The sequence below is a fragment of the Gadus morhua genome, chromosome 4, assembly GCF_902167405.1.
Source record: "Gadus morhua chromosome 4, gadMor3.0, whole genome shotgun sequence".
NCBI classification, from domain to species: domain Eukaryota; kingdom Metazoa; phylum Chordata; class Actinopteri; order Gadiformes; family Gadidae; genus Gadus; species Gadus morhua.
This window is the reverse complement of record NC_044051.1, coordinates 13,369,260-13,513,438: the sequence shown is the minus strand read 5'-3', so window position 1 is coordinate 13,513,438 and position 144,179 is coordinate 13,369,260. Positions and strand designations below refer to the sequence as shown.

The 144,179-nt window shown below is 44.1% G+C and overlaps 1 protein-coding gene across 3 annotated transcripts; it reads left to right on the top strand.

Annotated features, from left to right (window-relative positions):
- Positions 1–69,049: 69,049 nt before the first annotated feature.
- Positions 69,050–138,065, top strand: sfswap (splicing factor SWAP). Of its 3 annotated transcripts, none has more exons than XM_030355121.1 (19): positions 69,050–69,415; positions 70,978–71,141; positions 76,138–76,269; positions 76,692–76,765; positions 79,335–79,557; positions 80,269–80,366; positions 81,183–81,339; positions 85,545–85,890; positions 88,036–88,203; positions 88,339–88,432; positions 102,369–102,426; positions 102,654–102,757; positions 103,794–103,926; positions 110,203–110,399; positions 124,721–125,073; positions 129,211–129,339; positions 130,074–130,217; positions 131,604–131,676; positions 137,480–138,065. In XM_030355121.1, exons 1-19 carry the CDS (start codon positions 69,219–69,221, stop codon positions 137,540–137,542), a joined length of 2,907 nt encoding a protein of 968 aa, XP_030210981.1. In that variant the 5' UTR covers positions 69,050–69,218; the 3' UTR covers positions 137,543–138,065. The 3 variants fall into 3 exon arrangements, with proteins under 3 accessions (XP_030210981.1, XP_030210980.1, XP_030210982.1); XM_030355120.1 differs by having other exon boundaries at positions 76,689–76,765; XM_030355122.1 differs by having other exon boundaries at positions 69,050–70,430; positions 76,689–76,765.
- Positions 138,066–144,179: the final 6,114 nt, after the last annotated feature.

The window sequence follows — 144,179 nt, the reverse complement described above, 5'->3', positions numbered from 1 at the left end:
AACGGCGCCGATGGAGATGGGGATACCGAGCCCCCAAAGCCCGTCAGACCTCCCTCTTCTTAGTGGGTGAATTTAACTTCCGAGATTTCTTTAGGGTTTTTATGTTGTTTTGTTGTGACACGCTATTCCAGCATGCTGTGTGGAGACCTGGGCCACATCAGTATGATGTATGGGGTCCATTACCACCGGCCTGCCATGGCCACAGACACAGGCTTTTCAGGCTTTTTGGGTTGTGTTATTTGCTTTGTCGTGTTTTAAAATGTCCTTAGAGCCTCTATGCTACTTTAAAATAGACCGAAGCTTTAATTATGTAACATGCTTTAATTATGTGTGCTGCAGGCCAAACATGACATGACATCTTCCTGATTTAATGTCAGGTGTTACCATGGAGACGTTGTGTAAAAGAAGCAGAGATTCTTGTCTGTCCTGTTCCCTCTATAACTTATATATATATATATATTGTGGCAACCCCGGTCGTCGGCGGCTGGGCTTCTTGAATCAAACGCTCAAGCGAGTTGTGGTGCAACGGTTTTATTACGTGCAGCTCACTCATGAAAGGGAAATCATAAAGGAACTTAGGTTTCTTCCACAATGGGGGCAAAAGGTGAGGCGTGTCCGGGCCCGGTCCGTCGTTGAGGTCAGCGTGGGTATCGCTTCTCCCGCTCAGTCCTGTGGGGGAGCGTTCCGGCGTTAATGTGATATGGTTTGTCCGTCCCTTACCGCGACTGCCTCCAACTCGGCTTCCTCCTCGTCTGCCGCGTGCCCGGTCCTTAAGGCCCCGTTTACACGAAGGGAAATCGCAGATATTTCCACGCGGTTTGGCCTCTCATTTACACGAAAACGCAGTTTTTATCACAGAAAACGATAATCTCTAAAAACTCCGGCCAAAGTGGAGATTTCTGAAAACGCCGGTTATGTGTTGTCGTGTCAACGGGGAGAAACAGGGTTTTAGGTTCTGAAGCGTCACATTATGCGCCAGGAAATGCTTAACGTCATATGAGCGCCATATGTTTACAGTTTGTTTGGCTATCATGGATGCTGTCAAGGTGGAACTCATTTTTACGTTTGTGCAAAGCGACCTTAAGGAGTAACTCCACTTCGCTGTCTGTGTCCACACGAATGAACCTCGCGCCATATTGTTTGTTTGAAAGGAACAGGAAGACGCTTGTGTCATTCGTTGTGGTTGATTCTGAGGATTCTGATTGGCTTGCATGGCTTTATCCTTCCCCCTACACTGCCGCCCATAGGTTTGGCATAGTTATAATGGCGAGCGACGGCGTATTTATGCGTTTTGATGTAAACAACAACTTTTTTGAAAACTATGTTGTGTGCACAATGTTATTTTTGAAAACGGAGGGGGGGAAATATTTGTTTCTATAAATATCCTGCTACGTATAAACGTGGCCTAAGACTCCTCTGCTGTCTCCCCTCCCCAGGTGATCCCAATTCCCATAATTGCCCGGGTCTGCTTGACGAGCCATCTAGCGCAGCTGCGCTGAACGGTACGTATCTCACTCAGACTACCTGTCCTCGGAGAGGGCGCTGTCCAGGGTGCTGCTGCGGTTCGTCCCAGCCCAACCGCGGGGGGTTGCCACAATATATATATATATATAATAGCATTTGTTTCATGACAAAAGTTCAAACTTTTGCTAGGGCAGGATAGTGTTTTGCAGAGGAGAAGGCGTTCATCATACTTTAATTTAAAGTACGATGGCGTAAAGTGCGATTGAATTTAATTAATTAAATATTAGTTCAACTTCCAAAGTCTGCAGTCCAACCCTTTGAATCTGTCGTCCCTGAGCAGGATGCCTCACCAACTCTTGGTCGTTAAAGTCACTTATCTGTTAACAGTGTAAGTCTCTTTGGCGGAGAGTGTCATTCAGACAATATTTTAATATTCTGTTGTTAATCACTCAACTACAATTATGCCATTGGAATTGTAGTTGAGTGAACATTCGTCTCACTGTTATAAGCCTCGGTTTTAAACCACCACTTGAAGTTTTCCGAGGTGTTCTTGAAACTTCATGGCTTTAATGCGGGGGAAGGCTGAGTAGTGCTTACCCTGGTTTCGGGAGCGATCAAAACGTTGTATTTCATGAAACCCAGACAAAAACCGAGCCTCACGTCCACTCTCCACAGCAGGGAGTCGATGGCGCTCAATTCTGAAGGTCAAAACCAGAGGTTTCATATAACACGGCTACAAACAGTCTATGAAGATGTATAGTTTTAATTTATCGAGTGTTTGTCTCACACATGACTTTGTGAGTCGGGATTTACATTTGAAGTGGCTCAGTATGCTTATTTTGGGACCCCGCCCACTTTTAGCGGTGGAAATGCGAACCGTACCGTACTTAATCGAATTTAACCGTACCGCACCGATTGGTGGAAACGAGCCATTGAACGGTGCCGCCAAGTGGCTGTTTGTTTGCAAAGTGTTGACAATAGCAGTAGATTCTAATATTGACGCCAACAACAGTTAAGTCATTGTGGGATCAATCAGTCAAGGCAAATGTTTTGCAGAATGATTTATTGAAGAGTTTAACATTGTCGATATTGTTAACTGTTTGTCTTCGTGTTTGTTTTGGTGAGAACATGAAATGAGAACATGGGGTAATGTTTTTCTAATTGTGGCAAAAAATTGTTTTTTTTCCCCAGACTTTAAACTTCACATTTCAACTTGCCTTGGTAGCAAGCCAGTACCATCTGGAAACAGATAGAAATTTGTCAAAGCACATTTCCTTTGATTATAAGGTTGAGGCGCCACATTTCTGGTTTTGGTCCAAAAAACGAACATAATTGCATCGACACTTATGACAACAGGTTCAAGGCAATTATGTGAACCTTGATTTGATCATAACATCCATTGCTGGGTTGAGCAATGAACATCAATGTTAATGCTTCTTTCTATAATCAAGAATAGTTTAGCTTGGATGTAGGTTACATGTCAAGGTATGACCCCGATTAGTTTCTCGATTTTGTGCAAATATGTTGATTATTATTATATAAAGAATAAACAGCCAATATGATCAACCGCATCCCCCTCATTTGAATCATCCACAGACAATATCATACCATGGGAGTTTTTTGCCGCTATGAAATTGCCGCTAAATGCTTCAATCACTGGATCCATTGTCTCTCTGACGAAGGCTGTGTGTACATTCACACACCGGGGCCTGATTAGGATAGGTAATTATTTGAAGCACTGTTTGATTAATACCCCAGGTGGAATGGCTAATTAACCCAGAGCGTTGAAGCTCTGAAAACAGCACAAAAGGAGGCGTCTTCGTGGTCTCTGAAGGGCGTCTCTCTGTTGACTCAGGCTCGCTGTTGAAACGGACGGATGGAGCTGCTTCATCCCACGCCACTCCTAGACCCAGGATGGGAGATTAAGTGGGAGGGGCTGATGCGCATGCTTAGTTACTAATAACAATGCAAATTTGAATGGATATTTATATTAATTAAAGCCTTCACAAATTACAAGGCACGAGTAGCAATTAGGTGATACTTATTTGAGGATGCAACCGTTAAATGAGGCTTTATTGATTGATGGGAATGTAAGTGGCAATTCACTAACACTGGGCTTTAGCTACATGTTTGCAATGTATGCTTTCATTATATAATAACGTTTGGTTTGTTTGGGATGGTTAGAAAGGACCGCACTTAACAGTTACCGTACATAACAGTTTCAACAAGTTGCTCCTGTCTTCTTGGACTCCAATTTAAAGTGTGGCTGTTGAAGAGGGCCGAACCTGTTAATTAATTCAAGTCTGCAGTGGATTTCGAATTCAGGAGTTTGGGTTCAGTTTCAAAGAGTTTGGTACTGGACGGGCACTCTCGTCTTTTGAAAGTTGAGTTCTTGTTGTGTGTGCCGGTTTGCGTGCGTGTGCGTGTGCGTGTGTGTGTTTGTGTGTGTGTGTGTGTGTGTGTGTGTGTGTGTGTGTGTGTGTGTGTGTGTGTGTGTGCGTGTGCGTGTGTGCATTTTAAAGTCAGGTTTGTCATTTTTGCCAAAAGTAACAATCTCAGAAATGTCTTTGTAATTGTACTTTTTCAACAAAGTTATAGGAAGTAACTCTTCTTGTACAATTTAATGAGCCAGATATTTTTGTGACATTTCTTTTTCCTTTCCTCCAGTCCATTCTGTGGGAGATACGGACGCTGTCGCACACTGCTTTGGTTTCCTCCCTGCTCCACTGTATCTCCCATGCAGACAGAAGACTTGTAATATCGTTGTGCCAGAGTTGAATGTAAGGAATAAATCTCAGTGCAAGCTCTTGGAGAACAATGGGGAGCAATTCCAGGGCCCCTAAATCAAACTCAATATTCATGAGCTTAGTTACTTTGGTTTCATGCACTGACAATCGCTGTACACTTTTAAAGAGAGTCTGGCTGCAAATCAAACAGATGATTGAAACAGATGCCTTAATGATCAATAATTTCTGTGGCTGGCTGTCTGTAAGATTCACATTTGAATAACTTGTCGTTCCCATCGTGGCACTAAACCTCATTTCAATATTTCAAAAGTAATATATTCAATAACAAATATCTGTCTTTGAACCACATTCAGCTGCTAAAAAGTAGAATTACTGTGTTTGTCTTGCTGTGGTTAGTTTACTTTTGAAAACTTTTCTCGATAGATTCACAAATTCAGATTTATTTTGGGGGTGGGAAATGCAGCGATATACGCTCCATCCCCTGTCTGTAGTGCATTGGAGTAACGGGTCGAGACAATCCTAATAAGCTTTTTCAAATTCTCGTGTCCCATTTGTTCAACCGAAGCAATTAAACGTCTTTTCCCGAAGCAATAAAATAATACAGCCCGCTACATCCGTGCTTCGTGGACTTCGCCCTGTTAAAAACAATGTGTTTGTATTTATTTTTTGGGTCGCACTACGATCAGAACCGAAATCTGTGCTTATGCTCGCTTTTTCCTTTCGATGTGGCATGAGGACATCCGACCTGAGTGACTGGTGTGCAGCATTCCTCCTACTCGGGACCTCTCTTAAGCTCTTACATTTAATTCTGGGGCGCACTGCATTCCTGCCGACGCGATCTGCTGTGGACTCCCATCTCAAGTGATTAAAAGTAAAGGAGAGTGTGGGAGTCTGCTGAGTTTGAGAAGTAGTTATGTCCAAGTTATGTTGGTTGCTGCCAATACCTAACAGCAGCTACAGCAAGGAGCTGATAAAATAAGAATTGTGAAAGTATAATATTGTGAAGGATCGGGGTGTGAATATATTACAGTTGGACGAGCTGTGGGGGGTGCATGTCAACAACAAACTAAAGCGGCTTGGCATTATTAGAGAAGACATAGGAGCGATGGAGCCCACACTATCCATATTCATAACGCAGCTCTTCCAATATCTGCAACCGACTCGTGTTAAAAAAGATCTCTCTGGCGGTTCTGGCACATAATCCTCGGACAGATCAATCATTGTGTTTGTCTGCTTGAGCTGCCAGTCCGGTCATTAGTGAAAGGGACGTGCAACACCCCTGGGTGCTGCAGGATCCACCTTCAGAGGAGGGTAATAGGCCGCAGGCATTCGCATCTTTCAAGTCCTGACTCATCGTGATGACATTCCGCCAACGATTTATCCTTCCCGAATAACCTGCATTCCTTTTGGAATTGCAGAATTTGAAATTCATGGGAAGGTTGTTAACCCCTCTGGATTGGCCGTCTCGTTTTCGAGAGACTCCAATATGGCGTTCCCTGTGAGGAGCCGGGAGGATATTCAATATTGTTTACTGAGGATCTTGTTTGTGGACGGTATTAGCTCCTCATTTTGCATTTCCATTAGGACATATGGATTTATTCTGAATTCTCACAGCTGGATAATCCGTAATTGCTTCGGCGTTCACTTCTCCAAAAAATCCCTCAGTCTGCTTGATTGAAATATTAAAATGTGCTTAGTGCTGTTAAATGATGAATGTGTGTGTGTGTGTGTGTGTGTGTGTGTGTGTGTGTGTGTGTGTGTGTGTGTGTGTGTGTGTGTGTGTGTGTGTGTGTGTGTGTTTGTGTATATGTGTGTGTGTGCATTCGAGTGTGTATTTTGCATGTGTATATGTGCTTATGTGTCTGTGTGTCGTAATGTTGAAAGTTGTGTGTTTGTATCAGGGGTTTGTATTTGAGTGTGCTGGGTGTAGATGTATGCGTGTGGGGGTTGTATGTGAATCATTGATATCATTATTATTATTATTGTGTGATAGTGATTTGTCATCAATGAGCACGGATCCCCCTAGCGTTTCACCTATACTTCACGACCGCTCTCTCCTTCGCCCGCACTTCTCTGACTCATTTAAAGTACAATAAGTAATCTGCCGGTAGCCAGAAACTCAACCTATCTCCTCTCGTTCCAATCGCCTCCTCCTCTCAGGCTGACAGCTCCCGAATATGCACTGCTGGCACATTGTTCACTGTAGACCGTGTGTGTGTGTGTGTGTGTGTGTGTGTGTGTGTGTGTGTGTGTGTGTGTGTGTGTGTGTGTGTGTGTGTGTGAGAGAAAGATAGGGCGTGTTTGAGCGTGTGTGTGTCTGTTTTTTCTGTGTGTGTGAAAGAGAGGAAAATATAGGGTGTGTGTGAGTTTCTGTATGTCTGTTTGTGTTTGTTTGTTTGTGTGTAAGAGAAAGATAGGCTGTGTGAGTTTGTGCGTGTGATAGAGTATATGTGGATTAGTTAGTGGTTGATTGGGGTGTGTGTGTGTGTGTGTGTGTGTGTGTGTGTGTGTGTGTGTGTGTGTGTGTGTGTGTGTGTGTGTGTGTGTGTGTGTGTGTGTGTGTGTGTGTGTGAGAGAGCCCTGCAGTGTATGTCTTCTTTCTGAGAGTCTGTGTTGGAGAACAGACTCGGGCAAAAATGGGCACTTGGGCACTTTCCTCATCTTTGATTCCCGGCACCTGACCCAAAGCGACAGAGCTAGGGCAAATTAAATAAACATACGGTGCACCTTGTTTGTACAGTCGGTGCACGGTGTGCAGATATGTGGTATTCCTCTGTGGGCTCGTTTGTGTATTTTAAGCTTCTAAGATGACTTCAGCATTTTCGGTACTTTAATCCATTATTTATTGCATTGTCATTAAAACGTCGCCTCTCTTTCCTTAAGTGACAAAAAATGGTGTGCGGGCCAATGAAGTCGAAAGAGTCTGAGTCTGTTAGGATATAGTTATTAAACCATGCTTAATCTGTCTGGTTGGGGGGAGGAGGGCTCTCATGTCAATCAATCATATGTTAAGCAAAAAAAAATGGTTGTTTTCTTTACTCAAGCAAAAGTTATCTCTATGAAATATCTTGTAATAGTAACCTGGTGATAACCGCAGTAATAACAGGCTTTAAAGGAACGTTTAGTGTGCTAATGAATGCTTTGACAAGCAGGCCTGCATTCATGCTTGATAATGAGGTATTTGTAGGGACCTCGATGAAGTCTATGTGGCTTGAATACAATGTAATAAATGAGGACGTAAAATGTGTTAAACACCTGAAATTACTTTCCCAATGACGAACTCAAAAGACAGATCATTCTAGCATTTCTTTAAACGTCTTAATGCTCCTTGTGGTCCCTCATCACGGGGGATGTGTTCGAAGCAGTTCTTCCTCGAGGTCCCACCAACACTGCGGTCCCACTGTTGCCTCTACTGCGCTGAGGAGAGAGAGAGGAGAGGCTGCTGAAGGCCATATTTCCCCGCGGTGCAGAGCACTGCCCTGCCGCCTTGTGTATGTGTGTGACGCAACCCGAAGCCAACATCTTTGGCAGAATAACATTGCAATCAAGTTATTATTTCCACTTATTAGCACATTTTCCTCAGCGTGTCGGGGCCAAAGATATGCTTGTCGGGATCGATCTCCTTGAGTGATATGGTCCGTTAAATGCGTTTGGTTTGAGAACGGGAACCCAGACCGTGCGTGTGTGTGCGTGTGTGTGTGTGTGTGTGTTTGTGTGTGTGTGCGTGCTCGCATGCATGTGAGTGCGTGTGTAACTGACTGGCTCAATACCTTCTACGATTTGATGTTTAACTTACTTGTGGGTTCTGTGAAAGAGGAGGGGGTAGCAGGCCTCCATGGTGGTTTATACTGAAAGTACTGTAACAGACTTGTAGAAAACTGAATGTTGGTCTCACTTGTAAGAGACTATCATTTTGTTTGAAGTTACATGATGTTGAATTATGTTTTTATACGTATCATTGCTCCCAGCCTTTTTACATTCACAATGTATGGTAATTTAAGTTATTAAATACATGTTTTATGAATGGTAAAACAGCCACAGGGCATTTTTTTGCAGTGGGTCTTTTGTGACAATTACAATTATTTGAAGTCCCTGATTCATATTTAATGAAACCATTGACCTTCCTCCTCCTGGCCCATATTAACTGCTGAGAGTAATGGGTGCACTAATGATGAGATGGATCGGGGGGATGTCAATCATCACAAATGTAATTAATTCCATTCGTCGTCGTGGCCAATCAAAAGCCTTTGAGGGCCAAGGGTATTCAGATTGTCATTGGATTGTATCCAATAGCAACACCAGCTGATTTGTGGAAGATACAATGTTTTTGCAGCAAAAATATTAACAAGAAAACATTTGTTAATGATAAGAATTAATGGCCATCGGTATCAACCATCAATCATATTTTGTTATTATTAATGTTTGTAATTTGAAGGACAGAAATGTCTGCAAGGGCTTTCTGTGAGCAGTGAGTCTATAATAAGACATTGAAGTATTGTAACAATACATTTGAAGTTATAATGCTATAAAAGATGAGAATAAATATTATTATGCCTCCAACATAAGTTTCTCTCTTTAATATTTTTTATAAATTCAACCCAAACTTTTCAACTGTATAAATTTTGCATGGTCTTTCTCTTTTGTGCGCCAGGAAGAGTTTGAGTTTTGAGTGTTTTTGGATATCACCACAACCTTGCTGAGAATCCAATGAATAAATGCATGCAAGCATCCATCATATTGTATTTCCAGTCCAGCTTCCTCAGCACGTAAAAAAATATAAACTTGATGACATCAATTAAAACACGTCTTCGCACTACGATGAATGTTTCATCGCTACGAGACAAGGATTTGCATTTTGGATGAGTTTCTTCAACGTGAGTGCTGAACAGTGTACAGCCCCCCTTGGTACAACTACGAGACGTTCTGTAATTAAACATTGCTGGATCTTGTTCTTTTGGTCAGATGTCTTTAATCCACACTGTTTGGACCTGAGCCTGGTTTCAGACCCCAGTAAATTGCTCAGTCCATGCTTGGAAGAGGTGAACTAATGCGTGTACAGAGATAGACACTTTAATTGTATACACTTTGTCTTTCCCTACCTTTCTCCTCCCTGCCCTCACTGTTCTTTCTCCAAACTCCCTACACAGCAGCATGATTGCTTTGCTTGTCAACCACTCCTCCTTGCCTGTCTATGTTTGTGGAGGCGTCAACGTTTCTCATGTCTTAATGTGTCTATCTAATCCTGTTTCAATCTGTTTGTGTGTCTAAACGCCATTTGTCTGAAACTTTTAGCCAGCATACATTCTGAGCATGGACGGCACCAGTGGGAAATCGAACCTCTTACCCCAGCGGTTTAAATGCTCAGCTCTAACAGTTGAGCTAGACAGGACCATCTGTCCTGTTGGTCGCGTCTAAGTGTGTGTGTCTGTGTGTCTGTGTTGGTGTGTGTTTGTGTGTGTGTGTGTGTCTGTGTGTGTGTGTCTTGTGTGGGTGTGGTCGTTCGTGCCATCTTCCCAATGAATGAGGTGGACATGTGCGTTTTGAGATTAAGCAAGTGAGACACACTCTCATCCCACGTTATCCGTGGCTGTCAGTGTTTGTATCCTGTGGCCACACACACACACTGCCTGAATTATTCACCCATGTCCCGGTGGCTGCTGAGGCCTGCCTGCCTCCTCTGCTTTTAGAGTCACTATTTCATTCTACTGCCGTTTCCTGTGTCAGACGCAGGGTCACGCGGGCACGCTAAACGTGTTAATGGTTTAACCGAAGTTTGTGGGTTGTGGGAGTTAGGAGTTCAGTTTTATACAGCCCACCCCTGCTGCAGTATATCTCACGGCGAAAGGGGTTTGAAAACACATACCTTCCTTTTCCATTGTCCGGAAAAAGTTTTTTCCGTCAACTCTGTCTGTACATGAGTAGACTTCCAGTTGATGGTTGGTCTCTTGAACGCGGTTCTAGGAGGAGTACACAACAAACAGCTCGACATTAATATTCTACATGAGGAAAATACAATTCCTTGGTTTTGATCAGGATTTTATTTTCTCCGCAATATTGAGTTTTGAAGAGGAAAAAGTTAAGGATCCTTGAGGAATGTGACGTTCCATCAATAATTGAGTCCAACTTATTTACTGCAAGAAGAGTTAGGGAACTGACATAGACAGAGAGAAAGATAGCGAGAGAGAGTGAGCCCAAGGATAAAAAGAAAGTATAACTATTCAACGGTAAAGTTGATTTGCATGTGTGTGATCACTCCTGAGTATGTGGCAGTTAAGGAGCAAGGCATTTGATGTCCTTGAAGTGAAGGGTGATATGGAGATGTTTATAAGTCTGTTATTTTTGGTGAGAATGAGAATGAGACAGATATCAGGCTGTGTGTTAAAAGAAGAAAGAGGGGGCTGTATTCGCAATAGAGTGAGAATACATCCAGAATGCTCTCTGTACATGTGGCCCCGAGGTGTGTTAGCTTGTGTCTTGTGTGTGTGTTGTCTTGTGAGGTCTTTTGTGCTTGGCGTTGGTAGAAAACAAAGGGAGATTGTTCTGTAGAATCTATAAGGACATCCCGGGCTACAGAAGCGACTGCGGTACACGCTGTGTTTTGAAACACACATTTACGTTTGCGTGACATACTGCGTCAGCAAATATCTTTCGAATGGTTATCCTAGGTCTGCCTCATTTCTATGCAAACCACATCCCTTAATGTACAATTACCTTCGGAAAACAACAAACAATGGTTGTTCGAAAATTGTTCCATTGCATGGAGGTACCCAGGTCTGACCAAAAGGCATTAGACCAAATCCCATTTTGAATCCCTCCACACACTCTGGCATCACTTAATCATATGCAGGGATCTCTGGGAAGTTAACTGAGAAAGGTGTTAAGAGGAGAAGAGCCGTAATAAGTAGAATAGATCAGCCGCGACACACCCCACTAAATCTCATTATCGGTAATTGGAAAGGGATTACATTTTTGATGGCAGTGATGTAGGAGAGTCATTTATAGTTTGCAAATAACCCTTAGACATAAACCAAGGAATAGCATAATGCCAATGCATTTCTTTTTTTGGGTTGTTGTTGAGGGTTGTAGTCTGTTGTGTCTCCCTCATAGAAGGCTGTCGTAACGTGGGTGGGCGTGTGGTTGAAGGTGTGATAATATGAAATAATGCATGCTGCTTAAACCCTGTAAATGGATGTGGTGAGCGGCGCACACATTAGAGAGTTAAGAGCGCAGGTGGGTGGACCGGGGAGCTGAGGGGATAAATAATGAAGGGCGCCAAAAGGTTCTGTCTCCGAGAGGAATCATCTTTACGCGCTTTAAATTAAAATGTCAAAAGGTTTAAAGGAACGACACATGAATGGAGGCGATGGGAGATCGATGGAGGGATGGAGGGAGGAGCAATGAGAGGAGGAGGGATGGAGGTGTGGATTCCAGAGGATTTGGGTTTTAGAGGGGTTGACTGAGCCACAAAAGCAGGGAAGCGGTTGGAAAAAAGTGTGTGTGTGTGAGTCAGTGTGAAAAAGAGCAGTTGTGTGTACACTACACATGTATAACCACATTCCATTTTGCCATGCAACACCTGGTCTTTCAGTCATGTATTCCTTCTATGGGTCACCTATTTGTCGATGAGTAACATTCTGATAAGGATTCTCATATTAATTCAGTTGAGCCACATGCCACCCAGTCGTTCACCACCACTCACTTAGCTCTCGGTTGAACTGAGCAAACGATACAGTCGAGTAGAGTGTGGCGCTCAGGGAATCCTGCAGTCCTGCAGCAGCACGCTGAAGTCAACATCCACCCAATAGATAGTCAAGCAGGAGACTGCCTTGAACTCCCCCAGCTCCTGGCCTACTTGAGGGGGCTAAGAGCAGACAGAAGACAGAAGAGGAGCAGGGAAAAACACCATGAGGCTCACACTGAATACACACAACAGTAAAACCATTGTTATGCGAGTTTGATGCGAGTGGATTGATAAAGCCTGAAATAAAAGTATCTGAATACAAATTAATTTAAAATATATCAGGCTATTGTTACAAAAGTAAGTATCAAAAACACACACACAGAAAGAAGACATTTGGTTAAATCAAATGCATTAGGTACAGTAGTTAATCCAACAAGTCAAGCATAATAAAAAATAGTGAAAGAAACACGAAGATTACAGTAAATGTAATCGTTGTTTAATAAATCTCACACAGTTGTATTATTTGGGTCGGGCTGTTTCGTGTTGTGCTCAGTCGAGTTAAGCTGAGGTTCTGGGGCACCACAGAAGAAGAAGAAGAAAACATGGTGTGTTGTCTGTTGTCCTCCAGCCCGGTCCGCCCACAACACACTGGAGATGAGAGGCACTCGCTGGAAGCGTTCTGCTTCTTCCCCCACACATCCCAGTAAGTATCCCAACACAACGCTGTCCAAATCATCCCCGCCTTTTCTCTGACAGGATCATTTAGCGTTTGTATGTTCTTCCCACAGACGTAGTGGCTTATTTCCATGCAGAAACAGTAAAACAAGTATGGAGTATGAAAGCCATCCATCTGCTCCGGGAATTAAGATGCTAGACATGTATTTGTTTGGATATGACAAGTGACAAGTGGAAATCCTTGGCTGAGCGATGTGCCTGATATGCACGGTTACTATCAGGATATCACGTTGCATAAAATATTGAAGATCATAAATAAAACATTTGAGTGTATCAGGGTTGACTTTATTTTTCCTCCAAATGCTAGATCTTTTCTCAGTTTTCCCACTGCTATTCTCCATCCACCACGCTACATGGAAAACAATGAGACCGTCTCTGTGTTGTCACACTGTGAACTGGGATTCATTTCATATACATGGAAAAACTAAAAGGAATATGAATAGTCCCAAAAACTACCGCCGCTAAAATGGACCGGGAATTGCTCACAAAGGCGATGACTCTTTGATGTCTTCTACTTTTCTCATTTTGTGTGTGTGTGTGTGTATGTACATGTACATGCACATGCATGTGTAGGTGCGTGTGTGCGTGTCTGAGAAACAGAGTTTGTTCCCTGCCTACCTGAGAGCTTCCAGTAATGCGTGCAACCAAAGCGCTAAATGTGGGCTTGTGTGACAACCTTCAAACTTCAGACCCTCTCATCCATGATGAACTGCTTTTGACTTGACATCAAAAGGGACAGACGTTGTACCGCCTTAATAAAAGGTGCAATCTTTTAATATTAAATAAAATCACTTAAAACACTCATGAGCTAAGAGCAACCAATCCTCGTTATCTCTGGGATCAATTATTTTGTCCACTTTTCCTCTTTTATTCAGAATCTAGTTTGCATTTGTGCAACTGATTCTCAATCCGAATTCTATAACACACAGACTCCTCGGTGATGCACCACATATGATGGATTACGACATAGTTTCCGTCAGGGACACACATGAGAGAGACTGCCGAGAATGCTGTCGCACGGGGGAAATCCTGCTTTGCAGCATCACTGGCGTGATCAGGGAGAGCGTGGAGAGACTCGGCTGGGAGGCCAGAACATTGTGTGAGAACTACGGTGTTCTGTGTGATACATAATGCATGCGGAGTTTGTTGCTCCATGAATCATCTACGTGGAGTGGACGTACCAAGGCTGCAGGCCGGAGTCTGGACGCTGCTGGGCTCTCTCCCCGCGCCCGGGTTTGTCTCATGGATTTCGTGCAACATTCGGTTAATGAGCCGAATGTTGCATGCGTTTTATTTCATGTGTGTGGAGTGGGTCTTGTTTCAAACTGAATTGGTTGAGATATAGTTGACACGTACACCGCATTGAAAGGAAAGCATAAGTCCCCCGTTACATACAACAATTCTGCCCCAGCTTCAGAACCAACACAGGAAGTAGCTTTAAAGGAGATGTGCGTGGGTGAGGGGGTTTGGTGCAGTACCGAATAGCCTTGAAGGGGACAGCTGGTCCTGCAGGGCTGTGGTGTTGTGTTCTCCACGCAGCTCTTACCGCAGGCTGCGGGAACACACAGCGGGTAAAGGGAGGCAAACGGGCCGACATTGGGATAAACGTTGATGTTCGTTTGTGTGTGTGTGTGTGTGTGTGTGTGTGTGTGTGTGTGTGTGTGTGTGTGTGTGTGTGTGTGCGTGTGTCTGCTTGAATGTGTGTCCTTGAGTGCATGTGTTTGTGTGTCTGTGCACGTGTGCATGTGTGTGTTTGAGTGAACCGAGCCCCTTCAGGAGGCAGCCGTCCACACAGCTCAGGCAGTCGTCAGACCCAGTGTACAAGACCACACACACAGCAGATGAAGAGCCAACCATACACAGAACAGTAGATCAATAAGTAGATGTCCTGAGGAGCAAAGACAATCATGGCTATCCAACCGTCAAAAGGGTCGGTTAAGCAAGGGGGTGATTGAGAATCCATCCTACGTCTCAGTACCCCAATTGAGGAGTACTGCGCGACGAGTACGGCTCAATATGACTCAGTCCAAATCATGCCCACTTTTGGATCCTGAACCAACCCGCACCTTCCGGTGGAAATGCGCCATGAGATGCAATAATTGTTTTCTCTGGAGTGAAGGACATCACCAAAGGGTGCGGGTGAGGGGGCAATGAGAAAGATATATGTACTTCCTGTTAATTTTTTCCCCAAATAATCCAGTGGGGACTGTTCATAAATAATGCCAACAGTTGGCAAACAGTTGACTGCTTCTGCCCTTGTCAACAGTTTTAACCTGACACATGAGGTTTGTCACTCTCTGATTGATGGACCAATCTTGTTTAAGTCCCCGCAGAACTTTAGTGCCTCTGACAAATGAGCGGTAGAGTCCAACAAAAGAACCACAGGGACAACTCTGCAGGGCTCCAGGACAAAGGCCTATGTCTTGTCATTATTTTGAGTACACACTGGATACCCATTCATACCAGAGGCCTGTTTCTGTCCCAGTGGTGGTTATCACGGAGGGGCTGTTTCTTCTATTATTTAATTGAGGTAGTGCTCAATTCAATTAAGGACAATTTGCTTTTAAAGTAATGACATACTTCTCCTAATGGGATTGATCGGACATGCGTTCCTTTGTTTCCCAAACAACAGCTATGAATAACCCCTTCCCACAACAAACAGTATTGTTCTGTATTGGTATCAAAGACCACTTAAGGCAACCATCCATACATCCATTCTTTCATTCAGCCGTCCATTATTAAACCATCCTTCCCTCCATTCTTTCATCCAACCATCTATTATTGAGCCATCCGTCCCTCAATCCAGCCACTCTCAAGCCAGCGATCCCACCACAAACCATTCGTCCACCCATCCATGCATTCTTCCACCCATCAACCCCTCCATTCATCCACCCATCCATGCGTTCATCCATCCATCCATCCATCCATCCATCCATCCATCCATCCATCCATCCATCCATCCAACCATCCGTCCGCTCTGAGACCGGTAGTCATCCAGAGTAGAAGAAGGCCCGACCCCCACCATCACCACCACTAGTTGGCACCACGCTCCTGCACTCAGCCCTCTTTACCCAGCCCAGGAATCACTCACTTAAGCCCAACACGACCTGGGACTAACCCCCCATGATGGATGTTCATATTGCTACTATCTATACTTTTCTCCTATGCTCTCGCCCATTATTTTAGCACTCCCCCTCTAACCCCCTCTTTTCTCTTTCTATTTAAGGACCAGTTCTGGCCATCCATTTTCTCTCCCTCGGACCCATTTTAACAGACTTGACTGGGAATTGTAAATGTCAATGTGCTGGAATTAATGTCTTGACCCCCAGGGCATGGACTCCCTGTTGGCAATACTGCTACGAAACTTTCTAGTGATAGCGACCCTGCTCACTTTCCTGCATTAACCAAGTAGGGAACAATCTCCTGTTGGTCCACAATCCGGAACAATAAAGAAGTTATTAAAAATACAGAAAAAAGAAATTACAAAGACACAAAGGAAATTCAATCCTACATAACTTCTTGTCTTTTTTGTGTACAGACCCTAGCTCATATCCAAAACGGTTTGTGAACTCAAACATGAATGCTGGATTGTCAAGGTTATTATTGCCATTTTCCATCCCTAGCCCTATTAACCTCCATATTTACAACCTTAATAAACATTAATAAATTATGTTTGCTTTTATTCTATTGTGTTATAGAAGCCCCCAAGCTAATAGTTAAATATTTAACCAGTTAGCGTTGTTGCCAAGAAGTATTATCACAATTTTATGGCAACATTTCATGTTCTGTGTGTCCAAATATATCTCCCCCTGTCTCATCTCTTCTAGCTAACCTTGGAGCTAACTCGGGAGTCCCTTTTCATCCAGGAAAAGTTCTAGGTCTGAATCACCCACATTCCTATTCCTGTTCAGCGTATAAGTCTTGTTGGATGAATGTGCCTTAATGAGTGAATGGTCCACAGTGTATACGAGTGTTAAGTATAGAATCGTAAGGGACTCTGTTCCACCTTTCTTCATTCTGTCTGGCTTCTACTCCACCTGTGAAATGCAGCGGGTTCCTGAGCATTAGATGCAGCGGGTTCCGTATTATACTGTTCCTGTGAGCAGCACTGATCACATCAGTCATGGATCAGGAAAGAGACAGGTCTGAAGAAGAGATTACATTGCCTCTGACTTTCAAGGCCCATTGCAGGCTATTAAGATAAGATAAGATCGACACACCGGGGAAATTAATGTTTTACAGCAGCTCAAGAGTCTGGCGTAGAGGGAAATAGTGATTAACTGATGCATAAAAAACAAAGGAAAATAAATGAAGGAATTAAATAATAGAAAAAGAAAATAAAGACTAGTATGTATACTATGTGCACCTTTCACCTTGCACAGGGTACAAGCAGGCCCTGCACAGGATAGTTGCACAGTATAAATGTAAGTACACAGGATAATTGCACAAGATAAATATAAATATAACTGCCCAGGATCGTTTGTGTATCTATAACTATGAATCAAATAGGATGTATAGCCTGAGATAAACAGCATATAGAGTGCACTTCAGGCTCTTTGGAAATTTCAGTTTTTCATTTAAAAATAAATAAATGCATATTATAAAGGTTTTAATGGAATACTTAAATCATGTTGCCCTTCAATTGAGCACAATTATTTAAAGGTATTTCAAAACACCTTCTTTACCCATAACTATAGTTTTAAAACTATCCTTAGTAAAACAAAAACCTTAATAAACAGACCCGAACTATGTTCAAGCTATATTCACCATCAACTTCACCATCGTTTATATTGTCTTCCTGGGCTGACGCTAGCTTAACCAGAAGGCTTGACGCCAATTACCGCCGGAACCGGCACGGAAGCGGCACGGCAGCGAACCGGCTGTGTTCCGTTCTGCAATCCCCACTGGAAGAAGCACGGACACGTTCCGGTTTGGGGGCGGTTTTGTGACGTGTAGGTGCTGTATCCTGTGGAATAGCCTACATTGACCTTAACGGTTTCTATTATTTTCGGCTACCGGTTCGCTGCCGTGCCGGTTCCGGTGGAAATTGGCCTCTACATTGCACCAACAGCCCATTATTGAGGGTTAGCACATGGGGCTTTGACTGGTGAAACTGAACCACAGTCGTCCTTTCAATTTTCGTTTCCAATCATGAACCCAGCCGCCCACGAATAAGTGATATGCCTCCAGGCTTTGGATAACTTTCAGTAAATTTCAGTAAACACCCTACGATCTATAACAATGTCTCACTTTATCCTTTCAGGTACTTCTTTTCAATATTACAGTGAATTCACTTTATTTTTTCAGGCACTTCTTTTCAATATTACAGTGAATTCACTTGTGATTACAAAAACAATAAATAATACAGAAACAACAAATAATACAATGAAAACAATAAAAATACAATAGAAATCATGCAATAAAACAAATAAAATGGGTATAGAAAAGGTTGCAAAGACATAAGAGGAAGACTGAGAGAAGAGGACAAAAAAAATAGGAAGACAGAGATGAGAAGATGAAGACTGGGAGAAGAGATGAATAGACCTCTGAAGAATATGTCAGCCTCCGAGGCTCCGGTTCCCTCGGTCAAATGTCTATCATGTATGATCATTCAAAAATGCCATGTTATTTCCCATAGACATTTGACGGAGGGAACCGGGAGCCTATGAGGCGGGACTTATTCTTCTATTAGAGTAGTGAAGAGAAAAAATATAAGAGAAGAGGGAAAAATTACATGAAACAATAAGGCACAATAAACAAATCTGAATCAGCCCTAGGACATCAGTATATCAAATATTCTGTGGTAAAAAATACCTTTTATATCTAAGACAAAGGGAGCCTCTATTGTATGCAATACCTTGTAAGCATGGACATGTTAATTTAAGCATATGTTTATATTAGAGCTGTCAAGCGATTAAAATATTTAATCGTGATTAATCGCATTAATGTCATAGTTAACTCTAATTAATCGCGATTAATCGCAAATTCTTTTTCTATGCTAAATATCCCTTGATTTTTTTGTCCCATAATTCTTCTCATTTTAATTCTCTTATCAACATGGTGAAGTGCATCGGCTTGCCTTGTGCAAATGATTTTTCATTGATAACATTGAAAAAAAAAAAGTTATCAAGGGCCCCTTTCATGTCACGGGGGGGGGGGGGGGGGGGGGGGGGTCCGGAGCGATTGTTGACGGGGGGGGGGGGGAGGGATAAAGTTTTGCACTTTGAAAAAAAAAAAAAAAAAAAAGTTATCAAGGGCCCCTTTCATGTCACGGGCCCTGGGCAAGTGCCCAGTTGCCCTAATGGTTAATCCGGCCTTGTGTTTGAAGGACTGGAGGGGGTCAGGGTTTATATTGAAGATGTCATAATATGGGCGGAGACCCCAGGACAGCTGAACAGCAGAGTGCACAGTGCGCTTCAGAGAGTTCACAAGTACGGGCTCAGATTGAACAAGGAGAAATGTCAGTTCAGCACACAATAAGTCACGTTTCTTTGGGATCGACTGATACAGGACATGGACAAAATCAAAGCAGTGACGGACATGCCCCAGCCAACGGATAAGAAGGCGGTACAAAGAGCATTAGGGATGGTGAACTACATGGGAAGATTCGTGCCTAATCTGGCCGCAAAGACTGTTGCTCTCCGCCAGCTCCTGCAGTCAAACACAGAGTGGTCCTGGCACCAAACACATGACAAAGAGTGGAAAATGAATCAAGGACATTTTAAGCACAGAGCCAGTGTTGGTGTTTTTTGATCCGAGTAAGAAGACGCGAATCTCCATGGACGCCTCAAAAGATGGCCTGGGGGCCGTCTTGCTGCAGGATCACGATGGAGATTGGAAACCAGTGGCTTATGCTGCACGATCCATGACAGAAACAGAGCAAAGATATGCGCAGATAGAAAAAGAGTGTCTGGGGATCGTCTTTGGCTGTGACAAGTTCCACTCTTATGTCTTTGGCTTGCCACACATTGAACTTGAGACCGATCACAAGCCACTCATAACTATCAGCAAAAAGCACTTAAATGAGATGACACCACGCATCCAGCGAATGATGATGCGTCTACAGAAGTATACCTATGTCATACTGTCATACAAGCCGGGAAAATACCTGGTAGTGGCTGATGCTCCGTCGAGGGCCAATCCAGCACAAGGACTGAACACAGATTGCACAGAGGAATATGAAGCCAGACGAGGCCACGTGGATGCTGTGGTGGAGGCTCTACCTGTGAGCTCTACCCTGAAAGAAAAAATAGCAATGGAGACAGCTCCAGAAAGTGATATGGCACATGCGAAATGAGTGGCCAAAGCAAGCAGTACTACTCATTCCAGGATTTATTGGCGGTAGCTGGTGGCCTGCTGCTGAAAGGTGATCAAATAGTCATCCCAACGAATCTGCGGAAGAAGGTCCTCCAAATACTGCATAAAGGGCACTTGGGCAGAGAGAAAACAAGGAGACTAGCCGGACAGACTGTTTACTGGCCAGGCATGAATATTGACATAGCAGAGATGATCAATGACTGTGCCACTTGCCTTACTTACCATAACAGACAGCAAAGACATGAGGGCGGAGCACCCCTGGGAAAAAATTGGTACAGACCTGTTCCACTTCAGAGGGAGAGAGTATCTACTGATGATCGACTACTACTCCAACTATCCTGAGATGGCTCTGCTCACGAGCACAACAGCAACGGGAGTAGTTAAGCATATGAAGTCCTGCTTTGCACGACATGGCATTCCAGGAACTGTCGTCTCGGACAATGGGCCTCAGTATGCCAGTCAGGAGTTCAAGCAGTTTGCCAGAGAGTATGGAATTGAACACGTCACAGTAAGCCCACACTTCCCACAGGCAAATGGCAAGGCTGAGAAGGGTGTTCAAATAGTGAAAAGTCTTCTGACAAAGGCAACAGAGAATGGTGAGGATCCTTATTTAGCTCAGCTCGCTTATAGAGCAGCACCTCGGACGTGCGGGAAGTCTCCGGACGACTACAGACACAGATCCCAACAGTGAAGAAACAAGTCTCCACACCTGTGCTGGAGGCCATGAAAAAAATACAGAAAAAACGAGATACTTTGATCGCACAGCAAAAGCAATGCAACCTCTGCAGGTGGGCGACAGAGTCAGAGTTTTCAACACAGAAAGACAGAACTGGCAGCGCGCTGGAACAGTGCTAAATGAAGTGGTCCTACGCAGTCCAGACGGACACCGGGGCTGTGGTAAGACAAAACAGGTTGCAGCTACTCAAAGCACAGGCCAGCAATGCAGTTCCTTCAATAGAGGAGCACAGGGACAAACATGCACAGCAGGGAACAGTTACAGACAATCAGCCAGTGGTTTTAGAGGAGAATGCACCTGCAGAGGCAGCTCCATAGAGACGGTCAGAGCGCATTAGAAAAGCCCCTGACAGACTTGATCTATGCAAAAGGCTGTAAGCTCATTATTACACAGTTGAGCTATAATAAGTTTATTGTGTTAAAGGAAATGATCATTTAAAAGAGTTAACATTAGGTAATGTGTTGAGCCTTAGTTAATACCAGGTAATGTGTAGCTTTATTGTTGAGTCATGTTCTTATGCTTAGGTTAGGCTAAAGTAATCGTGACACAGTCTGTTTGTTATGAGGCGGTGGTAAAGACCGTCCTCCTACGGTGTGCTAAATACTGGCAACCTCTGGCACCAAATTATTATTTATTTACTTTGTTTAAAGAGTGCACAGTGAATCTGTTTTTGTTTACTGTATAAGGGAGATGTAAGGATATCCCGCGAGACACTATTATGTTCCTAAGAGGCCACCATAGCTGGATACTGTGACGTAATGAAATGTTTAATAAAGTTAGTTGAATACTTACCCGCTAAGTCAGTCGCATATCATTACAGTTACAACACTCAAATTTGTCAAAAAGAGCTGGATCTGTATAGCATGCTCTTGTTTTGAGAACAGCGCATGATCCTTAAAGAATCCTGTACGTCATATAGTAAGATATTTGGGTGATTGTAAAAGGACTTCAGCGTCAAAAGAATTGGTATGTACAATCATTTATATTTGACAGTGGTTTGTAGAAAAGTTCTAGTTGTTAAGTTGTGCAGCAAAGTCGTTAAGTCGTGCAGCAAATCTTGTTCCAAGAACAAATTCAACTGGATCTATAATCCCCAATTTCTCAGAAAAATAGACCTTTCTCTTGCTCTCACTGTTTAATGCAACAAAATGATTAATCACCTTCTCAAAACACTCAGCAATTGGAGACTCAACCACACTTTTGATGGGCTCCTCTAAAGCGAGACTCTTTTTTAGAGCTTCTTGAGTGTGACTATGTATGTCTGTGAGCACTTCTTGTAGAGCACTAACAACATAGTTAATATTTGCCTCTGCAATCCCAGCAACTTTAAGTTTTGTGAGCAGTGTTGCACAACTGTTTACTGTGTTTCTTTCTTGCAGTAAGATGTCACATGGCGAACTCTTGAGTGGGCAGAACATATGTATCCCTGATGAAATGGAATTGTTGGTGGTGGAACATTCACTATCATCAAAACATAAATTTTCATTTGAACAACACTTGATTAGATGCTTTCGTAATTTAGAAAAACTTAGATAAACGTGAGAACAACCTCTATGAGCACATTTTAACTTGAGACCTTTTCCTGAGCGAAGACCATGAACTAATTTATAGTGTCCAACAGGTGCATTGGCATTGGCATGCCACATTTCACACATAAAGCATATCATCTTTCCACTGGAGCATTCTGACACTCAGCTCAGCCACAAATCGACGGATAGTTAAAAAAGATTGGATGCGCACGTAGAGCTAGGGATACGGTCTCCGTCAACGGAGAGGGCTCTCTATGTCTACGTACAGCACTTTACGGATGACTATAAATCCACCTTTACCCTGCTGTCGAGCCCCCTTCCTCGTCACAGATGACTCCGACATGTTGTTTTTTTTCAGATGCTTTATCATCACCGTAGTGCTTCCGTTCCACGCCATTTCGCGTTTTCAAAGATTGCAACTAATGCCGCTTTTCCACTGCATGGTACCAGCTCGACACGACTCGACTCGACTCGACTCGACTCAGCTCGCATTTTTTGCGTTTCCACCGCAAAAACATGGTATCTGGTACCTGAAGTGGCTGCTTTTTCTAGTACCGCCTCGCTCTAGGTTCCAAGCGGCTGAGCCGATGCTAAAAGGTGACGTCGGCAGACGGCCGGCCACTGATTGGCCAGAGAGTGTGACGAAGTCACGAGAGCGACATGGCAACCATGCTGGTAACAGCCATAGCAGCGCCGCAGCCAACATATTCCACTTCTTCAACTTCTTCAACATGCCAGCTAATAATACGAACACGAATACCATCGCATCGATGTCCTCATTTGTTGTTATGTGGGTTCTGTCCATGTGTGGGTTACGTAGGTGTTGTTTGCGTCGCGTACAAAAATACGTCACGGCCCTTTCGCGCAGCCGACCCCGCCCACGTCCAGGAGGTACTATTTGCGGTGGAAAAGGACCCGTGCTGCTACCGTGTCGAGTCGTGTCGAGTCGTGTCGTGTCGAGTCGAGCTACATGTGCGGTGGAAAAGCGGCATAACACACCTTTTAGCTTAATGCGTAGTAAAGTACTCCCACACTTTGGAAGATTTCGGTCAAACTATTTTCTCCACCTCCGCCATGTTTCATGTCCAAAATACAAGCTGTGGTTGCTCACACTATAGCGCGCGGAAGGCTCGCTGTGGGCGCGCATGAAGCATGGACCTGTCGGTGTCGGCCAAGCCCCCAGGAACATTGCATTAATCCGCAATCCAACAGTGCTCAGCGGCCAATCCTGGTATTGCAGCTGTTTAAGCGGGCTGTGGACGGGTACCTCGATTCAAGGGGCCCAGAAGTAGATATCTCCGTTCACTCCAATACAAGTGGGGAACAGGAATGTGTCTCCGCAAAAAATGACTGGATATCAATCAAAGGTTTCTCTTTTCAAAAATGGATATCAATCAAAGTTTTCCTTTTTCAAAACGCCACCTCAAGCGTTTTATTAGCCGTTTTATGTTATTATTTTTTGCTGGAGAAGGAGGGGTGGGCAGCTGAAAGGAGTCGTAGTGAAACAAATGCTATTTCGGCCCGGCATTCGAGAGGGCCTAGTGCACGGCTCCGTTAACTTCTCGTGTCCAAGGTTTTTCCTTTTACTTAGCATGAATGACGTTGATGGTTTTTTAGGCACTGTGGTGACTTTTTATCACTAAAAGTGTTATTAGTGATAAGGGATTTTTAGACTGGTTCAGCTGCTGCTCAATGATTCTCACGTTCCTCTGCTTGCGATCATTGCGATTCACCATTTATTGATCCATTTATTCAAAAGATCCAAAGACAAAGAACGGGTGCATTACGGTATCATTTTTAAATATTGTTATAGCCTTATAATGCAGCAGCCCGTCTCCTCACTCATACTAAAGCGTGGCACCACATCACCCCAGTCCTCAAGAATCTCCACTGGCTCCCCATCTCACATCGGATCCACTACAAACTCCTGGTCCTCACCTACAAAGCTCTCCACCATATGGCCCCCCCATATCTCTCTGATCTTCTCTCCCTCTACCAACCCCCCCGGGCCCTCAGATCCTCCTCAGCTGGTCTCCTCTCCACCCACACATCAAAACTCCACAGCCTAGGTGACAGAGCCTTCTCCAGGACATCTCCCAGGCTCTGGAACTCCCTCCCCCAACATATTCGTGACTCTGAGTCCCTCACCATCTTCCAGTCCCGCCTCAAGACTCATCTCTTCTCCTCTGCCTACCCCTAGATCACTCACTATCTATTTTTGGGCCCTATGTAAAGCGCTTTGAGTACGTGAAAAGCGCTATATAAATTGAATCTATTATTATTATTATTATTATAAACATTTCAGTTGTGTTAGTATATATCTTTTTGTATTCATTTGCTTGTTTAGCTATGTATGACAGTTAAGAATGTTGGTGTAGGCCTACTACAAATATTTATGTGGGTAGGCTACTCCAACCTCGTTGCTGATCAATATGTAACCATTTATTTGTATATAAATTAATGATAGCATTTTCCGTAAATAGTTGGATGGAATCAGTTTCTTAAGCAATAACATTGAACTGTATTGTCTTCTAGGCCCACATACATTTACTATGTTGTTGGTATTATATGTTAGATGGAGCAATCTTTCATATTTATGAAGTTAACTTATACTTCCATGGTTGGTAACCAATGCGACTGCGATAGCTCAGACCTCTCGCTTATGATGCTACAATGCTAACAATGCTAAAAAACAAGAATATTTCTGCATCCGGTACGTCATGAACTAGGGCGTGGCTAGGCTCCCATGATGCGGAAGCATATCTCTCCTTGATGTTGCCCTGCGCCATTGAGCAGTTTACATAGGAATGAATGCCATTTTGGAATCCGGTGTCCATTCTATAATATGTCCATGGTGTCGGATTCTGTAAACAGTTCCGCGCCTACAAGTGACATATTTATCGGGCGACTCAACGAATTGATGACAAAATTCGATGCCAACGCTTTAAGTAATCGATTCTTATCGTTTTTATCAATTTGTTGTTGCAACCCTAATCTCTTGTGTAGTACGAGGTCTGCAGTACAAGATTGTCTGACATGTCTACTGACTCAATAACTGGTCGATTGTGAGTATCATGTGATAAATCATTCATAAAAAAAATAAATAGATTCAAAGGTATTTTAGAATGCGTTGCTGGTATCTTTCTCAAACATTGGGTTCACTGTTTAAATCTACATATGAAGCGTGCACATTGTTGTTTGCATCATCGGTTACAATTACATTTAGGGCATTTAGCAGACGCTTTTATCCAAAGTGACTTACATTGGATAATACACAGATTGACACACCGACGGCAGAGTCAACCATGCAAGGCGACAGCCAGCTCGTCAAGAGCAGTTAGGGTTAAGTGTCTTGCTCAGGGACACATCAAAACTCAGCTATATGGAGCTGGGGATCGAACTAGCAACCTTTCGATTACAAGACAACTACTCTACCTTCTGAGTTAAGCTGACCCTCCTGAGCTAGACCACCCATACGGTTACCTACTGTTGCCTGTTCACCTGCTGATTAGGTGTTAATGCAGTCCACCTGTCCTCTGCTGATTGACACCGGATTGAAGGGGGCGATAACAGAGAAGCCTGCAGCCTACACTGAACAAAATCTGCTTTTTTGTTCAGAATGAACAAAACCTAATGCTTTTCTTTAAAGGCGGAGACAGGGGGTTTGGTCCTCCTATCAATGGGCAGTTTGTGGCCTTGTAAAGATGTCAGCCATAAGTAGAGTGGAGGCAATTGGCTGTGATGACCAGCTACATCCTTTTAGTCTAATTGGGGCTGTGATTTAAATGTTTTGTGGCTATGTACACAGTATTCTTTAAAAAGAAATGCTGTAAATCATTTTATCAATAAATGTTTAATTTGTCCTTGGCTGAAAAGAAGAAAGAAAAAAAAATCTTGGTTGTTTGATTGACAAATCCGGTTATGTTCAGAATCCACTGAATTTCTTGCAAGTAGTTCTTTGAAATTCCCCACCATCACCTGGGTGAATTATGAACTTGGTATGACAGTTTGAAAAAGATGGAGAATGGGCCCAGCATATCAGTTAGGATACAGGAGGTGGCTGGCAGGCGACACAGCAGGCTCCGCTGGATGTCGTCTGCGTGCGGTGTTGCCATTCATCAGGGGCTGTCTGTGGAGACGTGTCTGGGGTGTTGGACACAGCATGTGCTTCCATGGCTCGACATGGGGCATTCACACTGTGGTGGATATATATTACCGAGGCAAAATGGAATAGATACCCGCACCGCTGTGCCTGGTTAGTGATGGTAATTGTTAGGTTTTCTTTTTTTATAATTTGTATAGTTCATATTTTACATCGGTAACAGCAACGGTGTTTGCTGTTATTGTTTTTTCCCCCCAGGTGTGGCGTAATCGGAAAGCCCCAGGCGTTTCACAGCAGCGAGCAGCAGTTCAGCAGCACTTCCTCGAGTCAAGCGTTTAAAATAGTGAACAGGAATTCAACACTGCTTACTCTGCCACTCTTATTTTGATGAATAGCCTTGGTTAACTTTATCCACACATATGGGTAACTTCTGCAGAAGGCAGATGGAGATTACCTAGCAATGCAGGACTTTGTTTGTGTAGTTGTAAAAAACTATGCTATACAAGTGGAAAATGCAATTATAAAAAGGTTTGACAGATTGAGGGGAGATCTTCCGTCAAAGTAGGGATTGAGTCGATGCGCCTTGGGGACTTTATGTTTATGGATGAATGAGTGAACCCAGTAATTTGTAATGTTGGTCCGTATTCGTCTAATCTCAGATACAGAAGTCCTTCTATTGTATAGCAGAACTTCTGGGGGGAGACTGCTCAGAGCTTGGGACGAAAACCAATAACTGAAAGGGTTGAAGTTTCACCTTGCTGATTCGTCACGAGATATTCTACCAAAGAGAAATTAATATGGGCAAGGGATAGTTTGAGACAGGGATTATAATAAGTGTATTTCTAAAATGGTCAGTCTTCACAGTGTTGATTTAACTTTTTCTAATGTTGGTGTCCAGAAATGTTTTAGCTGGTCTTCTCAACGGGAAAGATTTACTAGTGTTGTATTACTATTAAGTTTGTGGTCGCTGTCAGCCAATTATATGTACCACACACCATTGTTATTTCTCGGGAGAATTTGTCATTAAGAACCTTTTTTGCATTTTGCCCTTTGTGTCTTGTGATTGTAATTCCAGTCTGTACTAGCTTTAATTTAACTTTTAGCTTTAATTTTTTACTTAAAAAATATAATTAATCCCTTTTTCATTTGAACCTTCTAATTCATGATTTAAAAGAGGCCCTTGTAGTAGAAAAAGCCAGGTTTCATCCATTTTACTATCGGAAGATTTTCCATCTGTCGCTTATATTCTTGGACACACTAGTGAATACGCAAAAACAACTCAAACACTTTCTGAAGATATAATTATCCACTGTGCTATAAATAAAAGTTATGAACACCTTAATGTTCAGAAATTACATCGGGTCGCACTGTGGAAAGAGTAATGCCGATAACTCAATGCCAAACAAGGTTGTTCATTTACCGGAGCGCACGTCTAGATCTATACATACGCCTACCTTAAATGGATTGGATGACCGCTTAAAAGAGGAAACTCAATAAGCAACGTATGAGGTGAGTGCAGGCAGGGCTTGATTTACACCACCATGTATATATTGGGTGCCTGATGAAGATGCTTCCCTATAGCACCCTGGGTGGGCAGCGGGGGGCTCGTATGTCTTGGCCTGAGAAAGGGATGCACTTGAAGGGATTAAAAAAAGGGTGTGTCAGACAGAGCGAATTACAGGAACCAATCTTGGCGAGCGAGAAACACGCAGAGGATGCGGGCTGTCTCCTGCTTTCTAAGATATCCTCAGCTCTGTCCGGGGTGATTTAGAGGCGGAATGGTTCACCCTGCTCACTTGGGAGGGGCAATCCAATCAGCTTAAAGCGGACACAGGTATTAAATCCATTGACCAACCGTTCCCATTGTGTTGGCATATGGTACTGCTGAGCCTGCATGCTCGAATAATCAGATATTGGTTTCGACAGCTAGGTATTCAGACCTCGATACAGAATACGAATGCAGAATACGAAAATTTGTTTTTTTATTTGAATGAAAAATAATGATCAGTTAATGGAAACATGATTCTGCAGCAATAGTCTCTGCCAGCTCTCCTCACCTTAACGCAGAGTTCACTCAGGTCCTCAACTTTAGCCAAGCGACTTTGGAAGCATTCTCGCACAGACACTCATCACAAACACGTTTCAGTTGTAAAAGTTGAATTTTTGAATTTTACGATCACACAAAATAAGCACAAAAAAAACATTTGGCATAATTATGTAAAATAGTAGAATAACATGATGTGGAATAGTGCAAACAATTCTTAAAGGATAGTCGATCAAACACACCATGCATACCTTATCAAAATGACACTAATTTCAAACAAGCTCAGTGACTTAAATAATTGTTTCTGTCAAGTGGTGGAATCTGCATTTCATTGATTTATGTATTTATCGCAGATGTCATCCTTTTCTATGCGTGGCCTACGGTTTAAATATTCAGGTTCAATCCTCCACAGGCATAACAATGGGATCCAGTCCAAGATTTAAACTGCCGTACTTATTAAATGGGCCTTGGTCCTGTCAGGTCCAAAAGTCCTGTAAATACATTTTTTACAGGCACATTATTAGAAATGTGATGAATAGTGCTGCACATTACATTTGGAGAGGTAAAGAAAGAGAGCAAGATTACATTTCATTGAGAAGTGTTCCATTTCGTGTACCTGTGATTGACAGGCAAGATGGATTTCCCGAACCAATCAGGAAAGTGATGTCCTGATTAGTCAGAAATTTGCAGGGAGCAGTCCCAAAATCCAAATGATGTCATACAGAGGCAGGCACAGTCAACCAGAGCCTTTCTCAAAGAGCATTTCACTCACTAGAAGCTAAAGGACAACTATGGTGCTTCTTACAGATTACAATCAAATGAAAGCCCTTAAATCTTACCTACTTATGCTTTTTAAAGCATAACATCTTGAGTAATGCCTTCAGCTATTGTCTTTGGGATTTGTTTGAGGGAGAACCGATACTAGAACCATTCTGTAAAAATGAGTGGTCTTATCAACAAGATGCATGCTGTGCTGGTGTGATTAAAAGATAATGTTACCGTTTTCACTCAACTGATTTTCGGAAATGCCCAAAGTGCTTCTCCACATGTTCAATCTTCTCCTTTCTAAACTAAAAGAACAAACCGGTCTATGTTGTCTAGCGTAACACGTCGAACCGCGAAGCAGCCCCTATCACAGTGGCAATTGTTTGGCATTAATGAATGAACTGCAGTCCTATTATGCAACACCACAAAATGATCATTAAAAAGCAGCAGTTTTCTTAAACTCACTTTGTTATGCCTGAGCAAAGTATTTCCAAAGTGATTTCTTGTTCTGGTCTCTGCTGCTTGTAGTGAGTGATTTTGTATGCTGGAAGTCGTGTTGTTTGCTCCAATACAAGAACAATTAACTCAAAATGTGCTGTATGAAAACAGACTCAGAGATAATGCCTGAAGCAGAGGAACTGTGTGTGCGAAAATGAAGTGCTAAGTTACCAGTCAGAAACCTGAAATGCAGTTTGCAAATAGTTGTTTTTGCCGATCCTGTTCAATTATCCAAATGATCACATTAGCTGGTGCCGGGCTTCCGGAGAGCCATGCATGAATATTCCAAATTTAATACAGGTGCAACAAATCCAATAAGTACACACTGGGTATTAGAAGGCCTTCAGCAAACGTGAGACGAGTCGCTGCCAGGGTGTGCCATCTCAAACCGAGCGCTATGGTAACTTCTAATCAAACTCACATTAGGGTCACCCTACTTCCACCGCCATTAATCGTAAATCACTCTCTATAATTTTCAGTTAACCTTTAAGGACTGAAGTCGGTTTTCAGTGTCGGTGGGGGGGGATGGGCCTGAGTGGAGGAGCCGATGACAAGTGGCCTTTTCCCGGTACGCAGATTAATTTGTTGCTGCAGCGTACCTGAATGCCATCCGTCATCCCGCACTCACCTCTCTCATTCCACTCTCACCACCGCACCGTCGGCTGTCTCGCCTCCGGTGATGTATGGACTGCCCCGGTGCCTGCAGCCACCGCACGGGGTAGGCATTACCGCACGCATACACAGAGTAAATTAGGATTATAAAAAGGGCTCTTCAATAAAAGGCGCATCAAATGAGGAGATTAGTAGGGCTGCGGTGACGCACGGCAATCGCCTCAGTTTCAAACGCTGCTTGGAGGTTAAGCAGACACCCACAGGACAGAGGAGGCTTTAGAGGTGATGCCTTTCGTCACGCAGTTAGCAATCGTGTCAATTTTTTTGTAAAGCCACATCTTGTAAGCACGAGACGTTTCGGAGTCACATAGTCCGCACATCACACCGTTTGTTTCCCCCCGCTCGCACGACAATGTTTATGGGTTTTGTAATTAGTCCAGACATTGACGCAAGGGGCTGCCGGGATGATCGGATATCAATAGCCGACAGAGTGTCTCCTTTGGGAGGGCTGCCTCAAGTCCTATTGCAGTACACCTTGATAGTGTTCTGTCAAGATTTGAGGATACAAACACAAGCTCACCTCAATTCAATTATTTTAAAACGTAAGTCAATAAATCCTCAAATTTGGAGATAACTCAATATGATATTGAACCATATTAAATTCTAATTTTACGATTGCTTCTTCCAATAATACAAATGATAATCATCATTATGGAGAGAAAACAGATGTGGTCTAACAGCAGTCTTCAGCAGCTGGCTCATGGACCCCCCAGACCCCAGTGTAGGGGGTCCAGGTGGCGTGGCTACGGCCCCTGGAACACCAACCTTAGAGGGACCCAAGAGGGGGTGTTCTTTCAAAGGCTCTTCATTGGCGAGAGAAAAGTATGGTGCTTTCTAATTTTTTTATTTTTACAAATAGAGCCAGATAATGCAACTTTGCTTTATTTGATCTCAGAGTGAAAAATGACATCAATCTTGCATAGTTCTCTGTTTACCGCTTCACCAACGCACTGAACAGAATTGATGAGGCCAGGTTTGCTCTGTATTCCTTCCATTTTTGAAAATACCCTATTATATGGGTGACTGGGTGTTTACACCATAACAAAATACACCATCAAAAAATAAAGTATTATGAATTGACTTTGAATGGTGCAAAATTTATCAAACTACATTGTGAAAACAATGAACATTATGTAGCTCTGATAGATGTGCTAGGTGAATCCCAGAAAATCTGTAGTGGTCCTCATCTTTATAGGTTTATGTCTGTTATAAAAATAAGCACACTGTATCCATCCTTGGACCTCAGTAACATATTTCCACTTCTATTGGCCAGGGCCTATGTACTGAGAAATCAGAATAAACCAATGGGAATTGGCTTTCATTTCTACCTTCAAGGTTCTACTTGAAGGAAAATCAGACCATACTAATTATACCATGCCAACCCATATCAACTAAGTAAATAATTGGCAGCCCACTGTCTAATTTGTCAATAACCCAGGTACTTAGCCCCAGTGTCCCAAAGACAGTAGCCTATTATTAGCTAACTTTGTAAGGATCAAGTTAATTGAGTTGGATTCAATTGGAAACGTGTTGTACAGGATGCTGACAAATTATACTTGAATTTGCTTCGCTGTTGGAACCAATCCAGAGGTAGGTTGCCTGCCAAAGCATGAAGATATCACTTTAATGCAGTGCCGGTGTATTTGAAATAATGTTCAATCCTCAAGCTCCATCTGCCTGCTTTCCTCTTGACAAGGCCTTCAGTAGTCCTCTACATCCTCCCTGACTGTAGTCTCACCAATCACACTTTAGATTAGCATCTGAAGTCTGATGGCAGACCATCTTCTATCTGGCAGAACGGGACATTTAATTATTTTCCACTTCAAATATATTTAGACCAATCATTTTTGCTTTGGGCCGGGATCTTAACACGGACTAGGCCTCTAGTGGAAGCACCCTGACCGTCCGAAGCGCCACCAACGTGATATGCCTGAGCATTCATCTCGGATCCGGAAGAGGACTAGTGGGAACTAAACGATAACTTTGTCTTTCCATTGTCGGAGTCCCTCCCTGGCTACATAATCTCAGATCCAGTGGTTTTACTCTGGTATAGCAGAAATTCTTGGGGGAGAATGCACAGAGCCTCGGCAGGAAATCAAAAACGGCAAGGGGTGGAGTTACGCCTTGTTTCCTGTTTCGTACAGAGATATTCTACAGAAGGAAAGGGAGTGGGCTTTTTGTAGGCTTTTTAGAACGGTGTTGACTTGAAACCTGTATGCCACTCTGGCACAAACTGCTGGGCAATATTGTGCCAATTACCAAAGTCATACATATCAAACATTCAACTGGGGGTTGAGCTTAGGAAGGCGTTGGTCCTGGTAGAAAGATGTCAATATTGGTAATTGCTAGTTGCTATCCTAAAGGAAGAGTTGGAATTTAGTCTGCAGACTTGGAAATCAGAAGGAAATTAAAGCCAAGCATTAAGTTTAGAAATATCTGTTCTATGAAAAAAGTAGCTGGTGTTAAAAAGTAGTCAACGCCAAGTCTGGTTTTAACTACTTTTTCAAGTCGGTTGAGATCATAGCCGAGTGATCAGAGGAAATAAATTATAGCATGAATAATAGCTATTATTATAAGACTATTATTAAAGCAAAATAGCCTCACCATCTGGCCAAAATAAAGTCAGAAATGTTTATATATTAAGTTTATTCTTGTGAACTTTATTCTTATGAAACTTTGTAAATCTATTCATGATTTAATGTTTACGTGCAAACAACATGTAGCCTCCTGAACCTCAAATTCCGATCCAGCACTTCATGTTACGGTTATTTAGGTAATTTCTGAGATTTGTAAAGAGTGAGTGCAGAAAGGTGTGGTAAAGAAAACAAAACCCAAACGTCCCCTCCCTCTCTTCTCCCTCCTTCGCTATGTTTTTTCCGCAATTAAACGCAGCTGCGATTAACAGGCAAAGTCGATTCCCGGAACCAATGCCGGGAAAAGATTCCCTGATGGGTCAGATATCAGCCGGGAGCGGTCTGAAAGTCTCACGGTGGATTTCACTCACTAATGGCTGAGGAATTGGTAGCTCAAACGGTAGCTCTTAAATCTTACCCACAACACCTTTAAGTAAGATGTGTATGTAAACAGCTATTTTATTCAGTGATGGATTACAAAAAAACAAAAAAGATTGAGAATGAAATAAAAGATATGAAGTGCCAAGTACCAACCCCAGAGCAACCACATTGATGACGGCTTAAAAACACTGGCATCAATCCTGCAGAAGCGTTGCAGCAAGCAGTGTTTAGGGTGATACATCATCAGGGATATGTAGCAGTAGAAGTGCTAAGGTGGAATCTGAATAAATGGATGGGAGATCATAAAGCTGGCTTATCAAGTGGGATGTCCTGAAGCCATATTGTAGTGGTTTTGACTGTATAGATTGGATGAATATTTATGTATTTCACTGACTAAGTCGTTTATCTTGTTCGATTTTTGCAAATTATACATTATGCACGCTTTGTGTGGATTTTTCTGAGCTTCAAAAAAGACGCACATATGACGTAGGAAGCATATCATATATTCATGAATGTTTTAAAACAGTTTTTTCCCGTAATGTAACTTTATATATATATAAAGAATATAAAGTATGATTCTGCCCAATAGTACTTCACTAGAGCGCTCACAATTGTCTTTTCTTAACCCCCTGTGGCAAAAAATATATTAAGTACCACTTAAAGTATAATTTATGAATATATGAGCGAGGAACATTTTAAATAATATATAAAGTTCATCATATTCTAATTACAAAACGACATTGTTATAATTAGTGCCAATGCACAACTGGTGACTAGGCAACTTTCAACATCTTGTAGCCTGCATCAGCTCTAATCTTTTACTGTAAGAGAGATTGAATCTCATTAAATGCTAAACTGTTGCCCCATGTTCCAGTGGGCAATATTACACTTTAATCAGCTCGCTGCTTAACGAACACAACAAACAACCATAAACATGAGAAAAAGCCACTGGTTCTGCTACTTGTGACATTATGATTTCAGAATGACAAGAATCAAGACTCAAAAAGTCCACAGTCACCTTCCTGTTGTGCTTCTCGAATCGTTAAACAACGGGAAGAAAAACCAACACGGCTTGTCTCTGGCTCCCCCCTTTTATCCACTTCCTCTCCTCTTTTTTTTTTTAACAACCATCAAAGCCCTCTTTGGGAGCGAGGCACTGTGAGAGTGCTCAGGCCTTGCAGCTTTCTCGCTTCTGTAAGATCTTAATAGTTTCCTGGCGACAGCTTGAATCCTCAGCCCGTCAGCGTGGGTCCCGTGGGGGGGGGGGGGTGGGGGGGGCATGCGGCGATGTCTTTTAAACCCCACAGAGGTCTCCCTCTGGAGCGGGCCGCACCGGGAGACTCTGATGATTCCCGGAAACACCCAGCGCACAGCCCTGTGCTCGGCCGATGCCGTGCTGAACGTTGTTCGCTGGCGCCGTTGGATTATTCATACCTGGATGTGTTCGCTGTCGCTCTCTTTAAGTCATGAGCTGCCTGGGAGCTTGCTTGAGAATGGCCTTGCTACAGGCAACGTTGTAGAATGGGGGAATCTACTTTCGAGCCAGGAAGCACAAATGCTCACAGTTTGCAGACAAGTAAGGGAAAGAGAGTTGAAGCGGTGGAGTGACAGAAAGCACAGCAGACAGACGCGAAGGCATATTATTTAACATAATCGTCTGATCCGTGGTACCGCGGTGTACCTTAGATTTAAACAGAAAACGACTACTCAGAACATAGCATTCAAACGGTGCTAACATGTCTCAAGTGAGCTCCAAACATTAGTGACTATAAATGTGTATAAAAAAAAATGATAACTCCAGCATTGTCCATTGTGTCCACTCTTTAATTCTCCAAGCCATGGGACAATTGCTTAGAGTTCCGTTGAAACGTACCACTGTATAAGAAAATGATTCCAGCACTGCTGTATGCAGAGTGAGAGGGAGAGTGATGAAGTGTTGATGGTAATTGTGAAGTGAAGAGGCACAATCAGAGGTTGGTGATACTGTAGTGTTCTACAGAAGCAAAGGGGCTTCCCATTGGGAAACTAAAGCAACCTACTGGGTATCAGGTCAGACTATCAAAATAATCTCTCTTCTGCCATTCTGGATATCTTTAATGCAGGGAAGGTACCAGTATACCTTTATAAAATTTACAGCATGGCTGAATCAACTTTGTTTCCATGAATTCGCAAGACCCGCTCCTATTTCTGAAATGTGTGATTTCTAAATAAAAGTAGGTGCCACCGCAGGTGCCTCTGGAGAATAAGGCAGTCTGTGTTTCAAAGTTGTTAAGAGAAGTCATCTATCAAAGTTCACATGCACGAGGCCCGGGTTATATTGTATGTCAGGGTGGCTGTTCAACGCATAAGCCCACTGAAACAGGTGTGTATATGGATACAGCGTTTCTAATAAAACTGGATATCGGAGAAATGTGTTGAGGATTTGCTCGCCGATAAAGAGAATCATATTTTTGGTCGATGCAATAGATGCATGAAATGCACACAATAAAAAACTCAATTCCCATTTAATGGGGTGTTTCCGAACTCATAAACTACTGCCAAGCAAACAAATACAACTATAATTCTGTTGTATTTTCTCATCATTCTGGCTGCTACATCGTTGCACTGCAACACACCGTACCTCAGAACTATTAAATAGCCTTCCTCGGCTGAGAGGCAGCATTGCGATGCGTAGTTCGCCGGGTGTGAAACTTTCTCCTAATAGACAGCAGATGCTAACTATTCTCTGCCATCCATTGTGCTCCACCTGCTGTGAGGCCTGGCAGGTGCTTCTAGGCCCTGGCTGAGTGGAGGAGCCGGCCGCCATTTGGCCGAAGCCATCTGCGAGTCTTGCGCTGCTTTTGAGCAGCATATGGTGATACTGGTGAAGCCATTCTTCTTTGGAGAGCATGGATAGTGCATTCATCATTTTAAGTTTCTGTATGTGCGTGCGTGCGTGTGTTTGTCAGTGTGTGTGTGTGTGTGTGCGTGCCTGAATGTAAGAAGGAGTGAGAGGCCTCTCCATCAGTGAATAGAAGATTAGGTTAGTTCAGGTGAGGCTACTGATATAACAGAGACCATAAGCCTCGTTCTCACTTTATTTCGGGCCCTATCCCCTACCCTCTTAGGTTTTCTTTATTGCACTTGCAAAACGTACAGTTTAAATATCTTCACTAATATAATACTCTTCTTGGATTTAGTCTATCATCATTGGGCTTCACTTCATTTAGTGGCCAACATTAATGAAGGACAGTATTTAATTCGGACAAGATTAGGTTTGTTAGTATTCAACACTGACAAGGCGGTTTAGTACTTAACACTATATAACATGAGATTAGATTTGAAAAGTGGACTAGATCAAAACGATCAATAGAGAAAAGTCCCTGGATGGATTGACTCTTGGAAGGCCCTTTATTCATGATAAACTTTCTCGTGGCCCTTATCGACTGGAGTTAAGAGAGACATTTGTGGAAATCACGTGAGATGGCTTCCAGAAATGAAAGGGTTCAAGTTCAGACTTGAATGTATCAACCTGGTTTGATAAACTTCCCTGATTACAGTAGGAAAACTATATATTTTTATATAGTTGATGATATTTAATCCCATCTACTTGGAAGAAGTAAAGAAACCCAAAATTAAGTTTGGGGATTCAGTAACTTTACCAGCGCATAATGCATGTGTAAATTGCATTAGTCTTTCCTGCTTTGCATTTTACAGCATTAAGTATTACATTTTTTTGATTACCTATGCAAACTGTGCCCTAAAGATAACTTATTTCACACGTACATGAAACACATTCATGCGTGTAGGATTAAATTACTATAATGAGAGAGGGAGGGACACACATGGAGATACAGTATACCTGCCCAGTCCAAGGTGACTACATCCTTCAGATGAGTGAGCAGTGTAAGTTGCTGATCAGTGTTTTGCTGGACATAGAGCCGGTATTAGTATGCATCGTTTGTTGGTATCAAGGTCAACGCCAACACTCACACAGAGTTTAATATCCGCAGTCCAAAAAAAACACCAGGGGAAATAATGTGGAGACTGTCAGGCAACCAGGAAACCTAAAGCAATGAGGAAGAGTAATGCCAGAATGATGTACCAAAAGTGTCATTTCATTATGTCCTGTGTCGCTGAAGCACAATCAATTTGAGTTTGTGTATTTAATCAGTTTTCTATTCTAGATTGATATTACTATGTTTAATGAGAATATACTGTATATATTAATGATTACACTTTATTTTATTTGCCATCTTAATGCAGAATCTGCAATAACATAAGTGCACCGATTATACTCCAATAAATCTTATCGTCCACTCTAGTAAGAAGTAAAAAAAACATTCCCTCTCATTGGTCGTTAACTTAACTATTAAACACAATTAATGAAATACCTCACTCAAATCACAATTCCATAAAATTGTACTCCTCATCATCCGTTGCTATCTTTACCCCAGCCTCGTATCCTTATGTCCTCTTAATGACCCCGCTTGAGTGTGTGTGCGGAAAGTCCTTCCAGCACACTCGAGCACTCACCAGACTTTGTCTCAAATGCGCCGAGAATACCCCAGGGACCATGCTGGGCACCGATGTAGCATCAAAACACGACCAAAAAAACGATTTTCCTTCGCAGATCAAGCCGTAAAAACAGAGTCACAGTAGGCCTGCCGCGTCGCAGAGGGCCAATCAGATCCTCGCTGTCCACAATGACGGTGGTAACGGTAATGGTGTGCAGAGATGCGTCCCGTGCCACCCAGTGTGAGCTCCAACCACGTCAGAGGGATGTACGGCTTTGTCCCCCTCCAAGGCGCGGGTGTACCCAGGCTGGAGTGGGTGCTAGGGGGCTGGGGGTGTACACCGTGTCATGCATCATGCTTACATGTCTTACAGGATCAGCCGTGCTTATCGCGTGGGCAGCCCCAGCGCGCCACCACCTTGTAGCGTTTTGCCACGGTGAGGTGGGGGGAAAAGTGCTGTCTGCAGCAGAATAAATAAAACATTCTGAACTTCTTGTACGGCAGAGCGGGGGCAGGGGGGGGGGGGGGGGGTGCTGTGCAGAACAAGAGTTGTTACCAGCTGTTCAATTTGCTGCATCATATGATCATTTCTGCACCGTCGCACTTTTTCCATGAGGAGCTGAGGGGGGGGGGGGGGGGGGGGGGGCATGCTACTGGATAGGTGTTCCTGATACACTACTCGAGATAGAATAGAGATAAACGACTCAATACACCCACAAACACACACACACACATACTCATAAACACACTCATACACACACACTCATATACACACACATACTCACGCACACACCCTCATATACACACACACACACACTCATATACACAGACACACATACAGATTCACACACCCACACACACACATGCACATAAGCACACAGGCACAGACACACAGTCATATACACTGACAAACAAACACAAATAGAGATACACACATACACACATTCACATACACACACACACACACACACACACACACACACACAAGCATGCACACGCTCACACACAATACAGTACACATCACTATAGGTGAGGAGAGAGACATTGCCTGTTTTCTTGTGAATATTCAGATTGCGGTCTGTTCTCCCAGGGGCCACCTGAATGCCGTTGTTTTTCTCATTGACAAGGCCCTCACGTCCACAGCTTGTCTCTTTCAGGGCCAATTCAATCACTGTTCTGAATGATGGAGATCCAAATGACCGGGCTCCACCCATGGAGTGAAGAGGCAGTGCATCCTTGCGGTCAATCACATGGATTGTATTGACCGGCAGGAGTCAAGTAGAGAACAAAAGTGGTTGATTTGATGATGGGAGCCGCCCAAGTGGCACTCATTTCAATAATATCATTCCCTGCGCCTCTCAAAGGTTAAGAGTCTAATTGTAAACCCTGTTGCATTTTTTGTTGTTGTTTGACTTCCAATTTAATCAAAAAGTCTGTTGTTGTGATTCAGAAGGAATAAAAGCTACTGAACAGAGATGCCTTGTGGCTATGAAATCTCTATGTTCTGCGTAAGTAATAACATTCACAGTGGATAACCTTTGAGGTTACGGCAAGATCTCTCGCTGTTAACATGAGCTCTGTTCATTCCCTAAGGTTTGTGTGTATAATTTAAATGAAAATGAATTCACATGATTGAGCTCATTTGCGCCACACTTTTGAGAGGCAATTTTATAATGCTGTGAGTGTTCGCTACAAATTACATTTAGTTTTGTTTGAAGAAAAGCTCTTTATTTGCAGTCAAGAAGACAGAAGAAGAAAAGTTACAGGGCCTCTGTTTTACCTCCTGGTGTGAGTGGGATTAGCCATGACAAGCCGTTTCAAAATCCACCCTCTAAGGACATCACAATGGGACTGTCAGCCTACCTCCAACTTGTGATGTCACTAGAAGGTGAAGTCATAGATGTCATTGCACCTTATAAGGTTAAAACGATTTCTGGAAAGCAAAAGGCACCCTGGAGAAAAGCTGCCTATGTAACAGGACAGAAAAGGGAATGCAGGAAGGTTGAACGCATCTGGCGTAAAACAAAACTTCATATTCACCATGATATCTATAAAGTGAGCCTCCGTGCCTACAATTTAGACTTAAAAAATGCTAGAGAAACATTTTTCTCCAATATCATTGAAACCAACACTAATAATGCAAAAACCCTATTTGCAACTGTTGACAGACTGACCAACCCCCCAACAGAAATTCCACCTGATCTCCATTCCACGCAGAAATGCAATGAGTTTGCAGCTTTTTATATTGATAAAATTGAAGTTATCAGACGCGCCATCAATATCTCCACGTCAAACAAAAATGTTGGACTACCACCCTGTTCAGGCAAAAATTACGTGGCAAGGATGGCATGCTTTAATGTTATAGACTCTCAAAATCTTGTGGAAACTGTGACACAACTAAAGCCATCCATCTGTTGCCTTGATACTATACCTACCAACCTCTTTAAGAATGTTTTCGACTGCCTAGCAGTAGACGTATTGCAGATAGTTAACAACTCTCTCCAGGCAGGCAATTTCCCAAAAGCTTTGAAAACTGCAGTTATTAAACCCCTTTTAAAAAAGCGGAGCCAAGATGCCTCTATTATTAACAACTACAGACCAATATCAAATCTACCCTTCATAAGTAAAATCATTGAGAAAGTTGTCCTCCAGCAACTAAATCACTTCCTGGCATCAACTGGTTGCTATGACACCTTCCAATCAGGATTTCGACCCCTGCACAGCACTGAGACCACCCTTATTAAAGTTGTAAACGACATCCGTCTTACGAAGGCTCTGGCAAAACCTCAATACTAATGCTACTTGACCTCAGTGCTGCATTTGACACTGTAGACCATACATTACTTCTGGAAAGGTTAGAAAACTGGGTGGGGCTTTCAGGCACTGTCTTAAATTGGTTCAGGTCCTACCTACAAAATAGGAACTACTTTGTTTCCATTGGCGACTTTGGATCAGAATCAACCAACGTGACATGTGGAGTCCCACAAGGTTCGATCTTAGGACCCTCTTTATTCAACATCTACATGCTCCCACTAGGGCAAATCATGCAAAATAACAACATTGACCATCATTGCTATGCTGATGACACGCAAATCTATGTATCGCTATCACCAAATGACTATCGGCCCATAGATCTGCTGTGCCATTGCATTGAGCAAGTGAAGGAATGGATGTGCCGAAATTTCCTTCAACTAAATGAGGGCAAAACAGAGATAATTGTATTTGGTTCTAAAACGGAAAGGCTTAAAGTAACCCAACACCTTCACTCTCTGTCCCTGAAAACCTCAATCAAAGCCAGAAATCTAGGGGTTATCATGGATTCAGATTTACATTTTGACAGTCACATCAAATCAGTTACAAAATCTGCATATTATCACCTTAAAAATGTAGCAAGACTTAGAGGGCTCATGTCTACCGAAGACTTACAAAAACTTGTACATGCCTTTATCACTAGTAAGCTTGATTACTGCAATGGTCTCCTTACAGGTCTCCCAAAACAAACTTTGAGGAAGCTTCAGCTTGTTCAGAATGCTGCTGCTAGAGTTCTATCAAAGACCAAAAAATTTGATCATATTACACCAATTCTGAAATCGTTACATTGGCTTCCTGTAGGTCAGAGAATTGATTTTAAAATCATGTTGCTAACCTATAAATCCCTACATGGTTTAGGCCCAAAATATTTAACTGATATGCTTCCACTACATCAGCCTTCTAGACCACTAAGATCCTCTGAGACCAATCTGTTAATTATCCCCAGAGTAAACACAAAACATGGGAAAGCAGGATGTAGTTACTATGCAACAAATAGCTGGAATAAACTCCCAGAGGATTTAAGACTTGCCCCAACTCTGAGCACCTTTAAAACAAGACTGAAGACTTTTATGTTTGCTATAGCTTTCTGCTAAATCTTAAATACATTGCACTTTCTAAAAAGCTTTTTTAACTTTGCCTTTATTTTCTATTTTAATACTAAAATGCCTTTTTCTATTTTACCCATTTCTTTGCATATGTTTTTCTTTTACTTATCTATTATTTTATTTTATTGTATGACAATGTTTATATGTGAAGCACTTTGAGTCTGCCTTGTGTATGAAAAGTGCTATATAAATAAAGTTGCCTTGCCTGCCTTGCCTAGAATGAACACGTACAGCTAACGATATGAACATACATTGGAATAAAACAATCCACGAATAAATCCAATAATAATCCTAACAAGGCACGCACACTGACTGCACACAAACCGGGACACTTAACGTGATTCCATCTCATCCTTAAACACTACATGAGTTTTAAACATGACAAGCAATGTCACAATGCGATATCTACCCACTCTCTGTGACCGTAGTTTTGACGCCGGATGACTGGTGCCAGACGGCTCAATTTTCCTTTATTTACAGTGCCTGTCCCCTCCTGTTCAACACGCTGGTCGCTGGTCAACGTTTAGGGCCCGAGAGCAGCCGCTGAATCAAAATGAAAGCACTTACCCTCCCTCCACAACCCCGCCGCCACCACCACCACCACCACCACCACCACCTCCACCATGACGCAAATTCTCCTACTTTTTATGCCTGGTGCCCGGGGGTGTGCATCAGGCAGTTTCAAAGTGTCTGGAGTGAAGGGTTTTTGTCTTGGTTCATATTTTAAAATGTTAGATTCCGGGCGACTTCCCTCCTACTGTCTTGCGTGCGTAAACAAGTAGAGACGTTTAGATGTTTTGAAATAGCGTTTAGCCTCGCGGCTAGCACAACTTTCGACTCCATGATGTGACGCACAGTGCACGGCGGAATCCAAGAGAGAGCGATTCGATCATTTTGACAGGTTGATAGCCACTCGCGGGATCTCCCATAAGTATGATTAGTTTCCCAAACTTTGATGATCAAATAATTATTTTATTCGAATTTCCTGGCACATTGGCGAGCCAAGTGCGTCAACTTCTGGTAGTCCCCAGGAAGAAGTAAGCAAATATTTCTCAACCGCACACGGTTTATTAATTAATATTTCAAGTTGATGTGAGAGAAAAATATGCTGCCTAATTTTCAGACAGGAGCAGAAATCATTTTGAGGGAAAGAATGCGATGAGGCATGACCCTGTTTTCCTGTCAGCGTCGGAGCAGCTCTTGCTGATTCAAGTTCTTCAAAAGCTCAAAGAAACCACTGCTTCTATTTGTCATTGTCATCAGCGAGATTGTCCCCAAAGATGTATTGTCTTACATAACTGACATACATGTAAGGGATGTTAACCATATTGTATCTGTCTGAAAATACATGTATTATTTCATCGTTTTAATCTACGGTACAATCTAAGAAATAAGTGAGGAAGGGTTTACTTTTCAACAAGGCATGCTTTGTCCAAGCACCGTTTAATTTATAACTTACAAAATTATCATTGTTAGGCAGGTTACTTTTTAGTGGACATTGTAATAAAACAGGAAAAAACGATTTTTCTCTGAAAGTTACACAAAAGGCTCAGCACCATGCTATGCATTTCACTTTAAAACAGCAAATTAGCCCATCCAGATATGCTCATTCCCAACCCCCAAAAATAAAAAAGACAAATGAACACAACAGTAAAGACACAAAAGTTTGGTGTGTCTTTATTAAAGGCCTTCTCTGCAAGAGGCTGGACGGGGTCAGCACTAGTGTCAAGCCATCCTAAATAATGAGCAAATTACAGAGGCTGCGGACACCGCTGCCATGCATCACAGCACACTAAACAATTAGTAAATTAAAATGTAACCGGCTGAACTGACAGTATTCCTAATTCAGATACAAATAAACAATGGCAATGCATGGTAATGTCCCTCCAATAATTAGGGCAACACAGTATGCACAAGTGAATTAAATTGGTCTGGCTCTCGCGCTCTCTTTCTCTTTCTCTCTCTCTTTCTCCCACTCTCTCTCATCCTTCTACATATTGCCCTTTATTGTGTGTGTGTCGTTTATGAGTGCGTGTCGATATATATGAGGGTGTGTGTGTGTGTGTGTGTGTGTGTGTGTGTGTGTGTGTGTGATAGGGAACATGTCCACAAGACACGGATGTTGTACTACATGGTCAGCGGTTTCACGTCGACCGGAGACAACGGTCCAGTGGTAACAATCATGCCTTTATTACGTTAGTCAATCGTGTCACATTTCATTCATATGAGGTCTATGGGCTTGGTCATATATTGTTTATAAGACGTTATGGTCAGATGTTGGATGGTTGTGTGAATGATGCACTCTCTTCAGAACTGACATGCAAAGATGATAGAGAGAAGAGAAAAATCCCTGGTGTGTTGATACTGATGTATTTATGCATCCAAACAGTTCTTTCCATTTTCTAAATATTGACAGCATGGATTTGGACGGCAAATATCAGTCTGAAGTGTTATCTTCCGCAGGATAAAACCAAAAAGTATTCTTTGGTATTAAAGCTCCTCCTAGCTGAGTGTTGATGTGTCCCTGAGCAAGACACTTAACCCTAACTGCTCCTGACAACCTGGCTGTCGCCTTGCATGGTGGACTCTGCCGTCGGTCTGTCAATGTGTGTATTAACCAATGTAAGTCGCTTTGGATAAAAGCGTCTGCTAAATGCCCTAATTGTAAATTCTAAATTGCAAATGAAAGCGTATCACATTTGTTGTCACTTTTAAACCTAACAAAAGGAACGAAAGCAATTGAGCCCAAAAGCTACAAAAAAGGGAACAAGTACGAGAAGTTAGACAGACGTCGGGCAAAAACAAGGCACATTTGAGAGTGCACTTTCTTATTGAATCATCCAGGTGCACAGCAGAGGGTATAGCTGCGACGACCGCGGCCACGGCCCAGTCACTGATCAGAGGTTAAAGTCACATTGCGGGAGAAAGATCAGCCTCGGCCCAACACGACTGGGCCCTGTCCCCCCCCTGTAGCGAGTTATAGTGGGTAAGGGCAGCCCTTTATTAAAAAGTCATGTCCCTTGTGTTTTGTTTCAACGGAGCAGCTGTCCAGCAGAATGTCAATGCATGGGTCTGTTATCAATACGTTTTTTCTCCTGAGGGTTTTTTCAGGGCAGGATGGCCTTTTCAATTTTGAATTGAAAGGGAAGAGACTAGCATAGAGACACACAGACAGATCCACCAACACACACCACACACACACACACACACACACAAACACACACACACACACACACGTCAAAACCGTTGGCACATGTCAATAATATCCTAGCAAAGAGAGACAAGCACACAGCCTCTCACACAAACTTTCTCTCTCGCGCACATACACTCACAGACACACACACACACACACTCACAAACACACAAAGAGCACATCATCAAAACAGCCTTGCCAAGGATGTCATTCTAGGAGAGAGACTCCCAGACACACACACACGCACACTCATACACTCTTGCTCACACAGGCAAACACACAGACACTCTAACACACAAAATATCACACTCTTCATACTCACACACACACAAACAGACGTCAGACCGTCAACTTATACCATGCAATCATACTCACACACAAACATTCCCCCTCTCTCACACAGACACACACATACACACCAGATCATCAAAACCACCATGACAAAAATATAATCCTAGCAGAGCGACTACAACACACATTCACATTCTGTCACATTCCCCTCTAACACACACACACACCCAAACACACACACACACACACACACACACACACACACACACACACACACACACACACACACACACTCTCTAACACACACAAACACATACTCTCTTTTTCTAACACACACTCACATTCACATACTCTTTCTTTTACTCTCACACACACACTTGCACGCAGACTCTCTCTGACACACAAACACATACTCTCTTTCTCACTTACACACCCACTCTCTCTTTCTAACACACACACACAAACACACACTCTCTAAAACACACACACACACACAAACACAGACTATCTCTAAAACACACACAAACACATTCTCTTTCTCTAACATGTACACACACACAAACACACACATCAGACTATCAAGACATACCATATAATGAATATCACCCTTGTTCTAGCTGTCCTGCTTTGGCAGCACATGACGGTGTTCTTAAACCAGACAGAGATGACGTAGTGAGGCAGTTCTTTGGTATCAAAGTTGGATTCAGGAAGCTTTATCTCTCTTCACTCCACAGCCATGATGAGGGCATCCAGATATCCCTGCCTGTCACTCAGAGGGGGCTTAGTCCAGTCCTGAATACCTTACCTCCTGCTGTCCATCATTATATATATATCTCTCTCTGGCTCCATCATGCTGCGAAGTATCTCTCTCTCTCTCTCCCTGTCTCCTTTGATTTCTCTCGCTCTCTCTCCCGCTTTATCCATGAGATCTCTCTCTCTCTCTCTCTCTCTCTCCTCTCTCGCTCCCTCTCTCCTCTTCCTCTCTCGCCCTCTCTCTCCCCTCCTCTTATTCTCCCTCTCTCTTTCTCTCACTCCCTCTCTCCTCTTCCTCTGTCGCTCGCTCTCTACTCTCTCTCTCTTCTCACTCGCTCTCTCTCTCTCTCTCTCTCTCTCTCTCTCTCTCTCTCTCTCTCTCTCTCTCTCTCTCTCTCTCTCTCTCTCTCTCCTCTCAGGGGGGAAAAGATCCCACAGGAAGATATGTGTAGAGAGAGGCATTAAAAGCTGACAACGAGCCACCTCTTACGTACTGTCACTGCTTCTCAGCCGTCTGCTGGATGGAAAGGACATAATTAATCTATCTAGCGCTCTCTTATACACACGGCCATCCCCCGCACACATACATGCACATACACACCAATCCAAACACACAGATGCACCGCATGCACGCACACACAAACACATGCATACACATGTGCGCACCCACCCACACACAACACAGTTGGCAAACTTTGGTGTATGTGGGTTGAGAACGGAGTGTGTCCATGCATATTTACGGCCCATATTGGGTGTGTTCTTCCGTGTAAAGATAACAGATGAGGTTTATAATGATGAGTTCTTGTATAAGTCCACATTCATGGACACAGATTCCAAAAGTATTTACAGTATGTGGGCAGTGCCATACAGAAGTCAGATGATTAGTAGTAAATTGATAGGTAGATTAGTAAACTCCTGCTGCCACTAACTCACCTGTCCTCTAAAGAGGTTCCAGGAGCCACACCATACAGACAGAGCCACGCCCCCTCCTATCTCTCCCTGCAGACAGAGCCACGCCCCCTCCTATCTCTCCCCTACAGACAGAGCCACGCCCCCTCCTATCTCTCCCCTACAGACAGAGCCACGCCCCCTCCTATCACTCCCTACAGACAGAGCCACGCCCCCTCCTATCTCTCTCCTACAGACAGAGCCACGCCCCCTCCTATCTCTCCCCTACAGACAGAGCCACGCCCCCTCCTATCTCTCCCCTACAGACAGAGCCACGCCCCCTCCTATCTCTCCCATACAGACACCGCCACGCCCCCTCCTATCTCTCTCCTACAGACAGAGCCACGCCCCCTCCTATCTCTCCCCTACAGACAGAGCCAGCCCCCCACTATGTCTCCCTACAGACAGACCCACACTCCTCTATCGCTCCTCTACAGAGAGAGCCACGCCGCTCTATCTCTCCCCTACAGACAGACAAACCCCTAACCTCCATAATCTTTATGTCTCTACTTGCTTCGTTCTGCTGACCACACTCAGCTCAGCAGCCAAGTTCTGTAGAACCTGACTCATGTATTTTTTATGTAAGCCGCTGCAAATGGAGATTGACATTGACATTGACTGTTACATTGCCTTGCTTGAGGGCTTATAGAAACTGTCTGTCACGTCTGGGTCCCTTTAAGTCTTCAGAAAGCTATAGGAGATGATGAAATGACTGCTCATCGATTCTTCTGTTACTCCTATTATCTTGAGACAATTGTGATGGATTAAGCATTTGTTATTTACGGAGCATCAGGAGACATATGTGACAGATTCATATGTTACAATATATCTTATATATCTTTATAATTGACATAGTGTATTTATCATAATTGCTGTCCTATGCATTCTGCTATGGGGATTGAATGGCCCATCTGGGATTAATAAAGCATGCATAAATTAACTTTTAAACCTGATTAATTTAAACAATTATCTCAATTATCTAAGCCACGGACAAAAGGCTCTTGAAGAAGGTATGGAGGGCGATAACGAGCCACTTAAACCCTCCTCAATCGGCTCTATGTTAATCTCCTCTGAGGAGCTGCAGCTCTCTTGGCTTGATTGCACTTGTCTGTTGAGTCCGGAGAGTTGCGGCTTCAGTCTGTTCATTATGTTAATAACAATAGCTTGTATTTATTTATTTATTAAGATAATTTTTACTGCCCCAGTAAAATAAATGAACTGCATTTATTTAGCGCTTTTTCTAACCATTGCCCACCCAAAGCGCTTTACAATATTGCCTCACATTCACCAGTCACGCACCGACGGCGGAGTCAACCATGCAAGGTGACAGCCAGCTCGCCGGGAGCTAACAGTTAGGGTTAGGTGCCTTGCTGAAGGATACCTCTACTCTCAGCTTGGAGGAGCCGGGGATCGAACCAACAACCTTCAGCTTACCAGCCAACCCGCTCTACCTCCTGAGCTACTGACTCCCCATGTTAATGGTTTAGAGGGGGGCGTGGAGGGGTGGGGCTCTTAATGATAAGTGAATGAGAGTGTGAGTGGGGGGGATATGGGGGGGCGGGGACTGACCTACTGGTAACAATCCAGATGTTTTCAGAGACTCTGAGAACCATTGCCAGCATTGGGATCCAAACTAAACGCAAATTAGGGAGTTTGCCAGAGAACCCATTACAGAAATATATTTGGACTCAGATCATTAATCTCAGAATCCTGATTTATTCCATGTTCTCGCCACACCCTGATGAGGCAAAAATTACCCAATACTCTGATTGCTAGTTCCCTCTAAAAGCGATAAGTCAAACTACATAAACTTAAGTTTTCAGACCGAACAACCAATAGTTACTTCCGAGAGTTACATACCATTAAGTTGTTACGCACCCGGTTATTTTAGTACGCATTTACAAAGCTATATTTACGGGATTCGTGGTTCCCATCAGCTGGTTTCCATTCCAAACCAGCAGGCCCTTTTATTCTGGCGTTGGTGATACGAGAATCTCCGTGGGACAATGACTTGGCAGCCAAACCTGCCTAGTTTTGCCTAACCCCAATACCCAATACAATTGCTGTGAATATATAAAGATGCATATGGGCATTCTGAGCTATGCATACATATATTTATGTATGTATATTAATCCTGCTTTAGCTATCAGGGCTGGTCATATCCTCCTTTTAATTGCTTATTTTGTTTCCGCTTTGGCAACCTGGCCCTCCTTTCCTCCCTTTATTTAATTTTTCCATGGACCGGTTTCCTATTTATTTTCTTTATAGCCCCTCCCCCCGTCCCGTTTATTTCCCTATAGAAATGAATGCCAGGCTTCCATGAAAGGAATGGGCTCTGTAAAACGCTCTATTAAAGTCCATTAGAAGGCTCTGCGTTGTTGTTCATCTCTGTCCTACCGCGCCTCTCTCCCGCACTGACAACAGACCATAAAAAGGGGGGGGGGGGACGCTGCCCAGGCGAAGCTTTCTTTAACTGAGTAAGAGAGAGATCAACACGTTCAGCCTGATGTACAATGTTGGCCACACCGGACCATATTTTGTTAAACAGGAATTGGGAGGATGGGAGAAAACACAGTTCTGTGACGGTAGGATGTAATGTTAAAGGAGACATATTATACCACCAGGAGTGAGTGTGATTAGCCGTTACAAGCCACTTTGATAATCGGACTCTTCTGACATCACAAGTCGGCGTGTCCACCTCGATGTGTGCTGGATAGATCAGTCTACCAGCCTACACAGTGGACTGTAGCAAACGTTGCTCATATATCTGTCATAAATCTAGGTGGACACGCCCACTTGTGATGTCAGAAGAGGTAGATTTTGAAAACGGCTTGTGACGGTCACACTAATCGCGCACGCACCTGGTTGTATAATATTTCACCGTCAAATGTGCTTTAGGGAAGATTTTAAATATATTATTTGATAATATATTTAACATTTAATAATATAATTAGAAATAAATGCCATAGCCGTCCGTCAGCTGTTAGAGATTGATATGCGCTCTTTCTTGTTGACTGCGCCTGCATCTGTATGAGCTGATCTCGTTTTTAGACATCTCCCTGCTCATTTCTATTCAATCAGGGCATCTCTCCAATGATTGGTTTGGGGAATCCACCTTGCATGTCAATCATAGATGCATTAAATGCAAAACCTCAGAGCAGAGAGGGAGGGCACGTTTATGGTTTGTCTCTTGCTCTCTTTACAACTCTTAAACCTAAAGCACCTTACAGACGGAATGGGCTGGGTCTTTGGAGGATGCACAGCCTTTACTACATCCTACTCACTAACGAGGACCTAACAGAAAATAAATGACAACTTACGTGCAAATGTTCTCTGGCTGACCCCAAGGTTACAGGCTGTAAGTTTCACAACCCACTGGGTTTCAGTGGGGGAAATAACAGACAAAGGTGGTGAACAAGCATGTGGACGGATTAACTGCAGACAAGTGTGACAGAATCAGGGCGAACAGTCTGAAAGAAAGTGAAGAGCGATGTACCTAAATGGTATGTTTTGTTTACTCCTCATTAAATCCTTGAGGCTAATAAAGAATGTGCAAGTCGAAGCTAGCTGTTGTTTACACTTGGAAAGATCTATCGCTTTCCCTGGCCAAGGGCTGAACTACTTCCTCGAAACGAGGGGGGGGGGGGGGGGGTTGCCTCTTTCAACCATGCATTGTTAAGGAACGGCACTGAGATAGATTAACTTTTTGAGATAAGTTTGTGAATAGGTTCAAGTGGGTTCGCATTTTTTGTTTGATCATGCTTTTACCCCGAACCACCTGACACTAAGATGAGCACACAACAGCAAACAGTTAACCAAAACTTCCAACATCTGTTGGAAAAAGCGAACATGCCCAATATGGAAAAAACTTCCTGCACAAATTTATTAGTCATAATATTATTAGAAGATACAAGATTAGAATACATCTGTTATCAACACAGCATCGGATCCTGGCAGTCAATCATTTTAACTGCCAGGATAATTTTCGGTCAGAACAAATATTAAAACATTAGTTAACACAAGCTCTTTTTGTTCCCTGTGTGTTAAACAGGGAAGTAGGCAGTAAACAGTGCACTGGTTAAAAGCGTACGGCTCGCTGAATCCCTCCGGCTTGGGACTGTTCCCAAGCCCTGGACTCAAAGGGTGTTCTGCTCACTGGCAAACAAACGTTCAGACCTTCTCCAGGTTCCTGCCATCCTGCTGTGCCCTCCCCTAACTTCAAACTTGTCCAATCACAGCATATATACATCACCTATATATACAGTATATTTACACATAATTGTATTTATATCTATACATATATATATATATATATATATAATTTTACAAATGATTCCCTTTCCAATATCTCAACTTAAATATTGTAATGTGTTTACCAAATTGAGTTAATAATGTATATGAGATGTCTAATTTACTTAAGGGTGACCCCTTTCCAAGTCGTGGGGTCCTTATATAGTTATGTACACAGCAGTTCCTGCTGAGTACAATAATATCATTACTAAGAGGCTTGGTAGACATCTTAAAGGTCATCCCTGTTTGTGTTTCGTGCTAACCTTATTCAAATGACGATAAAAATAAGAACGGCAACGCTACATTTAATGATTATCAAGTAAATGCCAATTACTTTCAGAACTTGGTCTTTGGTATCCACATTTACAGAGGCAAACTATTACCCAAGTTGAACGTCAGGTAAAAAAAAAAATCTTTATTTTATTTTAGCCTGTAATTTATCTAAGGCTTGCTGAGCATCACAGGAATGCCCAATGATATACCAGTAACCCTCATGACAAATCCTTAATTCAACTTGCATGTAACACATCTATCAGTAAAGCACCTGTTTTACTCTTTCATTCTGGAGAAAGTCTGGAATGGTTTGGGCTGAAAATGCACCCCAAGGTGATATATTTCTTTTTTTTCTGCTTCGATCCGTCTCTCCTCCTCTCCTCCATCGCTGCCAGTTGCTGCTGACTCAGCAGCACTGACCTGGCCTGGCCCCTTAATTCTTCTGCCAATTCCAGCCCTGTTCCTCCCATCTCGATGTTTACCCCGCAGAACCCCAGCCACCAGGAGCAATATGTGTGTCTTTATTGATGCTAGATGATGTCAATTACCCTGTTAAATTAAACAAGCCTTCTGAACAACGCACTTTTGTCATCGAGCCCAAATATATTGTCCGTCCACTGTTCTGTTTTCTTTCTGATATAAGGGTACTACAGGTTGAATTCAAGGAAATACTTTCTCCTACTCTTGTGGAGGCGGGCTGCCTTGCTTTATTACAAAGCACGTTTAAACAAACTGCTTTTCTCAGATGTGTACCTCACCTCTATATGTTTGTATTTGTCCCTTGGCTTGGAGAAAATGGCTCTGCCTTTTTCTTTTATTGCATCCAAACAATAGGATAAGATAAGATATAATTTTATTCACCCTGAGGTTATTTATTGTGCAAAATGTGCAGGAACTTATGGGAGAACAGTTAAAAAACTGTTCTCCACGGTTCAAAGAGGAAATGTGACCTGTGTACTCATGTGGGCTCTAATGCTTCTTTAAAATGGATAAGTTACTTATCCCTCAGTGAACACACACAGAAACACACACACTTTGCCCACCTTCCAACCTCCCAGCCTGCACACCTACTGCTGAGTAGGGGTGAAACAAAATTAATGCAGAGAATCTTGCAGGAAGGGGAGGTCAGCACAAGAATGCACGTTGTCATTGCTTAACATTCCGAACGACTGCATCTTTTCGTTGTGTTGATGCATTTCAAATATACCAGAACAAATTATGAGTGTATGTGTGGGTGATGGCTTCTTTAAGAAACCTCCCCTGACCCTGAGTCAGACTGATTAGACTCGGGGGCTGGGTGAGGCTGCACACCTGTTAAATCAAAGGACAAAGGTTAAACCAGCCATTACCGCACACACTCAAAAAGGGATCTTCTGCATGGCAGCATGGAGCACCAGTGCCATGCATCATTTTCTACAAACTTCAACAATGAACTGGCATTTAACACCACCAGCCTTCGTCCTTGTCCGGAGGAGCCCAGTAAAAGACACCTAGGTGGAGTGTGGTAGCCACTTAGGTGCTGTGTAGCAAATTACATTGTTACATGCATTTAGTTGCCAATGATGTTTGGTCATTAGTATGTTGTTTCTGATTCAAGATGATAGACATATAGAGGGGACTGAGGTTTACCCTGATCCCGGGTTTCATCACACTGCCCGAGGTTTCTCTGGGTGTGAAGGGTCCGTCTCTAGCTGTTTCCCCCCAGGTCGATAGATAAGGAGAGAAATGGCACGTTGGTCGCAGTCCTTACTGCCAGGCTCTCCATAAAAGCTCTCTGTACCAGATAAATACAATAAAGTGCATACTGTAAAGCAGCGGTTCTCAAATGGGGTTACGCGTACCCATAGGGGTACTTTGTAGTACTGCAGGGGGTACTAAAAAACAAAAGCTATTTTGTTTTTTATTTTTGTTTCAACCTGATCAAGTCACAACTCTGAAAGCTGGACAATAGAAAATCTATAAAATTGACAAAATGGTTGAAATGTAAATCTGAAAGCAAGGACAATGGAGAATTTGTGACAAAGAAAGCGCATCCAGAAACACCAATACGTCGTCAGTTTCAGAAAGAATATGGGATTCACCTCTTCATGCTCTGAACCTCCCCTGGTGCTGTTTTTCTTTTGAGGGGAGAAATTAGTCCAACCGTTGCATGAAGCACAGGCCCATGTTTCTCACTAAATTGGGAGTATTTGCCTATTTTTAATGTTTGTGTTTACACTGCCAAATACACGGAAGAAGATTAGGGCCACACATAAAAAAATTATTAAATTCTGACTTTATTCTCAGAATTCTGAGAAAAAAGTCATAATTCTGATTTTAATCTGATAATTCTGACTTTAATCTGAGAATTCTGACTTTAAAATCAGAATTCTGACTTTAAAATCAGAATTCTGACTTTGACTTTAAAGTCAGAATTCTGACTTTAAAGTCAGAACTACGGGAACCTGTAAGGACCAACTTCAGAATTCAGACTTTAAACTCAGAATTCTGAGATTAAAGTCGGAACTATTTATTTTCAGCTCTGAAAGTAGTTTGCAAACCAATTTTATGGCACGGAACTTTCCTTCTTTCAATTTCCTTTCCTGCCTTTGTTTCATTTTGTGTGGTCTGCTCCCAGTTAAACCACGTTGGTTGTAAATAGTTGTTAAATATTTTCCTCTCTTTTGTTATCTTTCCCCCCAAGGCCCAACCAAAAGGTCTTCAGAGAGACAGAAAACTTCTGAAATGAGTTGCCATATTCATGTTGTGAGATTAAAAGTTAAGCTGTTAACATGATTCATGCTTCCCAAATGCCCAATTTGTCTGACCTATTCCTTAAAAAATGCATGCACATACAAACACAGAAATCTGTTGCTGAGCATACAATACATGCACCTATTAAACACTCCATAAATCTATTTGTTTTCTTATTAGGCGAAATCTGTGATAAACAATTATTCTATAATGAATAATAAACAAAAACATAAAACATGCATCCACTTACTTCATGAACATTTTGCTGCATTTCCTAAAAGCTGATTATAAAGAATGTAATTCAATGTAGCTTTTCCATCCCCAGTGGTTTTCTGCACTCCAATACACTTAACCATGTATCCATGCTACATGACCAAGAACATGTCTCGTCTTTGCTAAATAATAGTGGGATCATAAATCTTGCTCCAAACAGCTTTGAAAGCATCAGACCAGTAAACGCTAATCGAAAAGGTTATGTTTCACCCACATGGCAATATGGTTTGCACCTGAATTTCCTTCTCTTTTTTTTTAGGCACAATGTATGACATCACAAATAGCTCAAACACATCATGGACGAAAATGAAAGACATTTATTTATGGACTCTTTTGGCGTTCAACACATGCAAGTGAAGACAGCGCCAGAAAGCCATCATGTTGCCATACTTTCAAGGGAACATTGTGTAGGACATTTAGACTGATCTGCTCCTTTTTATGTCGACATAAACGTGCATCTATGCCAAATAAATAAATGTGGTATCATCAGCGCATACACAGACACCGACTCTGCCTTGTGTGCATGGATTCTATTTGTGGCCCGTCCCGTCTCTTAAATCCCTCCTCGACAGCCAATTTCTTCTGCTTTGCCCCATTAGGGTACTGGACCGAATAACTGCTGTTACCCGAGCTCTTATTTCATGCGTTCGGTATTATAAAGGGTAGCTTGAAGACTACAACAACCAAAATACCACTGAGACAGAGGGAGATGGCCAGCTGAGGCAAATTAGCATACACTTTCTAATAGAGTGCTGGAGAGTGCTCATAAAAGGCCAACCACAATGATTCCATTTTAGCTGTTTAGAGGGAATTCTTCTACAAGCCTGTATAAATTTAACTATATACATTGATGGTGGTTATACTGCCCATGCACGTCCAACTACATAATAGAGGAGCCATAAAATAGGCAAGGATGGCCAGTCTAAAACAACTATGGGTAATTTGGTTTAGCTGTAGGATTTTAGTGCCATCTTTCATTCTTGCACATTGTGCTTTAAAACGCTCGTGCTGGTCTGATCAAAGATGTGTAGCTTCACATAAATCTCTCAAACCAGAAAAACTCAGACACTGTGTTATAGCAATTTGATTATTTGATGTATTTAATGCAATCTAAATGGAATTTATTTAGCATCAGCTAAATAAATGGAATTGAATGTCAACCTCTACTGCTGTTTCCCTTTGGTGGCTCAAAGCACTTCTTGGTGCTATACCAGTCATTATTATTGATAATTCACAAAGTACATGACAGACCTTTAGCTAAATTGGTTTTCTAATAACTTGAATGGGCAAACGTAATAATACATTTCTCTCCTCTCCTCAAGTCTCTATCCATGCGTTAATATTATAAACTACTATTGTATTATATTATAATATAATGTTTTGAGCTGGAAACTTTAATTACTCTGGCCTATCTTTTAAAGTGGATAGCATCTGCCAGCATCCAATTATGACTATATTCACATTTTGTACTTTTCTGTTTGAAACTAGTAACTTACATAATGGTCTCCCCATAGAAGCCTTATTTTTTAAAAGCTGTAGCATTTGGATTAATATATAAGCCAATTGCATGCTGAAATCGTCTTAAGGAGTATTAGTTTAGCGATGGTATTCCTGTAAACGTTATGAGCCGAAGATGAACACCCTGTTATTGATTTTATCATTTCGAGCTCTGCTGATGGGAATGTGTGGCTTAGGAAGGACAATGTAAATGACTGACTGTAAACACACACACACACACACACACACACACACACACACACACACACACACACACACACACACACACACACACACACACACACACACACACACACACAATCCACAGAACAAAGTATATTTGAGCTTTTGTATTAAACTGATTAAATCCATTCACAGAGACTATTGTCAGCCTACGCAGGTTATGGTTTGGCATTGATGATTCACTGTGATCCCTATTAGTTTAAATCCACTCTACAGAAGTGAAATAAAAGAATACCGTAACAGGTTTATACTTTAATATATCAATTGTATTTCTCTGGCATTAGGGCTGAATCTCTCATACAACCCGTTGATCACTTCATAATAACCCTACTCCATTATGTGCATCCACCAGTGTATACAGCTTATGAACTTGTCTGCACTTCTCTTAGATATCAACTCGCTCTTGTTTCTCTCTCTCTCCCCCCCTCCTCTCGCTCTCTCTGTATAGGAGCATTACATATGTTTTCTCCTCACCTCCTCACCTGATTTATAAAGATTCATGTGTTTTTGTGGAATAAGTTCTAACTCAAGGCGAAACCAAATGTCACATGAGTTTCATATCCAGCCAAGCCAAGTGGCACTGGGCTTGGTGTCAATCGGCGTGTGAGAGGCCCTTTGCGAAACGTCGCCTTTGAAATAATAATAAAGTCTAGGGATTTAGCTCATAATGCCCATAAATATTTGCTCCAAAAAATCACAAACACAGAGCAATGTGAACCATAACCGCTTCCTGATTGATTAAAGGTTGGGTATGGAATTCTCTTTTTTGGCCTTTTTTGCAAAATTACTTGAAATCCTTATCATATCCCACTTACAGCCACTGAGTTAGAAGCACTGACATGGAAATTAAACAAGTCAATCATCTGTGGAACAGGCAGGGCTTGAAAAACTCCAGCCAATGATTTCCAGACCCACCGAGTGGCATTGGACAGTAAGTACGTCAATCAAACGTGCACTCCCCCTCCCCCGCTCCCCGCGCGTGACCCCTTCGTGCACATACTCAAAGCTCGTGACCCAGAGCAAGCGTCTGTTTGTTGTTATCCTGCGGTAGCTACTGGAGGTAGCTACCGCAGCAATCATGCACTGTTCGCTCGTGCATGATTGCGCGTCCATGTACTTGGAATGGGTGGAGTCAGAGTCAGCGTTGAAGGAGAGGGGGTAGGACCATTTGAGTTGTGTATTTTCAAAATCTGCTGGCGTTTCGCAAATCCCATACCCAACCTTTAAGGCGGAATACACCTCACCCAGGCCTCGAAATACAGCTCAGACCGAATGATGAGGTGAAACTTAATAGAAATTCAGGGTGATAATCAGGCTAAATCAGATTGCAGTAATAACCAGAATGGGGGTTGTTCTCTCTCTGTGTCCTCCACTCCCTTCATCTGTTAGGTCTGTGAGTTGGTTCATCGGCCTCATCATCACCACTACCTGCCGTGTCCTCCTCCTGTCCCTGTCACTTTGAAGGATGGAGGCAGGGGCAGGCTGCGCCCAGCCTCATTCAGGGGTGATTAATACTGAAGCATTGTTTACAAGCATTTCAACTCTTTATTTACCCCTTCTTGTACATGCTCCTTGTCTCCCGGTTCACGCCGAGTGAATAATGACATGGCCGATATGTCCTGCATTGGGAGTGGATAGAGGGGACACGTGTTTTAGGATGTTGGTCATTTCATGCAAGCCCTGACATGTTTAAAGGTGCTGTATTGAAAGTTGTAAAGAGAGTGAGGAAAAGAGAGGATGCTTTTGTAAGAGAGACCACAAAGTGTCTCCTCCCTTCCTGCTCCCTCCCTCCCTAAGTTTCTCCTCCATTAAGAAGTGTTGTGGAATGGATTCCCATGAGCTAGTCAGGGAAGAGATGCCCTGATTGGTCACAATTGACCAGGGAGCTGTCTAGAAACTAAATTGTCTCGTACAGTCGCAGGAGCTGTTAACTCTGAACAGATATTCTCGCTTTGTATTTTGCTGACTAATTGCTCTCTGATGGCTAGTTCATTTCTAACCAATTATGTTAACAGAATAGCGCTTGAATCTTACCTACAGCACCTTTTAAAAAATAATAAATCAATTGTAATTAATTCCATCTACATAAGTGTCCACTATTGTACTTACCTGTCCCATATTTTCATCATCTGGCTAAGGTTTTCCTGAAATGGTAAAGGAGTATTATATTAAAATCCAGGGAGTCAGGGGCCCTTTGAGAAATTGCTATCACGTTTTAAATTTACCCCTGCACTGAACCAATTGATTTCACTAACTCTGAACTGTTGGGATTTCTTTCCTGCCTAACCATGCTAGTTGACACTTATTGGAGGACTTATTCTCTTTACTTTACTGTGTGTGTGTGCGGTGTGTGTGTGTGTGTGTGTGTGTGAGTGTGTGTGTGTACGTGCGTGCGTGCGTGCTTGCGTGTGTGTGTGTGTGCGTGCGTGCTTGCATGTGTGTGTGTGTGTGTGTGTGTTTGTGCGTGTGTGTGTGTGTGTGTGTGTGTGTGTTTGTGTGTGTGTGTGTGTGTGTGTGTGTGTGTGTGTGTGTGTGTGTGTGTACGTGCGTGCGTGCTTGCGTGTGTGTGTGTGTGTGTGTGTGTGTGTGTGTTTGTGTGTGTGTGTGTGTGTGTGTGTGTTCGTGGGTGTGTGTGTGTGTGTGTGTTTGTGCGTGTGTGTGTGTGTGTGTGTGTGTGTGTGTTTGTGCGTGTGTGTGTTTGTGTGTGTGTGTGTGTGTGTGTGTGTGTGTGTGTGTGTGTGTGTGTGTGTGTGTGTGTGTGTGTGTGTGTGTGGTGCTCCTGGCATCACCCATTCTGCGCTGATTGAGAACAGAGAGATGCAGGAAAATATGCATCAAGGAACACCAACAAATGACCCCAAACAAACACAGCAAACACGTGGTGTCATATAGAATAACATCCCACAGATTGTGTTAGCCGCCAGAGAAAAATAGAAAAACGGCGCGTAGGGTTTTCTTTAATGAATTTCCCAGAGGCTTCCAATCTCTTGTTAGGGAGAAGAAGAGAAGGGAGATGTTGTAGTAAACACATGCAGTATGCGACCACATGGAACAAACACCAGGCATTATTCTGAAGCAGGCAATCTATCCTTGCTTTCTGGGCTTTAGCTCTAATTGGCCACGGATTTATTTGAGAATATCAAAAACAAATTGCAATCACATGCCTTTATAATATACCAACAAAAAGAGACAGAGAATCAAGGGAATGTGTAGGTGGATAAGGCACGGGACATTTAGGGGAGAATGTCGCCTACCTCTGGTTTCATCATGGCTAGGAAATCTGAATTCAATTGTGTTAAATTATAGGAAATATAACAAGAAAAGGGTAGACACAGAATGAATGTATGTTTGCCAAGCTTAGTTCGATGAAGGCATAATGTACATTATGTTCATGTGCGTGCTTTCTGTTGGATATAGAGGAAAGGCGTTTTATCGGCATTTGTGATGCCTTGTACAAATGAAGTGTTTATTGGGAAAACCCAGGAGGAAATGAAACAGGTGTTGTGGTCAACTCCTTTGCATATAATTTAGATTTCACCATTTAGAAGTTTGGGGTTACGATGCCCATGCTGGGAATTAAAACGAGCCCAGGATAAAACCTTTTTTTGGCTCATGAGGGTTGCCACCATGGCCTCAGAGTTGGACTGCAAAGCTATAATTTGAGGGTCAAATTGAATTCAATGATGTGCAAGGAGTTAATATGGGGAGCCTTTGGTCATTGAATCTGGTTTCAAATGGTTAGAATAATGAGATAATTAGGTTAGGTAGAACATTTCAAACATTTGACAAAAGTTAAATATATGTATTATGTTGCATATGTTTGTGTTTGTGTCCCTCTGTTCGGGTTTCCTCTGTTTTTGTGTTTGAGTGGGTATTGATTCAGTAAATGGGCTGTTTGCGTTTGATTGGTTGGATGTGAGGCAGCTAGGTTTAAAGATCAGCAGTGGAATATAAATGTGTGTATCTGTTGGTGTGTTTGTGGCTACGTTTGTGTGTGTTCTTTTGTTAAACTGAATAAATTCCTTTCAATGTTCTTACTGGGCATTTTCAAGGTCTTTAAAGCTGTGGTGGAAGTGGGCAATTTCTAGTTACTGACCGTAACCAACACCAAGTGCCCTTGTTGAAAGCCTGAGCGAAAAGCTTCCACCGTTGGTTTCTTATCAATAAAACAGAAAACAGCTCTTTCATTAAAACTAATGCAATCCATTTTTTGACACAGCCTGATACCAACCAGGGTTATTCTTTCAAAATCCCCAAAACACACGCTTTTTCTCACATCTCACAACCAAAGAGTTGCATTAAGTCCTCTCTAGACCCCCTCTCTCTAGAGACACCGTATGGGGCTTTCTAGCTCTCTACAAACAATTTAACATTTTTGTGCAAGGCTTTCGCCATAAATCATGTTACCATGAGGTTAAGGTCCAATTGGAGTTGTTTATGCCCCACTATCTAACTTTCCCTGGACATTTGTTTTAGCTGTTGTTCAAATGTATGTCAGCTAAACTAAACTTATGCTTGGCTAAACTTCTACATTGAATAAAAGCACTCCATCCACAGCTCTATTAAAAGGCATTGAAACCTCCGGAAATACAATGCTGAGGTTCAATTAAGTCACAATTGAAACGGTGGCAGGCTGTGTTGGCGTAGGAGGGGAGACGTGTGCGTCTTCGCATCAGCCGCTCCAGTAGCAATACAAAGCAATACACAGCTTATGTATCCCATATTGTCTTGATGGGGAAATAATGAGGTGCCCTTCAAAAAACGGGATATTTCATTTTGTTGCAACAGTCCTCCCACCTGGGAGAGGACTTGGGATACGGGTATATTACCTACAGACAGAAATACCAGCAGAAATTCTGTTTGAACTTGGTTGGCATGTTCTTTTGACTGCCCATAAGGATGGCTGGGTGCTCAGAACCTTCAACATATATTCGTTCTCTGAGTTGAAGACACAACAAGCAGTGCCTTCCTTGAGCACTTCACCATTTATATCAGACACTTTAAAATACTTTATTAACTGCATTGATGTCCCAGAGTGTTTCCTGCATCTCAGTGATTATATTTTTGGCTGGTGAAATAGGTGCGAGACTGAGGCGGTGGAGGTGGGTTTATGACATTTGTCTTGAGATTTCTCTCTGTCTCAACTGATTAAAAAAAAAGAAAGAAGAAACAGACTTCGGGACAGCTGCAACCCACTTAAAATTCCACAGTCACAGTTCGAACACGAAAAATGGTAGACAATAAACTTATCCTGAGATGACTTTCCTCCAGCCGGTGTATTTCACAATTTCATTCAAAATAGCATTGATTGTCTGCAAAGCTTCAAATGATTTAGCTCCAAGATGCAGTCCTGACCCTTTCAATATCTATGATCTATGCTCAGACTGTTGTTTACTTCACAGCATTCTGTGAGCCAAAGATAAAATTTAAATCCAATGGAGATTTATGGTTATTATTACACATTCAACTTTACGTTAAATGGTAGTTACACGTTTTGGTTTTAGTTTAATGGTTGTAACCGTTTTTTGAGGTTAAGAGTCATCATTTCAGTCTGTTTCAAATAATAAAAATCTTGGCATATTAGAATTCCTATGTCTTAACTTTCTCTGTCCACAATGTGTTTGGTGTTAACATCCAATAATTTAAAACATATTTTTAATTGTTTGATTTATTGTTCTATATAATTGAAAATGACTGGTCACTCAATAGCAATATTTCCCTTTTCATTGTCACAACACAACACTGTGCTGACACTCCCTCTATTATTTTAAATATACCATGGAAGAATCGACTTACAATGTTGAATCCCTTCTTTTATTTGAAGAATAAAACACTATTGATTTGACAGCAAGTTGTTCACTAATCACTACCACATTTTCCACCACCTGTATTCATTATGCATTTGTATTCTGCGGTAATTGAATGTTGCTACAAGGTTTTGTGATGCAGGGAAACCCTTAATTGAGTTTCACATGGACAGCACAAACCCCTTTGGCTGAGGCCTTGTGATTTAACTTTGATCTAACTTTGATTAACTTTGATTTAATTCGCCACAACCCCCGGGCGCATCCTTGGTGTCAATGGGCCTGCCATGCTGGGCTCCTCCCCTCACAGCCTTCCATCGCCTTCTACCGCCTTCTACCGCCTTCTACCATCAGAAACATTGGATCGGACATTTTACTTTCCAAAATTTGCCTGGTGGGTGTGCGATCGTTTGATGTTTAGATGAACTCTGCAAAATATCAAAGCCAAAGGCAAATTATTTTTTCACACATGCCGCCAAACAAGAGAGAAAGAGGGATCTCAGTGCTGGAACCTGTAGGGTTCAGAGTCCTAGAGAATATTCAGTCTAATGTGACGGCTTAATCCTCTTAGAGAGCCATTCACGCAGATCAACTTCCTCCTCAAAGGCCAACATTAGGACCAACATTACCTTGAGGGTTCTCTGTAGATATTGAATGTGTTTGGATGCCAACTTTCTCCTCAAAGGCCAACATTAGGGCCAACATCACCTCGAGGGTTCTCTATAGATATTAAATGTGTTTGTAAACCAACTTCCTCCTCAAAGGCCAACCTTAGGACCAACATTACCTTGAGGGTTCTCTATAGATATTAAATGTGTTTGTTTAGTTATACGTTCATGCTATTTATCCAAATTACATCATGTCATTCTGTACGATCCTTGTGGCCCAAAAAAGTGTAGTGTTGTTTTCCTTTAACACCAGTGTGCAGACAGGTGCATTGTAATGCCACACATTTGCTTATGTTTTTGTTTCTAGCGAGGACTTTAAAAAAAGTCCCCCTTATTTTTTAAAGGCTTTCGATGCAGTTTGAAATCTCAACACAATATCCTTCTTACAGACCCTCTGCAGGCCCGGGGGAGATTGGATGGATCCTAAATATGACTGTGGACCGTTCTGTCTCGTTTTGAGGTTGTGTTGCAAATTATGTTACATGCAAGGACATCCCAAAATTGATTTTCTGGGGAGATAGCCCTTCTCTCTCTCAATATTCAAAAGGCTTTATTGGCATGTGAAACGTACATTTACATTGCCAAAGCCCATAATGTCTCCAGGCACCTTATTATTCACTCTCTCTCTCTCTCTCTCTCTCTCTCTCTCTCTCTCTCTCTCTCTCTCTCTCTCTCTCTCTCTCTCTCTCTCTCTCTCTCTTTCTCTCTCTCCATCTCTCATCTCAGCCCGATTGTCATGATGAAAACGGTTGCTGCCTCAGTGGTCCAACGGCCAGAGTAAGTTCTTCCATGCTGTGGCATAGATTGAGGCTTCTCCCTCCACCAACATGCCTTATTCAAAAGCTCAAGAGTATTGTGGACTTAGTATTCTTGTCGTGCCAACATTGGCTGAAAGCTCCTGCGCTGTACTTGCTAGTGCAGGATGGATATTCCATCAGGGATCCTTGCCTTTCCACTCGAGGCCGCACAGAGGTTCCTCTGCACCCCTGGACTGGGCTTACTGGTCCCCGTCTGACTGCTGCTGAGGCGCGCTCGTCAGATGGGCTCCGGCAAACATTTATTCCTTCTCCAGCAGACATAAACAGACTAACTCCCTTCCATCGTCGTGTTCTGCATTCTTGTCTGTGTTCTACATCTCCAGTCCTACACTGGGAATGAAACTTTGTTAAGTTCCTGTTCAGTGCTGACCTGCAGACCCAGGCTATTTCCCCTTCAAGCAGGAGTCCAGCCTGCAGAAGGTAGAGGTGGTCAAGCTAGGCCACCTTCTAAGAACACGAGCAGTGAGCCAAGCTGAGCGAGATCACCAGTGTAAGCCCTGTGGGAGCTCTGGAGTAGCTGTTGGAGGAGGGGCTCATGGCCATGCAGACCCTCCTAGAAGATTGAACAAGCGGTCTATCACACCCGTGTCAAGGTGATCTACGACGCTCCCTTGCAGAGGTAAAGGCATCCAGATGGACTGTTTTGATCCAGACTTTGGTCCAAAGACAGCTTCTGTTGCTTGTACCCTCCAGTGGAGAGAAGTACACAGCATAATAGCTGCAATCAGACACGTGGCCCACCTAGATCGTGGTGTAGGAGATGGTTGTCTGGAGGGGTTGAATGTGAAAGAGAACTTCCTTTTTTGCCTGATCAGAAAAGGCCTTTTTGGTTTCTTATTAGCTCGCTGATCACTCGAATGGAGGTGATACGGGTGATGCCAAGTCAATCAGACATGGAATAGTGACCTCACCTAACCTATTGCTTTCATCCCATATGAACAAAGGCGTGATCGTTTTTGTGAAGGTACATGTTTCTCTGGTAGTGTCTTGTTAAGGGATATGTGTGATGGTTGAATGAAAACGTAACTATAAATAAAACAAAAATAATGAGTTACACCTTTTATTCTTAAAGGGGACCAATTATGCTTTTCGATTTTTATGTCCTATAAACGTTGTTATAACGATTGATAGTCATGTTCAACCATACACAAAAAACGATGTAGATTTTCGGGAAACTCTTCCTCTCATCTGGGCGCTTTCAGCCTTCTCTGTCAACGCTCGGTTTCGTCCTTCTCCGCCCCCTCGCCCCCCTCCTGCCAACCCAACTCTGTTGTGATTGGTTACCTTCCTTGAAGCCCGCTCGCGGGCATATTTGACCAGGCATATGGGGGCGCGGCAGGAGTGCCTCTACGTAGATGATTTCCCGGAAATGTGAACAAGTGAATCGCAAACGTTGTCCCGAGTGTTTAGCGCTCTGCACAGCCACCCCAGACTGTCAGCAGGGAATACGTCAAAATGCATGTACGTCATTATTCGACACTTCAGTATGGTTAAACATGACTATCAATCATTATAACAACGTTTATAGGTCATAAAAGTCGAAAAAGCATAATAGGTCCCCTTTAATAAACATTTGAAGCAATACCTTGAAAGATTTGGCAGAATCGCGAGTGCTTTCAGTTTGATAAGTGATAATAAAGGGGGATGCTCCTGGAGATCAGAAAGAACAACATAATTAACAATGTCAAATGTGGAGAGAAAAGCACGTAATAAGCCGGTGATTACACCGAGGGTGGAATTTAAACTGGCCAAAGTAATCAATTAGGCTCCCTAACAGTCACGCAATCCTACAAAGCAATATTCATACAATTAGTCAAGGTAAATGATTACTTGAATGAAAATGTAAAGGGTAACAAATCTGTCTCCCAAGTTTCTAAGAGTGCATCGACTTGACGTAAGCTATTGGACGAATCAGCTTTTGTCTTATAAAATAACTTTAAAGAAAGGTCTAAAAGACTTTTGTCAGAGTTTCTCTGGCAGATACCTTGACTAATGGAGAATGAGATGTCTTGGAAGGGCCTACTCTGCCTTGTGGCAGTGACATAAATCTTAGTAATAGAAGTCTGAGGGGTTTACACCAGCTTGATATCGAAAGAGGAACAGCAGACAATAGTGAAGAGGATTTATGGGGATGGTGAACAGAAACATCGCACAATTTGATCCTATTCACCTGGTAAATTGTCCTTTTTCACAGCAGTTCATAAAATGCCTTACGCTGTCAAATTTCTATAACATAAGAAAAGATTGACATTACTGCTGACTGAAGGAAATTGGTCATGGACACAAACAGTATCTGCTGGGAAATTACATATAATATATTGCATGCATGCACAGACTGTCACACGTACACATACATATGCACAAACACACAGTACCTAGAGTGTATACACATACTTTCACACATACACATGCACATACTGTCACACATACACACTAACATACACGGTACCTACAGTACATGCACAGACTGTCACACATTCACATGCACACAGAGTACCAGTGGTATCAACAAAGGCTGTCACAAATTCACATGCACACTGCCCATAGTCAATCGAACCTGTAGAACATAATATGTGCTTTAAGGGGGAAGCAGCCATATCAACATGGAGTCGTTAACAGTCGCCCACAATCCATTTCTGGAACTGGAATACTGTCCATTGGCTGACAGATACAACGTGTGTCCCGGTTGTTAATGGGACCAGCAGCTGGTCATTTACAAATTGAGTATACTTACTTAAAACGGGAGACAAACACAAAGCCTCTGTTTCGCACTAACACACTCCTTATATTCCCTGTGTGCTCGTTTGTGAAATGTGTTTGACCTGTGTTAAACACGGGTTATGTTCAAAAGCTACCTAGCCACGTTTCTGCGCTACCGGGCAATGCTCTTGTCCCAGAGTTGGCCACCAACACCCTAAAGGGGGCTCACCACAGTCTGTAGTGTCCTGCTCCCAATAAATCAGGATGACTGTTTTTTTGCTTTCTGCAATTGGGTTCACGCCCTTGCACCTGTATGTCTCTCTCTCTCTCTCTCTCTCTCTCTCTCTCTCTCTCTCTCTCTCTCTCTCTCTCTCTCTCTCTCTCTCTCTCTCTCTCTCTCTCTCTCTCTCTCTCCCTCTCTCTCTCCCTTACCTAAAGTCCTTATCGTTAGTTCGTCAATTTACCAGGTCATGCAATCCAACAAATTTAAATTGTAGACAAAAAAAGGTAAATTAACTTTTTGGCCATGAAAGAAAAGGTCAGATATCTTGTTTGCGTAATTCTTCAAAAAAAAATAGGTTGGACCTTTTATCAATACTGGTCACATCTCTAATGGCTGATGAGAGCATGTTTCGAGCATGGATTTTGCATGAACACCTTTAGCAAAACCTACCAACACCACGGTAATAATAATTCATGATATGATCTACCCAACAGCTCTGAAACCACCTTGTTAGTTCGGGCCTTCTTCCTCTGGGAGACCTCCTCATGGCTTCATTAACAGCCCAGCAATGTTTCTCATTCGATTTCACAGGCACTATCGGTTACAGGGAGTCATAAGATGGGACTTGGACTAGAAAAACAAGAACATGGGCCTGATTACATGTAAATACAATCCCTTCCCATCCTCAAGAAACCGACTCCTCAGGGGAATGTCTCATAAGATGACTCGTGCACTTTTGCCTCTATGATTATTAAGCTCCCAGATAATGCTTTGTTGATCCCAACGGGAAATGCTAGGTCCTCGGCATCAGGTTCAGGACACTAGTAGAATGGATAAAGAGAGCCAGCTGCTGTGAAGAACGGCCACCTGTGATGACTCCGGATGAGGATCGGTCTCTAGAAGGCTCTTTAGTGAGCTGTGCCATGCTCGTGAATTGTGATTTCCTCCATGCCTCATTTCTTGATGGAAACACAGGGAACCAGCAGACCTGGCCATGTCCTCTAACGTTGACCCAAATAGGTATGTTTCTTGGGACAGATAGAACTGACTGGCTGTGTTTCTGTCATATTAGTGGCGCATTCGTTCAGCGTCTGTGCCAGATATTGTGGCCGGGGCTCTCTCTATATGGCAGCTCATCAAGTATGTGCAGAGTGTCAAGACAATCACTCTCACTGTCACAATTAAAACCATCAGCAAACAGACAGATGGCTGACTAATGAGCAAACCGTTGACGAGACCAGTCCAGTGAAATAACGATGTTTTTTCTTTTTTACAACCCTCAAGATAGTTGGGAATGAAGCAATATCTATTCAACAGTGACATGCGACACTATTTGGATGTACAACCACATTAATGTGTTAATCACACATGACCTCTTTCGCCAAGTTTGGGCATGTCCGTGTCATTCCATGTAAACATGAGCTGTTGGAATTCAATCCAACACCAATCAGGGAAGGGAAGTTTACGGACAAAAAATATAGAACAGAAGTGAAAAAAAGAGGAACGGATACTTTAAATTGTGAGTGTGTCACAAAAGTAGATATTGGTGTGGCAGACTCTTTACTTCTGATGTAGACCAGCATTAGAGGGTTCGGAAATCAAAACTTAATGTATCTTCTTGATGGTCTCTGCCCATCTCATGCGCCATAACCTGGGGTTGTTCCTCTACGCCTCAGTGATGTTTATGTCAATAGGGTTATGTGTAATCATCACACGGTAGTTAGTCCATGGAAGTGAGGTATGAGTTGTGCCAAGTTAAAACTGAATTATGCGCCTCCCCAGGCATGTTTCAGAGTTTTCTGCCATCGTCTTTTTATCTGTAGTCACAGTTGAAAACAGGAATGTCATATTGGTATCACATTCCTCATCGTTCATCGTTTCTGGTCATCAGGCAACACATTCGGCTGTCGGTTTCTTTAATTGCCTTTTGCCAATTTCTGAGTCAAAACTGGTTCAACAAGATTTTGATCTCTCCCCCTCATCTCTTTGTATTTATACAGAGCGATTAATACAACAGTTAATACAATATATAAAGGTATCAGACCCAAGGCCGGGTTAAATGACATGGTTGTGGATGTGTTCTGGATGTAAGAACATTGATATGAACATTTGTAGTGTTACCAATGTTTAATTTAATAAAATCGTAGCGCAATTAGCTTGACGATATGCTCGAATAGCAGCTAAATGCATTATTTAGTGATAATCATTCATTATTTGTATTCGAGCCTCCGAGGTATTATTTTGAAGGTCAATATTATTTGTGAGAGTCACCGGTGAAACCAATAAATTATTTAATAATTATACATTGCATTTATCTGACACAATCAGTGCACGGGGGCCATAAATAGAGATATCTACATAAACCTTCTTTTAATAGGTCCATAACATAAACAGTACACGCTGCAACGCTGTGTGCTTTATGTCGGAAGCAGCACATTCGGCAAATTTGTTGCCGAATGTAAAAAATGCTTGTTATCTCCCCTACTGTATTACATTTTTTATTTTTATGTAATATGACTAAGCTTTGTATAATACCATTTTCTGAATATTTTCTTCATTTTTGTATTATAATTAGAAAGTCGTAAGCTTGACGAAACTGCCATTAAGTAACGACGCTGCCTTTACTTGAATTCCAAGATGGCTACTGCTAGTGTCCAGCGTTTTGTTTTATGAAAGAACCAAGAACCCAATGGATTACTGTCTTTTTTGGAGCATAGATAATCGATAATTTCTGTACAAAATAAATCCAGGTTACCGCGGAGTCTTGTCTGTAAATTTAATTTCACCAACGGGGATGTATGCTCGAGGAAAGGGAAAGAAGAAGCACAACAACAAAGCGGTGAAGGATGTGAGTGACAGCGATAAGTACGCCGACCTCTTGGTGTTCGGCTATGCCTGCAAGGTCTTCCGAGACGACGAAAGAGCTCTCTTCCACGAACATGGCAAACACCTCATTCCATGGATGGGGGACAAGAAGATCACTATTGATAGGTCGGTTGAACAAACTTAAAAGGAATCGTTATTAACCACATCTGTCCCATTGCCTATTGAAGGGACTGTCTGGAGTCAGTTTTGCAGAAGCCAGAAGCCAATGTTTCTTCCTGACTACTAATTTGTCTTTGGATCTATGAACTACAAATGAATTGTAGGTTCTTTAATGCCAAGATGCGAATCCATGCCAATTATGGCAATCTTGTTGCCTATCACGATTTATGTATTTTGTGATCATGGGAAATTCAGACCAGAGACTCCACTCAAGTTGCTTAGCATTTATAACCCTCAAGGCAAACCATGTCAACCTTGAAGTCGACTGCGCCTTGGCATGCCGGAAATAATTTTCTCTGGAAAGCTAAGATCCAGGCAATAAATATGATGGATATGGAATAACAATAAAAATATGATAAAGTAATACCTTCCGATTGACTTATTGTTGTAAGGCCAACAGTACAACGCTGTCTTGGTATGTTGCCATGCTGATGCCAACCAAACCAGAGCAAATTCTGTTCAACCTGACCTTAATCTCTTGTAGCCCAGAGTTAAAAGGAAAACATCAACTCTTGTGTAAAAGCTCAGTCTGTCATTCCCAAATGCTTTCTCGTCTCTTAACATAATATTGCTTTTGACTCACTAAAGCAATATCTTGTGAGATTCCAATGCAAATCGGCATGCTTTTAAAAAAGTGCAAAGTTGTGCATTTATTTGAACGCTGAATGATTGTGACTGACTGACCGATCAGCCTTTTCCATGACATGTATTCGATCGAAACCCTCTTTGGTCTGCCTTCAGCGTTCTCCTGTTTTTTTATTTGTGCAGCCTATGTATGTATGTCTTTATCACATAACCCAGTTCTTCCCCCAGCAAGGGAGGCAAAGGGGTCCCGCCAGACCCCCAATGCCCAACACCAGAACCCCTCCATTTCTTTGTCTCCGTGAAGAAACTTCAACTGAGCGGTGGCGTAGAGGAACGAACGCAGGGAAATGTCCTCCGTTTGGGTTCTTACGGATAGGTATTTATGTGCCCGGGTTTGTGTGAATGTAACTTTCTTTGCAGATGTACAAGTGATGATGAGCTTTACAGGGGGGATTGAACCCTGTAAGGTAAGAGGAGAGCTGTTTTCTCTATTTTCTTTTTGTTTTGTTTTTGGTTCAGGTTTTCTGGTTTGTAGGAATCGTAATAAACAAAGCTTTGCTAGATAACTTGCTAGTGATTGTTCAAAGTAGGCTTAAGCTGTTTAGAAAGTTTCCAATACGTCAGTGCCTCACACAAGCACACTCCATAACAGGATGGGGTAGCAGCACTTATATTCCTCTTTCAATCATTCTTGTTAATCTCTATGTATAAGAACAACTCTTGGTTTAAGTTCCCTCCTACCCTTTCCTTCCCTCCCCACTCCTCCCCTTATTGTCTCTGACTGCCAAGTAGTTTGTAATGTGTGTCTGTGTGTGTGTTTGACTGTACGCGCTAGCGTACGTGCGTGTGGCTGCGTGCGTGTGTGTGTGTTTCTAAATCTCACGATTTCCTCCACCTGTCTAACCTTCGCGTTGGTCCAACAGATACGATGGACGTGGTCACGTGCATGACCTCTCAGAGTATGACAGCGGGTCGTGGAACACGTCCTACCAGCTGTCGGAGGAGGAAGCCCGCATCGAGGCGCTGTGCGATGAGGAGCGCTACCTGGCCATGCACACGGACCTGCTGGAGGAGGAGGCCAGACAAGGTGAGCTGCCACCGCCACTGCCGCCACCGCCGCTCTGTCCGTGGGGCCCCGACCGTCCTTAGGGCGGCCCGTGCCCAGACACCAGCCCTCTGCATCTCGTAGGGCTGTCAGGTTCGTGTCGGTTGGTTGGTCGATATGCACGTGTTCGACCACATTCTCATTGGTCGGACAAGCGCTGGTGTTACTTTAACAAGGAAATACAAATTCTTGATCCGTTATTCTAGGGGTCAGGAGGGACATATGCAGTCCGATGTATTTTATTTTTGATGACGCGCAATATTGTGTTAGACAGCATTAATTATGAATACAAATTATTAATAGTCTCGGTTCCGGTTCTCTGTTATATCCTATCGTTTAGTGGACACTAGAAACTATTGACTTCTAAGATAGGAGATCCAAATACCCCGGGTTTCACCCCTTTTGAATTCTCCCAATTTAAGGATGACTACTTAAATTGACTGCAAACAAATCTAACACCATGTCAAATAAGACGTGGGTAAGAAAATAAAATACAAAAAGTGTGTTGGCCTTCTGATTATTATTTTTTCATGTTGTCTGCGATATAACTTTCCTGTTTATCGCCCGAAAGGCTTTGAGTTTGAACGTATCAGACATGTCACCTTGGCCCACATCCTATTTTCCTCCATTGGGACCCATTATATTGGACCCAGAACAGAGCCTGAATCTAATCCTCCGACGTGTTGTCTTTCTTCTACGTGACGCTGCCCGGCGCAGTGCTCCATGAATCAATTGACCAGGTTGAATTGAGTGCCCTGCGGCGGTTAATCTAGAGATAATTTGATGTTTTTCGATTGGTCGTGGTGTTGGTCGAATTTCAGTGTACCACAGCCCTAATGTCTTGGTTGTCTTGCCCGGACTGCCTGGTTTGACTGTCCATTCTCGTGTTTTATAATCTTCTGTTTGTTAAGGAGAGAGACTGCATGTACTTAATCAAAATATGATAATGCTCATGTGTGTGGCAATTATCGTGACCTATTATTCTGCCCACAATTGTGGTGGCCTGAAGTTGATTTGTTTTTCAGCGACACCATTTTTTCAATCGGAAATGATTAAGCAGTGCACATTTAATGACTGACGTGCGCTGATCTTCTCTCGGCTGTCACAAATATAAAAACCAAGTACTTTGGGAAACACAAACAGATGCAGTGTTATGCTCGTCATGTTCTCTCGAGGGTGTATTCTCCCACGATAGTTTGATACCATCACAAAGTAAACAAACAAACCTGAATACTCACAGCTCACCACTGTTGTTATGTGTGAAAGAAGGTGTAAAACAAACACTATGGTGGCAACCTCCGTCTTTAAAGTCCCCACTCACTGACGTCTTTGATGACTTATTGGCATCATGCACTTTGCTGTATGTGGCTGCAAAGCACAATGCTAACGTTCTTATTGGCTCCTCTTTGCCAGTCCACACACGTTCTATGGGCTGTTGAAGATGGGTAAGCGCAAAGTAATTTTTGCTTGTGATATTTGCCATAGATGGAGGTCTTTGACCTGCCCAAACACCCCAACAATGGAAAGGCCAGCCCCGACATTACCCAACTGGTGGTTCTTGAACAGGCCGATCACAAAGAGGGCAATTTCTAAGACGCTATCCAGGTTATGTTTCTCTTAAGGTGCTTACAACACACCGCTGTGCGGCAACCGCCCTTATAACCGCCTCGCTGCCGGAGGGTTCAGCTCAGCGGTGTGAAGGGCCAGGTATTTTTCAAAAGCGGCTGCTGCTGCTGCCGCCGAAAGTTTCAACACGGGGAAAGCCGAGCGGTAGGGCAAAATCTGTGCGCGTTCACTTGGGCGGCAACCGCTTCCTGGTCTACAGCCGCTTTTGTAACCGCCTCCCCTCTGCCGCCCTTCCCTCATTGAAATGAATGGATGCGGCGAGTTAACGGGCGGCGGTGTGAAAGCAGCTTTATAGTGTAACAAAGCCTCAAGACTTCTTAGAAAATGTGCAAACTATATATTTGAGGTCAACAAGTCAAACACAAATATGTTAATATGAGGATGTACTTCTTTGTTGTACATTTTCATAGGATTTCTAAAATGCTGTTGATTATATAACCAGTGAAAGTCAAAGATCTCAAGCTTTATCCACGGTATGCAGATGAGTTGGTAAAGGCCAGGCTGTGTCTCCGAACAAATATATTGCGTTCTAAAACTCTAAAGTTCTACTCGATGTTTCTTAAAATAATCATTTTGCATAACACAAATTTTGGGTGCTTGAATGATGGAGGCCCTCTAGGCTCCTGGAAGTGTTTACATTATTGTTCATACAGCAGTTGTTTTGGCAGATTCTCTCATAGCGTCTGGGTTTCTCTGTTAATATAATGCTAATATAATGCACTTAAACTACATTTACCGATCAGATGTATCTTAGTTACTGACACTTTCCTGTGGAGGATTTTACAAAACATATGAATATAAAGTAGCCAAACAGTTTTTTTTTTGGTCTACCAATGCCACACCATATTTAAATGTCAATGCTTAAATGAGAGCACGGATCCCTGGCAGCGAGTTGCTCAAGCAAGATTGGTTTACTCTATTGATTAAAATAACATCTATCTTGGAAAAAAAAACGGATAAAGTTCAAACTGTCAAAAAATACATTATTCCTGGCCCGCTTTTTATGAATACAATTCTTTAAAAGGTTTTGTCCAGGCATAAGAAACTCGATTTAGTCGGAGCTGACTCCTCTTGCCTCCATCATTGTACATTATAGTGAGAACATGCCCTCCTAAACCACAGGCCTAAATTGCATTCATTGAAGTAGGAAGCCAATGTTTTAAGTGAAATATGCCATCTGAGGCCAAAACGCACAGGTCGGAATGAGTCTGCTGTTGATTTGTGCGATATTCAGGGACTGCTGTTCCAAATGCTTTTACTAGCAGTCTAAACTTGTGCGTGCGTGCGTGCGTATGCGCACGCACAGACAGAGAGGGAAGCACACGCACAAGCACACGCACACAGTGTCTCATTGGCTGGTTTGCCCTTGAATTTGGAGGCCTGGCCCCTCACTCAGCCTATTACCCATCTGTCCACAGAAGGGCCATCACAGAAATATTAACAATATGGATGGCGTGCTTGGGGATTTGAACCCTTGGGTCTTTTATCAATATAAAAGTTAGTGTTGAAACTCAATAGGAAAGAGGCGTTGGGGACAGGTCACTTTAGGCTTTTGTTTTTTTCAGTCTTCTGGCCAATTCAATAGTCAATCATTCACCAGAGGAATATGCACATAGAGGTTAACTCTTTTTGGCAATATATAGAATACATATTGACTAAACCAACATACACCTAAACCGCAAAACAACATGGCTCGAGTACCGTGAATTCGGACCCCCAATTTTCTGCTATGTGATTTTTACAGAGGGGATTTCTCAATAAAATTGCCTATGAAATTCACGAAGTGAAGGACCGAAGCATTACCGGCAGAGCAGCTACGGGCAGCTGAGCGGAAGCTGGACGAATCCACTCAAGCTGGCGCCTTGCAGTGGATCGTTGCAGGCGAGCACCGCCCGACCTATAGAGCTCCCGTCAGATGAGGCAATCATTGCCGCGGTCACTGGCACACACTCCGCGACAGAAGGAGAGGAGGTTCTTGTGGACTTCTTCTTTGGTTCAATGACGCGTTTGACCATAGTGTTTATCGTCATGACGCGTCTTTTGGATGAGGCCGAGGTAAACCGAGGACTTGACTCTGTGATCACCGAAGATCGCAAGGCACGCATCGTAACAGCAGGGGTGCTAACCCCACTGCCCTGGCCAAGCGCCCAACCCGGCTCTTGTTCCATTCTGGCCCCCCTAATCATCCCCCGGCTCCATTTTCCACACCTCTTTACTCTGACACCTAATGTGTGGCTGTCCGAGCCCCCCCCACCCCCGCCACACACACATAGACACACTCACTATGTAAAGGGGATTGAGCACCTTGAGAAACGCTATGTAATGTAATCAATTATTATTATTATCGAATGCTAAATTCAAGGCTGCTAATCATGCTTATTTTTGGCTCTGCTGGTCTATTGAGGCATTTTTTGATGATTTAGTCTATTAAACGACCGTAGCATGCGTTACCAACAGCGCCCAAGGCCATGCATTAAACCGGTTTGCTTATTCTGAGCAAAGCGAGACAAAAATGAAGTGTGTTGGCTGCACAGTTGGCTTACGGCATAAGGTCATGGGTTCAAACCCAGCTGGGACCATTCTTTGAGGAGCTCGGATGTTCTTCCTGTGTTCACATTGGTCTGAAATTTCCTCCCACGCCAAAACACCGTTCACGGCCCTAGGCACCGGCAGTAAATCTGGAGTCCGTGGCGGGCTCCACACTGCGGCTGACCTCCGCTCTTCCTCATGCTGCTGCCGAGGGGTTAAGAGCCCAGATCTGGGGCCAGCTCCCAAAGCCTACTTTCAAGCTTCAGATAACCGATTTCCCAAACCAATATTTTAATCCCCGGAGCAGAAAAATGTAATAGTAGTAAATCATAGTGCGTTTCTTCCCTTGCTTAGCCGAAGGACACCACTGCTGCAGAATCCCGTTATGATCACCTGATCATAAAAAAAATAAAATAATGATTGTTAATTTTCGTTTGACGCTAAAATCGAAATCGCGATCAAAATTTGATTAATCGCCCAGTCCTAGTCTACCGTCTTCCCTAAGAAGGCAAAGATCAAAACTAGAACATCACGTGGGATTGATGCTCGGCTTTATTATCTACTCATCGGTCCAAGCTGGACGCGGTTCTGTCTGAGCTTTGATGTGCTCAAAAGTTAATAATTAACTCACTGAAGTGTTCTCGGGCTGAGGGATGTCTCATGCCCTTACATTTTTTTTTTTTTTTATCAATGGGGTACTACTGGGATATTTGGAAGAAATGTATCTTCTACCTGTGGTTCACAAATATTCAATAGGCCTAACCTAGGCCTTTTTTTAAATTTATTTTTTAAGTAATGATTTTTCCTCTTCTTGATGTTGCAGAGGAAGAGTATAAGCGTCTGAGCGAGGCCTTGGCGGATGAAGGCACCTACACTGCTGTGGGATTCAAATACACCGCCGACTACTACGACCCCTCACAGCCCACCGAGGAGGAGGAGGCCAACAGAGAGGCTGGTGAGAACACACACACACAGAGGCACAGACTGACACACGCATGCACGTACTGACACACATACACAGACACACGCACACACACACACACACACACACACACACACACACACACACACACACACACACACACACACACACACACACACACACACACACACACACGGGCAATCTAGCCTCTCTTGTGAAGAGGACCCGGCAAGACGGCGGCAGCAGCAGACACTAAAACTCAATAAAACTGAGTAAACAAAGCGCAACACCACATTAAAAACATTATTTTACTCTCTGAGGCATCGAGTCAGGCAGAGGTTTGAACAGATTTGGACACAAACAGACTGCTCCAGCAGGTTGTCTCTCTCATGCTCCTCTCTCCTCCCCCCCTTCCCCCTCCTCCTCCGGGCTTTCATATGGGTGTCCGTCAGAAGAAGCAGAGCAGGATGAAGACGAGGAGCCCTTCGTAGCACCGGCCGGTCTCACCATCCCCCCCGACGTAGAGCTGGTGAGTGACCGCCGTATTCATGGCGCCGTGGTTCTGTCAATCGACCAATCAGCGTAAACCCTTCTCAAAGGAACCTTCCTTGACGATGAAGGGAGTTTTCTAGTGACGGTTAAGAGGGCTCCGGGCTAGGGGGTGTTGCCTGTGAGGCCACGCCCCATAGTCCTTGGAGGCTTTAACAGTGATTAAGAGCTACAGAAACCCAAAGGTCTGATTTATAAAGGAAATGTGGGATTAGCAGCAAAGTGATGCTTTGGCTGCCTGACAGTAAAAGCAAAGTTAAGAGCCTACTTTAGACTTATGGGACTTATGAGGGGCCTTTTACATTATGGATGACATTTTATAGAGGCATTGAGGCCAATTTAAATGAATGAATTGTGAAGGTCTTTGAGACAGTGATGTAAACACTGTAATGCTAATTGTATTTAAAAAATGGAGGACTGGAAATGGAGTACAGTGTGAGGCTGAGGTTTATTATGCTGCGTAATGTCTGCCAGTGAGGCGTCTGCAGGGACCAGCGTTTGCCCCCCTTCCTCTCATGTCCAATTGTGACTCATATACCCATTACCTATGATGTGGGGTTGTTAAAGCTAAGAGCATTTGAAATTGTTGGTACTTACTCTGGTTATAGGCTTTTTCTGGATTCCCGAGCCGTGTCTTTAACCGTTTGGACGCAAACACACTGCTCTCTTTATTGTTTTTATCAACCCCTTAACTACACAAGAGATGCACCATTCGTGGATCTAAGCATACGCTTATAAGTTTAGTGTTTTTAGACGTGTGTATGTATGTACATTGTCTGAGTGATTCAAAGCCATCCCACTGCTGTCTCACAGGCAGGCTAGGTTAATCACAGACCCTGGGTCACAGGTGTGGTCCATCGCACTCACAGCCAATCAGAATCCCATTACCCAGTTACCATGGGAAAGACGACCGTGGTCAAACTGATCATACCAACCTGAACTGTTTAATGATATAAAGGTGTTGGAGAAAGGTCTGCCTCATCACATCCGGCAGCAGATGAAGCATTCCGGCCTTTACAGCTTTGTGGTTACAAATGTTTTAAAAATGTGTATATATTTTTTTTTTCAATATACTGGAGGACCATAAAAAGGCACGCTAACTATCACAAGCTAAGTAAAAAGGTTTAGGTATTTGGTTCACAGGTTTTAGTATTTGAAGTATACTTTCTTTTAATCAAACAGTTATTATCTAGTCCAGTGCCCCCCTGTCTGTTCTGTTGGTTGATGCGGCGTTGGGCTTGCATCACACTCAGCTCCCCCCCAGGGACCCTTGTGTGGAACAGCCACACGGCCATGTCGTCCTCCGTCCAACGCCACTTGCTTATGCGACGTGTGATGAAACCAGGGCCTTTTTCATTGCTACAGGGTCTCTGATCATCTACTGCATGTCCCATGACCTACTGTGGGGAACCAACGGGCTTCAAATACCATTGAAGGCCCCGACATGAATGCGGCGTGTTTAAACATTGATGGCTCGCGTCTCTCATGCTCGTTTTTCTCACCCTTAATGAGAATGGTTTTATAGTCTGCATTAATGTCATGGAGGGAACTAATCTAACATTCTGTAGAATTTCCTCAAAAGCTTTGATCCCTGTTCTGTATTATTGGGACGATGGTGTGTTGGCCAATTTTCCTGCTAGAAGTAGTATTAGTCACCCAATAACTTTTAGCTTTTCCTCCTTTAATAAAAGTTTTTTACAATGACAGATTTCATGTCGATAGTCCATTTCTGTTTGTATCAGCGGCCTATCTCTCCTTCTTTTTATAACTATATTCAAACATGACTAGACCCCTTGATCGCATCCCAGTCTCGAAGGGCGTCACATGCCCTTAACATAATCCTAAACCCCCTTGAGGAAAAGAGAAATCTCCCAAATCCTAAAGATGAAACCTTGAGAAGGAACATAGAGGAGGGATGCCTCCTCCCAGGGACCATTAGGAGCGCAATGGGCTCCAAAATGTGCAAACACAGAATGGTAGCATAATAAGCAAAGTAATACAGTTCAAAATCAGTCGTGGCTGAATGTGAATCTGTTTATCCCGCTAACTAAAAGGGGTCTTGATTTTTTGGCGGTTGTTGTTTGTGGCTTTACTTTGTGCCTGATTCCAAGCCCAGAATTGAAAAAAAATTGTGTGATTCAAGTCAGTTGTCGGATGCTTGAGTGAAACTCGACGGAATGAATTTCCAACGAGACAATCATCATCTTGTAATCAGGACTTGAAAAAGCTGTGAACTTTTTTAAGTACCTCTTAATATACAGTTTTCTGCTATTGAAGCGGCTTTGATGAAACCTCCAGAAGTATCCACTACAAAATCAACAAGACTTCCATAACAATTATCTACCATAGGCCGAGGGTCCCTCTCTGAGACAGAACTGCAAATTTCTCTATCATAGTTCAACTTTCTAATCAGCTCATGTTTCAGCTTTGGGCTTTTGTGGCTTTACAAGTGGCCTCTGACGAAACCCTTCCAGAAACATTGATCTCAAAATCCAAACCCCTTTTGTCGTTGACGTCGTCGCCGTTGTTGTTGTCGTTTCCCTCGGCAGCCGGCGACCAGCAAGACCCACGCCATCATCGAGCGGACGGCCAACTTCGTGTCGCAGCAGGGCGCCCAGTTCGAGATCGTGCTGAAGGCCAAGCAGTCGGGCAACTCCCAATTCGACTTCCTGCGCTTCGACCACTACCTCAACCCGTACTACAGGCACATCCTGCGGGCCATGAAGGAGGGCCGCTACACCGCCACCGCCGACAAGCCCGAACCGGACCCCGGTGAGTGGAGGGACGGGTGGACTGGGGGGTACCGCCAGGTTTTGGAGATGCGATTCAACTTCGCTATAAACGCGGCCATGTGACGCGCAATGTTGTTACAGGAAGTACGTTGCGCCTAAATTAAGGCGTTATTGTTATCTTTTAATAAAAGGACAACTGACTTGATCATTGTGTTATCGTATGGTAAACCTAACCTAAATAAATGACTAATACTGTCCAATGCTCTCATTGTGGTAACTCTTGGCAAAATCGAATCAATTGTGCAGGGAAACATTTCAAATGACATCATCCGCGAATATTGGCTCCAACCAAGCACCACTGGATGTCATGTTCAATCCTGATGGCGGAATTTCCTTTGAAAAATGTAACCAATTAAATGGAGGGAATTTCCATCCACATATTCGTGTTTCTTTCATACGCCGTTTGTTCAGAGGATTATAATTAGTTTAATTGAATTAACGGATTTCCATGAAACTTTTTGAAGACGAGGACCGCTATAAAATTGATTGTTCGATGTATGATCATTGTTAGGGTGGTTCTGTTTGGTTTATCAGCGGCATGAAAAACCATCTGTCTAACGGAACGTGTAAAAAAAACAGCTTTATTTTACAAATGGATATTTTAGTCTGTCATCATTGCATCCAAGATACACAAATATGTTTTATTCACAACGTCGGTGTTGAAGGCTGAACGTGCGCCTCCTCCCTGCAGACTCGTCGGATGACTCGGACGCAGACGGCGACGGCAGCTACCTGCACCCCAGCCTGTTCGCCCCCAAGAAGAATGCCCGCCTGGCGGAGATCATGAAGGTAACGCACACGCACTCACACAGACACTCGCACTGGCGCACACATGCATGATGCAACACATCTCACACACAGACGCACATCTCACACACGGACGCACATCTCGCACACACAGACGTACACACACAGTCGCACACCTCACACACAGTCGCACACCTCACACACAGACGAACATCTAACAAACAGACACACAGCTCTCACACGTAACATACACACACAAAACACACACACACACACACACACACACACGTGCGCGCGCGCACACAAACACACAAAACACATCTCGCATACACACACACACACGGAGACAAAAGACACATATCACACCGACCCACCGAATGTGTATTTACTCTCTCCTTCCGTGGGCCTGCTGACTAAGCAACAGAGGTCCAAAAAAATAAAATAAACGTCATTAAAATGGACAACTTTTTGCATAGTGTGCTAAGGAGTGCGTTGTACTGAAACGGATGCGGCTGTATATTTGTGCTGGAGTAATATTGTGCCATTCCATTATCGTGTCCACACTCTATTGCTCATTCCACCTGGCTCACCGGGGGTCCGGCCCCTCGTTGCCAGCAGGCTGAGGGTGGGGTGGTGGTGGGGGGGGGGGGGAGTCAGCGCCTTGCTTTTTCTTTTGAATTAGTATTCCGTGTAATTTTTTGGTTTACATCTTTTTGGGTCAACCTTGAGTCAGACTTCAATCGTCACGGCATAAACGCACTAGACCGGCCTTAAAGGTGCAGAAGAGCTGTAATCATAATGTATACAATTAATTGTTAGTCTTGATTTGTATCTTCGTTGTATATATCGGTGTCTCAGCCTCTACAGGTCATGGACCCCGATCATCCGCTGGCCGCGCTCGTTCGCAGAGCCAAGCTGGAGAGCAACGGTGGCTACGCCATCGCCCCCACACCCAGCGAAGTCCTGGAGCCGCCGCCGGCAAGCACGCCCCCACCGGCACAGTACTCCGCTGACCGTGAGTTGGCTCTCCTCGCCTCGCCTCTCTTTACCTTTCCTCTCCTCTACGGTCTTATTTCCTCTCTTTGCCTTTCCTCCCCTCCTCTCCCTTCCTCTCCTCTCTTCTCCTCACCTCACCTAGCCTCTCCTCTCTTCGCCTCTCCTCACCTAGACTCTTCACTCCTCTTCTCTCCTCACCTAGCCTCTCCTCTCCTCATCTAGCCTCTCCTCTCCTCTTCTCTCCTCCCCTCTCCTCTCCTCATCTAGCCTCTCCTCTCCTCTCCTCTCCTCATCTAGCCTCTCCTCTCCTCTTCTCTCCTCCCCTCTCCTCTCCTCATCTAGCCTCTCCTCTCCTCTCCTCTCCTCCCCTCTCCTCTCCTCATCTAGCCTCTCCTCTCCTCTTCTCTCCTCCCCTCTCCTCTCCTCATCTAGCCTCTCCTCTCCTCTTCTCTCCTCCCCTCTCCTCTCCTCATCTAGCCTCTCCTCTCCTCTTCTCTCCTCACCTAGCCTCTCATATTGGCTCTGAAAGGGCCGGATCATCTCCCTCGTAGTTTTGGGACCGATTCCTTTTCTCTTTTGCTTTTTCCACTGTTCCCCTTGTATTGGTTGTGACCGTTTTATTGGTCTACAGCTGACAAATAAAACCTTTTCTTTTCCCGGCAATGGGAATGGGAACGTGTCTCCTGAATGGCCTAAAGTTTTGATCGTAAGACTATAACAAAATGGAATCACACACAGCTGTTTTATACAAGTCTTTGAAATTGAAAACAAAGTAAATGTTCCCACTACAGATTTGCACTGCGGTGTCTTGTCGTGTTTCTGCATCACCTGGCCTGTTTCAGGCGCAAAATGCAAGCCCCAGCACATTTTCTGTCATCTCCTACTACAATGGGGGTCCGGGGTCCCATCACTGTCAGTGTGTGTTTGCCTCGAGTTTGTAGTGTGGTCCCCGACTGAGGTGTTTAGCAATCGTCCATGACTAAACAAAGATAACACTATTCTCAAGAGAAAGAAAGCTTGCCTGCTAAAATCCACGGTATTAAAGGTATAAAGCAAACAACGCGGGGCGCTACTGCAAGTGCGACTATCGGCTACCAGCGCTATGCCAGGTTACAAGGGCTTGTGTCAACAACAGAGCGGCAATACGTGGCCAATCTCTAATCATCCATTACTTCTTTCTTATTCACCTTTTCTTTCACTTCCTTTTGTTCCTTTGCTGCTCCACTCTTTCTCTCTTCTTCTCGCCTTCTTTTCCTCTCTTTCTTTTTCCCTTTCTGTCTTTCTTTCTGCGCATACTTGTGCCTGCCTACAAGAGACGCGTAGCAGAACCTCCGACAAGGGAAGCCGGCTGAGGCTTTCTCTCTCAACCCTCTCGACGAGCTGTTTGAGATAATGGATTCTGAGTCCCTGGACCACAGCAGCGTTTAATAAGGTCCTCAGTCCATCAGCCTCCCAGCGGGGGGGGCCCACCTGCGCCACCATCGCTTCGTCGATAGGAGACGTCGCTCCCCAATGGTGCTGTTTTTGTGGTCGGCGGTCGGATACCCTGTCCCTTTTTATGTAGCTATTGATCTCCGGCTCCTCCCAGCAGGAGTCCTGGCCGACAGCCTGACCTTGAACCAGAGCCCACGCAAGGAAAGCCCAAGTAGAATGAGGGGCTGAATTCTCCATGTGATAGAGGAGAGGGTTTCTCCTCCAACAACGTGTTCCAATTCTCGTAGTGTCTGCACTTGGGTCCGTTGGCAGAGTAGGACGCTAACAACACCAGACACGGTGATGTTTTCATGCTGCTTATGGCAAGTCGTTTTTTATTTTGCTAAGAATAATGGCTTGCCATTCAACTCAGAAAAACGTTCTAAGTGTTGCAGGCAGTTTGCAAAAATGAATCGATGCCGAGCAGATAAAAGATCATTGACCGCACAGCATGCCTTCAGACATTCTAGGGTATAGTAATTCAGTATCAATTAGGTGGCTCTCACTGATGTGTCGGGGAATTTGGGATGAAACAGGGTTTGTGATGAGGCAGGAACTTCCAACTTCTCTGTCATATTAATGGGATTCATTATCAAGGATTTTGAATTCCTCAGATATAAATGGTACTGGCCTGGGACATGCATCTGAGAATATGAACACGGTAAATGTTTGATCCTTTCCGCTTTGACGCAAAACAAAGCAGCATCTTTGCATCAAAAACAAATTGATCAAAGCCACTTGTACATTTCCACTTGTGCAGTCGTAAAGGTAGCTGTGAATTGCAATCACTTGTTATCAGAAGTCTCTTATCTTGAACGGCTACAAAGAGTCGTCGTACATTCCGTCAGAACTTCAGGTTTTAATGATGCGCGAAATGTTATGAGGGATGACAAAGTTAAGCCCTACTTTTCTTACCAATCTGTTGTGTGGTTGGACCATCTTGACGGATGATATTTTAATATAGCAGACTTAATTGGAGTTAGTCTAATCATAATGGCACTAGTAATGATTATAAACGTCCATTATAATAATTATGATAATCTTAATAGACACCGTTTGGATCATGATGAAAAGCATGGTGTAATAATCTAAACAAGATGTGTTCATTTATACGACCACCTGTAGCCATTACCAGGACTACACTTGCTTTCTGTTTATGGACCACATGATATTTCTCCCCTGCTATTTATACATAATGCCTTCAAAATGTATTTGTGAATATAATCCCAAACATTTCCTAACATAGCAAGCGACTAGCTTCTTCTGTGTTCATCAATTCGCGTTTGTAATATATATTATTTTAAGAACGCTGCTAATTTATTCTACTCTGTGAAATAGTGCAAAAACGATTGCGTCGATTTATGAATCAATTATTCATCATCAGAAATCTAAATATCAATTTAGCAGTACGTGCTCTGGTTGTGATAAGCAATTTTTAACCTGTTTAAATGATTGAGCGACCTATTAAAAAAAATACCCACTGGATCCATGCACAACGAAGGCAATCCAAGGTCCCTGCATTGGTTCTGAGCTGGTCTACGTCTCGTGAACTCTGTGCTCTTAAAAGAAGAGCAGACAGTTGTGGAGTACTTACCGCTCCTCTGTGAAGGCCCACATCAACAACACGCCAGGCCGGCTGGCGGCGGTCCAAACCCCTAGTTACATGCTCCCTGACCTTTCCTCCATCTATCCGTCCCCCCCTGTCTTAGCTCAGGCTCATGTTCCTTTCAGACCCTCATCTGTGCGCGTCTTCGTCTGGGTCCGTACTTTTTATCTGCTCACTGAAACCACAAAACCATTCCCTTTTGACTCATGTTTTTCTTCGATGTTTGCTTACTCATCATCATCGTGTGTGTGTGTGTCCGTGTGTGCATCAGTATGTGTGGTTGTTTGTGTGTCTTGGTATGCATCAAGATGTGTCTGTGTGTGTGTTTGTGTGTCAAACCTAAGTGTCGTTCACGTGTCACGCCAGGAGTTCTGTGTGTTTGTCTGTATGTGCGTCAGTATGTGTGTTTGTTTGTCTGTGTCTGTGGGTGTGCGTCAATTTGGGTGTGTGAGTGTGTTTGTGTGACAATCTATGTGTCTCAGTAGTGTCGGTCAAGTGTCACGCCAGGAATCTGAGGGGCTGGGTTATGTAAATGTTCGTTTTTTCTCTGTGCTGAAACTGTCACCAGTGACTTGAACCTCATGGGAGAGATTTCCTTATGTTGAAACACTCCAGTCGTTTTTGGACATCTTCTCTCCTTCCGTGATGTCGAGGGAGGGGATGATGTTTTGGATGGCGATGATATGTGATTAATTAAATGACAGCGATGACAGCTATTATACACAGGTGGATTATGGAGTCAAAGTTCTCTTTTTTCTTTATTTCATTTCATAAAACACCTGTTTACTTTAAATGTAGAAACTCTTTTATTTTCTCTTCTACTCTTAATATTCCCTTGATTTCTTGATGTGATGTGTCTGTAAATGCTAATTTGGTAGTGGTGTGTGTGTTTGGGTGTGAAGGGGGTGGATGGAACTAAATTGTTGACAGATCGCATTAGCACGCAGGTGTTACGCTTAAGCAACACCTGTCACTTGCATTAATCACCAGAATTGATCGACCATCCAAATAATCGTGACTCGCTGCTCCGGTCTCCAAGAGAATGTCTCCCGCTATTTTCTTAAAGTTGGGCTACTTCCCAAAACGTAAAACATATGCAGCTTTAACTCCTCCCACCCTGTCGTTGTTTTTCTTTCCCTCCGCAGCCACCATGTACTACGGCTACTACATGCTCCCCGACGGCACCTACTGCCTGGCCCCGCCCCCTCCGCCCGGCATCGAGGCGAGCACCTACTACGCCAACACGCCCCCAGGGACCACGGCTCCGCCCACCGGCGCAGAGGACCTGCTACCCCCGGGGACCGCGCTTCCGCCTGCCTCCGACCCTGGCCCCGCGCCACATACGATTTCCGCACCGCCTGCCCTCATCAAGAACGCTACCCCGGGTCCCGCCTCGGCCCCTACCCCGGGTCCCACCCTGGGTCCCGTGCCGGCCGCCGTCGTCGCCCCGCCCACCCTCGTCGCCCCGCCCGCCCTCGTCCAGGAAGCAAGGTGGGTTATGCAGGCAAGATGCCGGTTCTACTCTGAGATTTTGAGTTCCGCAATTCTCAAAGTGGGAATCAAAAGGAGTTGAGCCGAGAGGTAGAGGATGTTTTAAAGATGTTGCTTTTCCCCCGCTCATTCTCTCTGTCTCTATCTCTGTCTCTGTCTCTGTCTCTCTGAAATCTGCAACAGCACCCCTTTAACCACAGGTACTAGCTTTCAGCCGGGCTAGTCTAGCAACTGCAGTAGTGGAGCGGTTTTCTCGGCGGTACACTAGAGACCTGTAACGTTTAATGGTGTCGGCCAAATGGAACGTATCATTTTGATGTTTCTTTGGATTCCGTGGCAGTGCTTATTAGCCCTGTCTACGAGAGAACAACGAGTAAGGGTTGTTGAGTTGCTGTCAAGTTGACGAAGGGATATAGTCGTGGTGGGCAGGGAAAAGTGTTTGAAATAAAGCAATTTTCCTATTAACCTTTTGGGGAATGGGGTGTACAGTTCTACCGTTTTGCTGGGCTTTCGCAAAAGCATTGCAATGTATTTGCTGTTGAGGCGCAGAGATTGAAGCTTTTAACCTTGAAATAATGTGTTTTCGCTCTCATTCATCTTTTGGGAATGAGGAGGCAGCACTATCCAATTTGGCCGGCCATAAGAGCAGCTGGGCCGTAAATAGATTCATGAATATGGATGTTGTGATGGCGTCCGTTCACGCCTCTTTTGGTCTACGTTGGTGCACAACAATTGGGCGCTCCCATTGATCCCCTAAGTGTGCAGTCAAATGACATGAAGCAGCACGCCGTAGAATGATTTCATGAATATATATTGCCGATGGTGAAGATGGGGTTCGGTGCACCAGTGTTTAGCTATTCATCTGCTATATGTATCTTTCTTGCGGAGGAGAAATTCACTTTTTTGGAAAAGGAATTGGTACTCGGCCCAAACACAACAAACTCAACCGCTGCAAAGTGATCGCACAAGTAGTAACGCGAACAGCGTTGCGCGGGAGTGTCTTCACAATGGGAGCCCTTCCACTCGTGATGGGCCAGTGTCCACACTGGAAAGAATTGTATGGAATTCAAGGTCTTTGCAAACAGTGTGCATCTCGTCTGCGGATGCCTTTTTACTTAAGAAAAAAAAAATGGAATCGACAAGATGTTTTTATAATCAATGGAAAATATGTATTTCTAAGGAATGGAAGATTATTTCTGGAAACTGACAATAGATTGTGATGGACTTGAATCAAACTGAGGCAACGTTATATTGAAGGGATTTATTTTTAAGTGCTTTGCACTTTGTAGATAAATGGTTGAAAAAAGGTGATCCTTTCAAACGATCATGATGCAAACTTTAAATGCACGAAATTGCAACCTCACCTTATTGAAAACGCATTTTCCTTTATTATTGGAGTGCTCCAGTTCAGCACCTTCCACCAGAAGCAGACTCTCAACCAAATTGCCGCTTTAGAAACCAAACTATAACCTGCTTTTAGAACTTTTTATATTATGCTGTGTCTCGTTGTGAGCGAAGCACACACATAGAAGCACACGCATAGATGTTGGCAACACGCCTTCATGCTTCTCCCCCCCCCCCCCCCCCCCCCCCCCAAATCCAACAGACTGTAGGTAGGTGGATGCCATTTAAAACTTCCATAATTGTATTCCCTCCAACATCCCGCCCATGCCCAAAGTGTCCGTCACGCCGGTTCGGCTTTTCAAACGACGGAACAATCCAATGAATGGCACTCTCCCTCCGTGAAGGAATCGGACGCACCGGGAGTCATCTCCATCTTATTCTTCTTGACCCGCCAGCTAAATAATTCCGGAATGTCATTAGTATGTAAATGTCCTTGTTTTACGTCGTAAAACTCCCAGAAAGCCACACACTTTCTGAACCCCCCCTTCCACTCCGATGCGGTGATACATAAAGTGACCCTTTATGATTAAGAGTCGTTCATCTTTGTGTAACGTAATAGATTAAGAGGAGATTCACAGCGTTGTGGCCGTGGGTCTGCTCTTGATTTGCCGAAGAAGTAATATAATGCACTTTAACTGTCTCTGTAATTGTACCCTGCACATTGGTAATAAAGTTTAATCTGAATCTGTGTTCAATTTTGTTTTGGAATTAACAAAAAAAAAAAAATGGTGTCGTCGACAGTACGCGTCCCCCGCCAGTGTCCCGGGCCGCGACTACGCCCGTACCAGCACCCGCGGTCATCATCCCCCCGCCGCCGGACATCCAGCCCGTCATAGACAAGCTGGCAGAGTATGTGGCGAGGAACGGTGTCAAGTTCGAGACCAGCGTGCGCGCCAAAAACGACCCCCGGTGAGTTCCCACGCACCAGGAATAAACCGGGCAGCCCTGGGCCCCTGACCCCCCCCCCCCCCCCACCCCCCTCTTTTATTCTGTTTCCAACAGAGCTTTAATGAGTCTGCTTCGTCCCCCCTCCTTCCTTTTCAGATTTGATTTCCTGCAGACCTGGAACCAGTTCAACACATATTACGAATTCAAGAAGAACTACTTCATGCAGAAAGAAGGGATAAGCTTGGCGGAGGTAATGCAGCCGTGTTTGTGTGTGTGTGTGTGTGTGTGTTGCGTGCATGTGTGTTTGCACATGTGCCTACACACGACTGAATGCCTGTGTTCGTTAGCCGCTGCCTTTCGCCCTCTCAACAGCTTGTGTTGGTATGGTTTTGTTTACCCACAGCAGACTTGATCATCGATTATAAACACTCTTGCCAAATTTCCACACTTTTTCGAGAGAGAAAAAGATTTCCGGACGGCGTCACCTCTGCGAGTGTCACCTCTGTTCTCCTAATCCGTGTCGTCTGTGGTTATGTGCGGTTCCCTGCTGCTGTGGTCCAATCACCGTGTTAATTAATTAATGGGTTTCTTAAGGCAGGTGAGTAGAGACACGATTAGTTCATCCGATATTTTATTATTTTACTCACAAACGCAGCAAACCGTCCTGTGCAGTCACACGTTCTGTTTGTGCCGAGAGATGGGAGGTAGCTGCTGTGTGTACACAGGCGTACGGTGAGGTCACCGTCTCGCCTCCTCGGCGACATATGGGTCAGGGTGATTAATAAGGGGAGGAAGTGCTACAGGCCAGCGGTAATGGGAGTCATTTCCTCCGATCAGCCCCATCTGACAATCGCTTCTGAGAGACTCTGTGGCGTCAGGTCCAGAGACTATACGAGGAAACCTCCAGTGAATCATGCTGTGATTGTGATAGAGCCGGCGTGGCTCGGAGGCAGAACGCAGGCTCAGTCCCTCTCTTGTTGTTTTTTTTTATTTTCGGTACTTCCAAAGCCATAAGATCGTGACATTGGCTGAGCCCGGGACTGTGAAATATCCCACAAATCGGTTATTTCCGTCCTGGGTCTCACCCGCGGGGCAGTGCCCCCGGGAGAAGTTCCCCCGCAGCCTCAAATAATATGAAGGTTTCAATTACCGCGACCTCAAAGCCCCTCGCACTCCAACACCCACACCGTCTCCACATGGAGTTTACGGCACACTCCAGGAATTGATTTTGAGTGGCTTGGGTAATCCAACCACACACCCACCCAATGTGTGTTGTTTTTTTTTTTTTTTCAATTAGGGCAATGGTGGAGAGAGTGTGTGTTGGCTCATCAAAAGGATGTAGATTGCTTTATGGTCTTTGAGCAGCATGCATTCAAAGCATGTATTGAGAGCAGTTTGCTAAAGGCAAGATGAAACATTCCTTTGTAATTTCAACAACCCACCATGAAAATGTTACCGCATCTTCCACGTGCAGCTTCTTGTTCGGACTGCAGTCTGGTAATTAGCCAAGTGAAATGCTTCTTCTCGTTTATTCTTGCCCCTTCCTCATCTAGTTGCTATGACAATCGAATACGCCATCCTTACATTAGGATTTGCCAACTTTTCGCAAGTAGTTGAATTGACTATATATCGGAGTCCACTTTAATTCAGTCTATTATTTTTCTTTCCCTAGTTCTAACTAAGGCTGAAGTTCCGGAAGGGAGTGAGTTAGGAGTGTACTACGGCGTATCCCCCTGTCTCTGGGTCGAATGCACACAATATGCTTCCCTGATACTTGCACCTAAATCAAAAATGAGTTGAGAAATGGGGTGAAAATGTAGAACGGTAAGAAAATACCCACCTCCTTTTATTGGTGCCCATGCTTTTGATTTCTGCACAATGGAGATTTTTCTGGCGGTGGTTTCTCATCGAGCTTGGCTGCCTCACCTCACCTGTCCTATCTGTCAATACCCACTGAGTGATCTCATTAGTTAATCCATTCAAACACTAAATCCCAGCCTCCCCCCATCGAGCAAATAGCTGCTGTGCTGGCCAAGACAAAGCACACTTGACTACTTTCAGTCTGAGTGGAATAAGTATTACAGCGCCGTGCACCAAGATGTAGTTCATGCTACAATACCATCAATCCAACTCTATGTTGACATGATGAAACTGAGATTAGGATCTTGATCACAGTCAACAGCTCACTGCAGTGAGTCAACAGTGCTCTCTCCTACACACAGTCAACCAGCAGGGGATGTCCAGTGACTTAGCAATGGTTGTAGGGGATTGCCGTGGTTGTTATCTCGACCCTACGCTCATTTCCCAGGCTGCCTACTTGTTGAGTGCAAAATTCAACCACCTTTCACTACCCTATTTATGGCAACTTGGGGGTCGTTAGTGGGGAACATTTTGTCTCTTGTTTACCTCAGGTGATGCAATGCTTACCCATTTACTGCACAGTGCTGGGATTGTTCCACATCATCCCTCCAAGCATCTTTAATTCATTACTCAAACCCATTCGCAGATGAAAAGTCATCAGGACGATAGCGCTGGGGAGCCTTCTGTGGTGGAGAATATGAGAGACCTTGTTAAGATGCATTACTCGACTTCCATTGTACGCTGTGGAAAAATGAGGACGCAAAGCTTTTGGGCTGGTATTGATTTTGTCTGTGTAAGTCAATGGTTTTCCTTGCTTATTCATTGCAAACGCGTCCCCTTGTTGCACTAGGAGCAGGTTGGTCGGTCGAGGTTTTTCAGCGGTTACTTGCAGGTTGGAACGGTTGTAAGGACAGCGTGTGTATCATATGTTCTGAGACGCTGGTCGTATAGTGGTCCGGCCGGAGCTCAGTAAGAGGGAGTGTCCGAGTGGCACATGGTCCCTGGGGTGAACTATTCCTGCGTGAATTGGGCTCGGGCCCGGTGGAGGCGCCCTCCTCTCCGATGTAACATTGCGTGGCGTTTATTTACCAGGCGCTTTTGTCCAAAGTGCCTTACAGTAAGCAATGTCTCCGATGCACCCACTCCATACTAACTCTCTACCCAAACAGTGGTTTTGATGGTCTAGGGAGCTGGAATTTAAGGGGTTTGGTTTAAATCCTAAAGAGAAGTTCATATTTCATAGAAAATGAGTGAGCAAGTTGCTAAGTATGACCAGTGACAATACCATAGCTGTTTTCTAGAACTCCAGTTCTTCTCCGCTGCTGGATAATGTTGCACTAGCATTGCTGCATGCCTTTTACCGAGGTAATCTTAAGCGACAAATCGGTGGATAGTGACTTTATATTTGAAGTGTCGAAATTCCTGCAAACTGTAACTTCACCAACTAGTTTTGAGTACTCTCCTCGTACTCCGTGCTCAATAGCTTCTCGGACGGCTACAGCCACAACACCCCCCCTCTCTGGTCCAGTTAAGAGTGTCCTTGCGATATATTCTTCCCCCAACTCACAGACTCGCAGAGAGATGTGCAGTTTAAACCGGCTCCTCATCAGTAATAATATCCCCACTGAAGTGCCTTTTAAAAAAAAAAAAAAATGATAATGCGTACGGGCGGCGGGTCCTGGCAGAATGAAGCCCTGCTGTGCAGCGAGACCCTTCTCGCCATTCATCTCTGCACACGTCGTGATAGATCTCATAAGCCTCTCGGAATGAAAGGACGTCTAAGGATCCTCTCTTCCTTTCAAAACACTCAGCGTTCTCTCTCCCCCACCCGGACCGCTTTCTTAAGGACATGACCGCAGCCCTCCGCTTGAGAGGGGGGGGGAATGTGGCTGGAATGGGGGGGTGTGTGTGTGTGTGTGTGTGAGGTTGTTTGTTCATTGAGAGGAGGAAAGTTAAATCCGGCGTTGTGGATTTCCTGATAGCCGGTCCGCAAGAAGGTCAAAAATCCAACACTCGCTCATTAAGGAGTTGTTATTCTATGCTTAATGTGCGCTGCTCATTACACTGTTTGGATATTGATCTGATTTGATCAATGGTTAATCAAATGTGCATGTACTGACTGTAATTACACTACCGACCCGATGCAGCGATTGTATGCCGACCTTCACTGTTTGTCAGGATCGCTTTCAGTATTTTTCTCATCGTAATAGGAGGGGGCTTATGGGACTACACGTTACCTCCTGTACCTTTTGATGCTTAATTTGTTCACCGTAATTAAGTCACTTACGCCGGGTAAAGGAAACTTTTCATCCTTTAATAAAAAAAAAAAATCTCCCCCCAAAGATCCGACATGCCGTGGTGGTTTTAGTGCCTTGGAACTCTTGTACCCAAGAGTTTGCTTCACAAATATTCACATTTTGTGCATCATGTAATGTGTCAAAAAGTGTCACCGGGCCAGGCAGCCAGCCGTGGAAAACTCTGAACACAGGAACATTTCAGTTTCTCGTTTGCTTTCCGAGAGCAGTTTGTCAGCTTACAAAAAAAAAAAGCGTGTTAGCTTGTCAGTGCTGTGAACCCGTTTGGAGAACACTGCCTTGCTCTTGCGCATTTCTCCACACTGGCTTAATTGCCTTTTAGTCATTCATTTATTTATGTCATTATTTATTCATCCTGATGGACGCCAAGAATCCTGCCACCCGTTTGTCTAGTTTCGGGTATGGGCCAGTAGATGTAGATATCACTGCTCTGAGCCGGGCGCCCCCAATCACGCTGTTACGGTTAATGAAGAGCCTCAGAGTGGGACTTGAGACGACGACAAAGGCGTTCTGGCTCCGCGGCGTGCTAGCTCTGGTTCCCGGCTGGGTGCTGAGGGAGCATTCCCTTTGCCACCAGCTAATTAGGCGAACTGGCGAACAGGGAGAGCGAACGGCCGCCGTCATCATAACCTGCCAAGAGTTTAAAATCTATTCTATTACAGAATTCATTAGCGGACTTCCTTTCAGTGTCTGATTCAATATTAATGCATATTCACTGTTCCCTCTCCTCTGCACACTGTGCATAACAGAAGAGATTTGGAATGTCAAACAGACTTGGCTGGCTGCTTGCACAGCCGGGGTATTACAAACCAAGCCCTTCTTTTGACTGACTTTTGATCTTATTTGCAATTTAAATGCGGGAAGCATTCTGGTACGGTTTGGACATACATAGGCCCAGAGTGTCGTCGTAATAGTCTCACACACGCATCTGTGTGTCTGTGTTTGGGTGTGTGTGTAATACACTGCATTGAAGACCTTTATACAATGGTAATGACAGCCCAAGCACACTGGTTTGCTGACATCTTGGTGTTTTTTTCAGGGCCTATTTATATTTCCTTCCCAGCTTTTCCCGACCAAGAGAGATGTTGGGACATACCAGTATTTCCTGTACATTGGTGTATTTGTGGCAGTTGTGACACAATATCAACATTGAAAGCCACCCATCTGTTTCCATTTTTTGTGCTGGGTAACATTGTATTTCATCGCCGAGCTGTGCACAACACAACAAATCTCTATCTCCCGCTTTCACTCTTTTTTTCTCTCACTGACTACCTCACTCACTCACTCACTCACTCACTCACTCACTCACTCACTCACTCACTCACTCACTCACTCACTCACTCACACCAACACATTGACAACTGACCCGTCTGTGTATAGCCCTTCCTCTTCGTACAAACTCTGGATCCAAACAGGGTTGTGCTGGGAGGAAGGATTATGTTTGGCTTTTCCTCACGGAGAAGACGGCTGGCCAAGTTCCTTAATAGAATCAATCCAGAGTTAACGAATGGTTAGCATGAAGGATGCAATAAATACCCAAAACTATAATTGAAATAACAGTCAAAATCTCATTGAGTACAGTTGAGACAGACACCCAATGTGAGCAAACAAAGTTGGTGATAGTTTTGACCAATGTACACCTATCAATGTGTCAGTTTAACGTTTATCTAGGTGCCTTACATTCACACCATAGCTCCAATGGCCACACAGGTGTACCTGCTTTATACTGTTGTAAAGCTAGCGCGATACACTTCTATACATCGAATTGAATGGTCAGTTGATTGGGAACATTTTGAAACGAGAGACGTACCCGGTTACATTTTATTTAAGTGAGGCTAGTGTTTAGGTCAGGGACATTATAGTTGGTTGATTGTGAGAAATATTGACCAATAGATTGCTCTGCAAACCCAGTCTTACCAGTGACCACCTTTTTATTAGTTCTAAGCATCAGATTGATGCAATACTGATCTTGAATATCGGTGGAATATACAATATATTTTCCCCACCACATGTATAATTCAACTATGTGTGGAATACAGTTTAATAAAACAAGCTCTGACCAATGGTTCTTTTTTATATGTATTTTTTGTTTCCTTCCATGCGATTGAAAATAGATTGTCAACATGCAGACATCAGTAGCAGTCTTATGACGTGTTTAATTGGCCCATCAACGTATTAGCCAACCAAAGCCTGCGCCGCAACATGCAGCGCTTGAGAGACTTGTAGAGTTTCTGTGATCTCGAATGAATGAGCTAAAGCACTTTCCCTTTATCACACGTTTGCCATGCACTGTCATCTAGCATGGGAAATTAGGGTTTATAGTTGAATCCGTTTTGTTTTTATCACCCGCAGGCATTTTGTATCAAAAATTGAAGGCTTCTGTACAGGGGTTCAGCTAACATGCAGCCATGCCTTCAAAGCACGATTCAGTCGCCCGTGTTAAATGGTTGAACTTTGTTGTCGTCAACGTTGTCATCATCTTTACAAGGTTTCTCTCGCACACTCGCACATAAATTATAAATGTATACAAATGCATATGTAAAATTGTCTTTTTCTTGTGGGAGTTGGTTTCGGTAGAACGGATTTTGAATAATTAGAGGGTTGTGATACCGAGGTTGCTGTTTTGGACGGGATAAAAGATGGATGAATGAGAGGGAGCAAGGCATTCAATCTACAACTCTGTTTGTGTGTCTGTGTGTGTGTGCGTGCGTGCGTGCGTGCGTGCGTGCGCGTGCATGATCTGAATTATGGAACAGTTCTTGCTCTGCATATATTCCCCATTACGTGTACTGCAGGGTGACATAACCTTTAGACACTATTACATGAAAAGGGCCTTTTCTCATTACGTTCACATATTCATCTATGCAAATAATAGAGAAAGAATTGCTTTATTAAAAATATTCAAGTGCAATTAAGTGACTCCCAACACCCTAACCCCCGGTTCATGCTGTCTTCCAGGCGGCGCACAATGTTAAATATACAAGAGCAGCCGAGACAGACATGGCTCTGCTTTACCGCATAAACCTAACCCCTTGCTCATGGGCACAGGGGAGGGCGATCAGCTCACCAGCTTTGGGTCCATGTGCATTAATATAGATGTCCCTCCTCGCAGGAGTGGAAGTGCATGAGTCTCTGCATGGCAAGGCACAGTGGTCCCTTCAGAGAATACGAAGCTGTGTGTTATGAATCAGCCAAAACACCAACTTTGATTCGGCTGAGGGGCTTTCGGTCCATTGCCTTTAGAACATTCCCAGCTCTTGAATCACGCTGTGGCATTGGGCCACCCAAGCTGTTTAGCGGTGTGATGTGATGCTAATAAGCTTCATGGGCTCTCTGGTGTTATCTGGCGACGCATCACAAAGAACAGGCTAAATGAAACAAATTCTTCAGTGCGGTCACAAATATTGTTTTGTGGGCAGATCTGGCTTATAGGGGGTTTTATTTCTTCGAGGTTCGATTTCAATCCCTTGTACTACTACTGTAGTGTCGTTTATTATGTGTTTGTGTGTAAAGCCCAGCATTAATGCACTTCCCTTGATCCACGGCTGCATCCATTTACCTGATCCACTTACACAGAGGGTTATCTTGACTCCACAATACAGAAATATATGTTGTTTAGCTCCTGCCCGCCTCCGCCTCTGTGTCAGGTTCTTTTGTCAAATAGGGTGACTTGTGCTTTGGTGAATTGCACTGAAATGGGAACAATGATGTCCTCTATGTATGTACGTCTGCCCACAGAGGTAGCCTTGACAATTCAAGATTAAGTAACAAGCCAAATACGCAAATTTGTATTCGACAGTTCTTCCCGTGCTCGCCAAAAAAAAAAGTCTGGTTCATCCCTGAGAGGACCTGACGCGCGGTGCCAGGTTGCCGCTTGCCGCTCAACTCTTAACACATTTCATGTGGATTTTAATCAGCAGCTAAAGGCCAAACCATCCCTCTAATTTAGTGGCGGCTCCGCCAGCCCCGGCCTCCCTTCCACGGAGCGGCAGCCGGCCTGCAGCGCCCTCTCTCCCCGCAGCTCGATGGCGGCCGTCGCTCCCAGCCACTCAGAGTCTCTCTCTCTCTCTCTCTCTCTCTCTCTCTCTCTCTCTCTCTCTCTCTCTCTCTCTCTCTCTCTCTCTCTCTCTCTCTCTCTCTCTCTCTCTCTCTCTCTCTCTCTCTCTCTCTCTCTCTCTCTCTCTCTCTCTCTCTCTCTCTCTCTCTCTCTCTCTCGTGTGCCCTGTTCTTTTCAACCAGGATGGTTCACTCATTCCTACCAGAAAGCTTTTGTGCGCCGCAGCCATGAAGGCTACCATTACAAATCGGCAAAATTGTGTGACTCTTCCCTCCATTTGTTTATGTATAGCCACACCACAAAAGCGAACCCTGTTGCTTGTTTACTGACTATTTCAATGCAGGGCAGCCAGGCCTGACCTCACAGAGCTGCAGGGCTTTCACAGCAGGCAAACCATATGAACAAACTTGAGAAATAAAAGGTCTTCTGCGGCAATTGTGAGGTTGGATTATTGAATGGTTTGTTATTGTGCGGCCGTGCATGAGAGAGTCCCGACAACAAACTGTTTGCGGTGAGAGACCCAGAAAGAATAGGTCTCTTTGTTCTTCATTAACTTGTCATGGTAATATCATTATCACAATAATACTAAAGAAATCTTTTTTTGTGATACGTTTTTTGGGGTATGTGTTGGCATCTTATTATTAAATGGAGCAACCATTACCTCTTGATTCAAAGCATAACACTGAGTGCTTGGAGTTAAACTAAAATAGTTTAATGTTAAAACTCTGGGTCTGTAATTCGATTCCAACGTAGACATCCACTCAACGCTTACACCAAGCATCGCATAAACTATCCGGAAACCATATACGTCTATTCCCATCGTATTACTGGAGCTGTACTTGTCCGTGACCGGAAAACTTGTAGCTTATCCAGTTTACCCCCCCCTCCCCCTTCCCCGAGGCTAGTCTACTTCAGTGCTAAGTGTTTTCCTTTCATACGGTTGATCTGACACATTTTCAAGGGCACCGGAGAGTCAGGGAGGTAAACACCGTGCTGAGCCCGGGGGGGCGAGTCGGCAGGTCAGGACATGGGTGTGGACCTGGGTTTACTGTATTGCGTCCCCCCCCAGCGACGTGCTCGTGCATATACAATATAAACATACTTTTATCCGTTTCTGCACAGCCCCATTTTTCTGTTTTGATTAAAGCCTATTTTAGTATTTATACTGTAGTGTATTCATTTATTTATTTTTGTATTTTTCGCTACTGTAGGAAAGGAAAATTAACGTTTAATCTTGCGAAGTGATATTAATCACTCCGCATTAATCACAGTAATATTAATCCCTTTGCAAGATGTCAACAGGATGGTTTCACTATTATTATTATACACTATTGACATTTTGTCATGTCATATCTGATATGTTAATACATAATATGGTTTATATCTGGGTCTATCTGGTTAATTTCAGTGTATACTTGAGTATCTAACTATAACCATTTGAAAAAGCATTCACAATATTTCTGATATTTAAGTAAAGAATGATAACCGACACATCCTCTGCACTCCGCTACGAGTGTAGACTACACCAACCATTCAGCTAAGCTCTCGGTGTCCCAACTTCCTTTTAATGGCAACTCGACTCCATCCGATTTTCAGCCTTCTGCTAACAAAGTGCGTATTGTCAGAGGTTTTTTAAATCTTTATTTATTTACGTCTCGTGGCTTTCGAGGCTCCGGCGGTGGAATGTATTGTGGGACAGGGGATGAAGAGAACTTGCTCCAAAGGTGCCGTCATATAGGGGTTTTTTATATTACCACGGCTATTATCAGGCCTCCGCAGACGCCAGCGTATTCTTCACCGCTGAGCGAGCCGCGTGTTTGAGACCGGTGCCACACCAGCCTCTCCGCCGCTGATGATAGCTGCTTTTAACGTAGCGCTGGCTATGCAGTTCCCCCGGCAACAGAGTGATATAGAGGAGGGGGGGGGGGGGGAAGGAAGTTTGTGCTAAAAATTGGGATGAATGGTGTTGCATTTTACTGAAAGGTTCCACGTAGGACACATTCAGCAGCTGCATTGAGCGAGACCTTGTAGGCAAATGGGAATAAAATGTATGTTTATACAGTCTAATAAAGTCTCTTATCTTATCACTTATCTGACTTTTAGGGAAATGGGGGAAGAATACGTATGTTTGTACAGTAAGTCTAACCCTAACGCAATCACTTATCTATAAAAGCCCTGAATATAAAGAGTTTTATTTTTTAAGTTTCATTTTTCTATGGCACATTTCATGGTACCCGAAGACACCTGAAGAAGATATAATATATCTATATTAAATGGTTGTTAAATCAACCATTATTGTGACAAATAATCGTACATCCTTTTGCATTTGGTGTTGCCGTCTCACAGAACACAAACCCCCCTACGTTGTTATGTGTCTCCTGACACGCACAATGTGCGTTATATTTATATCGTCAAGAATTATGATGTCATCAGCAGCACATATTGCTGGCTAATGGTTCTTATTCAGACTAGACACACACTGCATAGTTATAAAACACACACATGCCCCTTTGCAAAATATAAAAGTAATTGCATACGAGACACTTAGCAAAGGGCTGCCCTCTGGACAGTGAACGAAATCCTTGCATTACAATCCTGCTTTACTCTAGTTATCCAGGGAGGTTAACGGCCGGGGGGGGGTAGAAAAACACACCAAGCGAAATGCGTAATCACTTTTGTAATATCAACGTGCAGTAGGCTCCTTGTTTATGCAGTTGAATCCAAATTTGGTAACGCAGTGAAACAATTATCCACAGAGCTCACAGCTAATTGTTTTCTCTGCCAGGCAATTATTTACAAATGAGACATCCGAGAGACTTCAAAAAGCTTTGATTTAGGATAGCAATTTGTACTATTCAAGTACAACGGTGTCTGAAACCCAAGCCTCACTTAAAGTACATCTCTGTTCACTGTGCTCCACAGTAAGAAACGCCACACTTCTCTCGGCTGTTCTGACGATTGATTATTGATGTCTGTGTCGGGATTTGAGCGTTCTTGAGGTTTCTGCGTTGATTCGTGTTGATGCTAAAGCTAAGGTGTGAGTCCCATCATAGTAGCTCATCTGGGAGATGGAGTACTCCTAGTGTGGGCTAATGCCTCAGTGACCTTTCCTTCTGCAAAAAAGCACCCACCACAGACCTGGCTAGCTGAACCATAACCTATTCACCAAGTTATATCAGCCCACCACCAAACCTAACAACCATCCTACTTCTCGTGGCTGTATAACTTTCTTTATAACTCCACTTTTGCTTCATTGGCTGACTCTTCTGATGACCTCTGACTTGTGTTCTCCTCATGATACTCGGGGCTCAGTTACCGAACTCGTGCAACTTGATCTCTACCCCATTCCTTTGTGAGCTCAATCCTGTTAGGGTAGTTTCTGGATGGTAGAAACTATTGCCAGTAGTTTCTGCTGTTCCAGTAAGGTAGTGATACTTGCACTGTGTGGGAAGGACTTGATACTTATTTTGTGTTGGTGATGACCAGGACAGACATGGTTTGAGTTTAGAGTTCTCCCCTTATTCCTGCACAGCTACATCCACAAATTGACCTCAGGAGTGCTCTGCACAGAGTAAGTTTGGATAGGGATGCTACGGATTTACGCAGGGTGCGATTTGCCGCGGGGTATGTGTGGGATTTCACCCTTTCTGATCATTTTGAGGACAACCTTGTGAGGACAACATTTATCCCCCCCTAAAAGTGATCAATGCTACTTCACCAATAGACCATATAAAATACTTAAAACTAAAATATTTTAAACTAAATAAAGCCCTGGATCGTGAACAGTCTATAGTGCGATGGCACGTTAAAATCCGAAATTGACCAGCCACTGTCAGCGCTTGCGTTCGAAAGACAATAGATGACCTTACGGCTAATTTAGCTAATGATCCTGATTAGCCTTGATCCATGCACAATATTTAAGAATGTCACCGAGCACAAACATTGATGTAATATTTCATCCCGGAAAAATTAAAAGGGTTCAGCATATCATAACATTTTCAGGACTGTCACAAAACATCCTAGAACCACGCACCTGCAACTGAGACTGATGCAACAGGTAGATGAAGAGCAACTCTCAGCCTCAGGGGAACTCGCAGTCCCAGGTTGACTCAAGGGCCGAGAAACCCAGACTTAAAAGCTAACGTTTGCCTTCTGAGGCTACGGATTGGCCTTGCATTGAGCCGGGACGCTTTGCTAAACAGAAAAGGGTTGAGAATGGCTCGCTGTCACCACAGACGAGACAGTTCAGTGTACAGCTTGCTCTGACATCAGATATTAAGCCCCGTAAGACAAGAGAGGCTTCATATCCACATCTACATTTTTTCATAGCATAAAAGGAACGTCTGCAAAAGAACTTAAAAAAAAATAAATGAGCAAACATGAAAAGTGTCGGCCCCGCGTCAAATGCCTATACATTTTGCAGAGAAGACAAGAGACGGGATGCGCACTTGCAGGATAAGAAAAGAGTTTGACGTGTGCTGGCTGTCCTCCCCCCCTCACATCTGACGGCTCTCTAGCAAAGCTATCCAGCCTCGGTCAAACTCTTTGGAGCGTCAATGGGAGATCCAGATCTTCCATGGCGAGGGCCAAGTTTTGGGGCATTCGTAGTAAAATGACACAGTGGCTTTTCTTCGGTGGAGATGGCGTTGTTAAAGAAAGCACCCGAGACTTTGCCAGACTTGTTCCTGGTGGCCTCGTCCCTGATTCTGCAGAGGAGAGACACCACAGCTGACGGTGCCAATGCTGAGGTGGGCGTTGCACAGAAGACACAGAGTTCTGCGAAGGTTAGCGCAAAGTGCTCACCGCCTTCTCCACACTCCCGGTGTCAACAGCCGCGTGTGAAAGGGGATTCGGCACCGTGAACCATCTTCTCACCGACCAACAGAGACCGATTGAATGATCTCATTGCTCAACAGCTGACTGTTCATTGCAGCAAACGGACCAGGGGTTTCCTCCTTCTGTGCCCGGAGATTGGCAGAGATGTGGCTCAAAGAGGGTCGACATGCCGCAGCATGCAACGCAGACTATTTTCTTAGCATGACGTATAGGCCTACACTTCATCCTATTTAAACACCCCCTCTGTTTGTATCACAAATCACACCCTGCATATGTCCTTACCAATTGTCAGGTCCTTATGTGAGTCAACTTTTATTTATTTTAATTACTATTGAGAATAGACCTTTTACCTCTAGACCTACTGCGGTCTGTGTCTCAAAGAAGATGGTAACTTCTCACAGCACTCCATCGCTTAATTATTTCCCTTCTGCCAAAGGCTCATACAGGATGGGGAGGCATAGTCTGTCTGTTTACATTGTCGGATATCAAAGACGCCCATCTCTGCATGTTCAATGGAACCGTCATCCCCTGATGTTTGTGTTCCCTTACACCACAGCCGAGTAGCCAAGTTGAGTTCATGTCATGCTACCCTTGCGATTTCCCCGAGTGAACTCTTGTTTATGTCTGGGCGGACACGATTTGTTGTTGCCCCATCAGCCCGTTTAGAAGAGACATTAGCCTGCCCCTGCCATCTCTGCTCTGTGTCTCCACCTTCAATTACTGTCTCCAACTTCCATTAATGTCTGCTGGTAAAAAAAGGAGAAGATTGAAACCGAAGCAAAGGCGAGGCTGAGAAAGCTTTAACTCACTGAGAGACGGAGAGAGAGGGGCTGCCTGTATGTACTCACAGCTGTTTCAGATGGGCCGATGTCTCTCGTTTGACGCGTCATGATCACGTCAAGGTGGCAATTCAGCCCGGCCAAGTGCCCAGATGAGTGTCCTCAAACGGCCCCTGAGCCCTTTGGCTGCCGTTGACGCTTATCACGGATATGATTTAGGTTGAGCTATCTGTTAGCGTGTTACACCAAACGCCTCGTGCGATTTTCATTCACGGTGTCTAAAAAGTGTCTGCCGTCGGTGTTAATATTGTCCCACCTTTTGCGCTTCTCTCCTTCCAGAGCGAGTCGGCTGAGACCGCAGAGGATAATGAAGCAAAGGAGGCAATTGTTACTAAAGGTAAGACTTTTAAGTGATCAAACTTTTTATGATGAGTTCCAGAGAAGGAGACGTGTGCTGTTTTCGGCGCCGTTTATTTTTTGATAACGGAATGAATAAAGTCGGCAGTCGATATTCAAGGGTCAAATCGTGTGGTGCATTTATAGTGTGCAACTTCACCATTTAAAATGTTTCTCTTTGTCTCTCTTCCACCCCCTCCTGTCTTCGTCTTCTCGTTGCCATGGTAGCCGCGTTCGCCCCGATCTGTTTTGCCATCAGGGCCAAAGACAACGACATGCTGCCCCTGGAGAAGAACCGGGTCCGTCTGGACGACGACTCGGACGAGGACAAGGTCTGGCCGTCGTTCCACGCTCACATCCAGGGGTTCCTTGTGGAGACCGGTGCAGTGGCACTGGCCTCCGGAGTCGCTGCTCACAGTGCTCTCGAGAACCGCTCATCCGAATACCCTCACACTCGACGCGGCCCTTCTTGGGACCCGAGCAGTACACCCGCCAAGTGGGAGGTTGATCAGGTGGACGGTTGTCGAGAAACTCGAAGGACAGGCATACAGTCCTTACATAGAGGCCCCTCTAGTTATAGAGATATTGATGGAATAACTGGATTTAAAAAACTCATGTTGTAGGAGTATGAAAGCCTTAGTTCAATATATTATTTTTATTATTATTTTAATATTCCGCCTTTTTATCACTTATTAAAGGAATATGTTTATTCTACATCACAAATCTCTCCCTTTATTTTAGGACTATTATTGTTAATTCTCGACTGGCGAACCTAAAAAACAAGCACACTGAAACCCTTTCAAACATCCATCAGCCTCATGTGAACAACAAACCAAAGTAGTGACAGTAGGCAGTCAAAGACGGGGCACGACGATGATGGTGGAGTCATGGATCTGTGTAGCCTGGCTATTGCCAGACCAAGCTCAATCGTAGATTGCACGTTGGTCTGTGGAAGCTGCCGTTATTTTCTTCAGCACAAGAGGCATGATCAGTGGGCCTAGTTCAAATTACTCTGTACGCAATTGGCTGCTTGCCGTCGCTTCCCTGTCGTCATTGTGTTAAAACAGCTAATTGCGTGCCAGGAGGAAAAGCCAGCTTGGTGATTGGCTCCCGCAAAAACGCATCGGAAGCAGAAAGAAATGTATTGCTCTTCTCCAGACCCTTCTGTAGGGCGAACTCAAATCCCCGGCAGAATAGGCGGGGCTACCCAGTCTGGGATCTGCGTGGAGTGACCCCCGGTCTGCCTCCCTGTGTGTGTGTGTGTGTGTGTGTGTGTGTGTGTGTGTGTGTGTGTGTGTGTGTGTGTGTGTGTGTGTGTGTGTGTGTGTGTGTGTGTGTGTGTGTGTGTGTGTGTGTGTGTGTGTGTAGCTGCTGGAGGAGCAGTGTGCGGCGGTGTTGATGGCCCGGCCCGATCTGGCTGACAAGGAGGTCGCGGGGCCGGGGGCCACACTGGAGGAGAAGAGGCCCGCTCTGACCCCGGAGGAGCTGGAGGCCAAGCAAGGTAAGGGAGCTCATCCACCACAGCCCTGCTTAACGGTAAACAAGGTGAACCGCAAACAAGATGGCCCCCTAATGGTTTGGGCCCATTATTAATGTGTTAGTGAGAGTGGGGAAAGGATGGGGAGGGTGTTTGGGTGAGGCGTTGCTCACGCTCACTCTGTCTCTCTCTCTGTTTCTATTTCTCCTTTCTTTTTTCCATCTTTCTATCTTCCATCCTCTCTCTTTGCCTGCCTGTCTCTCTCTATTTCTTTTCTTTCTTCTTTCTCTCTCGCTCTCGCTCTCTCTCGCTCTCTCTCTCTCTCGCTCTCGGTGTCTGTGTCTGTGTCTGTCTGTGTGCGCGCGCGCCTCTTAACTTAAACAATAATTTAAATACATATAAACGAACACTCAATCCCCACCTAAGTCCACCGAGAGTTTCTCAGGCTATGTGAGACCAGTTAGCGTGGAGGGAGGGAAATGAAAGAGAAAAACACAGGCTCTGCTGGTTTTTCCTTGCTTTCTCATTTTTTGCGGACACCGACAACGGGGACCAGCACTAGAGGAAAGGCATCACTCTATTTGGCAGGCCATGATTTTCCAACTGTTCCATAAAAAGCATTTCTATGGTACATTTGACAAGTACAAAGTTGAAAAATCAATTTTTCATACTGAATGAATAACCCTGTCTATTCCTTTAGGCCTCAATCTTTTTCTTTTCTGTAATAATGCTTGTGCAACATGTGTGGTTATACATGTGTCTCTGTGTTTGGCGTAGCCGTCATTCCGATGCATGTCCTTCATACTTCTAATTCGGTCATACTATATATATTAATCTTATTATCTTAATAATTTTTATATATCAAGTAGTCTCTCTCCGTCTCTATGTCTTCTGATCATATCCAGTCCCTCTGATGTTCCTCTGCCATTCTGTGTGGCTGAACCAAGCACAAATCCATCTTTCTCCTCTGGCCATCACACTCTTTTACCCCTGTGTGATTGACAGCGGGTCAGCCCCAACCCTCTGCTGCTGTGTCTGTGCGGCTCGTCACATCCTGGCCTCGTTTCACGTGGCGTGCTGCAGATAGCTCCCCACACATACACCACCACCTTCTAATCAAGTTATTGGCATCCGCGAAGCCGCCCTGCTGATGGGCACTTAGTGCACAAAGACGTCCCTCTGACTGAGTCAAGACCTCCGATACAGCTGTCCATCAGACTCCCTCCCCCCTCTCCCAACATCCAAAGGGTGATGGACACCCTCCAGGGTGGGGAATCTAACAGAGGCATGATCCTATTGGGAAACCTGCTGGTAACATATTTTGTTGGCCGGTGTTTGGAGTGTTAAAACTTGAGCTGCAGTCGCCGTGAGTGAGCTGTGAGAGGTGGAAGCATGGGAACAGCCCGCGCAGTTCATGAAGTGGGCCCATCGCAGCGGCTTTAAACTCCACTTTGGAACGTTGTGCTGTCAGCTGAGCTTCCCACCGTCTCTCTGAGTTTGGGGGAGGTTTGGGTTTTGAGATTGTTGAACATAGAATGGCAGTGTGAAAATAGCGATGGTACTGTGTAATTACACATGTATTAAGCGATGTAACAACCTGTAACAGTACGTCCTTAATAATATAATGACATGATAGAACAGCTAACTAGGGCTGTACGGTATAAACGGTATAGAAAGCACACCGGTGTGAATTTGTGCTACGGTATGGATGTTGACGTTACTGTGTGTACGGTAGACAGTGTTGTGTGTGTGTATGACGTGTTTCACATTAATACATTAATAGAACCCTACTATGGAACTCACTTTTCTCATATTCCTAATCTTAAGCCGTAACTGTATGGTTGTTACATAATGAGAGTATGTCGTGAAGTATTGTTTCATTGCTTAGTACATGGTACTCATCTGGGTAAATTGTAACCCAATGAAGACAATTAATGGTTTTCAAAGATGTTCATTAATGGGCTCATGTCGTAGAATGGGATTTAATTGGCTTTTTTCTTTATCCCTTTTATTTTTTTCAATGTTATCTCTGGCTAGGTAATGCACTATAAATGTCCTCTGCAGGGTGGGATATAAATAAACGTGCCTTGCCTTGGCAATGATCAAGACGTTTGGAGCGGTTAAACTTTTTTTTTTTCCATGAAAAAGCACAGCATGTAGGTAGGAGGGTATATGGTGCGGGACAGTCTCTCAGCAGCGGCTGATGTAGTGCAGGAAAAACAGACTTGTATATCTCTGAATATAATTAGTCTGCAGCACCTTGGTTTTTCCGACACGCGTAGGAAGGAACACGAGAGGTGGCCCGGTAGCGGTCTTTCATAAATCTAGACCCGTGCTTTAAGAGCAAGCTGCCGGGAGTGAAACGTCCATCCCGGCCATGTCACCTCACTGTATTTAATGTATTTTCCCCCCCTTCTCCTCCCTCTCTATATATTCGTTTTATATTGCCATATGACAGGCTGTGCATGCGTGATTAACACAGACTCGGCCCTGCTTGCTTGCTTTGCAGTCCCGACGACTCCTGTGAAAAAGGATAAGTAGCTCAAAGTAAGGGGTGTGGGGGTGCTTTGGCTTGTCCAGGTCAGGGCCCGTTTGCCTGGCTCCCTTAGTGGCCACCTTACAGGGTGGGCAGGAACTGAATGCGGATTTCCTCATTCAATTCCCCCCCGAGGCAGCTAGCATGTAGCAATGTGGCCGCAAGGTTAACAAGGCCCATTGAAACCCGCATCGCTCACCGCTGATGGACAACTGGACAAGAATGCACTGCGGCGGCTAATGAAGAGCTCTGCTAATTGGCTTGACGTTGCCATTCGAAAGCAGAGCGGATGTCACTCAGCGGGCAGGGCACACGGGCGGCAACGCATCGGCCGGTCGATCACTGACAGCTGCGTGCTAATATGTCATGATGGACCATGGTGTGGGTGGAAGGGTGCAGGATCACACACACTGTTCAAATCGCCAGAGGCTCATCCGTCTCGCTCACCTCTCTCTCTCTCTCTCTCTCTCTCCCGCTCTCCCTCTCTCCTTTTCTACCTCTTGCTCTCCTTCTCTTGCTGTAGCTAACTCCCACACTCTCTCTCTGCTTATTTCTGCTCTCCTTTTTCTATCGCTCCCTCCCACACTCTCTCTATCCTCTCCTCCCTCTCTCTTGCTATCACTCACTCCCACACTCGCTCTCTCTCTCTCTCTCTCTCCCTCTCCTCTGCTGTCTCGATTTTGCTCTCCTTCTCACATTCTTTCTCTTACTATCGCTCTCTCCCACACTCTATCTCTTTACCGCTCTCTTGCGCTGCTTCTCTATATGCTGTGTCGCTCACTCCCACACATACTCTCGCTCCTCCCATACTTTCTTTTAGTCTTTCTTTTCCTCAATTGCACCTCTCTCTCGCTCTTTTCTCTGCTCTTTTATCTCTCTCTGCTCTTTTCTCCCTCTGTCTGTCTGTCTGTCTGTCTGTCTGTCTGTCTGTCTGTCTGTCTGTCTGTCTGTCTGTCTGTCTGTCTGTCTGTCTGTCTGTCTGTCTGTCTGTCTGTCTGTCTGTCTGTCTGTCTGTCTCTCTCTCTCTCTCTCTCTCTCTCTCTCTCTCTCTCTCTCTCTCTCTCTCTCTCTCTTTCTCTCTTTCTCCCCCCCCCCCCTCTCTCTCGCTCTTTTCTCTGCTCCTTTATCTCTCTCTCTGCTCTTTTCTCTCTCTCTCTCTCTCTCTCTCTCTCTCTCTCTCTCTCTCTCTCTCTCTCTCTCTCTCTCTCTCTCTCTCTCTCTCTCTCTCTCTCTCTCTCTCTCTCTCTCTCTCTCTCTCTCTCTCTCTCTCTCCCCCCCACAAATACCAGTGCAATGATTCAACAAATCCATCATTGCCACCGGTTGTATTGATGCTCTTTAACACAATTTGTGTCTAATCAGTTTCTGTTCTTTTGGGGTAAATAATATGAATGAATCTTTCTGTCGAGTCAGGTTGGCCCACATTCAACAAGTCATTAAACGATAAGCTTGAAGATAGATGAAACCGTAGAACCTGTTTATCGCTATGGTTACATTGACTAACCAATTCAACTGCTTCTGGATTCCTCCACCAGTGTACGCCACTGTGTTGTCCAGCAGCAATCTACACAGCCCCCTGATTAGCAAGAAGTTAACCTAATGTGATTGAAAGGCATTGCTGTGTTCAGTTATCGTGTCTCAGGTGTGTGCTCTAGGCAGTAGATATGACCGGCCAACGCTTACGCGTGAGGAGAATGTATCTCTCCCATCTCAGACGTCCACATTGAGCCATCCATCTTTGAAGGCTTTCCTCAGCAGAGATTGTCGGACATAATCATGACGCATGAGCATGCGTGAGCAAGCATATCTTGTCTTGTACATAAGCAGTCCATGCTTGGTTTGATTCTTGTTTCAGCGTTGGCGAACCACCGGCAGCAACGCTAGAACATCTTTGATGACTTTGATTTGATTCATGTCTGCGGCCTGTGTGTACCTATAAACTAACAATGAAAATACTCCTACGGCTGTTTAAATAAATACAAACGCTTTGGTTTGCGCCGCGTGTTGTCAAAGGTAACAAACCCACAAGTGCTTTCCGAACAGATTTATTCTGATGTGATGGAACTCTGTTTAGAATTGCAGTAGCACACGCAGAAACCGCTTATGTTGACTCCAAAGGGATGGATGTGACACACAGACCGGTGGTCTGTGGTTGCATAACTTTAAACGTGGATGTTCACCGGCACAAAAACAACGTTCAATCCAGTGTTGTGTTTCTGGGGGAATTTTCTGTGACCGTCGTAGCATCCTCATTTCTGAGTGAGAAGGCAATAGTGTATCGCAGCTGCCCAGTCGCCTTTTTAGATTACGGATCTGAAATTATTCGTGTTATTGAATTATTGAGAAATTATAATGGTTCTCAACAATCAATGTCAGGTGGATAGCAGCCTGCCGCCCGCTGGCGGACTGGTATGTGCTGGCACACGACAGGACCAGCGACCCTCGTCGGGAAGTGTAAGGCTAATTTCAGTGTGCAGAAATACTCAAATTCCGGAACAGAGCTTTCCAATTATACACTGCCCTCTGCTGATGGTCCAATTTTTTTCGGTGTTTCATCAAAAACATAATTGTCCATGCGTGACATTTAAGTGTCTTTTAAATGAAGTATCAAAATCCAATTTGCAGAAATGTCATCTTTCTATTGGCGTTGGCAGCAGCTGAATGCCTTGCTTTATCATGCGAACAGAAAAACTCTTCCACCTCATATATATATTTTTTTTTTTCCTCCAACATATCTCCTCTTCTCACTGCTTCATCTCTCCTTCGCTCTCTCCTCAGTCCATTCCCTTCCACCCCTTGTCCAATGTAGGCTTTATTCTTTTTTTAACCCCTTTCATCTTTCTAACGTGGAGGCCCTGCGGTGTCTCCCACGTACCATTCAGAAACCCCCTCCACGCCTCCTATCTTCATCCTAGAAACCCCTCCACGCCTCCTATCTTCATCCTTTTTTTTTTTTTTAAACAATCGCTTAGATCTTTCCTTCCGTCCGCCTGAACCACCTGATAGTAGTTCTCGGTTGAATCCCTTTCTCCTTGGCCGTGTACCTCCAACCTTCTCACTTCCAACATCTCCCCCTAGGTCATGTTTCAATCTCAGTACAATCCTCTGTCCGTCGGTCCGTCTGTCTCAGTCTCTTTCTCTTTGAAAGATGAATGAAGTTAGCCCTGACTCCCAGCTGGGCCTCACTGGCTCCCTCACAAATCCCCTCCCGTCCATCAGCTGCACAATACTAGTATTTAGACCCCGACAAATAGAACACAAACTTCCATCCACGTCAATCTAAACAAACTCAGTCCTGACCAGCGTCTCTCAGACACTGTCAGACCCACCAACAAAGGAAAGGCCTTACCAGTCAGGCCAGAATCTGTGTTTGTGCCTGGGCCAGGCTCAAACATTGTTCACATCGTGATGGGGTTTGGCGTAATGTATAGTTTCCCAACATTTTCGATATAGGACGCCCTTTGCGCCCTGAGTTCATGCAGCGCGGAGCATAACAAGGAAGTTCTGATGTTGCTCAGCCGTCAGGGGGGCAAACCATTCCAAATGATGGGCAAAATTGAGGTATATTTTAATTTCTAGGATTAGTTAATTCTCCGAGCTCTGTGAATATTGTCCAAATACATTGCAAGAATAGGTGGCTAGTTTGTCTCCTAGCAACCAATGTATATTTTTGCCGCGGAGAGCTTCGACGCAGACTCCTTCCTGTGTGTCTCCCCGTCACTGATCCTCTGTGTGATTTCTCCCCCCTCCCCCCCTCCCTCCAGCCAAGCTGAAGCTTGAGGACCGGCTGGCGGCGGCGGCGCGAGAGAAGCTAGCCCAGGCCAGCAAGGAGTCCAAGGAGAAGCAGCTGCAGGCGGAGAGGAAGAGGAAGGCCGCCCTGTTTCTCCAGACGCTGCGGGCGCCAGGCTCCGGGGAGCCAGAGGCAAAGCGGGCGGAGCTGGACCCCGTGACCCCCAGACAGGTGGGTGGACCCGACCGAGCTTGGTTGCAAAGATCCTGGGTTATTCTAGCCCTGAGAGGAAAGGGTGTCGGACCTCCTGCCCAATGGCACTGGGTGTGAGGCAACTTCCAACACCTACCTCTAGGCATCCTCGAGATGCCTGCTCCTTAAGGATATTTATCGGAAATCACAAAGTAACTTGAGGAAAACCTGTCTTCCAAATGGTTGAATAGTAATGGTTGAAACCAAGGGTTTAACCTGTTCCATTTTGTATTTGTTTGATTGTGCAATTTTTTTTTCTGATCGCTGTGCTTTTTCTGTGATGTGTGGGCGTGTGCACAGTGTTTTCTTTTAAGCATCAAAACGATGATCAACCCATCCTCTTCATCAGATGACTTGATTTGGAAGAAAGTCTTGGGGGGGATACGAGACCCCCGCCCTCAAGAGTTTTCACGTGAACTTGAATTATAACGAGTTGACCTGAACAATGATAAGAGCCTTGCAGGTGAAGCAGCATGAAAGACAGCTGGGCTAATCAGTCGGCAATAATGTGTTTCTCGCTTTTTTGGCGGTAAAAATGCTCATCTACAGTAGTTCCAATTTGCCTAAACAAAGATAAGCCACTTAATGCCCCAAACTCTTTCCTTAACGAGGCCCCTTAGCCTTGACTCGGTCGCATCAATCCTCTCCAACGTCTCCATCACGCCACGAGCAGACGGCCCCGATACATTGTCAGTTGGTTCTTTTTTCCTGTCTTTTTGGGCGAAATAATAACCAGTTTCGTCTGGAATCAGCCCATATAGCCTTCAGGTGCCAAACAGCAGCGACTGAAGCAGGAACCCCATTAACCTCAGCCCCTGCGTGGCTTGTCCTTGACTGACGACCACAGGCTTTTTGTACTTCCTGCACATCACTCCCACAGCCTCTCCACCGGTCTGAAGGCGCCCAGGTCATTCTGCTCATGTATTTTTCGAGTTACCCTTTTAATGAACAGGCTGGAAAGGCCATGGCTGCGTTCTTCTTCAGCGCCATCAAGACAGGAGCATATGGTTCAGTGCGATGTGAATACCGGCGCAGTGTATCTAACCCTTACTTAGGTCATTAAGTGCATGAATTAAGAACATAATTACTTTGCAGATAATGTATATGCAAAGGCACCTGATTGATTGCGATCTAAGGCTAAATGTTTCTCTTGTGCGTAAACAGTTGCTTGAAGTGCACAATTAAAAATAACTTGGTTGTAATTTGCAGGTAGGCCAAGCGCATATAAACACTATCGGCCAAACCTGAGAATAAACTCTTTCTTAGGTCTATGAGACCAAGGCTCTCTGTGAAATAAATAGATAATAATATATTTCTAGATATAATATATATCAAAATGTCAATGATTATCATGCTTGTGTCAAAGTTGAAGGCCTTCTTCAGAGGCAAGGCAAGGTAACTTTATTTATATAGCACTTGTCATACACGAGGCAGACTCAACCTCACAAAGAAATGAGTTTGAAAAAGTCAAAGAAAACAAAGGCAAGGTAAAGTAAAGTCAAGATGGAAGACTGTTTTTAACCCCCCTCTGTCAGCATGGCGGCCGAGCTGAAGCGGTGTGTTTCCTTCCTCTTCAACCCTCGATGTCTATTCAGCCTTTTCATTAGTGGCTACTGTAGTTATTCCAAGTAGTAAACTCAAGGGGAAAGAAGCGGAGCCTTCGGAAATATTTCCCTTTGGGGTCCACCGTGTTTAAACACTTTGTCTGACCTCCCCAGGGTTGTTTCTGCTGACAGTACCTATATGGGCTCTTCCACCGTAAAACGAACGGCAAAGAATGATGACTTGAATCTTTGGTTCAAGGTAACTTTGATAACGATGATAATAAACTATATTGATTCCATAATATTCAGCACGCAGCTTGGTCCGCACATTAAAGAGGGAGAGTTGGTTGGAAGGGAGGCAACGGAGGCAACGGAAGTGGATGAAAGAGAAACATAGTGGCAAATGGGAGTTAAAAGCAGGCCCCTTTTGTCTCTTTTTTTCGGGATTGCCTGTTTACCAAACAGTGCAGACTTTTTTGGGGGGACTGAAAGTAGTTTGTAGGATTGGGCATTTGGCCTAAGAATTAAGTCGAGTTTTCAACCTTATGGACAATTTCCGATTCAAACCTAGATTTTTTCGGTAATTCTCTAAACAAAGGTCTGAGAGGGAGATAGGCTTCCCAGACAATTACAGTATAGCACTGCGGTGTGTGTGGAACCATTCATTTGATGTCTGCTTCCGATTAAGCCCGAACATAACAACGTTACTAAGAAAAGTCACAAAGATGCCGGGAGTCGTGACACATATTTTTTAAAAGGGTTCGGATCCCAGCCTAAACAGCGAGTTCAGTTGCTGTTAAGGCCAAAACAAGTCTGCGGAGTCTAAAACTTTCATAAAATGTTTTTTTCGGTTCGGCCATTTCACAAACACTAGGAAAGAGTCGTTCATACTTTAGTCTGAAAAAACCGCCCAGCCCTAGTTGTTTGCAAAATAAACAACTTCCAATTTACATGACATGTCTGGAATGAGAAGGGCTGTGTTTAGAGATATCAACATTGGTATTAATAACCCTCTGACTTTGGCTGGTGGAAGCAATGGCCCTGTCAGCACTCAGTTGCCTCCCTTACCCAGGACTCAGACTGCCTAATGCCTCACCATCTCTCTCCGTACAGCCAGCCTCATGAGACTCATCAGTTGCACGTCCTCCGTTTTCCCAGGCGTGACCTCCCAGCAAGGGCGAGTTGGGAATGGCGTTTTGGAATGGAGCCGTCTCGTCATAAAAAACGGATGGAATGGAGCCAGTGTCATGCGTTTACGGCAATCAAATATTGTCTGTGACATGTCACCTTTTCCGTCGAGGAAAAATCTGTTGGCTGAGATTGGAATGTAATGTCCATAAATGTTTAGCTGTAGTTTTAAGCAACTGTTCCTGCTTATAGTAAAGTATTTTAAACGCCATACTCCACTAACGTTTATAGTATATGTATGCAGTCATCGTTTGGTTTTTGTTGAGAACATAGTGCATCAAGTATTATGTCTTATCTGGATAAGACCTTATGGTACGATGCTCAAAGTGACTCCATGAAGTTGATGTGGATGTGGGCCAGTTAACCAAGTGTGCAAAGGTTCCATGATATGGGACTTTTAAAATCCTTAAAATGCCTCAGAAGTAACAATAACCCATACCTTTTATCATCCAATATCACATTCTTTCCGGTCAGAAAACAGGCTGTGCGTGGTTTGCTAGTGTACGAATGTTGCAGTGCCAGAGATTTATTCTCCTATTTTCAGTGATCAAACTTGAATTCCCAACAGAATTCCTGGATATCTCGCCTCTAAATTATTTTATAGATGGAAGTTATTTTTATATATTTTTCCAGTGTTTCCTCGTCGTGTTGTTCCTCTCCTGTGCGTATATACCTCCCACACTCTAAGGCTAAAAGTTGGAGAGTTAAAGTCTCCTGATGAATGTCTTGCCAGACTCCGTTGTGCTAGCACGTAGATCCCTCAAAACCATCCGAAAAACGCAATGGCAACGAATGCCTAGCGTTTCAGATAACTGACATCTAACTCCTACCCCAACCCCCGAGTTTTCCGGGTCCTAGCAGCTGAACGGCTCCCTCTCTTGGTAAAGGCCCTGTTTCCCCCTCTGTCTTAGTTGTCTTTGCTACGCTGAAACGTTCAATGATTTTAAAATGCACGGCTTGGCTACCTGCCAGGCTTCCAGAGAGATCTTTCACAGCTCAATCTCACACGATTCAGAGAGCTGTCAGATGTGTATACTTGGAAATCCTTCTTTCATTTCTTTCTTTTTTATATAAATTTACATATTTTCTCCAGAACCTAGGCATCTCTCGCTCTGGGGTGTTAGACTGGGATATTGCCAGAGGCAACAGTTACAAACACTTTTGTTTTGTTTACTGTGTACCAGTGGTGGTCTGAGTGTGGTCCCTATCGTGTGCCACAACTATTCCCAGTGGTTAACCCAATCCCCCACTTCCATCTTCGCTGGGCTGTGTTGTGTATGGTCGAGGCGGTTGACTGTGTGTTAGGAATTGTTCCCATGTCTTCCCTAAACCAATGAAAATGAGCTTCCACATAAGCAAGCCATTGACCTTTTTGCCTGGAAATAACAACTCCTTAATGGGGACCTTTTTTTTTATACAGCAGGGAGAAGGACAAACATCATTCTCAAAGGAATATAACATTTTCATCACACTGGTTACTTTTCATTTCATTTACAACCCGACTGATATTGGATGTTACGGGCCATTAGCAATCATTAAAAGTGTTATTCAATTTAGAATATCACCTGTGCTCTAATCCCTAGCCTACCTGTTAGTACCTCTTTTCCCCTTCAATGTCCCATAACACCCCTTTAGTGCTGAACTCGCCTTATCTAAGGCACTGTGGACACGTCTTAGGATGACTTGATTAGGAACAATGATATTGCATGTTCTAAAAGCCGCGTCTCAATGCTCGGTGAATGCATGTTTTGTTCGGACGTTCATTTAATTGCCTCCACTGCAAGAGGCGTGCTTTGACTAGGCTTGTATTCTGGGTGCAGTGTGTTTGTAATGATTTATGGGCTGTTTGTCAGTGCACCTAACTGAATCAGGGGGGCTGCCAGACATGCGTTCCGTCTTCACAAAGAGGGAGAAAGCCAAGCACATTCTGTGTCTCAAGGTAGTCACTTTGAATGCTCTTTGAGATTATCACACTGAAGAAGACGTTTAAACAATTAAACCTGAACGTAACATGTATTGAGGCCATTTGTTTTGGATGTCGCCCTAGACTGGAACGCCAACTGGATTCTGTGAGAGAAGGAAAAAACAAGTGAAAATCTGCCCGAGCTGGTCAACCGGGCTAACTAGCTGTGTCTAAACAAATCTACCTGTAAGCAAGGTGTCAACCAGCTGAAAGGAATGCGAAAGGCTTTTGATTATGGTTGATTTTTGAAGGCCAATAAAAGCTTGGTCCAACCATGCCCGAGAAAGCATTTTTCAAATCGTCAAATGCAAGAGATGGGATAAACTCTTGTGTGCTTCGTTGTTGTTTTTTGCCTCGGACATTTGACACCAGGCTACTCTACTGTTTAAGCGTCAAGCTCATTCTTGGGAGAGGCTTTAACCAGGGTAAGACTGCTGATGTGTGCTGCTGATGTCGTGTTGGCGAGAACAGCGATTCTGCTCCGCTTGTATAAACCCTTGCTGTTTTCCCCCGGACCTCATAGTTTCCTTTGTGAGGAGAACGATGTGTAAGCTGGTGTAACCTGTCAGATGTAAACATAATGTGCGGAATAAGCAGCGCGGGCCGTACGCCACCTCTCCCGCTTTTCAACGCTTCAGCACGCGGCATTGATCATTCGAAGGCTGCAACTTTGTTAGAGCGTGTTGGCTTGACTTGACTACAACGGGAGTGACGGGTGGCCTGTTGCCTCTCGTCAGGAGGTCTCCCTGCAGGGATTTGGGTTAACCACACGTGAGTGCCACTCACGGTTGACACAACAACGGGCGGTCTTGGCTTACAACATCACAAACTAGTATTTTGTTTTAAGTTTTCTAATCTTAGTTTAACAATCCAAGCTTGTTCCCCATGCCAGCCGTGAAAGAAGTACGCCACTCTTCACCGCCGATGCCGTCATTAAAGCTGCCGCTATATGCTGTACACGCCATCATCCAACTAAGTGGCGGAAAAAATCGAAACGGTGATGAAACGGATGCTGTGCTTTGAAACTAAGCCGGTATCACCGCTGCAATCTCCACATGCATAAATATACACATGCCCCACACCAAATGGGGCAGCTGACTAATGGTGGGGAGGAGACGACGAAACATGCAGACGAGGTTTGACGTGTGAACGCTGAGCGATATGCACAGGGGACGTCTGTGTTATCCCAGGCCGCGATGATTCCCGACGGCAGCAGGCGGCTTCACACTTGCGCAACGTAAGCCTGCGTGTTCCGCCTGATTCTTTGTTGCGTGCCCGGCGTCTTTCCTCTTTGAATCATCCGATGTGGGTTAAGGATGATGTATACCAGAAATGTAAGCCCCCTGGGCCCGGGACCGCCTGCCGCCTGCCGCTGCAGCTGCTGCTGCTCCCGCTCGCTCTGCATCTGACTCACTTTCCTTTTGAGGAACTGCAACCGCTCGGCACTCGCTCTGTCATTTACAAATAGAACACGCCCGCGTTGAATAAGACAAGAGCCCTGATTTTAATCTTTAGGGTAGAAACAAGATGCTTTGTAGGTTGAATGTTTGTTCCCTCCATGAAGTGTTAACGCTTGCGGGGGAATGTGAAGTACGCCGTAAGGTCTGCTGTACATATATGGTTATAGACGCGTATGCTTTCAGTGGCTCTTTGAGACCTGCCCTGGGGTAACCCCATTGCGGCACCTGTAAATCATTCAGCTCCGTCCCAAGCAAACATGAAAGAAACGAGCACAGTGGAGAGCGAAGCCAAAGCCCAAACACACTAATGGAGCCCCGGAGCCGGAGAGTCCCATCCAGAAGCAAATCCAATTGTTGTGCATAGAAAGATTTCAAGTCATTACCATGCAGGGATTTATCCTTGGTGAACATTGTTTGACGTGAATGGAATCGCACTCGTTGAAACTTTTTCATTCCCACCGCTATAAATCGATGGCCCCGGTGCTGAGCAAAGCCCAAATTAATTTCTTATCCCCCAACTTTGAAATTAAAGCTCAAGGAACAGTGAAAGATCCCTGCAAACTTCAATAGATCTCCCGCTAATGCGAACTGCATCCAAATCCACAGGCCGTCGCCACACTTGTTAATCGCTCTCTCTCGTCTAGTTAACCAGCTAGGCCTTGTATAGGGACAATATCGCATTGGTTTGAGCGGTATGCAAAATGTGAGACGGCATTAGAGAAACACAGCGGAAGAGGGATGGGCAATAGATGGTGAGTCACACAGTATTGTATCCCTGGTGACTACCGTAGTTAAAAGTTCCTTCGGGGGGCGAGGACATAAAGGCCGAGTGACTGAAATGAGCAAGGATTGTAAAGGACAGCCGTGGAGGGAGCCAGAGGAAGAGGATCCTCCCATTCATCAGTGGAAAGTTCAGGTCACAGCCTTTTCCCCCGACCATAGCGCCTCTGCTCTCTCATCTCCCAACAACTGTGCTGCTTAAAATAATAGACTCATAGAAAACGATTTTCTTTGATTATTTCATAGTGCGCTTCATTAACATGTTACACAACTCTGGCTGAAACAAACAGCGAGAGGGCAGAGACTAGTGCTAGGAGATAGTTTGCCTGACCTGATTTCCATTCCCCCCTGTCCTCCCCTAGCGCTGCGAGGCTCTGGTGAAGTAGAAAATCAACATCATCATCAGTCCTCCCAAATCCCTTACTCCGTCCCAGAGTGACGAGCAGCGCAAGGTTGGAGTCGGGAGCCTGCGCACGCGGCATCAGCGTTTAGCCGTCGGATAGATCATTCCTCGGGCTAAGCGTGACGGTTGCTCTCTGGCCCTACGCCGGGCCAACCCAGAGGTTTACGGTTCTGTGTTCTGTTAGTCAGCAGCATATGTTTCAGAGGACAAAGGACGTTGTTATTGTGTTGGACTTTTTTTTAATCAAACCCCATTAAAAGGTGTGTGTGTGTGTGTGTGTGTGTGTGTGTGTGTGTGTGTGTGTGTGTGGTGTGTGTGTGTGTGTGTGTGTGTGTGTGTGTGTGTGTGTGTGTGTGTGTGTGTGTGTGTGTGTGTGTGTGTGTGTGTCTCCCACCCATGCAAGCACGTTTGCTAATTTTACGCGCATGCAGACAAAGCCTTTCCGTCGGGAGTCTGTGTTTCGCTGAAGTCTGCCGGACACGACACTCATTACAACAGGCGAATTCGGCCATAAATCGTGGCTTTGTATCTACCAATCGCATCTGCCCTGAGCAGCACCTCCTGACTTGACTCTCTCATGAGTTATCCCACTAATCCATCTTAAGGATGTACTCCACGCATATTGAGGGAAGTCTCGGCCTCCCCTAATTACTCCCGGAGCGGTGGCTCCCAGGTCTTTGCGCATGCAGCGCAAGTAAAGCATACTATTTACCACCGCTTATACAAAGCTACTGGCTCCCGTTCGATCTGTCGATTGAGGAGATTATTCCTTCATCATTGAAATAATATGATTGGATCATCATTTCTTGATACAGTGAGAGAAAGAGAGGGAGATCTTTAAATGGGAGTTCATGGAGAGAGAGACATAGTGGTCATGTGTTAAATTTCTGTTCACGTTCTTATTTTCACCTTGATGTTTCCCTCTTTTTATGTCTTGATTGCTGCCATTGTTTACACAAGCAGATAGGCGGAATACCAATATATGTATATTGCTTTTTGATCTTTGGATGAAATGCCTTGGGCTTATGTTAGACTTGACTCCGTCCTCGTCTATATTCAAACTCTCCCCCCTCCCCCAGCGGGACCGATCGCTGATGAAATAATAGAACCATCCAGCTGAAATGAGTACCAGTCTGATTCCTTTTGTTCTGGGGGCTCACAGAGAGTTTAGCTCCAATAAAATAGTCAACGCTTCTGACCGACTGTGTCATTTACTTAAGACATAAGAGCACTTTTCGTTTCTCTTCGAGCTGTGTCACTTTATTTCCCTTTCCATCTGAAAGAAGTGGACTTCTCATGTGGTTTGGCGTTGTTTGCCTCCAGCGGGCCGTTTAGGGATCTGGTATCTGGGTGGTCTTGTACTTCTGCTCCCTTTCTTATTTTGTTTCCAAAGGCAGCTTCACGCCGCCCTGATTCGTTGCCCTACTTGTTTCTTATCTGTCCATCTTTTCTCTCTCTCTCTTGTGCGCTCCTTTCTCCGTCTTTCACGCTCTCCATCTCTCTCGCCCTCTTTCCGGGTGTGGGTCTCTCTCACTCACTCACTCACTCACTCACTCTCTCTCCCTCCAGAGTGATAAATCCTACCGCTGCCTCTCTCTCTCTCTCTCTCTCTCTCTCTCTCCCTCTCTCTCTCTCTCTCTCTCTCTCTCTCTCTCTCTCTCTCTCTCTCTCTCTCTCTCTCTCTCTCTCTCTCTCTCTCTCTCTCTCTCTCTCTCTCTCTCTCTCTCTCTCTCTCTCTCTCTCTCGCCTCCTATTAATTTCCTTAATGCCCCCACTAGAAGCTGCAGCGAGGTCATAGGGGCCATTAGGCGACCATATGCAACGAGAGCAGGATTTTATCCTCGGAGAGAGGGAGGGAGACTGTTGCCTGTTAATCCCCCCCTGATGCCGGTGACCCCAATCAGTGCAGAATCCAAATCTAGAAGTCTTAAAGTCGGTTAACATAGGAGAGGGTGGATGGCAGTCACACACACGCTCTCATACATAATACACAAACTTTTCCCCCCAGCCTCAGTTATCCGCTGATCATCAGGCTGAGCTCACACCTCTGCACCCCTTGAGGTTAACACGCAGACCTTTTTATTATTTCATAAACCCTTACACACAACCATTCGGTTTTGTGTGTGTGTGTGTGTGTGTGTGTGTGTGTGTGTGTGTGTGTGTGTGTGTGTGTGTGTGTGTGTGTGTGTGTGTGTGTGTGTGTGTGTGTGTGTGTGTGTGTGTGTGTGTGTGTGTGTGTGTCTTTGCGTGTTAACAATTATCATTTTCAACGTTTGTTGTATGTACCCACGTTTAACAATGAAAATAATGTTTCCCAAGGGCGTACATCCCCAACACAGTGTCTGAGCTTATCACTTACTCACGCTTACTTGTATTCTGTTTGATGAATCAATCCAGCAGGAAATCTATCCCTTTCCTCCTGGTGAACCATGTTGTGGTTTTCTGTCTACATTCAGACCGTGGGTAAAAAAACAACAGATGTACTGTATTGCTGTCCTGCTTCGTTAAACAATTCGGTCAATTCAAAGAAATTACAAACCTGTTCAAATGTATTCGATTAAAGATCAGGTCATTTCAGGGCAAACCTATTTGTTCAAACTGCTGCGCTCCGTTTATTTATCAGAATTGAGGTGTTGACACCAATACTTTATTATTCATTAATGAACCAAATGTGGGCCCGACTTATAATCAGAGCATTGCAGGGAGTCAGGCTCTCAGGCTTGTGTGATTTGTTGAAGAGGAAAATCAAGATACTTGATTTTCATAAACCGTCCCTGTTTATGCCTGTTGAAGTACTGTTATTTATTACAGACTCTCGTCTTTTTAAAATGTAGCTCTGAACTCAATGGGTACAGAATCCGCTAAGCCACTACTGTGTTGAACAACAGGGCCCGGATCAGCCTTCTTATCTGATACCGGAGAAATGTTAAACTCCTTCTCTACCTTATCTTTGCACTTATGAGTCAAGCACTATTAGGAATTGTGGGGTCCAAAGGTATATACAGTACATTTTCTCAGTGTCCGGGAGCGACATGGTAATGTCCGTCCCTGAGAAGGTGACCCCTTTAGCAGAACACTCTCACACACATCAAGCCAATCTTTATACGCTTGGACAAGCTCTGTTTTTTTTTCGTTCATTTTTTCTTTTTTTTGTTCTCCTCTGTCAATTATTCCACATCTCACGCTCAACCATTTCTGTATCACTGCTTCGCCCTCCTGTCTCCTTGGCACACAGGTTGGTTTAATGATTAACTAGCCACCTTTCTCTGTCTTTCTAATCTAATGGCTCTGAGGAGCAGATGTTTGTCCCATTCAACCTTCACCCCCTTCCCACCCTTCCAATTCTCCCTTTTATTCTTAAATTGTTCTCTTAGAATATTCCTGTTAAGTAATTTGGGAAAGACATTTTTTCCAAAGGTGACCAGCAGTGTGAATAGAGACACAGAATCCAGAAGTAGGTGGAGGGTTTAGGCGTCTTGCAAAAGGGTTCCTGCAGGCTGGGGATCGAATCCACGTACCTTTCTGCTGGGTGTCGGGTACTCCAGCACTTCCACCACTCCTCCTTAGTACTTCTCCTCTTTCGCCAACCTTTCGTTGTAAGAGATGCACGCCTCTGGTTCAGACGTCTGTGTCGGCCAGTGGTGGCTAACCATATTCTCAAATGTCAGCCCTATTTTCAACCTTAACCTTCCCAGTTGACTCAGGGCCTCCCTCGGTCTTGCCGTATGCTCACTGTATCAATGTACACTTCGTAGGAGGAGACTGTGTGGAATATATGGTGATGATATATTTGATCTCCGTTTCCCTGGGTTCAGTTTGGACAGTGTGGTATGAGCAATTCTTTCAAGTGGTCTGTTTAACTTTCTTCAAAATTGTTGAACTTTGAAATTCCCTGACGCGCCAATGCCCTTTTATCCAGCTTACATTGCTGCTGCACATCATTTATTTGTGAGGTGCATATTGAACGACAAATAAATATCAAGTTTTATCCGGGATAGAGAACAGGGATGATTCACACAGTGTTAATAAAGTGCAATCTCGTCATAGTTCGCCTATCTCTGTAGCCATCCGACTGTCAGGAATCTGAACATAATTGAGTGTTATTAGCTCCTGATGATTTGGCAGAAAGTCGGAATGGTACGGATGGGATTTTTCTTTTCGCTGTTGAAGCATGTCACCCTGGAGTGCGGTCCAGCGCACCCGGATCGCAGACGTATAAAAGGCACAGTCATGCTCCGGGACAGTATTGAATATATATGCAGTTATACCCTTGAACTCCACTCGTTCCCTGAGTGAGTTCTCATTAAATGATTAAAACAACTACGGTTCGATTGAGGGCAGGTCGCAGGCTGCTGGAGCTCCGGGAGAACTGCAGCTCATGCGGAGACTTCAATCACAGCATGGAGCAGGGGCGTCTGGTTTTAACTGGGGTGTCCCCCCTCCAAAGCTACGGTACTCCCATTCGTGTTTGATGGGTTTTCCCTTTTGTGGATCACAAAAAGCAAGATCTGCAAAATATTGGCTCCTATGCAGCCGGTATTCATGGAGGGCTATGTGCTATAGGTGTTCACATAAACCTTTTGTTCGCTGAGGGACTGGGATGGCTGTGTGGGCACCAGGGTCTAAAGACGACAGCGTTGTGGGCCTATTTTCAGACCAGAAGAGAGGCTTTTAATAATAATAGTGGAGACAGCCAGAGTAGGAAAGTGATGTAGAAATGTTATTTTATGTATTTTCTCCCCATTTTTTCACATACAATTCAAAGCATGACCACATCTGGGTCTTTTCAAATCCTTATTTTCCAAAAGTCTGTTTTTTGCATATATAAAAAATAATCTGTGTACAACCAGTTAGAAGGAGCATCTGTACTGAGTGTGTGTTTGTGTGATGGATTATTAAGTGTTAGCTACTCAACTATAATGTATTTAACTACTACTACAAAACAATTAAGTGCAGATTTGTGAAGTCTGGTGATTGTTAACCCATAAACTCAATGTGATGATGATAAACGTCATTTCAACACATGTTGTTCTGTGTTTAAGTAGTTGTAGTAAGAGAACAGGTTTCACTTATTCTTTCCATCTGAAAATGTGCTCTAAAGGCTGATCTATGTTGATGCTAGCCGTTCTTGATCTGACTACCCTTTTATCATCCTCATCGTCCCCGCTCTCTCTCTCTCTCTCTCTCTCTCTTGTTCTCGCTCTCTTGCGCTCTTTCATCTCGTTCGTCTCAACCCAGGTCAAAAGAGAGAGAGGTTGATGAAGGAATCTGTAGAAGGAAGGAAATGGGTGAAAAGTGAGCCGCAGTCTTGCTTTGAAAAATGGCTTTTTATTAGTTACGTTCCTTCAGTAACTTTCTGCTGAGTGGAACCACTTTTGCGGTCACGCACACACGCCTACGTTCGTACTGTGAATATGTTAATGTCTAAAAAAAGAGCCATTCCAGGCACACTGTGCTGAACCACATTAACCTGCATTAAAGCCCTCCCCACTGTCACATCTTGTAAAATAAGGCCTCATCTCAACCAGACACAACCAGACACAACCTGGCCAAATGAAAGACAGTCGACAATGACATAGAATCCTTTCTGTGATCAAGTGCGCTCCAAAGTGAAAGTGAAAGCCTAGACACAACACTGACGACGTGATGCCCTGTTGATGAGTGTCTCCAGGCCTCTGCAAGCAGAGTTCAAAATAAGGCATTTGTTTATTGGCTGACGATGACTGAAGAAGATCTTCGTAGACGGTTATGTTGTTTACAGTGGAAATCAGTATTCCGGTTGTGGAAGAAAATCACAACAAATCACGGCAGCCTATCGTACATAATGGCATATCTGTCATCCTCAGAGATTTCACAGGAATAACGACGTGATTGCGGACTGAACCTTCAATCCGTCGGAAATCACTCAAATTTGTTCTTCCTCGCCCAACTTATTTCACACTTTTGTCATTTCACGGTATAACCGAACGTGGCTCCTTTCAGAGCCACACAAAGCCGTGTACCTGGCCCTCTAGGAGTGCAGAGCTTTGTACTAAGGACACTCGGGGCTCCGGGGGCTGGGCAGAGGGGAGTGGGTAGCCACGCTAGGCCAGGATCCTCCACACCAGAGAGATTAAGGCGCGGCCCCCGTCTCTCATGTGTTCCCAGCCGCTGGCCGACAAAGGGCCACTTTAAAGGAGGCACACTGGGGTGATTACCAGAAGTGCTCCGGGGCTCATCCCCGGAACCGTGGCCCCCAAACCCCTGTGCTGTGTCTCTAGGACTGTCTTTTGTTCTGCAGAACCTTTACTTATTCGCTTGATTCGAACATGTAGAAAGAAATGAGGACAAAAAAATATTTATTTACCGGTGTATATGTTCTTATACACTCTCTAGTAGTAGTGCCATTTCAGCTTAGGAAAAGAGATGCTAAAATCTAGAAAAAAAAGAATCTATAAATCTATAAATTCTTATAGACTATCTCGTAGTAGTGCCATTTCATCTTAGAAAAAAATAAAAAAGTTTCACTTTCTTTCCTTTTAGTTTGAGATGACCTAATGCAAGCAACGAAACCGGAGTGGTGGGCCTATTGAAAGCCAAGGACTTAGACATTTCTTAGAGGTCTGTGTCCAGATCCTCCTTCAAAACCACCTCACAGCCCAGGCACCTTAACACCGCAGAGATAGAGGCCTGCAGCATCAGTTGAGGCAGCCCTCCAGATATTGACTTCCTGCAGACGTCTACACAGCTGGGAATTGGAGGCGCTGTCCTTGTTGTGAGAAAGACGGGCTCTGATTGGTTCCATCAGTCGAGGATTTGTTGTTTTTCTCTATTGTTTTTCCCTGCTTTTGTCGGGCTTCCACTCGCACCATCCAAAGTCCTCAAGGTGGCTCTCACTCTGCTATCACCATCATCTCGGGGTTGCAGTATGTTTTCTCTCTCTCCCACGCTCGCTCCTGATTGGTTCCTCCTGTCCTCTCCAGGTCAAACCGCAGCTCTCGGTCGCGGCGTGCCCCCCGCCCGCCCCCACCTCCTCTTCCTCCTCCTCCTCTGTGGCTCCTGCGTACCTCCAGGACCAAAGGGCCCCCGTGGAGCACCAGGGGGCCCACAGATCCAGGGAGGGGACCACCACCACCACCACCACCGCCGCCACCTCCTCCTCGGCCCACTCTCACTCCTACTCCCGCTCCCACGCCACCTCCAGGGGGGCGGAGCCGGAGCGCAGCAAAGGGCGGGACAAGGACAAGAAGAAGAAGAAGCACAAGAAGAGGTCCAGGTCAAGGTCGAAGACCAGACACGCCCTCCCCAGCGCCTACAGGAGAACCAGGAGGTCCAGGTAGGCTCACGAACACAAAACCCACACTTCAATTCTAACTCTTTAGTCGTATTACATTTGAACTCGACATTCTCACTGATAATTGACTGGCAACTGATGATCTCGATTATGGCAAAAAAGCATTACCCTCACAATTTAAATGGTTCCATACAAATGCCGACTCGGAATGGAGAATCCCGAACCACTTTGAATTTCTTGCCCGTCCTTTGGAAATGAATCCCCAATCAGTTCAGTTCATCAGTTCATCAGCCATTTACTGGGCATTTTACCAGCCCTGTAAATAAATAAACGGTTTAGAGTTTATCACTGCAGATAGAACTCGATTTCTTAACAGTTTGCTCTATTTGAAGGGTTATATGTAGTTAATAAACATCCAGACTCTTAAGCAACATTATTTCCACCCCATATTTTGCAAATGTTGTATTGTCTTCTCCTTGAAAAGCAAGCCAATTTGTTATTGGGTGTGTGCGTGTGCATCAGTTCATATTGCTTGGGCCCTCTGGCCTCCCCTGTAGCTTGGCCTGCTTGAGGATGTCAGTTTGACGATCGTTAACGTGTTACTTATTGTCTGCGAACCAAAGCCTTCGATTTAATAGGACAGATTATGGAGCGCCTTTAGAAAACGTAATGGTTCCAGGTTCCTCATTTAGAGCTATTTAATTGGTTCCTGTTGCGTTGCATCTTCAGTGTCATACCTGTCTGACGAACTGTCTAATGGAGATTTTGTGTGTATGTGTTCTCCTTTTTCTTTAAATCTATTTTGTTTTTGCTTCTGCCAGGCAACGAATGGAATATCCAAGGAGTGGTTTTTGCTGCTCATTAGCAGCAATGATCAGTCCTTATGTATCCCCCTGCAAATCGCTCTCGCTCTCTCGCTCTCTCGCTCTCTCGCTCTCTCTCGCTCTCTCTCTCTGTTTGTGTGTCATCTCTCTGTAGCATCTCTTCACTTCCCTCCCAAGCACCTTAAATATCAATAATCCGCCCAGAGTCCGCCAACAGCTGACTCCCAACCAGAGAAAGTAGCTGTTGCAATGTTTACATTCTATTCACATACACACACTTCAATATGCCAAACCGTTGCGCTGATAATTAGCAACTGGCAATCAGACAAATATGCCAGCTGATGTTTAATTAGCTCAGCCATCTCGAGATGGCTGCTTATGTGGAACGGTTTGTTGAATCCGCTATCAATAAAATTTGAGCCCGGCCCTACGCAACATATTGCATTGCTCTGATTAGTTATTGGCCCATTCAATGTCTAGAGGCATTTTGGGGTGTGTCCGTTGATAAAGCTGCTTGGAAATTGAAAATAAACTGAGAGGTTCCCGACTAAAACACAATTGGTCTGGAAATACAAACCCTCAAACCCTTCATCTTCAACCAAACATAGCAGACCTTATCTTATAAAGCTACAAATCGATATAGCGTGTGTGTTTGTGTGTGTGTGTCTGTGTGTGTGTGTGTGTGTGTGTCTCTCTCTTTCAATTTCATCACCATTCTCTCAGACTGACACAATAATTGTAATTCAAAATTAATAACTTGGACTATTGTCCAGCCGGATGGTATCTGAATCTGATCCGTGTAAAAACAGCACAGTGCTGTTTTTCCGGCAAAAAATAAGAATAATAATTTGAAAAAAAAAGCTTTTCCATCAACAACTTGAGACGATCGACGATGTGATCCATCTATCGTCGACATTCAATAGAAACGACCATCAGCCCATCCCCAATGTGTAACATTAAACACATACAAATATTTTACAATGAATTTCAAACGAGAAATAGCTAGTTTTGATCGAGGAAGTGGTATGTTCGATTTGGTATGGTTGCATGGGAATGGCGTGTTATCCCCTTAGCCCCCTCATTTCTGTGAAACACGTGAAAACAGTAATCCAGCAGATCAATCATTTATTGATTTAACTGAAATTACATATTGTACCTTTTTTAATGGAATAATTCACTCTAAAATACATTTCTATAAATGATGGGTTCAAACGTTATATGACATAGTTCCTAAAAGTAGAAGGGATGGATTAAAACGTTCAGATCATTTGGAATCAAACCGAACCAGGGTTAAAAAACAGCCCAAATGTTCCGCTCCATCTTTAGACTCTTGATTCATTCTGTTCATATTTTGGCGGTGGTTGTAAATGCAGATAAATCTCTGTGAACATTGTACCACAATAAATGGCACGCAAAGGTCCTTTTTAATAAACCTCATTAGCTTTCCTCTGTGCATATGGCTGCCATCGTGTCCCAAGGCCATTCATTTCCATGAGAACATTTTTACATCAAGCTTTTATTTTCTTCTTAACGCACAGAGGGAGGCCAATCAGAAAGGGATTAAGTGGGTTGGCAGCGTGCCGGGCCGCGTCGTTCTCTTGTTTAATGTCTTCGTTTGAAATGCAAATGCGGGCGTGGCCGTGCTTAAAATCGGCGGGATGATCTCCATCGTAAACAACTGAAACAACTGGGGCACGGCGAACGAGTGTGTGATTGCTTCGTGAGCGTTCAAACGGATCTCTGCATGCAATGCAGCCGGATCAAAGTTTGATTTCCACTTTAGATCTTCGTATGACAAGGAAAGGGTCATGAACTCTTATAAAGAAATGAAAGTGTTCTCAGAGGGGGAATAAAGGCCTGGGGTTTAAAAAACTCAGGCAAAGGTTTCGTAGGAGGGGGGGGGGTGGTTGAAGCTGTCAAAACGCACGGGACAGTCTCTTCAGCAAGGGTGTGCAGTCAATGGAAAACTATGCCGCCATCAGTCAGATAGCGAGGCGGACCCCCTCGTATTCTCCAAAGAACTTCCCCCAAGCTTAGCAGCTCTCTGCAATTTAGTCGTACACTAGGTGGGACCCCAAACCCGATGATTTGTCTTCACCACGGTGGGAGTGCGAGTCGGATGAAGTTTGGAGGAACGAAGCTTGGCTCTGAGGGAAAGAGTTCAGGGAGGAGAGGGAGACAATGAAGCCCGAAGGTGGAATGCAGGTCTCTCTGGTAGCAGCTCCAGCTCTATAGTGGTGGGGGGGGGGGGTATTCCAGCAGTCACGTGTTTGACTTGCTTCCCATAGGTATTCAGTTGGATCCCCTGTGTATGCAGTGTACCTGTAGGCATCCTCGGGCGAGAACACCCACATGCGGCCCAGGAAATCCCTTCATGCCAGACATGGAACCCCCCGAATTAATATCCAGGGTTAGAAACATGAGACATTGACGAAATACTCAAAATCCCCATTTCAATGCCAATGGTCTGTGTGATACCTCGGTTCAGGAGGAGTCCTGATGACCTGGTTTCACTTTCAAACTACATTAGTGTTCGCCTAGCTCTCATGTCACCGTTATTCAGAGTGATTTATTACATAAAGAACCACGTTTGTGTTATTACAAGAAGCCTTATATAATAAAAGAAGATTATTGTGCATAATGTATGAGGGGAAAATGGGCTTTATGATGAAGCTTAATTTTGTTGTGGTAATGGCATCTATATTTTAGTTCCCTTTACAGTGGAGCTGTTCGGTTCTGTGCTAGATTGTTGGCTTGGTCAAACAATATTTCAACCGATTTGGCATATCTGGCTTAAAATCCGCTTCACCTCCCATCAAATACCTGCTCAGAGTTCACTTGGACTCTGCAAAGCCTCCCTCCTCGCCTCCCACCACCCCTCCTCCTCCCTCGCTCCCCTAAATACATCCCGCTTACGCACTTATTGTATGTCCTGACACTTAATGGACAATCCTCGTTGCATGTTGTACTTCCTGGCACACACCGAAATAGTTCTTAGCATCTTATCTTAGCTTTCTGTGTTGCACACAGGGAATGAGTTAACCTCGAAATTGTAAGGGCTTGGCAGCGGTTTCTAAGCACATCCAACCGAGAGCGATATATTGTTGTTTCTATTTCTTCTGGCAAATGTACTTTTGCAAGTCGCTTTGGATAAAAGCGTCCGCTAAAGGCCCTAAATGTGAATGTAAAGAAAGTATACTGCAGAAAGTGAATTTTTGGTAAACGGCGTGTCCCCTGTGTTGTAGTCTGATTAATGTGCGCGCTCACTCAACCGAGCGTGGGTGTGGGATGAGTGACTGGGCGGGCGGCCGTGATGAGATCATGTTATTTAGTCCACGTCTGTGTGTGGCGGCAGGTCCCGGTCGCCGGGCAGAAGGGACCGCAGGGCCCCCTCGGCGGAGAGGAGACACGAGGAGAGGGAGAGGGAGCACCACCACCACCACCACCACCACCACCAGCACCGCAGGGGCCCGGCCAGATCCAGGTACCGCTCCCGGGGCCCCCGCACGCCCACGACGGGACCCACGGCCCGTGATGGCGCCGTCATCGAATCGGTGATGTCATCGTACCGCCAAAGGGCCGATGCTGACCCCCAGGACGGTGATGTCACTGTGCTGATGACGCCGTCGCGCCGGTGATGTCACCGCGCTGACGAGGTCACCACGCCGGTGATGTCACGGTGCTGATGATGTCACCGCAGCGATGATGTCATCACGCCAACTTATGTGGCTGCACCGATTGCAGCTATGAATCCGATCCTGGCCACAGTGTGTTGACCTTGGATCAGAACAAAGCACTGATTTAATATTCATTGCATCTTAGGGTGTAGTAATGCGTGGCGTTTGACATTGTAAAGCCACCGATCATTTGCTGATCATAGCATGAGAGGTGTTTCTCCTGGCCGCTGATCAGACAAAACAAGCACATTATTCACTTTCAGCTCTGCTGGCTCGGATTTAGTCGACGGGGGAAAAAATATAATTATTCATATAGGTCAATTCTAAGTTGCAGCCATAAAAGGATCTTCTCCGTGGGGAATATCACTTGGATCTAAACTTGATATGCGCTGGCTGGAATCTCATACTGATTAACTAGGACCAAGATACTCTGGTGCATCAACTCTGTCTATGTGAATGTCAAGGATATCTATTTTGTTACAATGTACATTTGAACGTGTTTTGTAAAATGTGTATAAACAGTGGTGATGTCTTGTCCTAGGTCCCCTCCCGAGAAGAGAAAGTCCTCTCTTCGGTCCTCAGGAGCTGTGCCTCAGAGCGCAAGCTCCGCCTTCTCCCCCTCATTCTCACCCCCCGCAGCTCACTCGCCCCCGGCTAGCCCCGCCTCCAGCCTTGGCCAATCAAGGTACGCACCCGTCAACCAATCACATTGCGCTTCATAGTGTGGGTAGTTTACATCTTTCCCTTTGCCATATAAGACAACATTATAAGACATTATAGTATATTTCGCAACAGCCAGGCTAATATAAAATTATATTTAAACACTGAAATTAAAAATGGTAGATATGTTTGAGCAGTGGAGGAGGCTGTTGTTGTCTCTGCTAAATGCTACTCTTTAAAGATATTTAGCAACAGCCAGAGGACAATATCCAGACTCTAGTCCTACCATCTCTCCTAGGTATGGGCACGGTTATTTGAATATTCGATTATTCCAACTGACGTGGGTCTTCGACTTTAGCTGTAGCAGATTTTTTTTTTTTTTGCCTAAAGTTAATTAGATCGATTCATTAGCTATTTTAATTACATATTGTTCATTAAACGTGTATACTAATGCAATTTAATACTTGGAATACTTGCCTATACAGGCAACCTCCGTTCCAGTGGAGATAGTCTTTTCCACGGTGGGCTTGATTGTAAATCGCCTCCGCACCCGCCTATCCCCCGAGCACGTAGATATGCTCATTTTTTTAAACAAGAATGAGTGATGCAGTAGGTGCGCTTATGTGTTATGTATGTTAACTGGAAATGTTTTAGACATACTGTATTTCCGTATTAGACATGATATATTTTTGTTGATATTCTGTTATGTGCGCATCATGCATAATGCGAGGCAACCATTGCGCTGCAAGTGGAGTTCTGTTGATATCCAAGCCCACCAGTACTTATTCTTTTTGCTGTTGTGCTTCAGTTACTTGAATCTATTCAGTTTGTGCCTTAAATGTGCTTTAATATAATTTCAGTTTGTGCCTTAAGTATGCAATACTGTTCACTCATATTCTTGTCAAAACTGATGGTTTTGTTTCAACTCGTTTCGATTCAGCATACTGATTTTGAGTGTTCTTTTCCATTTAAATAATAATAGATAAATTGAACAAATTGGATTTGATTTCCTAATTTTTTTTTGACTTAAAGATGGAAAACGAATATATTTGTTTGGCCAGATCACGGAAGAACTTCAGGCTACATTATGAGTGTGCTACACTTTTTTTCCTTTTTTTTTTTCGTAGTTTGGTTAACCTGTTACTCAAAAAAATAATAATCTAATATTGTTATGCCTTCAAATGCCCATCCCTAATCTCTCAACTCTCGCTCTCTCGCGCTCTCGTGCTCTCTCTCGGTCTGTCGTGCTCTCTCTCACTGTTTCTGTCTCTCTTTCTGTTTCTGCCTCCTATCTGATGCAAGCCCCCTCTCTCTCCATCTGGAACGGGTTCTGCATCACTCAGCAGAAACCATGGATTCTGCACAAAGCTAACGCAACTCGTTCCCTGTGTCTCTCGTCCCCCCACCCCAGGGCTGCGTCTCAGGAGAAAGAGAGTACCGTGTCTTCGTCCATAGTGTCCTCCGTTCAGGCCAAAATCACTCAGGTATTTGCACTTGATTTTCCATCTCCTCAATATCTTCCCTGCTTGCCGTTTGACCGTGGCGTTGCGACCCAACAGCCAGAGCTACCCAGCGTGGCTGCTATGCATGATGACACTGCACCACCACTCCGATGCTTACATGCTATATTCCCCCGTGTGCACACACACGCACACACACACCTGCACGAATGGTATTTGATGGAATTCTGCCGCTTCCTTGGCCCGGTCTCGCTTGTTATTGAGATCTTAAATCTCATCGGTTTAATATAGGTTAAATAAAAATACAATAAATGATGAATGCATACGCTCAGACAGAGGCCCGTACGCTCAGGAACGTATCACACCAAACACACATACATTTCTGTGGTGGAACCACTTTTGTTTTGCTTGGGGATCCCTCTCCCAAACTTCTCTTCTCTTTTTGCAATCTGAAGCACCTCTCTCCCCCCCCCCCCCCCCTCCTACCCTCCCATCCCCAGTGTTGTGTTCAATCCGTTCTCCCCTCAGTTCGGAGCCAATGTTCCCACCGCCCCCACAGTACTCCACTTCACCGCAGGGGTTTGTGTGTTCGCCCGGGCTTTGGCAGTGTTGGGGTGGAGCCGGCCTCACACAACCCCTTTTGAATTCCCAATGCCCAAAGATCTCCATCTCTGTTTCATCCGAGCAAAACGTCACAATTAATTGATAAACGTTACAAATTCGAAAAAAAACATCAATACAGCATATTCTGTGGGTACTCATGTTAAAATAAAAGAAACATTTTTTGCATCTCAGCATTTGCTTTCATCTAGTTTTTCGTTCACAGTAGGCAGGCGTGGTAGATAGAAAATCAATCGTCTGTTAATCACAATGAATAATCGTCAGCACAACATAGGGCCAAATAATCCCATAAGAATTTCTTGTCTTAATCATGCAGCCTCAAATTCTGCCCTCACTTCAATGATACCTCCTTCCGTCGTACTTGATCTGTATCCCGTACCTAATGCGTGCGTTTGTGGCCCTCTTTATCTGCATCCTGGATATATCGGTGTTCAGTCTTTATCATGTCCAGCCCTTTCATCCCCTCCAGATAAGAGGAGGCGAGGTCATTGTTGATGCTGAACAGGTCGAGGACACGCTGCCTTTATGCTGATTCCGAGGCTCCAGTGTTGAACACTCACTCAAACAGCATATTTTGTGTCTGCGCGGGGTGTTGATGCCGGTATACACTGATTGTTTAGCAACGTGTTTATGCATTCATTAGCATCGTCTTACAGCGGGTGGCGTCTCTGCGTTCCATTGCAACACTTAACACAGCGATAGCTCTCACACCACAGGATCCAGAATAATGGCTCACGGCGAGACGGAGTCATTCAAAGAAACTATGAAAAACTAGATGTACTTTACGTTCAATGAACGCTCTATGGCAGCACCCCGACGGTTTGAGGACTTAGTAACACCATAGTCTATAGTGTTCTGTGCCCACGGCCATGTCAGGGAAAGACTATTAACCTATAAGCAATGCACTGGAAGCTCAAAGCAAACTCCCTGTCGTCTTGTTTTGTTTCCGGCTTGAACGATGTGATCGGGGGCTTACACTATTCCTATCTTCCACTCCACACTAATGTTCTGGTTTTGAGGGCTGAATGGGGAGCCACAGGCACCAGAATAGAGGGAGCCGTTTGTCTGTGATGAAGGGCAGGTAATGCAGGGCCTGAGTGAACAACCCCAGGCTCTTTCAGCCCCGCTTTGGTGGAGTTCCAGGCTGGAGCTCCGGTCACTGAGGCTGGGGTGTGTGGAAGGGACTGAGTACTGGTGTAGATATACATGGATTATACACACAAACCCACTCGCATATATATACAAATACACAAAAAAATATATATATGTGTATGTATATGTATGTGTATGTATGTATGTATGTGACCCCATCCACAATGTCTGTGTACGCATACATAGGAATCCAAAACGGCTTGATAGTGGTCACAGTGGTCATTTCAACAATTTGAGGTAGAGGAGTTGTACTTTGTCAGTGCTTATGCACAGTATTCTCTGACCATTCTTTACACAAGGAGAACGTGTAAAACCCCATCCAGAGCCTTGTGCAACAACTTGGTCATCCTGACCCTGTGAGAGTAAATGCCTGACCTCTTTGACGTCGTGCTTTCCTCATCCGAACGGAGAGGCCGTTCTGGTTGCCGTTAACAACGGAGGCGCCAAGGCGTGGCCACATCAAGCTCCTCATCAGCAGCTCTCCGCCTCGCTCGGCCCGCCACCGCGCCGTGTGATCAGATCAGAGCGCCACTGTGTTGGTTAGCTGTGCGTTAATAGGTGTTTGTACGGGTCGTTGGGGGGGGGGGGGGTGTCCCGGCTCATAAAGGCGGCTGCTGGCTCCACGCACCGCCTCGCTCCACCAGCCTGGGGGCCTCACACACGGCCGCCTCTTTGGCATTTGTCTCGTGCTAATTAGGAGTTTAATGGACGTCTTCCCCTTCTCGTCTTTTTTTTATAAAGTTTGTTTCCCCGTTGCCAAGCTTGTGAAACGGCTCGGGCCGCACAGAGCAAGGCTGCGCTGTCTGTCGGAGAGCATTGTCTGCCCAACTTTGTGCGTTCCCGTGGAGGAGTTCTGACAGCGCCGATGCTAATTAGCATGCCGGATTCACACAGGTCAACTGGATGTCTGACGGGTCTAATAGAGCACATCTGAAAGCCTTAAATTGGATGCTTGTTTATTTATTTATTTATGTGTGTGTGTTTGTCAGGCCCTTCACACCAGTGTCTTTCTTTGTTATTCTGTCATGGACTTAAAATTATTATTATAAAATTATGTTTTATAGATGATTATCATTCTGGTTTATGTTTGTAACTATAATCGATTATCGAAGAAATAAATAAAAGAGCAACAGGTGTAATTGGAATATTGATAATCATCACCGCTCTGTGCTGATTTGCTGAACTGCATTTTTGTTCTAGTTCGAAGAAATGTGTCTAAAAAGTCAAAGTTCTTATCTATTTAGAGTGTCTGACCTCTGGGCCAGATCCCTGAAGTCTGCAGCCATGCTGTTGGCACCCTTGCTCTAGTGCGTGGATCCAGTGGGATTGAGAAAGGATGTGTTTCTGTTGAACACTGAGAGGTTCCAAGGCTGCAAACAGAGGCTTAACGAATTCAGATTCTAAGAGCTCTTAATCCAGCCGTGGACACGCCAGCCAGCCTAGCTTTATAGCAGCCAGCCGAGCAGGTAGAAGCTGCATGGAGAGAGCCAGTTAGATAATCTGACCGCCTCTCCCTGGCACTTCTGTCCCTTCGACTCTCCTACTCTCCTACTTTCTGTCTCTATGTCTCAGGCCTGGCTGTTCTTTGTCTCTCTCTCTAACTCTAACTCACACTCACTCACTCACTCACTCACTCACTCACTCACTTTCTTTCTATATGTTTAGTATTTCTTTAAGCTTGCGCTGTCTGTCTATATTAATAGAGGTGTGCGTCCGTTTCCTTGTGTGGTGTTGCTCATAAACCACAGTGTTCTACAGTCACTGTGTGTGTGTGTTTCTTCAAACTTGTGTCTCTTTTCTTCCTCTATTCAAGCTCGCATTGATGTACCACACACACACACACACTCGCCCTAATCTGTATTCATATGCGAGCACTTCTCCACTAATTCCAGCCTTGGTCCTCTCTCTCTTCCCTGTCTGCCCTCTAATTACATTTCCAGAGTCCAGGCCCAGAACTTTCCTGCCATTTTCTTTCCTTCACCGTCGCCACCCGTACCCCAATCCCCCGCACACACAACCACACGAACACACACACCCCAAGCACACACACCAAGCACACACACACTCGCTTATATCACATTTTGTTTTCTTTATCTGAGATGAGTTCTATGGCTTTATGTCTCTATCTCTCTCCTTATGTTTGTCTATATCTCTCTGTCTCTCTCTCTCCCTCTGTCTCTGTGTCTCCGGCCTGGTCAGTCATCATCTCGTGGGCTCTCCTTTCAGCTTGTCAGAGTTTATTTTTCTGTTTCCTTAAAATATTTGTTATTATTACTAGTGGTGATGTTCTCACCATGTGCTCTACATAGTTTTTATGCCATCATTTTAAGAAAATGGCATCTCTTATTCTAATTAGTATTCCACCTTGCCGTATATCATTGTGTCCTATCTTTCATTAGTAACTTTATTTGGGAAGGACATTGCTTTAAAGTTTGTTTTGATTCGACCAATGATTCACTTTAGCATCTAGCCTGGATCGATGATGCTGTACGAGCCGAGCAGTGTGCCCTACTTTCTTTAATAAAACCATCGATGGAGAACAATATACGGCCTCGCCCAACCTGATCCCAGCCCAACCTTCACCAGCTCCGGTGGGGTCAGCGTCTAGCCAGTTTGAAATTGCATCAATGCGGCGAGGTCTCTGTTTGTGTGCATTGTACACAACACAACCCTCCGCTTTTTTAGTTTGGTGCAGAAAACCAATCTGGTGTCCTGGTCGTCGGCGCGGCCTGTTCTTGGGTGCGGTTGCCGCACACAAGGTGTTTTCAAGTGTTCCTGTGCTTCATCTCTTTCCAGAGAGCCGTGTCTCTAAAGAGGGGGTAGGGAGGTGATTAGAAGAGATCGACCTGTGTTTCCCAACATGTGGGTCGGGGGCCCCACTCGGGGTGACATGTGTTTGGGGTCGTGGGAGGTCGCTGGCTAACGAGCGATGGATATTTCAGAGCATTGTAGATTTTGACAAATGTTGATGGATGAATGTCCCTTACATACAAATAGGGTGCCTAATGATTAGTTGCCCCAGGCAAACTACATTTACATTACATTTGGTCATTTAGCAGACACTTTAATCGTAAGTGACCTACAAGCTAGGCAGAGAACAATCAACAGCATGTAACATCCAATCCTAATTGCAGTAGCAACAAACATTTCTATTTCTGATAAGCAAGGTTAAAAAGTGAATAATGAACTTCACTGGGACATTGATACGAGAGCCGGACGCTGATTGTGTTAAAACCACGTGAGGGGAAGCTTATGCATAATAATGTGAAAAGTTAGAACCGCAGTAATTTGCCGATGAAGAAATAAGGCCACCAACCAGTAACGGGTTGGAAACCACCAGACGACAATCTTCTCCAGTCGGTCATGGTTCTCAACCCCATTCACGGGGTCATATCGAATCCCAGTCGATGTTAACATTAGTACGAGCCACTATGATAAAGCTAGCGTAGGAATGGAATTACTTTGGGTTGAATACTTTCAAAATCAAGCTTGCTCTGGCTGTTTCTCTAAATTGCCTACCCTAGCTTTAACAGGGGGAGGGGGTGGTAACAGGGAGACTCAGCTGGGACGTGGGATGAGACATGGCCCGCGGTGAACGATATTTACATCTCGCCCATAATTTTGAATCAGTTTTCATGTAACGAGCGTTGTGTCAAGAAGGTCGATAGGTGCTGTTTACGGCCCTCGTTTCAGCCCTGCTTTACGGCCGCCTCCTCTTTACGCGTGCTGTATGGGGGTTATTAAAGGGAGGTGTTCAGAGGGATAGACGGAGCAATGCGGGGTGGTACAGCCGTCCCCTGCAGGGCTTTCAATTACTGTCATCATAAGAATGGGCTGTTAAAATAGTCAGCCACTAAACCAGAATATACTGGAGAAGATAAAACTAGTCTTGTTTCAATGGTAGTCCCTTTTAAGTCTTGAAATATTTGCTGAATATATGGAGTGAATTGTTTTTCCTTATTTTTAAAAGTATTTTTTATTCTTTGAAATGTTATTTTATTTATAAAATGTTATCGAAAGATTATTACATTTTCTTTTCTTTTTTGTCTTTCAGGATCTGATGGCCAAAGTGCGTGCGATGCTTGCTGCCTCGAAAACCTTCCAGCCCACTACCTGAAGAGGGAGGGGGTTCGACCGACCAGCCTCCAATAGGAACCCCTTCATCATGATGACATCTGGGGTAACAATTCCCCCCAGCCAATCAGCATGATGCAACCGACTGTCACGGCAAACCATATCAATTTCTCTCCCTAGCCTTTTTTTTTTTTGAGGCCGCAACAAATAATTGTTGGGACACTGGGTTGTGTGTATCGTTCAGTAAGTAACTAAAGATGGATCATGTGATTCCTGACCTACAGTAAAACACTCACACACCTGTCCAGGGCCAGAAGTTGTCAAACCAGAAAAAGTGTTATGACTTCACAACAGAGCCCCATGGCTGCCAGAGGCCTGCATCTCATCCTTCTGTGAAGGGTTAGTTTGTTTTGTTAATTCTTCCTCCTCCACCTTTTTAACAGTTTTAGTTAGGACTTTATATTGTTCCTCAGCTCCAGTGTGTGGCCTTCTACCTTCTGTTTCCAGAATGAAAGTCGGAGCTCCTTTGTACTGCAAATTGTCAATAAAGTTTGAACTTGAATTTACCACCCAAGTGTTTCACATTCTGTTTAACTTCGGTCTGTGTTTTAAAAGATCATCTCAAAAGGATATGAAATGCAATTCAGAACATGAATTATCTATAATAGGGATGAAAACCGATATAAGCTATATTTTGAGCTGGACATCGACACTGAGACTGGAAGGAAACAGTTTGTTAATGCCTTTGCAGGGTGGTGATATATTGTGTATACCTCACAACAACTTTAACTTTTAATCACCAATCAAACTTTTTTGGAGGGAAAGGGGGGGGGAAGCAGGCAGGCCAACCTTGGCCCCAGATGCACACCCCTTTGCCTGGTAATCAATGCCCACTCGTTATGATGAAAGTCTACGTGACTGGTTTGCATGGTTGGCCAGTGGGAATGCAGGGGAGAGGGTTTTTAGCCCAGGTTAATATAGCCCATCAAAAATAAAGATGAGGTCCCACTGTAAGACAGCCTGTGAAGACAGGGTGTGCCAGTGAAGTCCCAGGCCGTATGTAAATGAGTCTTCTGCCCAGGAGTGAGTTATAAGGCTGAAAGCCTCCATAATACAGAAGCCAGATTACCTGACAAATAAGCCAGACTCCTGGCTTTCTGCAGTGCGAGTTTACTGCTGTGAGTGTGTGTGACGGCAACGTGAGTTAGGAGACACACACACGTACACAATCCTCTCAGGAAGCTCCTGTCTGAACGGAAACAAGACGTATGTGGTTATTGTGTCTCGTTTATGTGCGTCTCTGAGGTGTGTTGTCTGCGATAAGGAAGCACAGTGATGGTCTTCTTCATATTTCACAGGCTAAATGTCTGAGATCAGCTGGGAATTGTTAAATATGGTTGGTAAGGGAGACTCAATAGAAGAATGCAGTTTGCATGCCGTTAGTCACTACTGCAATAATAATCCTGCCCGCAACAAAGTGTTTAGAAAATATAAATCTGCAGAACCGTTTTACCTTGCATAGTTTATTGTTGCATAAATTATGCCGGGGGTGATTTCTGGCTCACGGCTCACAACACAAAGATGGTTTTCTGCTGTGCTTATGTGTTGGAGTCGTCTTTATTAATGCAATTCTTCTTTCACATGGTGTTCCTGTTGAGAGTCGTCTGCGCCCACAGCCTAAAGGGCTGCGCCTTGCGTCTTCCTGAGGAATACCTCTATGTGTTGCTACTTTAAACGCGCTCTAGGTAAGATTTAAGAGTTATAATTGGAGTGGAATTGGTTAGAAATCCCAAAGCCAAGCATCAGCTATTAGGGAAGTACACTGTGAACATATTTGTTTGCGTTGCCTCCTCTTGCCCATGTATGAGGTGATCTGGATTTTTTATTGAACACCCTGCTTATTTCTACCAATCAATGCAGCTCATCCCTGATCGGCTGAGGGAATCCATCTTGCCTGCAAATCGCAGCTGTGTGAAATGCAACACTTCAATGGCAGAGAAACTTTTACAAACTTGGCGAAGGAGGGGATTTTCTTTGTTTAGTTTCAAAAACTTGCCCTGTTCTGCTCTGTCTTTACACCTTTCAAATACTACAGCATCTTCAATCCCAATAACACCTCACCTTTGACTGCTATCAGTCAGTGTAGGGTTAGATAACCTCAAAGGGTTTAAGACTTCAAATCCTCCGAGGTCATAGACGACAAGTACCAAAAAGGGAAGCGATATAAGACTGGCTTTTCTTTTCAATCTCAGCTGGTTTCTATGTATTTTCTATATATGTTACCGTAGGCTTAAAGAGACGACCCGAAAAACCATGAAATTGGCATTGATTTATACTGCTAATCCCTATTATATGGATAATAAGCATCCAAGTAATGCTTCAGAACTCCTGAGCATCGTATGTCTGTCCTTACCTGTGGCAGTTCCCCAGACCAATCATACTCCACCATAATTGTCCACGAAGCACACTCGCTGCCGATGGTGGCGCTTTAAGTGCGTCGGTACATTTCTGGAGAACACTAAGCTTTCACAGCCCGGAGGGAAAGGCCTGGATGTTGTTGAAGTAATTGTGGGGATGGTTTCAGAGGGAATGTGAGGAGTAGGTTGGATTTAATAAGCCTTTTGTCTTTGGAGTAAGGGGCTTTTACTGTGTCAAAAAAAAAGAAGATATATATATATATATAAAGTGAAACATTATGTTAAAATATGAACCGCTGTGGGATTAGAGACTTGGCTGCAGCTCTTCCTCCTGTCGAGCTTTTGTTTTGTTTTGTTAAATGGAAAGCATACAGCCGGGGTACAGAATGGAAGGAAACTTGTGAAAAGGTTAAGTGATTCGCTTGAACTCAGACTGACAGTGAGTTTGGCTCTCAGAGGGTTGGGTGGTGAGGTGTTGCGTTCGCCGTGGCCGTGTTTACTGTCTACCGCCAAAATCACTTATCTTATCAGTTATTCGTGCAGATTTGCATTTTATCCAGATTCAGGGTCTATAACTTACAACTTGCTGTATTTTGTCCTATTAAATTGCTGTGACTTTTTAGCACACAATGGTTTATTTTCAACCTTATTTTCCCGTATTGCAGGCAATAATATTCAATCAGGCCTTATTTTATGGGATACCTGAGCCATCGCTAATAACAACACTTGTTCTCCATTATCTTGATTACAGCTACTTTCCAGTGGACATTTAACCACGATGTATAAATGTTATGATTAATCCCACACGCAATAAATGGCATTAATGGGAATGGTATAAAAACCGCCCTACTCTTTCAGCATCAATATGTTTAGAGCGTGAGACAGTTGCTATCAGTTTGTCCTCCTCTCCGTCACACACTGACACTCTTGACACTCAATAAAGCAGCTGCTATGCTAGAAGGCTAGCTTCTTGCACCTGTTCTCGCTATGTAGCGAACTGTCAAAAATGACAGGCCAATGCACCGCTTCCAGATGCTAATCATGTTTTAAAAGCTGCCATTCATCGCCAAGCTGATGCTGTGTCGTTTGTCTTAATCTAACTTTCAACACCTAAAGTATGAGAGGAAAGAATCCAATTTAAACAGTGTACATTATTGATAATTTCTCACAAGCTTTACAAAAGTATACTCTGAAATGTGACATTTCATGAGCAACACAACAAAATATAAATAAAAGCAGATAAAACACACAAATCACTCTCAAACTAGACAAATGTGTATAACATCTACACACACTCCCTTGATGGAGTCTAAGTAATTTGACCTTAAATGGAAGGTAAAAATTTAACTAAATCCGGAATTAATGCTCAAAGGCAAAGTGAGGGACAGGCTAACTAGCCATATGTGTCACATATGGCTTTAGTTATGTCCATGTGCCTTGCTAAGGCATTAGCTGTTGTCCGGACCCCCAGTCGCTGTACGTTGAGTTTCACTCAGTGGGAGTTAACAGGATTAGAATTGCTCTGACTAAGTGAAGATTACTTTTTCACACGTTATTGGCCATGGCAAAAAATGTCAGGAACAATTTTCAAAGAGTTTCATTAAACTTGAAAAAATTATGACAAAACCACATTTATTCTACCCTTATTCCCTGCATGTATTTCACAGCTCTTTTCAGCTTTTTCAGCTGCCAATTTTTTCAACTTTACATTTACATTTAGGGCTTTTAGCAGCCGCTTTCATCCAAAGCGACTTACAATAAGTCCATTTGTCGTAAGAAAGTTAAAAAAAAATTACGCTGTCGGGACAGTAAGGATGTTCATAGAACCAAGAGGGCACTAACAATGGCTAGGTTAACCAATTCCCCATACACAACAAAGCTAGCTAGGATAAGATGCTACATAACTAAGTACTATAGGCAACTTTATTTATAACTAAATAATGACAGACAAAAGTGTGTGCATTAAGTGCCAGGACGTACAATACAACATACAATAGGTAGGAGGGATGGGACAGGGAGGCTATGCAGAGTCCAGGGGAACTCTGAACAGGTGACTCTTGAGTCTTTTGCGGAAGCTGGTGAGCGACTCTGCGGTGCTTCCTTATCTTTCAACGCCCTTTCTGTTCAACATTCAAATGTGGTGTCAGATTTGTTTAAATGAACTTCCACAAAGTACAGCCGGCTGCTTCCTGTCTGCTCTTTTATTCCTTTTTAAGTGCACCAGTTTAAAACGCAGAGAGTCACGCCAAGTCAAGCCCAACTTATTTATAGCCTTACCGTGTGTTCCATTCCTAGTATATTATGGTATACATTCAGAGCACTTAACGGCCGATGTTGAAAGGATAGTTTGACGGTACCGCTAACAGCAGACTGTGAAACGTGCTAAAAATAAAGGAAGAGAGAAAAGGTTTGAGTTGCCAGGGACAATGGCCAGGGAGTTCCAGCGAGGAGTTAGAGTGCTTGTCCGATACACAATAATATTGTGGTGAGCAGCACGGTAAAAACGGTTACACAACTCTGGATTTCCATACACCGCACGACTGCTAGGGTCTTTAATGACCACATATAGTACACACAGAAACAAAACAACTGTCATCGAACCAACTGAACTCCACCACCTCCTAGGTACACCCAAACCATTGAACCCCACCCGTCTCTGCCCGTCTCTGCCCGTCTCTGCCCCTAGGAGGCCTCTTCCCAGGATCCCTTGCGGCACTCGGGACTGGGATCCATGCCCGTGGTCGCCACGATATTGAATCAATATTTGAAAATATCGGCTTATGAACTTGTTTGACGCAGTGTTTGAAATTCTAAGTTAAATCTAGACCTCTAATAGGCCGCAACCGATGTTAACTTAAATACATGTTTTTTAATTAGTCTGTGATCTGCAGGACTTAAATTAGACTACTGCGGGGGCTCCTAATCGCACCTGCTGATCATTTCCGCAATAAAAGACAGCCTAATTTACCCACACACTTTCTATAAGGGACTCTGCAGCAATAATAATGCAAATCCGTGAGATGGGTTCTGCTGAGCCAACAGCTACAATAGTTATGAAGGCAGGTTGGTCTGAATCTCAGCTTCATCATTCGACTGCGATGTGGCTTCCAAGCATAGTTGCTCAAACCTACAGTCAAACTGAAGAGGATAGTTTCAGAACCCAATTTTATTTAATATCATAACCTTTAATTGACATGCAACGTTTTAATTTTGACAGCGGTACCTTGTTGAAACACAACAAAGACACATATTCATGACGTTTTTCCAGAATAATATCCCGATGTTGACGCTGATCAGAACAGCAGCAGCCGCCATCTTTACATCCCATCAACCTAATGCCTCTCCTAAGAGGGCGGGGAGAAAGCCCAGCGACAAAATGATGGGTTGAGTGTTGAAACGCAGTCCTGTCCATTAGCCGCAATGATGACCCAGTGTATACCCACAGGCGCCAAAGCTCCAATCAAACACACACACACCACACACACACACTCACACACACACACTAACACACACAGACACACACAGACACACACACACACGCACACACAGACACCTACACACACACACACACACACACACACACACACACACACTAACACACACAGACACACACACACACGCACACACAGACACCTACACACACACACACACACACACACACACACACACACACACGTACACACACAGTTGCCTCAGGGCATGAGCACACTTGGAATGGGTTTGCATTGTCATAGCTAGCTGAGCGCGTGCATTGGGGACCTGAGGAAACGCAGATCTAGGCTTTCTGCAACAACATCACGCAGCAGCCGCGTGGGCAGCAGAACACCCGCCGTCGGGGCTCCCCTTACTGTTGAGAGAGAAAACAGCCATGACGGGTCGGCAGTGAAAATAGGAGCAAAGTGTGAAGGGAGAAGGGCAATGCGACCGCGCTTGGGCTCAGGAAGCGGGTCTGGAGGACCAGACACCAATCTTACACTTGGAGCAGCATTCCTCAGCACTTTTAAGGCAGGATGCACGTGTGTGGAGTCTGCAGGTTACGTCTGTCCCGATTTGACTTGAAGGTCTCGCTGCAAATTGTCGCTTTGAACGTTGTTTTGTGGAGCGATTGCCAGATGTGGAGAGAGGGTTCAATATGGACTTTGCACTTTTATACTTTTCATACCCATGGTTGAAGTAACCACACAGTTTGAGGTGGACATTAAGCAGACGGCAAGAAAGGGTGGAACGCGCTCAGGTTGACCTTGCTTCCCTTTATGGAAACAA

Excerpts from the sequence above, each read along its gene's own strand:
- sfswap (XM_030355120.1), top strand. The coding sequence starts at position 69,219 with ATGTATGCTCGAGGAAAGGGAAAGAAGAAGCACAACAACAAAGCGGTG. Across the intron at positions 85,891-88,035 it reads GCCCTCGTCCAGGAAGCAAG|TACGCGTCCCCCGCCAGTGT; the intron begins GTGGGTTATGCA and ends TGTCGTCGACAG. Across the intron at positions 88,204-88,338 it reads CGCGCCAAAAACGACCCCCG|ATTTGATTTCCTGCAGACCT; the intron begins GTGAGTTCCCAC and ends CTTCCTTTTCAG.